This window comes from Nyctereutes procyonoides, unplaced genomic scaffold, assembly GCF_905146905.1.
Source record: "Nyctereutes procyonoides isolate TBG_1078 unplaced genomic scaffold, NYPRO_anot_genome, whole genome shotgun sequence".
Classification (NCBI taxonomy): domain Eukaryota; kingdom Metazoa; phylum Chordata; class Mammalia; order Carnivora; family Canidae; genus Nyctereutes; species Nyctereutes procyonoides.
The window spans coordinates 50,758,819-50,902,997 of NW_026575046.1; the positions used below are offsets into that span (position 1 = coordinate 50,758,819).

The 144,179-nt window shown below is 47.0% G+C and overlaps 1 protein-coding gene and 1 pseudogene across 3 annotated transcripts; one reads left to right on the plus strand and one right to left on the minus strand.

Moving 5' to 3' along the window:
* The first annotated feature begins 41,552 nt into the window (after positions 1–41,552).
* On the plus strand, positions 41,553–111,383 carry HRH2 (histamine receptor H2). Of its 3 annotated transcripts, none has more exons than XM_055325901.1 (3): positions 41,553–41,629; positions 63,056–64,638; positions 111,175–111,383. In XM_055325901.1, the coding sequence occupies exons 2-3, from the start codon at positions 63,563–63,565 to the stop codon at positions 111,305–111,307; spliced, it is 1,209 nt and encodes a 402-aa protein (XP_055181876.1). In that variant the 5' UTR covers positions 41,553–41,629; positions 63,056–63,562; the 3' UTR covers positions 111,308–111,383. The 3 variants fall into 3 exon arrangements, with proteins under 3 accessions (XP_055181876.1, XP_055181874.1, XP_055181875.1); XM_055325899.1 differs by lacking the exon at positions 111,175–111,383 and adding an exon at positions 92,188–95,051; XM_055325900.1 differs by lacking the exons at positions 41,553–41,629; positions 111,175–111,383 and adding exons at positions 59,548–59,622; positions 92,188–95,051.
* A 24,182-nt stretch (positions 111,384–135,565) lies between these two features.
* Positions 135,566–136,124, minus strand: LOC129509813 (40S ribosomal protein S11-like; annotated as a pseudogene).
* Positions 136,125–144,179: the final 8,055 nt, after the last annotated feature.

The window sequence follows — 144,179 nt, forward strand, 5'->3', positions numbered from 1 at the left end:
GGAACCGTGGCAGGGGTGAGACGAGGCAGGGGTCTGGGGAGCAGAGCAGAGGGGAATGGGCTCACAAGCAAGGCAAGGTCGTCTCCACATCCCCTTGGGCCCTCTTTCTGGCAGTGCATCTGCAGCCCTCTCTTCCAGCTGATTAGCACATCTCCCCGGCAGGAGATGCGGGCCTCCTGACTCCTCACTTGCAATTTTAATTATCTGCCAGAGTATGATTTCCACAGCCACCCCCACTAGGGGCAGATATGAGGCGAGCCAAATAGCTCCAAAATGTATGATGTCAGCAAAAAAAGGAATCACGGTCTCCTCGGCAACACCATGGGGCTGGGAGCTGTGGTGGTGAATCCAGGGATGCCTCTCTCCCCTGGGTAGACAGGCTGCAAGCAGTGGAGGGGGCTGTGGGCAGGGTCCTTAACAGAGTCCTGGGCTCTCTTGCCTCAACAATCAAATCAGTTACCCAAGAACCACCTTCAGCACCAGCTTGACCCCAAGCCCTGGATGCTGGAAACTGAGATGAGCCTTCTTGGCTGGGACCAAAGGGACAGACTCACACGCCCTCCCAAGGTGTGGAGTACATGCTGACAGCCTGCATTCTAACAGTCGTGCTTTTATCAAAAAAGAAAAAGAAAAATGTGTAACTAGCACATCCAATCTATGCTGTTCTGGAGAATTATTTTGTAGAGAGGAGCTCAGCTTAAGTCTTTTGAAAGTGAGTGGATCTCAAGAAAGTATTCACTAAACAGTGGGCATCCAGCAAGTCATATAATGCTCACTCGCTGTTTATGGATTAATGCATTAACAGCTTATGACAAAACTGTAAAGTAGGTGCCATTATCATAACCATTTTGCAGATGGAGAAACAGAGGTACAGAGTTACTGAGTAATTTTTCCATGGCCACACAATAGATGGTAGAGGGAGGATGTGAACCTGGCAGCCTGGATCTAGAGTCTATGCTCTCAACAGCTTCCTGATGATGTGGGCAGGACACCGGTCCACGAAACATGGATGTTGGGGAAGCACAGAGCAGGCCAGCCCTTCAGCCTTAGCCATTCTAAGACCATTCAAAGTACTGCTTTGGGAGGCAGGATGTACGAAGCTCTCTGGATCCTTCCAACCAGAGCCTCCCAACAGGACAGAGGAGGGAATTGGAACCCAGATCCGTCTTCTCAAAACAGGGAGGGTCTGTCTTGACACTGTGATAGACCATGATAGACTATGTTGTCTCTCTTGAGTCATCCTCCTTGACTGGTGGTAAGAAGGGAGGGGAGCAGAGAGCCTATCACCCTGGAGGATGGGTGAAATGAAGCAGGAGAGGTCAGCAGCTCGGAGATCAGTGAGGACATGTGTCCTGGGGGACATACCCTGGCCACAACGAGTCCTCAGTCTCACAGACTGATATAATTAGGGCTCCTCCAGACCAGTGGCTCCCAATCCTCTCACATGCCCCCTTTTTCATAATAAATATCTGAAAGTGAATCAGAAAAATGTATAACTGCCATATCCAATCTGTGCTATTACACAGACATATCTATTGGGGTTAAGCCAAATTTGTTTGTTTCTTAGAAGTGTTCTTTACTATCCTGATATTTTAGATAATATATGTACACACATACTATATATATATATATATGAAATACATATATGAAATCTCCTACCCAAAGTATAAATACAAAGTATAAATAATGCAATCAATAATGCACTCTGGCAAGACTATATTAGAAGACACAGTGAAATAATTCAGTAATCTGAATAATCCGGTAACCCCATCCGCTCCCACCTGAAGTTAGTCACTGGCTCCTATTTAAAATATATAAATTTGGGGGGCACCTGGGTGGCTCAGTGGTTGAGCGCCTGCCTTTGGCTCAGGATGCAATCCCGGGGTCCTGGGGTGGAGTCCCATATCAGGCTCCCCACAGGGAGTCTGCTTCTCTCTCTCTGCCTATGTCTCTGCCTCTCTGTGTCTCTCACGAATAAATAAAAATAAAATCTTTAAAAATATATATATAAATTTGGGTTAAAGAGGAGCCAGATGCCCAGATGACTTATAGAAGGAATAAAATGTGCAAGGAAATGAAGGAGCAGAGGCAGAGTGGACCTTCCATTAAAAACCAGTGTTAGGATTAGTAAAAACAGATCAGACATATTTTTATGTGATAAGAGGAAAGGAGATAAAATTAATTGAAGTTTGGTTAACATGCCCAGACAAAGAGAGAACATAAGGAAGTGTGACAGTCTTACAAAGAAGCTGGGCCTTCTTTAGAAGTATAGTGTCTCTGTGCTGTGGCATGAGACAAGGCAGAGAGATAGAGAATCCCAGAAAACATAACAAAGCACACCACCAATCTCAGAGACCTGGGAATCTGTGTCCTTGGAAAGGGGCATGGCACGGAAAAGAGAAAATAATAACGAATACCACAAGATGCCTTAGAAAAGTTGTGTTGTTGACTGAAAACCCTATCAGAGTAAAAATGAAAAATAACAGGCAAGCCCCAAGTAAATAATTTTAATGTGTAATTCCAGAACAGAGATCTCTTATAGTCTATGCAAAGATATAAAATTATATTGAAGAGCAATAATTTTGAATATTTTTGAAAAACATTAATGAAATTGAGTGAGATTTCTGCACTTCCTGTATCTGCACTAATTTAATGCAATTTGGTTCTAAGTCTAAGAAATGGGCAATAAGTAACTGTTCTTGCAGTAACTGCATAGGTGGCTGGAAGTCCTTTTCAACCAACTATGAGGTTGGAAGCACTATGGTAGAGGATGAGTTAGATGAGTTAGACCAAAAGAAATTGGTCAGTAATCTCAAAACAGAATTTTTCTTTCATTGAAACCTCTCTCTTCATCTCCCAAATTACTAGAATTTCACATAACATCTTGTAAAAACTTTTCTTTATTAAAATATTGATGTATTACTCATACTGAGTAGCCTGGTGAGACATTTTAAAGTCTGGAGGGATGCAGGCAATGCTTCCTTGTGTCTTGCTGTGCAAGACTGTGGTGCCCATGGCAGGCTTCAAGCATCTTGTCTCCTCCCCCAAATGCCACTAGCATTCACAATCCTTGTGATAACAAAAACACTATCTCCTATTTCCAGAGGGAGTGGTATCATCCAGGTAAGCATTTTGGATCAACATGGTAAAGGACAACTCAGGTTGGGCTGTCCCAACCTGTTGCTTTATTGAGTCCCTGCCACGTGCAAGGTTCTTGGAGAATCCTCACATCCTCACATCCTCACGGGAGACCTGAAAGCCATTCTATTATCCTCATTTTACATACAAAGAAATGAAAGTCCAAAGATGTGAAGCGACTTGCCCAAGGTCAATCAGCTGGTGACCATTGGCTCTGTAACTCCAGTGTCCTCATTTGTAAAATGTCTAGGAGGCAAGCACTCAATACATATTTATGAAATGAGTGAATAGGAAATGAACTGACTGGGAGAATTGTCTGGAAGGCTGTCTTCATTCTAGCACCCAATCTGGTATGTTTCTGGAATATATAAAATCAAAAATGAATTTCTAGAATCTGATGAATCATGGAAAAAGAATTCCCACTTCATATATGAATTATAGAAATTAAGCAAGGTCCGTGTTTTGGAAGTACAAGGCATATAATATTCCCATCCCTTCCCATATCCTTTACCCCACCCTCACTTTTCAAGGTCAAGATAAAAATTCACCTTAATAAAGGCAATCCTTCACTCGATTATAACACTTTACAGATTGCAAAAGCACTTCTATATGCATATTCTCACTTGATTTTCATGTATTGAAAGAGTGGGTTTGAGCACCAACTAGATACCCAGAGACACCAGCTTAGTGGGGAAGGCAGACCCCGTCCTCAGCGCCACTCAGATTCTCACATTTCCTCCTTCCTCTCTTCAGAGTTACTGCCTAATTAGCATTGGAAGCAAGTCTTCAGCAAAGCCCTGCCCTGCATAAAACGGCTTTTATGTTAAAGGTCACACTCAGAACCAGCTTGGCTGAGTTTATTTCCTTTCCAAGCTTACACTTGGCTTTTATAGGAGATTTTCCTCTTCCACTCTGAAAATACCCTGAAGGTACTGCATGTCTATCCCTAAAGGGTTTGACTCAGCAGATCCTTATCCAGTCTCCTTCCTTCATGAAGACAGGTGGGAGCTGGAGCTCTATCTTAAGGAGAAGGCAACCAGTGAGAACAGAGTGCAATAGCTGGAGATACCTCGACCATGATGAAAGCTGATCAAAGCTCTCCTTGGGGCACCTGGGTGGCTCAGTTGGTTGAGTGTCAGATTCTTGGTTTCAGCTCGGGTCATGATCTCAGGGTCGTGAAATCAAGCCCTGATTCAGGCTCTTTACTCAATGCAGAATCTGCTTGAGATTCTCTCTTCCTCTCCCTCTGCCCCTCCTGCTCATTCTCTCTCATGCTCTCTCTCTGTCTCTGTCTCTGTCTCTCTCAATCTCTCTAATAAATACATAAATCTTTTTAAAAAAATCTATCCCTATTTGGATCTGAGCACGGAGTCTTGACCCCACTCCTTCCCACCTGATCCTCCCACATCTGCAAGTGGGAAAGAATGGGAAGTTAGAAGTGATGAAGAATACCCCTGGGAGGATATTTACATGTGAGAGGATAAGCCAGGGACTGCCAGTCCTCATCACAATAAACTACTGTCACTAATCCCTGCTTGACTCAGTGGTGTTGGAGTGTGCAGGCAGGAGGGGGGCAGTGAGGTGATATCCACAGTCCAGCTCCTACAGAATGAGCAAGGATGGAGCTTGGTCTGTAGCAGCAAAGGAGATGCCTGCTTTCTTCCAGAGTTCCTGGCTTGGACTCTTCTTGAAGTGTGCCTTTGGGTCCCTGGCCAAGTCAAGGGTGTGCTCGTGTTGTCATTGTTCATGCCACCAAAAAAATCAGGGCAAGAAACAAGGTAATGCGTGGCTGAGTTGCAGGGAAGGGGCACAGGGTCCAGTCTGGGCACGCAATCTCCCCAGTCTGTGCTGCTCATCCAAATGCCTCAGACAGGGTCTAATACACACAAGAGGTGCTTCAAAAGTCCTTGTTATGGAAGAAAGGAGACGAAGAAGGCAGAAAGACAGGCCTTTGGGGGCTGGTCATCCTTTTCCCTTATGTTTGTAGAGGACTATGAAATGTGTGAATTTCACATGTGTCATCTAACTGCCTTCAAGAAGCTACCACAACTGAACTTTTAACTAGAGACTTTGTGTTTTAGATTAAGCAGGTTTAAAATCTTCTTTGCAGAAAGTGCAGTGGATAAACCTTAAAAAATGCTACAGTTTTCAGCCCTTTGAAGAATTAACTATTAGAAACTGATGGGGTTTAGCGTAGGCTGCCCTAAAATATGCCACTTTTGCATGATGATTATTTTGAATTAAAGTTTCTTAAGGAACAGCTGGTACCAGAAGGATACTCCGACTGCCTTTGTCTCCCTGAAAGGAGGAAATATGTGAAGTCTACCTTCTCTGCTAGAAGTTAGAAGGCATTTTTATCACCAGAGATAGGGAATTCGGGATTGAGAAGGCCGTATAAACAAATTGTTACTTCTTCATTCATCTGCTATCCCAAACCCAAACGCCTTTGCCAGTTCTTCACAAATAATTGTTTCTCTTTGTTTAAAAAATATAAAAGCTACCTGCTTTGGTCACTTCGGAGAGTACATATTTTTAAGAGCTACCATAGTATAAAATCACATTTGTTTTTCTCTGGCTGATCTGTCTTATGTCAGTTGTTAGACCAGCCAAAGAACCTAAAAGGGAAGAAAGGAAAAATTTTCCTCCCCTCTAAAGTCATTTACTCAAAAGGGAGAGAAGCTTCTAATGACTTAATGGATCCAAACTATGATATTCAGTGCCTTCTCCCATTTAAAAAAAAAAAAGAGACACGGTCTTGCGAAAGAAAGAAAGAAAGAAAGAAAGAAAGAAAGAAAGAAAGAAAGTAAAAGGAAAGAAAAAGAAAAGAAAAGAAAAGAAAAAGAAAGAAGGAAAGAAATAAAGTAGGGATCAACCCTCATACTGCTTCAGCCTCTAGTGAATCCAGCCAGTGAGGACCAGGAAATGCAGAGGACAGAAGAACTTGTAAACCACACTGGTAGAAACGTATTAAGACACATGAGCACATTTCTTCAACAACAAAATTGCTTTTTTTTTTTTTTAAAGATTTTATTTACTCATGAGAGACACAGAGAGAGAGGCAGAGACACAGGCAGAGGGAGAAGCAGGCCCCCTGTGGGGAGCCTGATGTGAGACTTGATCCCAGGACTCCAGGATCACGACCTGAGCCAAAGGCAGACGCTCAAACACTGAGCCATCCAGGCCTCCCCAAAATTGCTTTTCAAAATTGATAGAGAGAGGGACGCCTGGGTGGCTCAGCAGTTGAGCACCTGCCTTCGGCTCAGGGAGTGATCCTGGAGTCCCGGGATCGAGTCCCATGTCAGGCTCCCGGCATGGAGCCTGCTTCTCCCTCTGCCTGTGTCTCTGCCTCTCTCTCTCTCTCTCTCTCTCTCTCTCTCTCTCTCTCTCTCTGTGTGTGTGTGTGTGTGTGTGTGTGTCTCATGAGTAAATAAATTGATAGAGAGAGAGATGGAGGGAGAAACTTATAAGGGCTCTAGGAGAACACCAACCCATTGTTACAGTATAAGTCATGCCATATTGGGACCCCATTACAGCATGAATTTTCAAGGGGAAATCACCCCGAGGGGAACAAATATGGTTTCTAAAGTGGTGAAAAAGCTTAGTTGTTTCAATGGTTTGTGGCCCTCCAAAGGGCCCCAGTACATGAGGAAATATACAGCATATATATGTAGCATTAAAATTTCACCAAGCAGGGCAAGGAGGGGTATGATTGGGGGAAAAATGTTTTAAGCAAATCCTTAGAGGGCCATAATGGAAAAACTTTTGAAAACACTCAGACCACTCAAATTATAAAATATGAGGCAGCAAGGAGAAATGTTAACTATTTGCTGAGTATCTGATGAAGTGTTAAGTTTTTAGCTGTGATAATGGTATTGTGATTACATTTTTTAAAAGCCCTATCTTCCAGAGATAACTACTGACATATTTGCAGATAAAATAGAGTATAGGAGAGACAAATGTGGAGACCGAGAGCCAGCGATAAAGGGAAAGAGAGATTCATTGATGTTGCTCCAAGCCATAGACTTCCTTCTATTGTTTTTGTTTGGGGTCCATCTTTCCTCAGTCTGTGGTTGCCAACTAGTGGCCTGTGGATTCAACTCAGCCCACAGTTGTTTTGTTCAGTCCTCACAGTGTTTTAAAAGTAATTGAGCCAACATTTTCAATGAGAAATTACACTTAAAAGTCCCTTGTTCCATCTTCTCTTGCAAAATCAAGGCTCTCTGGACTTGGACAGGAGCCCCCACAAAGTGCGCTTGCTCTTCTGGTCACCACAGCCACCCCAGGTTATACTGGAAATGGCACACACTCACACTCTGTTCTGCTCCCCATCTTTTCCTTCCCTACCAGCACTTGGCATATGGAAATTATTATATCATTCACAGTGGCCAGCAATCCTTGCCCACCAACTGTGAGCCAGGCAGAGTTTGGCCACATTATCTTGCTGATGAACCTTTTTATCGAACCAGGAGGCAAGTCCTGTCATTATTTCTCTTGTATAGATGACAACACTGAGACTCAGAGAGGTGGGGTGACTTACCCCAGGCCACACAGCTATTGGGAATTTACATCTGCTTTTTCTGATTCCAAAGCCTGTGTTTCATCTGTCATACCAATTACTGCTGCCTCCTTCGAGGACCACAGTGCATAGGCTCACTCCCCCAGATGCTCAGACAGTCTTGATTTGAGAGGGGAATGCTAGAAGTCGCTTCAGTTACCCCAAGGCCCTGGCCTTAACCTGGCTGGTACCCTAGTAGGGGTGTACCTACCATATTTGACACCTAGAGGAGGTCATTTTATTAGCATCCTTGCCTCTGTATAAGGTGGGTAATTAACTATAATTACCTGAAATAAAATAATAACCTAAAGTGAAATGGATGGCTATATTTCATGTACAAATGAAAATCTGCAGTATTGAACAAAAAACCTTATACCCCACAGTTTGCAAATTATGCCACCATTTTATTTTTTTTTACAGATTTATTATTTGACAGAGAGAGAGAGAGAGAGAGAGAGAATACAAGCAGGGGGAGCAGCAGGCAAAGGGAGAGAGAGAAGCAGACTCCCCACTGAGCAAGAAGCCCAAAGCAAGACTCCATCCCAGGACCCCGGGATCATGATCTGAACTGAAGGCAGGTGCTCCACCGAATGAGCCATCCAGGTGCCCCTGTGCTACCAATTTAAATTTCAAACACAAATAAAAGCTCCAAGTAGTCATGTAGAATGACAGGATTGAAGAAATCTAAATTCATTTTCTTCATCTTTGTAATCACTGCACTTCCATTTATTTCAAATTGATTGTTCACACACAGGTGCATACAGCATCAAGAACCTTTCCCAAAACAAACTTGAATGGTTCCAAACTGTTAAAAAACTTCCTCTCAAGCAAGAGCTGACAGCTGAGTCTGAGTGTGTCACCATCGACTCTACACTGCAAAGGTCTCAGAATTCCCTTCCATGTAGCATAATATTTTTTAAAGAATAAGTTATAAAAATGTGCTAATTGGAAGCTGACATATATTAGTAAAACTCTCAACTATAATCAGAGCAATCCTTGAGAACTCATACCAACAAAAAGTTTTTTCAGGGAGGAAGATTCTATTTCTAAAATTGTTTAGAATTTCAGGGATATGCTGATAGTCAAAAAGCAAATTGACTTTTAGTTCTTGTTTTTGTGGCTAAATTCTCAGAAAATGCACCTCGATTGCTTTCCTAGCCACCCTGCATGCTCAGTCCCCCCAGAACATCCTTCACTGACCCTGGAAGGGCCCCTGATGAGGGCTGCCCCCTCGAGCAACAGAGTCAGGGAAAGCTCCATACTTGGAATCAGAAAAGAGTGCTGGAGCCCAAGCTCTGCACTTCATCTTTTTAAGCCTCAATGTCCTGCTCTGCCAGAAAAGCCCAAGCAACAAAACAGAGGTGCAGGGAGAAGAAAACGAGACTATACCATAAGTGAAAGTTCTTGATAAACCATGAAGCAGTGTTCAAAACCCAGTCAGCATTCTCAGTAGATGAGCATTGATGAAGATTCCAGCACAGTTTGTGGTGCAGAACACTGGTTATGGACTACTCTCTGCATCTATGAGCTGCTTTTCCAACACCAGCAACCAGTTCTGATAGTAACTCTCTGGACACCAAGTAATTCAACTCAGTCCTGACACGGACTGCCTGGGGTTAGCACAGACCCCACTGGGGGTCCCACAGACTGTCCCCCTTTAAGACTCCAGTCACATGTCCTAGGTTGCTGTCTCAACTTCTGACCAACCCACTATAAATCCAGGGGGGTTCCATAACCTCCTCCTCAGGCTTCATCATTTGCTAGAATGGTTTGCAGAATTCAGGAAAGTGTTTTACTTACTATTACCGTTTTATTATAAAGGCTAAAATTCAGGAACAGCCAGACTGAAGAAATGCCTATGGGGGCGGGGTTGGGGACTTCTGCACCCTCCATTGGTGTGCCATCTTCCCAGCACCTCGATACCAATCCAGAAGCTCTCTGAACCCCACCATTCAGGGGTTTTACGGCAGTTTCATTGCATAGGCATCATTGAGTGGATCACTGCCCTGATGCTCAAGCCTGAAGAAATCCAAGCAACAGGACAGATCTGCATCCCTATTTTAGATTTTGGAGACTTCAAGCTGAGAGAGGCAAGATGACTTGCCCACAGTCACACAGCCCCAGTCTAGAGCACCAGACTCAGACACTGAACCCCAGTCCACGTGGACCTCATGGTCTGTGATGTGTCCACAGTGTGTGGCTGCCCAATGAGTGGAGTAAGGCACCAGGGTCTGGGTATCTTCCACAGAAGCCACAGATTCATCTCTCACAGCAAGAAGCTCCCACAGGAGTGATGATTCTGCAGCCTCTGCCTACGACTTTTTCTATTCTGGGTGCAGGGCGTGCAATTAGCATAAATCTGAATAAATTTCTCATTTTTAACAGAAAATAGAAATACATGAAAAAACAGCTTAAAAAGCTCATGTTAACTAGTGAAATTGTGTATCATCATCCTTTAGATTCTACCTCCCATACTTCCTTCTGCCAAGAAGCCCATCCTCGTCTTTGGCATCTAATGAACTCTTCTTCATCCTCAAGGACCAGCTGAAAGTCCACGTCTTCGACAGAGCTTTCCCAGAGGCATCCAGGGCAGAACTGATGGCTTTTTCCCTCACACCTCCCCAGACCATGCATATCCTTTGCACCGTGTCACACTGTATTCTAGCAAACCCTGGAAGTGGGCCACTTGATGTTGTCCTGTCTCAAAGCATATGTCTCAGGGGATTTGTTTGACTGAGAGGCTCTAGAAAGTTCTCTCAGTGTTGCAGATGCCTTGACACTCTGCAATACCCAGCCTCAAGCTGAAGGACTCCATACCCCAGACTTGTTTGCATAATTTCCTTCTGACTCTGTTCTGCGGGTCTACCCAGCCTAGGACTGTTCTCCCCAGTGCTGTGAGGACACCATTCTGTCAACACTAGGTCAGTGGTTAGCCCAAGCTGCAAAGGATCTTCTAAACAGGCCAAAATTACCCTAAATAAGCCCCCAAATATAAGTCAGATGTTAGTCCCCTGAAGACCTAGGGGACTACTGAGTTAAGCCTACTTTTTGATATTTAAATAAAAATAGTTCCCACTCTAATCTAGATATCCACATTTCTCCTAGCCAGTCTTTGTTCTACTTCCTCTGAGTGCTCACCCTCCAGCTACCTTTGTTCCCCATGTGCCCCCCACACCCCTTCCCTGCCACGGCCACCTGCTGCCCCATCCCCATGCTGGACACCAGCCTGATTGTCCTGCACACAAGATTCTGTATGTAACAGACTTACACAGAAAGTTTGGAGCCCTGATGGGTGGTTATTGCACATCACACAGTGCAGACAACAGCCTCCACTTGAATATTATCCTAAAATCCAGTATAATCCTAAAATCCTACCGGGCAGAATTTCTCACTGGCCACATTCACTCTTGGATGCTAGCTTGTTGACCGCTTTTCCTGCTTTGTCCTTCTATGACCGCCTCCCCAGCCCTGCTCAGTTCCCTGTCTTACCATTCTAAATCTCCTCTCAATGAGAGACTTCAGGTTTCTGGTCCCTACTCTGCTTGAACCTCCTGGGCACAGCTAGGTGCACCCACACGCTGAGCAAAGGGCTCATCATCTTTGAGCTGCACCAAAAACATGCAAGGCACTGATACTACCATTTCCCTTCATGTGACCAAATTCTAGGTCAGGGATCCCTCCCTGGGAACAAAGGAAGTCCCAGGGATTGTGTGTTGTTTATCTTTCTATGCTGTCTCCTGCATAGGGCTGTAAGGAAGTCGAGGTCAGAAACTGACCCATCTCACAATCCTATTTCTGCCAGACTAGGGAACGAGTGAAGAAATGAATGGATGGATGACAACAGCGCACACAAACCAGGAGAAAGGCAGGACAAGGCAGAGCAAGGAGACATTTTGGAGTTGGGGTTAGCCATGTTTACTCATTACCACACATTCCTGGAGGGATCCAGAAAATCGTGTATCTATTTCTTTGGTATGGAGCAGATCATCTGAAGATGCATTAGTGCTCAGTAAATATTTGCTCTCTGCACTCTGTGCGCAGAATACACATCCCAAACCCATGGACGTAGACTTGGCTGTGTGACTTGACTTGCTTTGACCAATGGAAGCTGAGTGGAACTGACAGTGTGGCCATACAGACCAGAGGACTTAAGATGCATTGCCTATGTCTGTTCCTGCTTTCATGCTTTCAGCATAGGCCACGAGAAGAGCTCGTTCCAGGAACTACAAGAATTGAAAATACATGGAGCAGATCTGAACCCAAGCCCAGCAGAGCCACAGCTGACCTGCAGACCAGTGAATGAGAACTAACCATTTGTTGTTGCAAGCCACTGAGTTCTGGGGGGGAGGGGGGGTTGTTTGTTACCCAACATACCCTGACTACTAAGGTTACCTAGTACAATCTCTGCCCAGTGCATAAAGCCACTTTTCAGCATTCCTGCCAATTTAAAATCGAGCCTCAGCTTGTTTACTTCCTGTGATAGGGGCCTCACTATCTACCAAGATGGAAATAGTTAGACCCAACGAACCCCCTCCCAGAGTTTGACCATTGCTCCCAGCTCCCACTGTCCCTCTCTCCTGGCTCTCACAGAGTACAGCCACCCCAACACACCTGACAGAGAATGAAGTGATATGGTGTTGCGGCACCACTCACCTTCCCCTCTGACCCCTAGCTGTTCCTGTACAACATGCTCCCCTGCGTCTTCACCTCTCTACTTACTCTCCTTCCCTACTGTCCGTCAGTGCAAAGTCTGGAACTGACCATTGCAGTTGATCAATGGGAACAGCGGCCAGAGTTGTCTCTATTGGTATAGACAATATAGCTCCATGAGAAGCAGCTGGACAGACCTGAGGCTAAATCCCAGCCCTGCCACCACCTGCCATGTCATCTTGGACACACCACTTGGTTTCTCAGAACCCTAACGTACTCATCTGAACAGGAGGACAATCATTGTCAGTGTGAGGACGAAAAGCAACAATACGCAGTCTGCACTGAGCACAGTGCTCAGCACTCAGAAAGCACTTAGTTTCAGCTGAACAATTACAAGAGGGATTGTTTACTCTTGATGCCTATTGAACTAACTACACCTACATTTCCTGTATGTTTTCTTTCAGAAAGGGATTTAACATTTTTTTACATTGAAATACTCCTACAACTTCCAGTTAGAAGATAAATAGATCCTGGGGATATAATGGACAGCCTGGTGACTATAATTCACTACGCTATATCACATATCTGAAAGTTCCTAAGAGAGTAGATCTTAAAAGCTCTTATCACAAGAAAGAAATTCCATAACTCTGGCAGGATGATGTTAAACTAGACTTATTGTAGTAATCTTTTTATAATCTATGCAAATAACAAATCATTAGGTTTTACATTTAAAACTAATATAATGTTGCGGGTCAACTATGCCTCAATTAAAAAAAAAAAAAAACTAAAACAGAAAGAAAAAATGTATTCACGCAGCACCAGAAAGAAGAAAGAAAATTTGATCACCCACAAACAACGCTGTTAAAATATTAGCTAAGATCTGTTTGTGTAGACATTTAATTTTTAGCCAGGTAAATGCTACCCCTCACCTGCCTTGCCCTATCCCGAGGGAGGTCACTGAGTGCAGAGGAATGGAACAGCCGTGGGGGTCATACAGCCCAGTCTTCTGGTCCCACTTTGTCCCTTCTGGCATGTGGCCCTGGCTCGTTAACTTTCCCTTTTAGGTCCCAACTGCGTTTTTTGATAGGTGAGAGGGTTTTTTAACCAGCTTTATTGGAGATATGAGTCACATATGATATGATTCACCCTTCAGGTGTACAATTCCATGGCTTCTGGTATACCCGCAGAGCCGGAGTGACGCTGCCAAGCCTTCTCAGAAAGGCCCTTGCGGCATTCTTCCTCCTGGGCCTTCACCCTCCTTTCATGTGATGATGTGTGGGGATGTCACACGTTCGGTCCTTTAGCAGATATTACTGACAACCTCCTACACCCCAGGCACTGCCTTGGGCCCGTCAGTGCAGCAGTGATCTGCAGACAAGGCCCTGGCTTCCCGGGACTCACAGGCAATGAACACAGATGCAGGAGACTCCCAGAGTAAAAGTGACCCACAGGACAGTCCAGGGCACCTGGGGAAGACTGCTTGAAGGGGCAGCTAAGGTAGGCCTGAAGAAGAAAGTGAAAAGGATCCAGCCATTGAAGGAGCGACAGAAGACATCCCACGCAGAAATAACAGCCCAAGTGATGGGAATAAACCTGGCTTGTCAGGAAAACGGACAGGCCAGTGGGCTGCAGGGTGGTGAGCAAGGGGTGGGCAGATAGGATGCCTGGAGGGGAGGCGGCCAGGAGGCAGGCGTGGAGGCCTAGAAGCCAGGGAGATGGGCTCCAATTTTGTTCCAGTTGAGGAGGAGTGTGTTTGGAGGCAGTGACCAAAAGGAGGGAGCATCCTGGCTGTGAACGTGCTTTGTAAGCCATGTGAGAGGTAACACGCTTGCTCTTCCTGGGGCTGAGGGAAGACTGGATCTTCCAGGGGCTCGATTTCCTCTGTCCGGGCCCATCTTGATATTCTGGGCAAATGCACACACCTTAGAGCTAAGCAAGCAACAACTTGTTCTTTTCATTCCCTTTCCTATTTATCTTTCCAGGCTCTGAGAGGCTCTGTCCCCGGATTCTGACCTTTCCCAGGACCTCCCCATCTGAATCACTGGCAGGCAGGCAAGGGTGACAGTCGCCACTTGGCAGTGGAGCCAGGGACAGGCACCACCCTGGGCAGGCCCTGGCAGTATCAAGGCCTAGAAGAAAGGAAGCCATGGAAAAGCTCCAGAAAAGGGAAAATGAATGCTGGGTGGAGCCCTGGAGGTCACCTGGGGAAACCAAAGGCCAGAGAAAGTGGTTTATCTAAGGTCACCTGGCAAGTTGGAAACAGGACCAGGTTTTTGTGAAGATGTCTCATGATGACCAGTAACGTGCACGGTCCTGGGGCAGAACAACAGTGGCAGCTAATAACCACGAGGCTTTCACTGGGCCCCAGGCCCTGTCCAAAGGCATTTATTTACATGTTTAACTTTGCTTCTCACAACAACCCTATGAATTGTCAACACATCCAACAAGGACTGGATACCTCAGCCACTTTCTTTTTTTTTTTTTTTTTTTGAGATTTATTTATTCATGAGACACAGAGAGGCAGAGACACAGGCAGAGGGAGAGAGGGAGAAGCAGGCTCCCTTCAGGAAGCCCGATGTGGGACTCGATCCCGAGACCCCAGGAACACGCCCTGGGCTGAAGGCAGATGCTCAACTGCTGAGCCCGCAGGTGTTCCGAGAGCCACATCTTAACTACACTATTAAACCAGGGCTCAGAAAGGGGCATCACTCAGTCAGGGTCACCACAGTTCACTTGCACTCACACTAGAGTCACTGCCCTGATGCTTTCCTTCAGAGAAGGCATCAGGCACATCTTTATGCCACTGGCACCAAGCACAGGGAAGGCTTGGCACAGAAAACACTGGTTGAATTGAACCTAATTGTGGTAACACGTTTTGCCTTAATTTTGCAGATTCATTTGGTAAGTGTAAGGGGAACAGAGGAAATTTACAGGAAGGAAGCAGATCGAACATCCCAGCTGGTGGTGGTTGTAGCAGAATTCGGGCTCTCAGTGAAGTCACAGCACACTGCTTGGAAATCAATGAGATCTCCAGCAAGTCATTTAGTAGCACTCAGCCTTGGTTTCCTTATCTAGCAAATAGTCGGATTAACTCAACTAATGGTCATAAAGTAAGAGTTGGCAAGCTTTTTCCACAAAGGGCCAGATAATAATTATTTTCAGCTTCGTGGGCCATACTGTCTCTGTCACACCTTCTCACCTACTTTTGTAGTGCACAAGTAACCAGACAATATGTATTTACAAATACATGCAGCAGGTTGATCTGGCCCGTGGGCCATGGTTTGCTGACCCCTTTCTGACGTAAAGTACCTAGCCAGAGCTGGGCACACAGCACTGTGTATGATTTTCTTTCTTTTTTTTTTTTTAAAGATTTTATTTATTTATTCATGATAGAGAGAGAGGGAGAGGGAGGGAGGCAGAGAGAGAAGCAGAGACACAGGCAGAGGGAGAAGCAGGCTCCATGCAGGGAGCCCGAGGACGCGGGACTGGATCCTGGGTCTCCAGGATCAGGCCCTGGACTGAAGGTGGCGCTAAACCGTTGAGCCACCAGGGCTGCCCGGTGTATGACTTTCATGGGCTCCGAGAACTTTTGCCTTTGTAGGTCCTTTTCACCATGATGGAGTTTGGTGGCCCTAGAAATTTCTTCTTTTTAATGTGAAGAAAATTTTTCATTTTTCTAATCCTATGATTTTAAAGAGAAATTAAATTATTTTCATGAGACCCTGAAAGTACTGTGGGCTCTAGATACTGTGCCTATTGCCTGAGGAATGGATAGGTAAATGGGACTCCCCTCCCCATCTTCTTCCCTCTGGGTGGGCCTTCTTAGTGGGCTCAGACTGTCATAACAAAATACCAGAGACTGAATGACTTACATCACAACAGTTTGTATTTTCACAGTTATGGAAATTTCTACAAGGCAGCTTACAGATGGTTCCTATGAACTCAGGTCTTAGTGAGGCTGCCTGGGCTTTAGATCCTGGTAGACCATCCCTTGCATTTACTGGAGAAGTCGCTTCACTTTTCCTGCCCTTATGTTCCTCTTCTGTAAAATAGGCTAATTACAGTTTCTACCTCACTGGGCGGCCATGGGATATGCAGCAAGCATTCAGCAGAGGATCTGGCACATGTTCAATGTCAGTAATGGTGATGGTGCTGCTGATGGTGGTGATGGTGATGATGATTTTATAAGAAAAGTACAGAGAGAGATTGGATGGACCCAATACTTAGAATCCTTTATCTCGGCATAAGTCCTTTCATTGTCAATGCAAAGAAGACCCACCAAAAGGAGTGAATACTGGCATCTCTGGATGGAGACACTAACACACTGAATCTAGGCTCCTTGCACACAACCCTTCTACTCAAGCTCTCCCTCTAGTTAGACTAATAGTTGCAGCCACACTTATCTCCAATGTTCTAATATCAACTGGATGTCCTGGAGTTAGTGTCAATTTTCACAGGCTTAAAGCTCAGTCCTCTACAAGACTGCCCCCACCTGAAATGCCAAACACAAATCTCAGGAGCCACCCACATATCTGACCAGCTGACTATAAATATGCAGTTTCCCATGATTCCCTCAGGCTTGGTAATTCTCTAGAATAACTCTCAGAACTCATTGAAAGTGATAGACTTATGATTACAGGTTTAATATAAAGGATATCGATTAGCAGCAGCCAGTGAAGAGACACAGGACAAGCAAGGTCTGAAGAGGGAGAGAACATAGAGGCAGAGCTTCTATGCCTTCAATTTATGGAACCCAGACACATCACCTGGTCAGCACATCAATATGTTCACCAACCAGGAAGCTCCACCATGCCATAATGTCAGCGCTTTTATTGGGGCTTCATTATGTAAGCATGATTAAATAAATCACTGGTCACATAATTGAACTCAATCTCCAACACCTCCAACCCTCTACCCCTAGATGTCAGGCTGGCTTAAAGTTCCAATTTTCTAATCACAAAGGTGGTATTTCTGGTGACTAGCCCCCATCCTGAAGATATTTAGGGGCCCACCTAGAGTCACCTCTTAGCATGACAAAAACGCTCTCTTTTCACTAAAAAGGTTTTAGTGGCAATTCTAAAGGTTTTTGGAGTTCCCTTTGCCTAGACAAAAACCAGATATATTCTCTATTTTACCACACCTCCACTGGGAAGCCTCTCTCCTTTCTCCTCCCGAAAGCTTTGATTGAATTTGCCAGGCTCTGAATTTTTTGTTTTTGACCCAGGATATATCTTGTTCCTGGAAATGACCTCTCCAGGGGCTGGACTCGTCGTTCAGCTATATATGGATTCATTCTGTTCACCTGTAGGTACTCACAGGCCTTCCCTACGCTCCCCTTCCTAGGCTAAGGCTGAGGCTCCTCACTTGCTTATATCGTCTCTTGGATTTGCCCAGATTCCCCATCTCACCCAGACACTGCCCAAGACTCTTTGCTGTGCTTTCTTGGCTCATCCCAACTTCAGATCCTGAGCCTGACAAACCCAGAATCTGGCTCAGAGACCTAAAAAATAGAAGTCCAGTGGCTGATGGCACATTTCCAGTCCTACCATTTCCTAGTTGGATGGCTTTGAGCATGTCATTTCAAATCCAGAAGGTTATATTTTCTCATCTGGAAAACAGAAACACATCCTCTAGTAGTCAGGATTCAGCTAGGCTTTGCTACAGTAAGAAACACCTAACATAACACAGGTTCATTCTTGCTCACATCCTCATCCATAGCACTGCTCTGTCCTGTAACTATGTCATTTAGAACACATGGTCCCCATGGTCACTAGGGCCATGGGAATAGAAGAGGGAGGAGGTATACTGGCTGTCTGTTGCCTTGGCCCAGGAGTGGCCCATATCACCTCCACTCACAAGCTACTGGACACAGTCATCACATGGCTGCAAGGATTTCTAGGGGATGTCTCTGCTGTTTGGCAAGCCCCAATAGTCTCCTCTACAGGTTCTATGATTCACTGGGAAGTTGGGAAAATCTAGAAAGTTCATATATGTGAAAACTGCAGCCACAGAGCAGGTGATTGCTAATTAGTTTTCTGAGTTCACAAAGGGCCTCTGTTTTGCTTTGTGAGCTCTTTGGTCTTGATAAGAGAGGTGCGTCCCATTTGTGCTATTTCATAGTGGGGCCTCCTTGCCTACCAGTTGCCAGGGTTAGACAGGTCCTAGTGATCTGGCCTCTTATCTTTTACTGGACTGAGATAAGCGTCGCAGAGATGTAGTCTCTGGATCGCTCCCAGCTACCCCTACCCCCACCACCTCAGTTTGAGATCCTGACTTCCTAGGCCTCAAATCAAAACCACAGGCAGAAGTTATGTCCCTGACCTTTACCTTTACAGCCAAAGAGCAAAAACAATCTGACTTAGTGCTTGCACTTCGTGTTTTTCTCACAAAGTTTACTCTGTAGAGTTGTAACTGAGTTAGTGGAACAGGATGAAGTGCAAGACATGGCATCAAGATAACAGCAACAAGGGATCCCTGGGTGGCACAGCGGTTTGGCGCCTGCCTTTGGCCCAGGGCGCAATCCTGGAGACCTGGGATTGAATCCCACATCGGGCTCCCGGTGCATGGAGCCTGCTTCTCCCTCTGCCTATGTCTCTGCCCCTCTCTCTCTCTCTCAATGTGTGACTATCATAAATAAATAAAAATTTTTTAAAAACTAAAAAAAAAAAAAGATAACAGCAACAATAGTAATGGTACCAGGAATTTATTGAGCAACTACTGTATGCCAGGCTTTTTGCCAAGTATTTTATGAGGACTGTCTACTAAACTCTTTCAGCCTCCCTATGGAGATCCTATTATTATCCCTATTTGCAAGTGGAAAAATTAAAGCACAGAGTATTGGGAGACCTGTCACTGTGGGTACATAGCAAGGCCAAGATTCACACCCAGGTCTGTCAAACTCCATGTCCTAAAATGAAGAGCTGGAGCACCCAACTCCATGCCTGGGATTGAGCAGCATCCTTGCAGCTCACCACTGGTAAGCACATTTCCCAAAAACAAAGGATCTTGAACTCTTAGGGTGTATAGGCATTAAGCCAATTAATCTTTCAGCAAGCATTTGCTAAATGTCTGCTATGTCCAAGACTGGCCAGATCCTAGGGTTCAGAAGTGAATCAGACACGGAGTCCTCAACGAGCTCATGATCCAGGGTGTCATTAATTCCCAAAGCAGTAAGAAAGAGGCCATGGAAGAATGGAGGGGTGCACCTGGAAGCTGAAGAGAAAGAGCTGAGACTTTGTGGATGAATAAGAGAGAATCAGGAAGCCAGGAAAAGAAGGTGTTCTGCATGGAAAACAGTATGTGCCAAGACACAGAAGCACAAGAGAACCTTGTTGGGGACTTGGAGGGGCTTGGGATTTTTGGAATATAAAATCCAGGATGGGGACAGGGTGGGGACACCATCATTAGGAGATGGGGTTAGATAGGCCGCTGGAGCCAGACTGTTCATGCATTTATTCATTCATTCATGTGCAGCAGAAGACTACAGGTGCTGTGCGAGGCTCTGCAGTTACAACAGTGAACAAGCTGCAGGGCTTTAAGCGTGGAGAAAGGAGATGGGCAAGAAATGAATAAAGGAGTAAAGACGGAATTTCGGAGAGATATGGATAAGGAAAGGGGCCTTAAGTGCCAGGCCCAGGAATTTGGGGGAGAGGGGTGGAAAGCCCTGGAAAAGCTGTTGGCAGAGGAGAAATGAGGTTAGATCTCTATTTTAGAAGCTCACCCCTGTAGAAGGGGAGGCCAGTACTGAGGCCCAGGCAGGCACTCTCAGCACAGGGCAAGGCACACAGTGGGCGCTCAGAGAGTGCTAGGGATCTGGGTCTGAGTGTGGTGTGCCTCCCGATCGGGGCCTGCATGCCCCTCCACCCCTGCCCCGACGTCTCTCTGTCCCCAAGGACATCTGCAGCTGGACCAGACGCCTCCTAATCACCCAGCTGGCTCTATGCCTGGTGAGAACATCTTGATAGGCATTAGAACTCTAACCTTGACCCCAGAGGAGGAGATAGCTCAAGTCCCTGGTGCTTTGCTGCTGACTGGCCGGGGATCCTGCTGGGTTTCCCCAGGGCCTCATCCATCCTCTGATGGGTAGTGATCAGAGATCTGAGCGGGAGCCAAGAGCCTCGAGTGTGACTCCTCTGTCTGCTCCTGACTTGCTGTGTGCCCTAGGCAAGCTGGTCCCCAACTCTGTTGCCTCTGTTTTCTTCCTGGCAAAATGAGAACAATAATCCCGCCTTCCCACATCACAGGGCTATGATGGGGGGCAAGGGAGAACATCCGTTTGCTCCTCAGCCAGCACGTTCTGAGGGAGCACTCAGTAGGAAGCCCTCCACGGCAGATGGGAGGGGCAGGTGCAGCCTGATGCCCAGGCTCTGCTCTAATATTATCACATGGAATTGCTTCACTGAATTTTCATAGCAACCCAGGGAGGAGGGGTCACTCATCAACACCTCTCTACAGACCCGGCAAACAAGGCAGAAAGAAGCTGTGAAAGGCTGACAAGCAGAAGCAAATGGGGCTATGAACTCGGAATGAGGCCAGAGCCTTATCCCTCTGACCACGAGTCCACAGTGCCTCGCTGCCCACATGGGGCTCACGGCCTCAGTGAAGGGGACAGGGCTTGAAAAATACTGAAAAAGTAACACGGAGTTACAAACTGAACAGTTCTGTAGCATCAAGTTACGAGACAGGAGACAAAGACAAGATGGAGGACGGGAAGGGAGGCCTTGGTGGGGGGGTGCTGCCTTGGGGCAGCGAGAAGACAAAAAGGCCCTGGGCAGTGGGGGTCAGGCTTTGATGGCAGCAGGAGGGCTCCATGGGGCTCAGGGCCCCTCCCCAGGTGGGGGGAGGCTCAGCAGGGAGCTTCCTCCAGACGCACTGAGAAGCCACTGGAGCGCTGTAAAGCGTTTATGCTTTAGAAAGAATCACCTGGACTACAGGGACCATGATTGGACACAGGAAGACCATTCTTTTTTTTTTTTTTTTAAGATTTTATTTATTTATTCGAGAAAGAGAGAGAGAGGGAGAGAGAGAGAGGCAGAGACACAGGCAGAGAGAGAAGCAGGCTCCAGGCAGGGAGCCCAATGCAGGACTCCATCCCAGGACCCTGGGATCGTGACCTGAGTCAAAGGCAGATGCTCAACCCCTGAGCCACCTAGGCATCCAGGAAGACCATTCTAAAGAGGGTGGAGTGACCCTGGTGAGGGCAGGGAGGTGGCCTGGGGGGTAGGGTGCAGGCAGCTTTGGGAGGATACAGCAGGATGGAATTAACAGGGGTGGATGACTAAGAAAGGGTGACACCAGGAAGCATGAGACATGGAAAAGTTATAGGTCTCAGGTGTCTCAACAGGCTCGGTCTCTATGGAAACAAGGGCTGAGTAAGAATCATTATAGAACACCCCAGGGCAGAAGGCTCTGTCGGACTCTGACTTAGTCAGACCTGGAAACCCCGGCTCTGCACCTGACCGGCCATGTCACCTTCGGGAAATCTTTCTGACTCTCGTTTTCCCTCTCTCAAAATCAGAGATGTAAAAAATTTCCCCAGAAACCTTCAGTAGTCTCTAAGTCTCTCTGGCCAGAAATGGATCACATGACCAACCCTAGCCCAACCAGAGGCAAAAGAGTGGGGATGACATGATGTGGCTGTTTCCAGGTGTATCTGTATATTCTCAGCACTCTCTTCATCAAGGGACAAGTCCCTGTGAATTTTAGCCAACCTTAAGAACTTGTTGAAAAGTAGGACTCAGCAGAAGTGATACCATGAGACTTCTAAGGCTAGGCCATAAAAGGAGATTCAGCTTCTACCTGGTTCACTGCAGCATGTGTGCTGGAGCCCTGAGCAGCCATACCAGACCTACCACCCTGAGGCCATCATATCGTGGGGAGGCCCAACTAGCCCTATGCAGAGATGCTCAATGGAGAGGCCCTACGTGAAGACAGAGAGGTACCTGGCCAGCCCCAACTGTTCTAGCCCCTATGATATTCCAGGTCCAGCCACATTTGACTACAACTGCCAGAACCACCCAGTCAAGGCCTTCCTAAATCCCTGACCTGCAGAAACTATGTGAGATAATAAGATGATAGTTATTGTTTCTGAGTTTTGAGGTAATTTGTTACTAAGCAGTAGATTACCAGATCACACGATGAGCTTACACCAAGCATGCTTCCCCCTCTGGGGTTAGACCTGTGGCCAGCTATGTATACCTGGGGCTTCCATAACAAGGAGGAGGGGCAATGACTGTGGGACAGGCAATCCCCACTGTCCACCACGTTGCAAGAATTAGGGCATCTGATCACCAAACTCTGAGCAACCACTGTAATACTAAGAACTTCCTGATAAGCACATATAGCCTGAGAGGGTACTCAGATTGCTTGGTTGGTATAAGATGTACATAAAGTACTAGAAGTTAGAACTAGAAGCTAGAAATGTTAGTGCTTTTGACACAGGTTCCTGCATTACTAACATGCTCTGCCCCTGTGCCAGCTGATTAAATCATCCAGCCAATCCAAAGACCTTTCTGGTGCCAAGCTGTCTCTGGGTCCTGAGACATAGAAATGAAAACATAACCCTGTTATATAACCCTCTAGGGGGCTCTCAGAGTCATCCCTGCCCTTAAATAACTGCCAGATTAGACGGAAAATATGTGTTCATAAGATAATGCAACTCAGATGTGGAGGAAATTCAGGAAGAAGGCTCTACTGAGCTTGGGGAGGCAGGAGGTGGAAGAGGAGGGACTTTGTGGCAGTGGCAGCTTTGCAAAGTAGGGTAGCTCCCCTTCCCATCTATCTTTCTGGTCTCCCCTTCACTCACCGCTCTCCCATCATATGGCCTGCTTTTCATTCCTAAACAAATCAAGCTCATTCCTGCCCAGGGCCTTTGTACTTGCTGCTCTTTTATCTAGAATGCCCATTCCCCCCCCCCCCTTTTTTTTTTTTTGCGACTGGTTCTTTATCATTCAGACTTCAAACCAGATGTCGACTCTTTGGGCACTTATCATTTCTTGGCTACTCAGCAACAGACCAGCCTTCACATCAAAGAAGGTCAAAGAAAGGTGGATTTCTACTCTCTTTCTCTCTCCTGACCCCTGGGAACCGTGGAGCGAGCATGTGATCTAGCCTCCACCATTCCAGTGGGACAACAGAAATTATCCACAGTGGTGAGAACAATCAAGTCCTGGTCTGGATCCAACAGGGCAGGAGAGAGGGTGCCAGGAGGAAGCCAGGAGGCTTCCTAGGCTGACTGTGCTGTGGCTGGTCTGGCTCAGGTCTCATTGGGTCCCGCCCCCTTTCCAAGTCTTGTTGTCTAATACATATAGATCCAGCCAGCCACCCAGTGTCCTACTCGGTTCCTGATCAGCATGAGCTAGCCAGAGCTGGTTTCTGCAGTTTGCAATCCTCCCCTAGCCCCCTTCCCAAAGCAGCCAGCCCCTACCCCCTCTGCCTGACACATCATCGAATTACCATACGGGACACTGTGGTGAAAGTTACCTGTTTTGATGTCGTTACTTCTCTCCCAACTAGAATGCAAGGAAGGAATATTTGGGAAACAAAGAATCCCCCACCAAGTGAATATAAAAATGAGGGAGAGTAAGGAGTCCTTCCAGTGGGCTTCCTGTCCACCCTCAAGTATTTCCTTTCAGACCCATGGCCGGGGCTCTCACACAAGGCAGCAGGTCTACCTGTGGCCCCAATGGCAGATCAACAACCACTGTGTGTGTGTCCGACACTGCACCGGGGGTTTCACAAAACTCCTCCCATTTCATCTTCACAATTAACCTGTAAGGTCTACATCCCCTCTGTACAGTGAATAGCTTGCCCACTATCACATGGCTTCTAAAGAAACATCGGTTAGTTTGAGGACCTACACTGTTCCCTCAGTAGGGCTTGTCAGAAATAAGGGGGCTTCTAGAATTGCAGGCCCCAGAGTCACAAAGAAAGCCCATGCCTTGGCTCAAATATCTGCAATGACAGGGAACTCAGCCCATGCCGTTGCTGAAAGTTGCCACCTGGCAGGTTTGGGAAAGTGAGAAAGGAGGCAGATCCAGGAAAAAGAGCCCAACAGAAGGCTGGAAGACCTTGGGGTCACACCAGATTGGATCTGAGCTTTGAGAACATCCCCAGGGGTGAGACAAAAGGCTGCCAGGGAGACCAGGAAGCCTTGGAGGCGGGGGCCGAGGACAGGCTGCAGTCACAGATGCCGGGTCTGGGGCACCACTGGGAGATGATGGGGTGCTTGCTAGTCAAGGTCCAGGGTTTCTTCTGGCTCTCCTGGGCCCCCTAATACTACATTTTGCATGTGTCACAGAGGGAATGCCACTTTGTGGCTGACACCTGGCTATAGCTAGATAAGATCAGTGGGCAAGGTCACAGGTAAGCCTATTGCCTGTTAGGCAGGGGCCCTAATTCTGGGTTCTCCTGGTTCTGGTTCTGGCTTCTCTGGGACCTGGGTTCCAATCGTGACTCACCCCCACCTTTGAGCTTGATAGCTCCCCCTATGAATCAGAGACAGCTGCCATGGGGATTGCATGATCTACTGCCTGCGAATGTTAGAGCCCTGCAGGTGACACTCTTCTATATGGTCCTTCTGTTGACTCTTACTGCCTCAAAGAAAGGAGGTAAGTTCCTCAAGAGAGAGACAAAACCCTACCTTGGCGGCGAGTCCTGTAAGTCCTTCTAACCTAAGGTCACAAGGGGAGGTTTCACGCACAAAGCAATAACTCTGTCCATCCACTGGGCGCATGTGGGGATGGGAATTCCCCAGGCAATCCTTACTCTTCTTTTCTCATTGGCAAACTATTGCTGAATGTCTACTCTAGATGCTAAGAGCTGAGGACACGAAGATGAAAATATACGACCCCTGCCCTGTAGGTCAACCAAGAAGTACTCAAGAGAATAAATAATCACAGTCAGCCTGATAATTGCCGTCACCAATATGTGGGCCATATTCAGTGGGAGCACCGGAGAAGGAGTCCTGCCTAAAGCTGCCTGGGGACATAAGTTGAAAATTCGCAGTTCCTTTCTGCCAAGAGTTTAGGGTTTAGAACAGGAGTAAACGCATGAATAAATAATATCAATACAACCTGATTGTGGAATTCACAGATGTATGAGCAAAATTTAATGAGAGCCGTGGAGAAGGTGCAACTGAGTCTGCCCAGAGGAGTTAAGCCAATCTTCCCAGAACAGAACAAGAACTGAAACTGGGGAGGGACGCCTGGATGGCTCAGCGGCTGGGCGTCTGCCTTCAGCTCAGGTCGTGATCCCGGGGTCCTGGAATTGAGTCCCACATCGGGCTCCTGCGAAGAGATGCCAGTGTCTCTGCCTCTCTCTCTGTGTGTCTGTCATGAGTACATAAATAAATCTTAAAAAAAAAAAATTGAAACTGGGGAAACCGGCAAGGGCTAAGTCTTCTGAATGTCCAAAACCTCCCTCTCACCCTCCAGGGCGTCTTGCCCTTGGGAGCTCTCACTGCTAGTGCCTAGTCTTGCTCAGCTTCCTGGCTCTCCTCACACCGTCTTTCCCCACTTCTGCCCATGGGCACCGTTCAGGCCAGGTCCTCCCATCATTCCCCAAGGGATCCACTGACACAAAGCCTGCCTCAGGCTTCCAGGAAAGTGAGTCCAAGACAAAGATGCCTCTTAGTTCTGGGTCCATAGCGGCTTAAATTTTTTTTTGCTTTTTTGACTTTCTGTCTGCTTCTGGAAGCTACTAACTTAGGTACCTCACAACTCCAGATTTTATAAACACACACCCTCCCCCTAGGAGTGGGTCAGTATCCTGTAGGGTTAACTCATTACACATCTTTTAAAGAAGAGAAAACCAAGGCTCAAAACATTCAGAAGAAAAAGGGCAGAGGCAGAGTTAACTACAAGTTCAGGGTTCCACTGGCATAACACAGCTACTGATCCTTCCACCCCAGGTCAATCTGTGAGCTGGCCCTCAGTAAAAGGGTTAATGTAATCAATCACCTTTTTATTAGACAGGCTGTGCTAGGCACTATTCTATACACTGGCAGTTTGGCAATGAACAAGCCAGACAGACGTGGCACTTGAATTCCAGTGAACAATAAACAATAAATGGAAGGTCAGTAGCTGTGTTGTGCCAATGGGCAAATAAATAAGCAAACAGGAACATTTCAAAGAGTAGTATACACCAAGAAGAAAATATAGCAGGGTAATGGGAAAGAGAGAGTGATAGGAAGGGGGAGGGGCTGCTCATTTATAGTGGTCAGGGAGGGTCTACATGATGGGAAGTATCCAGCCATATGAAGAGCTCAGGGAAGAATATTTTAGGCCAGGAAAGCAACAAGTGCAAAGGCTCTGAGGTAGGAATGAGCTTAGCATATTCATGAAACAGCAAGACCTGTGTGACTGGAGCAGGGAGAAGAGGTCAAGTGCTATAAGATGGGACAGGAGTCCTGCTTCTAACCACCATGGGGAGAGAGAAGTGGTGTTAATCATCCGCCAGTCTGCTGCTTGTGTTACTGCACCAGGCGTCCCTGTTAATGGCGGCCTCGCACTGTCCTGTGAAAGCTTGTCTACTGTAGCAACTCATCCTGGCTGCTCTGACCCCTCCCGTGCATGGCACCAAATTTCAGCTCTCTTGGGGGCACAGACTACTACACAGTCAGCTCTTCCTTCTGAAGCACCACCCCAAGCCAAGATGGCTGGATCCAGAGCAGCTTTCAGCCACATGAGCTCTGCTCTTCCCAGAAACACAGATTTTCCTTCCCTTACAGATGAATTAATTCTTCTCTGGGTATTACTAGCACATCCAGGCCAGGGGCCTCCCACTGAGATTTCTTTCTTCTTTTTAAAGCAATCTCTACACCCAAGATGGAGCTCAAACTTACAACCCCGAAATCAAGAGTCCTATGCTCTACCCACTGAGCCAGCCAGATGCCCCATCCCACTGAGATTCCTTAATTTGAAATATCAGAGCACAGGGCTTGGGAGTTTCAACACCTTTTTTTTTTTTTTTCCAGAATACGCTGATGTATTTTACTTTCGAAAAGTGCTCAAGCCCAATGTTGCCAAATCTTCCTGTTATTTTTCAGTCAAAGCCATAAATTCTTATTTTTATGTGAAATTTACAGATCTTAAAATTACCACAAGGGCCAAAGCCTGTCAACTACAAAATAAAGTAAAACAAAACGCTATTAATAAATCATTAATTTCTATCATACAAACATATCACACTTCTATATTATGTATTTGTGTATACTTTCCTAACCTTTTTTTTTAAAAAGACTGATTTATTTATTTTAGGGAGAGAGCACAGAGGGAGGGACAGAGGGAGAGGGAGAGATTCCCAAGCAGACTCTGTGCTGAGTGCCAAGCCCAACACGAGGGTCCACACGAGGCTCAATCTCACAACCCTAAGATCGTGACCTGAGCCAGAACCAAGGGTTAGATGTTTAACCAACTGTCCCGCCAAGGCACGCCCCCTTTCCTAACCTTTGAAACCAGTTCCCTTTTTTTATTGTCAGTGAGAAATAAAAAGTTGCTCTGCTGCCTGCCAGACTGTGCTGTTCCCATTTGACCATAAATGATGTTCAATACTCACAGAATACAAACGGAGCTTCAGTGGCATGGGGCTCAGACTGGGCCATGCTGCACCTGTGTTTTGGATCAGACAGAGACAATGCCATTCAGAGGCCCCAAAAGTTACTAAATATCCCCTCCTTTGACTTGTGTGAATGACTGACAGTTTTTTTACTGCCTCGAAAATAAAAGGCATTAAGATATCCAACGACTGAATTGCCCTTGCCCCTTGACAATATTCAAACTGAACCCACTTCCTTAATGCCACTGAAGAATCATCCAGGTCAAACCCAAACTCTCTAAGAAACTCTCCCACCCGAACCCTACCCTTGTGCTTCCCCTGGGGTGCATTTCCCCTTGCTGCAGCAAGCCAAATAAGCCTATCTTTTGGCTACAGGTGTGCTTCTGGCGGTCTTTGGTTGATGACCTTTGAACACTGCATATCTTGAGCATCTTTCTATCCCAGTCACTAGAAGTATCAGCACGCTAATGGTTGCAGGATAGTGCATTGTTCAGAAGGCAAAATCTGTTATTTCCTTTTTTTCAATAGGAAACATCATATATTCCTTTATTGTAGTATCTCAGCACACTCTATAGCTAATTTGCTTTGTGGTGTTTGTGTTGTCCTGATAAGAGCTCAGTGAATGGTGAACAGAATCAGAAGGGGACTGGGAGGCTGTGGATTGCCAAAGGAAACTGAGCAAGGACAGTGCAAATTGCAGTTTGGAGCACTTCCTGTGGAAGTGCTGGAAAATCAATAAAGCTGGCTCTGGAAAGAAGTTGCACCCCTGCAAGGAGGGATGAACGAGGCAGGCCCTAGCTGGCTGCCTGTGAGCCCAGACCTCTCAGGATCTATGAATAGCCTTCACTTGAGGGCACCCAGCTGTGCTTGAGGTCCTGGGACCAGAAGTAGGGATAGACTAATAAGGACAGCAATGAGGTTGGGCCAAGGGGCCACCCCTAGCCCTGGGACTGCGCTTTTCCTCCACGCTACCGTCAGCAACTCTAAAATAGATCCAGGAGGCGTTCCTTTCTTTGAGCTCAGGGATGTGAGGAAATTGAGAAATGCCCAGGGTCCCCACCTTCCATTCTTGCCTAATTAGACATTGCAGAAATCCAGAAACGCTCCTGGACTCTGCTAGAAACAGAGCTCAGGAGGAATGTCACCGACAGCCTAGCAGATGCTTCTGTCCCCCACGTGCAGTTGAATCTGAGGACCTCCTGGGAGGAGGTGTCCTTTCTGCTGAGTTTGGAAGGGAAAAGCCCAGGCAAGGGGGCTCATGCTTCTACTATGGGCAAGCCAGGAGCCAGGATTTGAACATGAAAAAGAGGCTGTGAGCAATGGGAGAAGACCAGTAGGGGGGGCCTTGAGCCAGCTGCCACTCCCTCTGGCCTGCTGTTCCAGAAAACAGGGGGGTGGAAATACATGACCAATAGAGTAGAGTAGAAAAAGACCTTACTGGTCATGTATTTCCATCCCCTTGTTTTCTGGAACAGCAGGCCTGTGTTGTGTGCTCTGGGACAAGTTGCATGTCCTTTCTGATCCTCATTTTTTTTTGCTTGTAGGAAGAAGGGTGAAAATGGAGGCAGACAGAATAAGGAATAAGTGTGGATTAGTGTCAGGTAGACCCTGGGCCAGGCATCATGCTGGGCACTGGGGACACACAGATCAAAGACACCTTATTGGGCTTCAGGATGTCTATCACCCGGGGAGGGGACAAGTAAATAGCTCATTGTAATACTTGAGGGACAATCAGAAGCTCATCAGGCCAAAGCTCAAGGAATGAGTAGGAATTTCTCTGGGGAGAAAAGGGAACAGCATCCCTGGGGAAGAAGCCACATGAGCCATGGCAGGGAGGCATGCTTTGTTTGGTGGGTACCTAGAAGGCAAGGACTCCTGTAGCCCAGTGACCATGAGGCCCTGGAGGTGATGATGTACATGAGTGCAGTGCACAAGTGTCTAAGACCACAGGAAGTGTGGGGACTTCAGTGATGTAGAGAACTCATAACCTGTCAAGACACTCCTCAGTTCCTATCCAGTGCTGCTTTGTGAGAATTAACCCAGTGTATGATGTTTGAGAAGACAGAAGTCTGGATTTTTAGGTGAAATCTTCTAACTTGTAAACATCAACTTCAACCTGCCAGACAAATATAAAACAGGCTGGATGCGACTGTTTGTAACCTCTGGGTAAGGAGATCTCTCAGATCTCACAGCTCTTCTTTTCTGAGAAGGCACATGGCACAGTGATTGAGAGCATGTACTGTGTAGCCAGAAATCTCAAGTTCATATCCTGACACTGGCTCCTACTAGCTAATTCACACAGTTTATGAATATCACTGCCTGGAGTTTGCAGTACACAGCCTGAGCAGCTGTATATGGTTGTCTTGTATATAACTCTAAGCCAGGGTCTTCCCCTCTCCAAGCCCCAATTTCCTCACCTGTAAATCAGGGATGATTACCTATGTAACTATGAGAGTGAAATGAACTTATTATGTAGGTATGTATACTTACCTCAATGTTGTATTACATAGTAAATATTCAAATAGGATATCTTTCATCTAGTCTCTCTGGGACTCCAGCTGAATCTGCAGGCCCTCTGGGGAAAGGTATTCCTTTGTGCTGGAAAATTCTGCTGAGGAAATGTCCCTCTATTTGGAGCTGGGCTGGAGTAGAATCAGAGAGGAGAGGTTATGTTTTACCTGGCAAGACATCAGCCAGGATGGGAAAAAAAGGTTTTGAGAAATCTGGGCACCGGGTTCAGGTTTTGAGAAAATCCAGTAGACATTTATTAAGAGAAGAAGTTGGAAATATATTTGGAAGTTTATTGTTTTCTTTAGGCCTCTGGTTCACTAAGGAGAAAGAAGTATATACTTTAGAGAGCTTAGGTGGGGAGTAAATAAATTAGTACAAATGGCACCCTCACAAAAAGCCTGGAACAGGAGCTTGTCATCACTCTCTTGGAGATACTGTGGCCCTGCAGTGGCAGAGAATCCCTCTTTGTCCCTCCGGGCCCTCTCTTCACCCCCAAAGACCCACAATATTATAGAGCTCCTTTGCCTCAGGCCTCTCATTGTGTTCAGTCAAGGGGCAGTGCTGCCAGGAGTGCAAAGTAGTGGTGTTGGGTCTGTGTCCATGTGATTGCAGGGTTGGAACTTTTGATCCCACCCCCAACCCCTTACTCTCCCACAGAGGAGGGAGGCTGGAGGCAGAATCAATCCCCAGTGGCCAATGATCTATTCAATCATGCTCATGTAATGAAGACTTATATAAAAATCCAAAAGGACAGGGTTTGGGGAGCTTCCAAGTTTGTGAGCACAGAGACACCTGGAGTGAGTGGCACACTTGGAGAGGGCATATGGGCCCTCTGAAGCTCTGAGCCCTTCCCACATACCTTGCCTTATGCCTTATATCATACCTCTTCCATCTGGCTATTCCTGAATTACATCCTTTGATTTAAAAAAAGTAATCTAGTAAGTAAAATATTTCTCTGAGTGCTGTGAGCTCTGGCAAATTACTAAACCCAAGGAGGGTGTGGTAGGAACCTCTAGTCTATAGCTGGTCAGTCCAGGAGCAAGGGTGGCAATGGGGTCTTGTGATTGGTATCTGAAGTGGGTGAGGAGAGTCCTGTGGGACTGAGCCTTTCATTTGTCGGATTTGATGCTATCTTTAGAAGATAGTGTGTCAGAATTGAGTTGACTTGTAGGACACCCACCTTGATGGTATTGGAAAAAACGCATGGTTATAGTCATGAGGGTGTGTAGGGGTGGAGGAGTTAGGAAGGAGTGGGATTTCCATCCCAAATCCCCATGACATTTGACACATTGTTTCTGCCCTCCTTTCCCATCACCTGGTATATCTCATGAACATTCTCCCTCTCTCTCTCTCTCTCTCTCTCTCTCTCTCTACTCTCTCTTCCTCCCCAGAATCTCTCTCTCATATCCTCCTCATCCTGCCCAAGATCTCCTGTCTCCTGTCTCCAGTGGGGTCTTATGCAGAGCAATCTCACTCTCCTCCAGCATCTCCATTGACCAATAATATCAACTTCAAGAATCTGAAAAAAGATTAGGCTGAGGACAGAACACGCATATTCAGTGAACAGAAAGTTCCCTCAGCTGCCAAAGAGATGAGGTAGGGAAAGGGAGTAGAAATATTTTTTGCATATAGCAATAATAATACAAGCAGCATGGTAGGACATTGCTTAGAGTCATAAAATATTTATGTCAGTAATATTACTAAGTAATCATAATAGCAGACATTTAGTGCATATTTGCCATAGTACCAGGCAACACCCTAAAGGCTTTACCTATAATATCTTAATGTTTACAGTACACCCATGGAACAGACACTACTTCATCTCTTGTCAAAGACCAGGAAACTGAGACTCAGGGTGGTTGGATGATTTGTCAAGGTCACACACTTACGAAGTGGTTTAGCACCCATATCTGCTAGGCTTTAAAGCCAGTGCTCTGAACCACAAAAGCCAGCAAGAGGAAGTCCGACTCAAGATTCTAAGTGCTCAGTCACTCTAATAGAGAAAGACACCCTTCCAAAGAGCAAGAGTAAAGCACAATATCCAAGAATAAACTTCAAGCAAGAAGGCCAGGCCTATGGCAAGGACATGATGCAGCTTTGCATGGCACAACAAAGCGGGAGTACCGGGTGAAGGGTCTGTGGATCGCATTCCTGAGATTGGAAGGTTGATGCTCCTCACATGGACCCATTAATTTGTTCTAAAGCCAATAAAAATTCCGTTAGTGCCTGGGAGAAGATCTTGGCAAATTGATTAAAATTAATTTGGAAGAACAAATGCTCAAGAGTAGCCAAGAAAATGCTTTTAAAAAATGAAGTAAGGAGAGGAGCTCACATTACTCATTCATTCTTTTTGTGGATATTTATTGAGCACCTGTTATATACCAGGTGCTAAAGATCTAGACACCATCCTCGTCCTCAGGAAGTTTACAGTCTAATGGATATGAAATATACCATAGAAGTAGAACCATGTAAATGGTGTGGCTCTGGGCCAGAGGGAACAGTGAGGGCCCAGACAGAGGCTCTTGAAGTTGGGGGAGCTTAGGAGATAGTAATCATAAGGATGTTTACTGAATGCTTTGTATGTGCTGCATGATTACATCCCCTAGTAATCCTGTGAATCAGGAACCCTGATGATCCCTACTTTACACATAAAGAAGCATAAGCCCAGAGATATTAATCTGCTCAAGATCACAAGCCAATGGCTGGTGGGGCAGAGCCTGAACCCACGTCTGTCCAACTCCTAATGTCCTGCTCATAATGTGATATGATAGGACATCCAGACATCGCAGATCAGTAAGGAAAAGGTGGCATAGTCAAGCAATTGTGTTGAGATAGTTATTTGAGAGATTATTAACCTGATTTTTAAAACAAGTTTGAAATGGATTTAGATATTTAAATGCAAGACAAACCCATAAACGCAATAGACAAAACAAAGGGAAATGGATCACATATTTATTTATTTTAAATTTTATTTATTTATTCATGAGAGACACACACACACACAGAGAGGCAGAGACACAGGCAGAGGGAGAAGCAGGCTCCACGCAGGGAGCCTGACTTGGAACTTGATCCCAGGTCTCCAGGATCACGAGCTGGGCTGAAGGCGGCGCTAAACTGCCTAGCTACCCAGGCTGTCCTGGATCAGATATTTAAATGTGAGACAAAAACCTAAGAAGTCATAGAGACAATAAAGGGAGGGAAAGGTTTATAACCTTGAGTTGAGAAAGGCCTTTCTCAGCAGGACAGGAGGGCCAATAATACTACAAGAAAAGACGGATGGATCTAACCACATTGCAGTTTAAAACCCCCTTGTGGCACAAGGCAGAGGCACAAAGAACAAGATGAGGAAGCATATCCACAGCACGGACAAAGCTTGATATTTAAGGGACTCTTATAGGCTGTAAGGAAAAAAAAAAAAAACTCTCCTAGAAAAACAGGAAAAGGTCATGAACAGCAATCCCAGAAAAAGAATCAAAGAGTGCCAGGCAGGTTGCTGGCCCCCCACACTGGCCCCCACTCTGAAGGGCCTGCCATCCCTCCAGCCTCTGGAGTCATATGTGATCATTCGCTGGCCTGAGACCCATCAGATCCTTTCTCTTGAAGATCTGAATGAAAGAATGAGTGAGTTACAGAGCTTGTGGTCAGGTGGGGGAAAGATGAACAGAATGATCACCTTGGGGCAAGGCCAGAGTCACTGCCACAGAGCTAAAGCCTCAAATCAGACAATCTCGTGAGACAGATGGCAAAGCCACAAACTGCAAACAACTAACTGTCCACCAATAGGAAATGAGCTAAAAAAAAGTATAGTTCATCCATATAATGGAATATCATTTAGGAATTTAAAAGAGTCAGGTAAATCTTTATGTACAGAAAAAGATGTAGAAAATTACTGGGTCTTTATTTAATAAAAAACTGTATTTTAGGGGCACCTGGGTGGCTCAGTCGGTTAAGTATCTGCCTTTGGCTCATCCAGGATCTCAGGGTCCTGGGATTGAGTCCCACATCTGGCTCCCTCCTTCATGGGGAGCCTGCTTCTCCCTCTGCCTCTGCCTGATACTCCCCCTGTTTGTGTTCTCTCTGTCAAACAAATAAAAATCTTTTTTTTAAAAAAAACCTGTATTTTAAAATTTATGTTTATAGTGTGTGTGTGTGCATGCATGCACATGTATGTGCATGTCTGTGTGTATGAAATTCAAACTGCCTGGGTTTGAATCCTGGCTCTGACATTATTAGCCATATGTCTTTGAGTAAATCCTTTAACCTCAATTTCCGTACTTCTAAAGTGAGAAATAACCATATCATCTTCAAATGGTTGTTTTAATGAGGATTAAAGCACGCATTATCTTAGAACCATGTTAGGAACATACTAAGTGCTCAGAAACTAGGAGCTTTCATTGTCATCATCATCCACAGAGCCAGAAAACTAGAAGGATGTACATCATACAGTTACTTGCCAATATTCTGAGAGAAGGGATGGGGTGGAGGTGGCACTATGACATGTGACTTCCTTCACATCTACATTAATTCACATTCTTGTAACAGATATATTTTCTTTTGGAAACTAGAAGAAAGCAAGGAGGAAGCTTTTTTCTCTAAGTGGAGGAGCTACTCAGTAAAGAAGAAGAAGAAAGTGGAGTAGATGGGCAGAGAGAAGCAATATCCCCTTGTGGGTCCCCAGGGAGTGAGCAGTGAAGGAAGTGACCAGAGAGTGGGGATGTGTGGTGTCAATTTTTCATACAGCAAGGCGGTGATCTGTTTATGGAGTTGCTTTGTGTTCTTACAAAAAACACCGTCTTTCTTTCTTTCTTTCTTTCTTTCTTTCTTTCTTTCTTTCTTTCTTTCTTTCTTCCTTTCTACAAATAAATGCCTAAAAATTATTTTTATGCATAGATAAAAGTCTAGAATGAGATACATATCAAATTATTCATAGGATTATCTCTGGAGGAATAACATTTCAGGAAACTCACTTACCCCATATGGTTTGAAATTTTACTACAAGCTTTGTTACTTTTAGAATGAGTAAAAAACAAAAAAAATAAAAGTATTTTCATAGAGGAAAAAAAGACAAATAATACATGGTTCAAACATCAAGAACTTAATATTTTGCCTTTTGTGGTAGATGCTGCTTCATGGCCAACCCAGCACTCCCATTCCTAGCCCTCTTCTCCTTGCCTGCCTCCCACTATGGAGGTCAGAAGGGCAACATGGTCACTTTGCAAGCCTCCCTTATAGCTAAGGGTGGCCATGTGGTAGATTGGGGCAAATGAGACCAAAGTGGAAGCCTGCTGAGGGAGGCAAATATCAGCGGCTCCCTCTCAAACAAACACCTATCTTGTGAAGGTACACCAGGCTCGGAAGGCTCTGAAGAGTAATGTGGGACCCAGCCTGGGAACTTAAGGTTGACCTTCCACAGAAAATATTACCTACACGTGGCCCAGGAGCAGTTGGAGAATAAAGAGGAAAAATGTCCAAGCAGAGGAAAATTGTGTCACTGTACTGTCAAAGGACAACAAATTAGGGATGGTGTCATTATACTGCCTGTTCGTGTACTTCGTCCTCGAATCAGAATGTGTTCAGGTGTAAATCATAGAAACCCTGACTGAGGGGATCCCTGGGTGGCGCAGCGGTTTGGTGCCTGCCTTTGGCCCAGGGCACGATCCTGGAGACCTGGGATTGAATCCCACGTCGGGCTCCCGGTGTATGGAGCCTGCTTCTCCCTCTGCCTGTGTCTCTGTCTCTCTCTCTCTCTCTCTCTCTCTCTGTGACTATCATAAAAAAAAAAAAAAGAAAGAAAAAAGAAAAGAAACCCTGACTGAAGGGAGAGGGGGCTTATTCTCTCACAAGTGAACAAGTTGGTCCAGAAGCCTATAATATTAGGTTTTGAGTCCATTTCTTTGCAGTGCTCATCTTTTCCCCCTCATGGTCACAACATGGCCGCCTCCACTGCAGGATCAAAAGCAGGAAGTAACCAAACAAACAGGGGAAGGTGTACCTCCTGTCTCTCCTGTTATAGGAGGGAAAATTTTCACCATTCCCCACCCCCAAAAGACTTCCCCTTCTTCTCATTGGCCACATCGGGTCACATAGCAATCTCCATTTGTAAGGAAGGCTGGGACAGCACAGTGGAAATCACTGTTGTAGACAATAGCAGTGCCCTCTGCTCCCCCCCCCCCCTGGCAGACCAGAAATGAGCTTCCCAAGTCATCTTTGGTGGGGCCCCACACTCACCTTCTGACCTTCAGATCCAAACTCCTTGCGTCCTGGGACTCTGATTAATGACCTAGCCAGGTTCCCAGGAGTCAGCTGAGCATGATTCCAAAACCTAGCTTTTCCTTCCTTCTGGGCCATTGTGCTCTTACTGGAGTCGCAGCTCTGGGCTGCCTGTATCAGCCAACTCGTCCTCCAGCTGCTCTTAGGAAATCCTTCCTTTAGGAAATGGCTAATAGCTCCTATTCTATGTACCAGTCAAGTTTCTCCAGAAAAACAGAAGCAATAAGATGTGGATATAGAAAGATTTATTTTAAGGAGTTGGCTCATGCCATTATGGAGGTTGGTAAGTCCAAAATCCATAGGGTGGGTTGGCTGGCTGGAGACCCAAGCTAAATGCATCATTTCCAACACTGGGTTCCCACAGAACATTCTATTTTTTCCTAGTGGGGTGCGCCATGAGAGAAGACTGGTTAAAAGATGGGGCTTTGGAACTGGTCAAGTGAATTCTCCAGCTAGCTGTGAGACCTTTGAGAAAACTCTGACTTTCTGAGCTTCAGTTTTCTCATCTATAAAGGGGTGGTGGTGGGCAGGTGATAATAGTATCTACCTCTCAGGGCTGTGGTGAGAATTATTTGAGATGAGGTATGTAAAAAATCCAGCACAGTTACAGAAGATGGTGGATATTCAACAAATTGTGTTCCTTCCTAGCCTGGAAACCAGAACTGGGACATCTATAATCTTGGAGACAAAGCCACGCCCGGGCTCACTGGAGTGGCCCTGGTGGGGGCAGGAACCAACTGCATCAATCAGGGGACTCCTAGCCCTGAGACCTTTCTAAAGCTTCTCTCAAGACTCAGAGCACATGATTGCTAAGAAACTGTAAACTCCACACATCCCTATCACAGTCTCGGGTGCCCAACCCCAAACCCAGAGCCACCCCCGAGCCCAGGATTGAGACGAGAAATAACAATGACAAAACCCAGTAGGTTTTGCTGAAATTTTCCGCAGACCACTCCAGTAAATGTTATCAGTATGCCATGTCATTCGTTATCTTAATTGTTGCATTTTTTTTTTTCAATTCTTAGCTGTCAGACTCGGCAGAGATTACTCATCCAAAGAAGGCACTTTTTTTTTTCTATTTTGGTCAAATAGTGGTTTGGGTTTCCTCAGAAAAGCTTCTTCCATTTCCTTTGAAAGATGGTTTTTATTGACTATTCAGAGCAAGGAAAAAATTTAAGCTATCAGATCCCAAGGCCCTCTTGCAAGGTGGGAAGGCTCTTAGTTATAATGATGACATGGGTTTAGTAGTTTCCAAAGGGTTTTCAGATCTAATACAGAACTGGAAACTTTGACAGCCAGAAGGGGTTACAAATGTTATCCCAGTCTGTGGGATGACCAACCTTGAATGGACTCCAGCAATAAATCGAGTAATAACTTGCTTTGTAGTGTATAAGGGTATCACTTCCCTATTAAAATCCTTCCTTGGCTCCATTTCATTTAGGATGAATCCACTCACCTCACTGTGGGCTTGCACCAACACCATCTCCAAACATCTTCCCTCTCCCTCATGCACTCAGCCATGATGAACTTCTCCCTACCTTGGGGCATTTACTTACCGCTCCTCCTACACGAGATGCTGCTCCCCCATCATCATGTATGCCTGGCTCAGCTCAAATGTCATGCTCTAAGAAAATCCTTCTCCAACCATCTTGAACAAAGCACTGCCCCCAGTCAATCTCAATTATATTACCGTGCTTAGCAATTATCTTTAGCTGAAATTCTGTCTTGCTCATTGCCTTTTTCATCCTCGCATTTCAGATCCTTGCCTATCTCATTCATTGCTGTCTCCCAGAGTTAACCCAACCCCTGAAACATAGTAGGTCCAGTCCACATGTGTTGATTGAATGAATGAATTTCATATCTGTTTCTTTTTTCATCTGAGCCTCATCTAAACTCTTTGAGGCAGACGTTACTGTTATGCTGATTTAATGGTCAAGGAAATGGTCTCAGAGATAGGAATGGATTCTCTTCTGCTGATCTTGCCTGTGCCCACCAATGTGGCTGTGAAAGCTGGGAGAGCTGGCCATCTCTCTGTGTGTGGTCCTTCATCCCAGATGTCTTCATGGCCTGGTGGTCTCAGAGCATTCTTCCCAGACAGTGAGAGCTGAAGCACCAAGGCTTTATAGGCCCAGCCTCAAGAGCCACACAGCACCACTTCCTCTAGGTTCGGTCTGTTAAAGCCAGTCATGAGACAGGCCCCAGTTGATAAGAAGGGACACAGGTTCCACCTTTAGATGGGAATTTGCAGAGAAGCTTGGACCAAATTGTTGAAAATTTGTCACAGCTAAGAAGTGCTGACACCAGCTTGACTGGACCTCTGACTCAGGGAAGAGCACCGAGGGGCCAAGATTATCCTGCAACATCAAGTGACTCCACAGATCCAAATGGCCTACAACAAATTTCTCTCTCAATCACATTACATGTCTACTGGGAGCTGGGTGGGGGTTCTGAGACTTCACTCTGGCACCCAGTGTGATCTACTAGCCTGTCCCTGAACATTGCCTGAATAGAGCCAGTCAGTCTCATGACAGAAGACACTTGCTGTTCCAGACCCTCCTGCATAGAAATGACACAAACCATCTTCACCAATACATCAGTGGCTAAACAGGTCACAGTCATAGCATCCTTTCTCTGGGAGGGGCACTGAATATGAGTGTACAGTAATCTCACCCACATAGAGCCAATTTCCCTTTTCAGATCCTTAAAAAAAAAATCCTTTACAGAGTCCAAATCTGTCTCATTCTATTTCTACCATTGGTCCAAGTGCTGGTGTCTCATCTGCTTCCTCAGAGAGTCCTTCATAGAGACAGAGGTTGCTAGAGCCTTTTCTTCTCCAGGATACCCACTCCAGCCTTTCCAGCCACCCAGCCCCCAAACCTGCCACAGCTTCCATTGCTCACAAGATCAAGTCCAAACCCCCATCCCTGAGGTATCCCAAAAGCCTCCCTGCTGCCATATGATTTCTGCTGGCTGGCCTACCAGGCAGTGCTCCCCGAATGCCCGAGGTTAGCTGACGCTCTGCATCTGTCTCCCTGCTGTTTCCTCCAGCTCTGTGGCCCTCACTTCTTTTCCACTCCTATCACAAGACAATCTTTATTCCCCTGGCAGTGTCAATCAACTTTTCTTTTTTCTAAATATTTTCATTATAGTATTTATTTCATTCACTTATCCAACCGACATTTATCGGGCATTTATTAGTATGTGCCGGCTACTGTTACAGGCTCTGGGGAGACACAGGGAACCATACAAACAAGGTTCCCACTCCTCCACCGGCTACGTTCTGGTGAGATAAAGCAGACAATAAGCATTAAAACAAAATAATTCTAGATACTGATGAGTGTTTTCATCAGAATTAAAAGGGATGATGTGAAAAGCACTGTAGTGAGGGAGTGACTGCTTTAAGTAAGATGATCAGGCCTTGTGGCCTCTCTGACGTGTGAGGTGCCAGGAAGATGTGGGGGAAGAACAACCTCAGAAGAAGGAACTGCCAATGCAAATGGTCTGTGGTATGGCCCAGCACAGCCCATTCTGGGCATGAGTAGGAAGCGGCTATAGCTGAGGCACGTGGAGTGAGGCAGAATGTGGTGAGACATGAGACCAGAGAGGTAAGCCAGATCATGTTGGCTGTGATAGCAAGCTTGGATTTTGATTCTAACTACAGCAGGAAGTCATGGGAGGGTTTTGAGCAGGGAGTACAGAGGCTTGATCTGATTTACACTTTTTAAGAGATGACCTATGCAGCTTTGTAAATTGTAGGTGAGCAAACATGGAATCTAGCAAGAGCTTGGAGGCTCTTGCTGTCATTCCAAGATGACTTGGATGCTTGGCCTACCACACCGCCCTGCAGAAACTGTGACCTCAGAGCTCCAGAGGGCTGTGGCTTTAGTCTGCATCTCAGCCTGGGAGACACAGGGCCAGGCCCATAGTGACAGAATGGCCTAGGGTGATATGTCAATCATCATTAGCACACCTCGGACATGTATGCTCAGCTGAGCCAGCATCTTTTTGCTCTCTTTTGCCAAGCTTCTATGAAAACTTCCTTCTTCGTATCAGGCTCCCCAAGCAATTAGGGGCAGCCTGTGTGACCACCTGCTTCTCCTATCCAGGCCTAGCACAGCCCATGGCCATCCTGCGCACCCAGGTTACCTCTATCCAGGTCCGCATGCTTAGCACAGCAGCCTTGACATCTTGTCATTTAAGGGTTTTCCCATCTGAGCCTCTGTTCTCATACTCAAAAGCCCCTTTCCTAAGACCCTCTTCTCTACCTCTTCTCTTCCTCCATTCCTTCTTCCAACTAGAACAAACCCAGTCTGGGGTTTTCTGAAGTTCCATTGATCTCAGAATTATCCAGGCTTTTTCCCAGAAACGAGTGCTTTCTCTCCTGTAGCCTGATTCCAGGTGGCAGAGTGCTGGGCACCCACTGCTGAGTGGTGCCACCTGATTCCTGGGCCACAGCTGGGGGTGCCCTTCCACTGCTATCATCTCACAACTGCATCTGGGTCCCAGCCAGGGCTGAGGCGAGGGGGGAGTGGTTGCAAGTGAGGGGGGAAATGAAGGGAAGAGGGGTAGTGTGACAGAAAGAAAGACACGTCAGAGCCAGAGAGAGAGAGAAGGGAAGAAGGTCTGGGAGAAAGTAGGGGAGCGTGGGGGAGAGGGCCTGCGGGGAGGGAGCAAAGCAGTGTGCTGTGCACGGAGGCGGCAGGGGAGAGGGAGGGAAAGCGGGGAGCAGGGAGCCCGGGAGAGGCCGGGGAGGGTGGGCGGGAGCGGCTGCGAGCGAGGAGGAGCGAGTTGGGGGCGGAGACGAGGAAGTGGGCGCCGGGCGCGGGGCGCGGGGCGCGGGCGGGCGGGGCGCTCGCTCCATCCCTGCCCGGAGCGGAGCCGGCGCGGGCGCGGGCGCTGGACGCCGGGAGCCTGGAGCCGAAGCCGGAGCCGCCCCACGCGGCGCTCAAGGTAACGCGGCCGCGGAGCCTCCCCGCGGGGCCTCGGCTCGGGGGGGGGGGGGGGGAGGGGGGTCCCCGCCGCCGCCGCCGTGACCCTAACCCCGAGTGCGAGCTCGGCCCCGCCGCGGCTCGCGGACTGTGCTGACCTTGGACGATTCTCTCCGCCTGCGAGCCTCAGTTTCCTTCTCTGTGACCCGCGGGGGCCGTGCGCGCGCCAAGGGGGCGCTGCAAGGACGGAGGCAGCCCCGGGTCACAGCCGGGCTCGGGGCGCGGGGTCCGTGGGTTGTCCCCTCTGCCCGCGTGGGGGTGGATTTGGAAAGTCCGCTCGCGCCGGAGAGGTCCCTGCTTTGGCCCCGGCTCCAGGGCGATGGCATTTTCTCGGGGCGTTGTGTCTGCGGGAGCACGGAGCGACATTCTGCTTAAGGAAAGCCAGGAGAAGGCTGGGGGTGGGCAGGAAGGGGCTCTGAGCTCCTCAGGAGCCGAGGCATTTGGCCTTCGTCCTCCTGGGTTGCTGGCCTCTGCCCAGTAGCAAGGTCGGGGCAGGGCTTGCCTGGACCCATTTGGGTCTGGGATGAGCTGGGCACGTGGCCTTGGCTAGGAATCCCGGTTCACTGATTGAAACACTTGCAGTTGACCTTGACCATGTGAACCTCAGTTTCCAACTCTGCAAAGAGGGGTGGGTATGCTGACGGCCCCTTTGAGAAGGCTATGAGGATAAGAAGATGGGGCAGCAAAGTACCCGCCGGTTGTGGTGTCCCTCCAGGGCAGCCTTCATACCCTAAACTTCAATGGCCAGAGTCCTGGTTCTGGTTGCCTGCTGGGAACTCATTTTTACGTGGCAGGTCATTTCTGGTCTCCTTTGCCAGAGGTGGCCACTGGTCCAGTTGGGCATGAAGCAGGGTGCAGGGAAGGGGGGTGGGGGGCAGGAGCCCCTTCCACTCCAGACACACATCCTGATGGTTCTCTGAGACATGAAAGCTGTGAGATGACAGTCTGTCTGGGAAAACTCCTGGTGGAATCTCTCTGAGCCTCACTATCTTATTTGTAATGGGACCTTATAAATTCATACTTACTAATGAGCGCCCTGTTGCTGGAGGTTATAAAAGGCAATGAGATAGATTACATTTATTGACATTTTTGACTGTGAGATATAATGAGAATCGAATGGAACAAGAAAGTCACATTTCTCCTGCCCTTGCTCTGTGCAGACCTGGGACTTGGTGCCTTATGCATCCAGTGTTGGCTATAGTCTCCGCAAGGATCCTGGGAAGCTGGTCCCATTAAACACTGAAATAACAGGCCAGGAAACCCAAGTCTCATGAGGGTAAATGGTTTCCACATGGTCACACTGTTGAGACGTGCTTGTGTTGGGATTGATCTTAGATCTGCCTGATGCCAAGGTCTTCTGATGGTACCACACTGGATCCCAAATATAACTGTGGAAGGTGTCTAGCATGGGACCTGGCAGGGGCCCAGTCAGCACTGGTTTCACCATCCACATGTTATAGGAGGAGCTGCTGTATAAACAGGGGAGAAAGTGCGTCTGAGTCTGGCAGCGGGTTTGGGATACCTTTGCCTAGTGAAGATTTCTCTAGGTATCTGGAAGGAAGGAAGGTCACTATTTAGCACCACAGATAGAAAGCAGATCTCAGGCTGGCTCACCCAAGCCAGCCAACAGTTCTCTTCCTCCATCACTTTGTCTTAGTCAACTTTGTCTCCATTAACTTTGGCCTCAGCTACTTCTCCTGGCTTCACGGACACTTTTTGGTCTCCATCCACGGATGACTAACTAAACTGACCCTCCCAGCTGACGCGTCCAGGCAAAAACAAGTCCAGCTGGGGTCCATCTTCATCAATACTCAGAGAAGGGGAAACAGGATTAAGTCCCAATCCCAAGGATTTAGCTCAGCCTGGGGGAAGAAATCCCTGATGATGGGAAAAATGGATGCCTGGCTATGGGGAAATGGGTGTCTCAGCCAGCTAGAGAGGTTCCTTTGCCAAAAATGTTTTAAAAGAAGGGAAGACATCCAGATGAAGTGATGGGAATATGAACAAAGACTCTTTCAGATGCAAAGATTCTCATCAACAATCAGAGAGTGCCTAAATGTCCAGTTAGGGGATCAATTAAGTAAATTATGGGACAATCATGTGGCTACTAAAAATGGAGAGTTTTTTAATGAATGAGGACATGCTTATACATATGCATATATAGGGTATGGTCACAAATTTGTGGGCAAGCACTTAGAAAAAAGACTAGAAGGAAATAGACCAAAGAATGTTAGCAGTATTTGCCTGTGGATGGCAGGATTATGGGATATTTGTTCCCTAACTCTTTAGAATTTCTGAACTTTCCATTTTTATGGAATATGCTCATTAGTGGACACAGAACTTGTGTCTGGCTTCTCGTGACAATATAACCCATCCACCCCCACCTTTTGGCCAGCACCTAGGACAGGGCTCACACATGGACACTTACCAGTGACCGGACCACCTCTCTGCTGAATCCCAGAAAGCCCCTTGGAAAGAAGAAAGAATAGTAAATGATTATTACCAATAATATTTGACATTTGTTGTGGTTTCTTGCTTTGTGTTCGTATAACCCTATAGGGTAGGTACTATCAATATCCCCATTTTACAGAGAAGAAATCAAGAGTCAGATGACTCAGTCACTTGCCTAGCATCCCACAGCATTCAAACCCAGGCCATCTGGATCCTGAACCTACCTACACTCCTTTACCCAGAGTCAGGAGTGGTGAACAGATCAGTTAGCTTACATTTGAGCACTAATCACGGAAACCCTGGGGGAGGCAGTGCATCTCCACAGATGAGGAAATGGCTCAGTGGCGACCTCCAAAGGCCAGGTTTTGCACTAGATGTTGGAACCCAAAGGTAAGGTGCCATCTCTACACAGCTGTGAGGGAGAGTGGTGTGTAAACAATGTGCTCAGGGTTAGGATGGGGGTTTGTTTAAGAAACTGGGAATGAAAGGTGAAGACTGCCAAGAAGGAATAATATGGGAAATGATTCTGGAAGGATAAGCAAGGATTTACCAGCTGAGCAGAAGAGGTTAGAGCAGTGGTTCTCAATTGGGGTCAGTTTGGTCTCCTAGGGGATATTTTTGATTGTCACAACTTGGGTGGGGGGATGTGCTGACCTCTAGAGAGTAGAGGCAGAGGTGCTGCTAAACATCCCATGATGCACATCCCATGGTGCCTCCACAGCAAGGAATCATCCTGTGCAAAATGTCAACAGTGCAGAGTTAAGAAAGGCTGGATGAGAAGAGACGGGCATTCCCAAACAGGGATCAGCCTGTGCGAGGCGTCCACAGATAGTCCCTAAGTGCCTCCTGTGTGCTGGGCGCTTTGAGCCTGTGATTGCATTATTGGCTGCCTGGCCTCCTTGCTGCCACTCTGCCCCCACCAGCAACCAGAGTGGTCCTTCAGAACAAAATTCAAACTTTATAGAGACGTGATTCATATGCCATAAGGCTCACCCATTTAAAGTCTGCAAGTCAATGGTTTTCAGTATGTTGTGCAACCATCACCATGATCTAACTACAGAACGTTTTCATCACCCCTAAAGAAACTTTGTACCCATTAACTGTCATTCCCCCAATCAATCCCCGTTCCCTCTCAAGGCTAGGCAGCTGCTAATCTATTTTCTGTCTATAGATGTGCCTATTCTGGACATTTCATATCAATGGAATCATATAATATGTGATTATATGGAATAAGAGATGGCCTTTTGTGTCTGGCTTATTTCACTTAGCAAGCTTTCAAAGTTCATCTGTGTTGTATGTGACATGTATCAATACTTCATTCCTTTATGTGACCAAAATAATACTCCACTGGAGGATACACCACATTTTGTTTACCCATTCATCAGTTGATGGGCATTTGAGTTGTTAACACTTTTTTGGCTATCATGAATAATACTGCTATGAACATTTGTGTACCGATTTTGAAGACATATTTTCATTTCTTCCAGGGATATATCTAGAAGAGTTACTAAGCCATATAGTAATGCTATGTTTAACCTTTTGAGGAACTACCAGAGCGTCTTTCAAAGCAGCTGAACCTATTTTTTAAAAAAAGATTTATTTATTTTTTTATTTATATGAGAGAGAGAGAGACAGAGCACGCGTGCTTGAGTGGAGACGGGGAGGAGGGGCAGAGGGAGAGAAAGGACCTTAAGCAGACTGTGCTGAGCTTGGAGCCCGATGCTGGGCTCAATTTCATGACCCTGAGATCATGACCTGAGCCCAAATCAAGAGTCAGATGCTGAACCAACTGTACCACCCAGGCACCCCAGCACCTGAACCTTTTACTGCCCCACCAGAGTGTGATGAAGGTTCCAGCTTCTTTTCATCCTCACCAACCGTAATTACCCAACTTTTGGATTCTGTGGGTATGATGTGGTATCATTTTGGTCTTGATTTGCATTCCCCTGAGAGCTAATGAATTTGAACATCTTTTCAGGTGCTTGTTGGCCATTTGTATATATAGTTTGCAGAACTGTCTACTCAGATCAGAGTCAAAACTTGATTGTGTCATTCCCTTATGCGGACTAAAATGCCAACCCTACCGAGGTCTATAAGGCCCGACACGATTGTGATCAGGCCCTGCCTGTAGCTTTGACTGCATCTCTGCTCACTTACCATATACCAACCACACTGACCTCACAATGGCAATCTGGTCCCCACTAAAGTCATCTGCACGGCTCAGGCTGTTTTCCTCTGCAGGACCACCAGGTGCATAGCAGCTCTGGGGTCAGCCTTGGAAGGCCTGCCCTGTCCTGTCAATTTAAGGCCCTCCTCCCCAGGCCCTTGCTAGTGAATCTCAGGGTATTCTTTGATTGTTCTTTTTTTTTTTTTTTTTTAACTATCTGATCTGGAAATGCTGGGCTCCAAGGCATGACTCCGAGGCATGAAAGGATGACACCTTTCATCACTGTGTGACCCGGGCAAGCCACTGTCCCTCTCTGAGCCCCCAACTGCTCCATCCGAAAACCAGGCAGGGGCACACTGGCTGATCTCATAGAACTTGACTCTGTCCTTCTTGATGCCAGCTTCCGTGTGACAGCACTGCCAGGAGGGCGCGGGCCTGGCGCCGTGGCAGTGAGGGAAAGGTAGCTGGAGCCAAGCTGGTCATAGATTGGAGCAAGCAGAGGGCTGATTATCGCCAGCCCTGTGGACAGTCTCCAGGAACAAGTGGTGGCCTTGACCTGGTGCCCTACCTCCAGGAACAGCAGGGAGAATTGTCAACAGCTCCAGCAAGGACTGGATACCTCCAGTCACTTTCATTTTTTTTTAAGATTTTATTTATTTATTCATGAGAGACACAGAGAGAGGCAGAGACACAGGCAGAGGGAGAAGCAGGCCCCCCATGGGGAGCCCAATGTGGGACTTGATCCCGGGACCCCGGGGACCACAACCTGAGCCAAAGGCAGATGCTCAACCGCTGAGCCCCCCAGGCATTCCACCTCAACCACTTTCAGCTCTGGAATCGTCTGCCTTTGCTGCAAAAATAATCTAACCTCCAACCCTGGATTCACAGAGTTGGGAGTAGAGGTGAATGGGGAGGGCAACTGGTAGTCAAAGCGTATTCCAGGTGGAGAAAGAGATGTACAAAGACACAGAGCCACAAAACCTCCAGGTGTGCTCAGGGCACGCCAGACAGCTAGGTTTTGCCTGAGGCGTGAGGGGCAGTGGAAGGAGGTAACAGAGGAGTCCCCAGGGTTGGATCCCACAATGCCAAACTGAGGAGTTTGCACTTTGTCCTGTAGGCTGGGGAGCAACACCAGGGTTTTAGGCAGAGAATAGAGGTGATCAGGATGTGTTTTCTAAAACACCCTTTCCTCAGATAATGTGGAGGCAGGTGGGGCTGATGAGGGAGCTGAGACCTGGAGTGCAGTCAGGACAGCCCTTCTGTCATCCAGGTGAGCTGGGATAAAGGCTGGAACACCGCCACTGGAGACAAGGGAACAGGTTTAAAAGCTGTTTTGGGGCATGACAGCACATGAAGGGAACGTGGGTTGAAGGAGAAAGGGGAGTCTAAATAACGAACAGTGCAGGAACAGTGGATGCCAGCCTCCTGGGGGGCTGGCTACAACAGAAAAGGCACAGGGATGTATCGTTTGAGAAGGGCAGAGGCAGCAGCAGGAGATGATGATCCTGACCAAGGAATCACAATGTGCAAAGGCCCTGATGTGCGAGAATATGGAGAGTTAAAGGAAGGATGAGACTTCCTGGCTGGCTGGCGCACAGAGGGTGTGATGGCAGGAGGGGAAGGGAAACTGAAGCTGAAGAGGGCAGCGGGGAGGGGGGGGCAGGTGGTGGTGTGGGGGGAGTGTGCAGACATTGGCGCCAGAAGGCTGTTAGAGCCCAGAGTGGGAGTCCAGCTGCAAGGCCACTAACTGTCACTGCCTGGCGCAGAGTGTTCACTCCCCACGAGACAGCTGGTTGCTAGAGTTAGTCGGCCCTCTCCCGGACTCTTTCCCACACTCCTGGGGCAGAGACGGATGGATGTCAGCCCAATTTTCAAACAGAAGGAAGGCAAACTCCCCTGAGCAATTGGCCAATGAGTTTGATGCTGATCTGGGTCAAAATTCTCAAAGCAATCATGAAAGAGGGTGGGGGACTAGAAGAGGAAAATCCTCAGGGCCAACATGGCTCTCTGAGAATGTCAGCAACGTGCTGAGCTCATAGCTGGTGGAGGACTTTTGCAGGGAATCATAAGATGTTAGGGGGGAAAAAAGAGAAGAGATTGCATTGAAAAGGTTAGATATTTTATTTTATAGCCAGATTTCATTTAAAACCCAGCTTATTCAAAAGAAGCTGGCAATCTGGTGGTACTGGGCCCGTGGTGACCACAGTGACCACCCCTCTGACCAAGGCATGCCCACACCCTCACAGGCCCACAGCGGGTGAAAACAATCCATACACAGCCGGCCTGGCTCAGGAAGGCATGACCAGCCTCCTAACTTTCTCGTGTCCTATATTCCCAAAACTAGTCCTGGGAGCATCATTCTTCAGGTAGGCTCTGTAGGAAAGATAAGGCAGGATGGGGGTGGGCTCTGGGACCTTATTTGGCTTATTGGGAGCTCTGCAATCAGCCTCTCTCAATACCAGCACATGCTGACAGACTCAGCAACTTGAACAAATGTCCGCAGAGCCCATTTGGGAAAATGCTGCCATGGCTAAAGGTTTATTAGATAGTTATGTTTTCTTTTTCTTTTCACTTTCTGATTAGAGAAAACATTCATGGGGTCAGAAGTACAATATCAAAGGTGCACAGGGGAGCCTCACTCCACCCTGCCCCCATCTGCCCAAGTGAGGGGCTCACTTTTGTTTGTTGTGTATCCTTCCAAATTTTCTTTGTGCAAAAAAGTATATATATATATATATATATATATATATATGTAATATATATATATATAATATATATATATAAAGCATATGTGTATATATGTGTGTGTGTATATATATATATCTGTGTCTATGCATATCTGATATCCAAGAAGTACAGCATACATACTTCTGTGTCTTTGTGTTGTTTTTTCAGTCACTGTAGAATTAATTCTCAATGTAGAAATTTTGAATGAAGAAATTTAGAAGAAGGTATAGTAATAAGTCATTGTGCCACCATCCAAAGAAAACCACTATTACCATCCAGTCTGCCCTTCTAGACATTAATTCTAGTTGTTTTTCCCTCCTGTAGGTTAACAAGATAGGCGTTCTCAGTCATAATATACATCTTCTCTATACAATTTCAATCTTGCTATTTTATTACTTAAATATAAACATTTTCCCTTATTATTTCATAGTTTCCAAGACGTGATAGTGATGGCTATCAAGATCCCGTTATGACATAATTTGCTGAACCAATCTTCTAGTTTCATTTTTTTTAAAATTTATTTATGATAGTCACACACACAGAGAGAGAGAGAGAGAGAGAGAGAGAGGCAGAGACATAGGCAGAGGGAGAAGCAGGCTCCATGCACTGGGAGCCCGATGTGGGATTCAATCCCGGGTCTCCAGGATCGCGCCCTGGGCCAAAGGCAGGCGCCACCCAGGGATCCCCAATCTTCTAGTTTTAAGAAATTAGACCTAGAAGTCATTTCCAGCACTCAACTGTCGGGAATAATACAGTAAAACCTACAATTTGTTCTGTGTTTGTACTGGGCTGAGTGGACATTTCTGGGAAGCCTGGCATCTAGGGAAGAGGCCGAAGAGCCATGGGTTGGTCCTCCAGGGCAGGGTCTAGGAACTCCTCAGGGTATTGCCAGGGGATGTAGCTGACGGAGGGGACATGGTGAGGTCGTGGAAGGAGAGGGGACAAGGCAGGACAGAGCCTAGTTGGTGGGGGGGGCGGGGGGGCAGCTAGAGGAAGACAGGGTCTGGGTCAACCATCGTGCTGAGTGCTTGGGCATGATGTAGACAGTTCATACCCACTGAGCACCAACTACTGAGGTTTTACACACCTATGCCCGTTTCTTCCTTACGACAGTCAGATAATGTAGAAACTATCATCATTTCCATTCTCCCCGTAGAGGAATCTGAGGCAGAGAGACACCATGCCCTGCGGAGAGAAGCAGTGGGGTAGCTGGCCCTAGAAGTGCCTTGCTCTTAAGCCCGAGAGCCTCTCCCCACCCTTATGTGGTTGGGGTTGTTATCTCCATTTCACAGGAAGGGAAATTGGGGCTCCAAGCCAAGTCTCCTGGCCAGGATTGCCTCACTGGTAAGTAACAGAGCTGGAATTAGAATGCACTGTAGCTGCTGGGGACAGCTCCTTGTTTTTGTTTTTGTTTTTTTTTGTTTGTTTGTTTTTATTTTTGTTTTTTTAAGATGTTATTTAGTTATTCATGAGAGACACAGAGAGAAAGGCAGAGGCAGAGGGAGAAGCAAGCTCCATGGGGGGAGCCCGATGTGGGACCCGGGGATCACGACCTGAGCCAAAGGCATATGCTCAATCACTGAGCCACCCAGGCATCCCTGAAACAATTCCTTTTGCAATAAATTCAATCACATTAAAGAAAAATACGAAGTGAAAAACGAGGACTGGTATTTTGTGGTTTTGGCAAGAATCTTGGAAGTGTTGCATGAGCAAATGAGGTTTGAGAAACAGGGGGTGTGGGACGGGGTAAGCTGTCGGGAATGGGAAACCGAGGGGGCTCTTCCAGCCTCTGCCTGACTGTGGCCTTGGCCTAGGCGGTTCGCCTCTCTGTGCCACATTTGCGAAATGGGGTAATAGTGACTGCCTGGATTGCGCCAGAGTTCTCCTGCAGGACCCAAAATGAGGGCACAAGTGTGTGGAGGGGCAATGGAAAGTGGGAGAGGACAGAGAGGATTATGTAAGATAGCCAGTGTGTGTGAATGTTCCGGGCAAATGCTCACTGTTTGCTGCCGCCATCATTAAGGTGACCTGGCCGGCCGGCTGCAAGACTGTCACCTGTAGGAGCAAGCTGTACCTTGTCAGAAGGGCAAAACCTGGAGTGAGATTGGGGGGAAGAGGAATGGAGAGGGAGGGTGATCCCGTGTTGGCTGGGGCGGCTCCCGTGTCCAGCGCCTGGGACAATTGTGGCCAGAGGTGGGGGGAGGTGATACGGTGATGGAGATGATGGTGGCCAGGACGTGGATGGTAGCAGCTACAGGCAAGTGCCGTGGTGGCAGTGATGATGGCAAAGAGTCCAGTCTGAGGGCCCAAGGGCTGTTTGATGGTAAAGAAGCAAACACTCAGGAGAACAAGGGGCTCTGTCGAAATGCCTGGCAAAGGGTATTTTGTTCTATGGGGCTTCAGAGCTTTAAGGAAACTATAAAAATGTCTGTAAACTCATATAGGCACACACACACACACACACACACACACACACACACATACACTCTAGATCTAAAATACAAAAAGAAAATCACAAAATTGCAAGTAATAAATGTTTAATTGGCTATCTACGAATATGCCACTATGACAGCTGGTCAGTGGCAGCCTCATTATACTAAATAGCTAAGTACACATTTTCTTTTCTTTGGAATATGCATACATTAAAATGCATTTATTATGCGGTGGGGTAGCCTCCAAAACAAAGAGTGTGTTGGCTCTATAATGTCTTTAAATGGCTGTGACTAGTTGGCAAATAATTTCTGAGATAGTAAGTCCCCCATCATTGGAGGTATGCAAGGTGATTGTGCCTCACTACCTGTTTTAGGGATGCTGTACAAGGGGTTCTTGACTACAGGGTGACCACTAAATGTTGTTTCTATCCAGAGTACTCCTATTTTGTTATTCTGGGAGCTCATGATTCCATCTTTCCCAGCACCTCTCTACATACACATACATAAAGTTGTTGGAAGAAATCTTTGGGATATTATAAGCCCATCTCCTCATTTTTCTGCTGAGAACATTGAAGGTGGAGAACTTGTTGAAGGTAACATAGCCAGTCAGAGTCATACCAAGGACTCAGACTCAGGGTTTAAATTCCTAACCCTGTGCCCTCTCTACCCTACCTCTTCCTCGCCAGATGGCAGAGATTTGGGCCCCCCTACAAACATTGGCAATCCAGGGTCTCACCTCCTGCAGAAGAACCGAGGCAGAATTTTCATTTGGCCTGGTCCAATTCCTGCTCTGAAAGCCCTTCCCCAAACTTTCCTCACACTTGCCAAGCCACTGCTGGCCATGGACTTTGGCCAAGTCACAAAACAACTTAAACCTCAATTTCCTTATCTAGAAAATGGAAATGAATAATGGAATCCACATAATAGGGTTGTTGCAGAGATTAAATGGGATAAAGTATATGAAGTACTTAGAACATCGCATGGCACCTTGAAAGTGCCCAGTAAATGGGATATTATATTGTTATGACAATTGTTTTCAACATGTCAATCCAATAAGTATTAATTGAGCCCTCATTAAATGCCTGTCAGGGAACAAGACAGAGTGGATCCTGGCCCTTGTGGTACCCATGTTCCAGTGGGGAGAGAGAGATAGTGAACAAATATAGGGAAGCAAGAAAAATGCCAGGGGAAAAAAATGTGCTCTGTGGAAAGCCAAAGGGAGGGATATGATAGAGGTGATGAGAGCTGCTTTGGGGGGTCAAGGAGAGCCCGTCTGTGGAACTGATATTTGTGCCAAGAGTGGAATGTCCAGGTTAGTAGCACACCACAGGCAGACTCCCAAGGAGGAGCGAGTGACATGTCCACAGCACTGGAGCAAGGTCAGAGGGGCCAGGTGCCCGCTGAGGTCTTAGGCATCATGTAGGATCCCAGAGAGGTAGGTAGGGTGCAGATCCCATGGGGCCTTCTGAGCCAAGGAGAGGGTGTCATGGTACAGCATTGGCAAGAGAGAAGGGAGGCCAGGCGAGAGTGGTCTGAAAAAGCCCAGGCAAGGGATCCCCGGGTGGCTCAGCGGTTTAGTGCTGCCTTCGGCCCAGGGCGTGATCCTAGAGTCCCAGGATCGAGTCCCATATCAGGCTCCCTACATGGAGCCTGCTTCTCCCTCTGCCTGTGTCTCTGCCTCTCTCTCTCTCTCTCTCTCTCTCTCTCTCTCTGTGTGTGTGTGTCTCATGAATAAATAAATAAAATCTTAAAAAAAAAAAAAAGCCCAGGCAAGAGGTGTTACTGGCCAACACCGCACTGGTGGCAGAGGCCAAGGAAAGTAAGTAGCCACATCCTAGATACACACATTTCAGAGGCAGGTTCCCCGGGCTTGCTGGTAGGTTGGATGTCAGGGGTGATACCTAAGTACTTAGCTGAGCACCTAGGTGGATGAAAGGGAGGCAGAGAGTAGAAAAGAGAATCAGGGGTCTCCCCCAGCCCCACACTTCTCAATTTTATGTACATGTTGTGCCCACAATATCCAGAAGAGGCAAAGCCAAAAAGCGAGAAAGCAGATTGGTAGTTGGGAGGGACCAGGATAAGGGGATGGTGAGTGACTGCTTAAGGGCTGTGGAGTTTCTTTTGGGGGTAATGAACATGTTTTGGAACCACAACATTGTGAATATACCAAATGCTACTGAACTGTACACTTCGAAATGGTTAATTCGCTGTTATGTGAACTTCACCTTAATTGAAACGAAAAATGAAAGAGAAATAAAGACTTTCTCGGACAAACAATATCTAAGGGAGTTTATTGCCACCAAATGTGGCTTCAGGTTCCCACATCCAGCCATTGGCAGAGGCCAGGCAAACAGCATAGGGTCTCTCACTGATAAGAAATCACCTCACCAAGAACGGGTCGCACAGATAATCAGAGGATGAGCAGAGAGATGCATGTCTTGGACACTCAGAGACTATGAATCAGGCCTGGTTCCAAGCCCCCTGCCTGCCTCTTTACCAGCTGTGTGCCCTTGACAACTGACCTTAATCTCTCTGAACATGAGTTTCACCATCTGTCAAAGAGGAATAATAATAATCTTGGCCTCACAGGGATAGTAAACTATCTGTAGGTGCCCAACAAATGGAAGTGAACAGTATCCCGGCTTCTGGTCCAGTGTGTGGATCTCACTGTTCCCGTCAGTGTGATGCCAAGGTGGTAACATTCATCATAATAAATTGTCCACTTTGATCCCATGGCCTTACTCTAGGCTAAGGAGTGGGTGGGGCTCTCCCCGACCTGTGCCGAGCTGCCCCAAATTCTGGACAGGCTTCGGACCCATTCACCATTCAGCCTGTGCAGAGGGGCCCCAAGCGGGCTGCAGTGCTTGAAACAAGACATGCTTGAGGACAAAAGCAAACACAATTCCTGGCTTTGGGCCCCTTGAGGAAATGAAAGGTGAGACCAAAGCTCAGATGACCGCGATCCAGGGCCTTTCTCTCTAAAGAACGGCCTCCACCAGAGGTCTTTTCCTGCCTGCAGGGCTTTTACCAAATGTCCAGCCCCTGCCGGGAAGGGAGTAGAAGTCTACAACCACAAAGGTGAAAGACTAACGTTAGTGCTATTGCAAAGAAGGAAGTGTTTCATGCTGAAGATGCCCAGGTAATCACACTATCTCTTTAAAAAGCTCAAACAGTCATTTCTTTCTCCACAGGAAAAGATAAATACGTACAGGGATTCCAGAGTCCAGCAGATCTGGATTCAAATCCTGACATTTCCGCTTAACGGTGCTGAGACTTTGGGCAAGTTCCTGAACTTTTCTGAGCCTTGGTTCCTACTTTTGTAAAATGCAGAATAGATCTCTTGCCTCAAGATGCTGTGGTAAAGCATAAACAAGATGATGTATGTAGAGAGAGCCCCAGGCCTGTTATGAGATAAGAATTCTATACTTGCTAAGGAGGAAGAAGAACGTCCTCGTTGATGGTTGGTTGTGGGATCAGGAGAGCCGTGTTCCCAAATCTGCTACCAGTTTCCTGGGTAATCTTGGGCCTGCTGATTAAAGCCCCAGTGGCTTTCTATTGCCTTCAGAACTAAGTCCAAACTCTTTTTTTTTTAATTTTTTAATTTAAATTCAACTTAATTAACATATATCGCATTAGTAGTTTCAGGGGTAGAATTTAGTGATTCATCAGTTGCATACAATACCCAGTGCTCATTCCATCCAGTGCCCTCCTTCATGCCCATCATCCTGTTACCCCATGCCCCGGCCACCTCCTCTCCAGCAACCCTCACTTTGTTCTGTAGAGTTATGAGTCTCTTACGGTGTTTCTCCCTCTTTATTTTCATCTTATTTTATTTTTCCTTCCCTTCCCCTATGTTCTTAAATTCCACATATGAGTGAAGTCATATAGTGTTTGTCTTTCTCTGACATCTAAGTCTAACCTCCTGGGCACTCCATCCCCAGCTCCAACTTCCCCTGGAGAATCAGCCAGAGAGGTTGGCAGAGGCCAGATCATACAGGGTGTGGCAGGCATGGTGTTCCTTATGCTAACAACAAAAAAGCATTGGAGGGGCATGGCATGACCAGTGTGACTCCCAAACCTGTGCAGTGAGTGTGAGGAGAGTATGGTGCCTGAGGGCAATGAGCTTGGAGTGGAGGATTTCTTAGCCGGGGCCCCTGGACTTAGCAGACTGAGTACCAGCCCTGGCCTGGAGCCCTGACTATCCACATGGCTGGTCCTGCTCCTCGGCATGATGTGATCACCCCGCTGCCATCCCCATGTGTTGTTCTCTCTGCCAGGCACACTCTGCCCCTTCCCTTCTCCACCTGTCAAACTATGTGGCTGTTAGATTCTGAATCGGTGATATATCCCCAAAGTAAAAAGGTTCAAAAAGTCCCAAAGGGGCATATAGTAAAAGAAGTCTCATGGGGCGCCTGAGTGGCACAGTTGGTTGAAGGTGTGACTCTTGGTTAGGCTCAGGTCCTGATCTCAGGGTCTTGAGATCAAGCACCATGTCGGGCTCTGCACTCAGGGCAGAGTGTGCTTGAGATTCTCTCTCCCTCTCCCTCTGCTCCTCCCACTTGTGCTCTCCCTTCCCACCCTCTCAAACAAATAAATGAATCTTAAAAGCAAAACAAAAAAGAAGTCTTTCTCCCACCTGTGGCTCAACCCCCAAGTCCCCAGAGGGAACCACCCACCTTACCCTTCTGCCAAGTACCCTTCCTCAGTCAGTCACGTGTGGATGTGTGTGTGATGTGACAGGAGGCAGGAAAGGGCCCACTGCCCTGCTGTCCTGCTGTCTGTTCCAGGAGGTGGGGGTGTGGACACACATTCCCCCCATTCCTATCCTCCTCGGCACATGTTTGGAGACCATCCCACATCAGCCCAGACAACCTACTCAGTCTTTTTGATAGCTTCATTGCTTTGTGTCCTCTGCACTTCTACACTATTTCCAGCTTTTGCTAACACAGTTAGTGCTGTGGGGAGTCACAGCACAAAATCCTAGCAACACAACTGCTAGGTCAGGAATCTGAGTTTCCTTAACATTAATAGGGTTTTCCAGGCTCAGTAAAGTGCAGGCGCACACAGAGCTGTCACCTGCCACTAGCCACAGAGTCCAACCTCATTCCTCTGAGTTCCCACAGCCCCTCATCATTCCCACTACGGCCCCTGTTACCGGTTGCTTGGCTGTGTCTGAACTGTGGGGGCTGGGACCTGCCACGTCCACTTTGTTTCTCTCCTCTGCCCCCCCACCCCACCGAAGCTTGCATCAGGCTCCTGGACGATGGTAAGAAGGAGCCCCAGAGCTCCTAGCGCCTAACAGGCAGTCAGCATTTCTTAAGTGGAGCTGCACCTTGCCCGGCATCTGTAAGTGGGAAGAAAGGACTCTCTGGAAAGACCAAGGTCATTTCAGTTCCAACGGACCGTCTGAGCCTTGGTCACATTTGCTCAGCACCCTACGTGAGTATGGCCACTCTGGAGCTTGCAAAGGCTTGTCTTCCCTCTTAAGAAATGAAAGTTGCCCCTTGGATATAACACCTGCTTCTCTGGCCCCTTTGGGACTCCTGACAGGGGTGTAATTCCTGAGAGTCTGTTGCTGGGGCCACTTTCTAATGCCTGCAACACCAGATACCAGTAATTGGACATTTGAAATGGCCAATTATAGGGGGAGGTTCTAAGAAATTAGGGCTCATAAAGACAAGAAACTGCCTTTTCAGGAACAAGTGACTTCTGTCTCATGGCCTATGGTGATTACTGGGGGTGGTCAGCAGGGCTCAGCCTGGGCCCACCTCCACTGCCACACCCCACCTCCTGGAACAGACAGCAGGACAGCAGGGCAGTGGGCCCCTTCCTGCCTCCTGTCACATCGCATCGCCCTTTGCTCACACCCCTCCCTCTACCCTTGAAGCTTCTCATGGCTCTGGGGTTAAATCCACCATCTCCCACCTGGAAGTTTTGTGCTTCAGATAGATAGATAGATAGATAGATAGATAGATAGATAGATATTCAGATATATATATATATATATATATATATATATATATATCAATACGACTATTAAATGAGCAATTCTACAGTGAGTTGCTTAATTTTTGTCTCCCCCACTCTACCAGAAGCTTCTAGATGTGTCTGTCACCTCATTGCTGTATTCCAAGAGCCCAGTACAGTGTCTGCACCTGGAAGACAATCAATATATGGAGTGTTCATATGTGCTATTTCCTGGCTGTAGAGCTTTACACAATAATACAGATGACATTTGGTGAGAATCTACCATGTGCCAAGGCAGCGAGTGTTTTACAGACACTTACTCTGCATTTTCACATCCACCGAGTGAGGGAGGGCATATTACTTTAAAAATTTTATAACTGAGGAAACTAAGGTTCAGAGAGGTTGTAGTACAGTGCCCAAGGTCACAAAGCTTCAAATGACAGCCCTGGAATCAGAACCCAAATCTGTCCAGAATCCTTGCTTCTCAGCCCCTGGGGCTCCCTTCACTTCTCTGTGTGCCAATTTTTGCAGAATAAGGACCAAATCACCTATTTCACAGGATTGCCTCCTGGTCCACCCAGACGGTACCTAGCATACAGGGGTTATCTGATGAATACCGTTTTCTTCTCCAGTGTACATTATTGCTTGGAAAATCAGATCTATCTGTCAGGCCGGATGCGAAACCCAATCAGACAAGCCTTAACTGATCCCCCCAAATTGTTGGCTGTTTGCACAATGCCAGCTCCCCGAGGGGCTGTGCCTGGAGCTGTGGTACTTAAACCTTAAAAGGGAAACTTCACTTCACTTCCAGTAAAAAAGGGAAAAGAAAGTGCTGGACTCTGATAAAATTTGAAAGGGAAAAGACCTGAGCCCCTAGCCTAGCGGCTTTTCTGGATGGCCTCATCCCTCTTTTTAGCGAACAGAACCTATCACCAGTGGCATTTCTTCTGGGATTTTGTCTGTGAGGAACACTGAGAGGGAGGTTGAGGCACAAGGCAGACCTGGGTTTGCCTCTGGGCTACATCTGTGCTGGTGGGGCGACCCTCGAGCCTCAAGCCTCTGTGTTCTTTTACTTTGTGCTACATGGGAGGAACGAGGTGGGAAATGATGTTCTGGACCCCAGCCAACACAATTCAGTTCCTGGGGAGACACATTCTGATAATGAATCAGCAAGGACCCCCTGCCCCGAGGAGGAGAGTTTTCCTGGGGCACTGAGATTCCCGAATTCTACCCACTGCTCCCCAGAAAGCCCAACCCTGTGCCGGAGGTGGCATGGAGCAAGTACCTCTGGAAGCCTTCTGGGCTGTGTGAGCAGAGGAGGCCAAGTCTTACGGGAGAACGAGGGCTCACCAGGCAATAGAAGGGGGGACGGGCACTCCAGGCAGGGGGAGGGGAACCACTTATGCAAAGGCAAGGAGTCAGAATGGACCTGGCACTTTCAAAACCAGAGGAATTCAGTGTCACCAGAGCTGTGTTTCTCAAAGTGCTGTCCTAGGACACAAAAATGTGCAGGGCAGGCAGGAACTGAGACGAAAGACAGAACCCGGTCACAACCTGGTCACGAAGAGCCTGGAATGTCAGGTCAAGGATCTAAACTTAGAGACCAACCAAAGCTAGTAATGGAAAGTGGTCAGACACCTCCCCCTGCCCAACACGGCAGTTTTGAAACATATCCCAGAGTGCAGTGAGTGCACTTCTCACGCTGGGCTGGGGCAGCTCTTGAGGGCTAATTGGGTAGTGTGGCCTCACAATGAGGCCTCTGCCCTTTGTTATGGCTGCTTTTGCTAGGTGATAACCACAGGGAAAGGTCAGAAGCCTCCCCCGGAGGCAGTGAGGAGTACTGCAACCCTGAGCAAATTCTCCAGAAGGTGCCTTTTGAAAGGCTATTATAAGACAAAGATGAGAAGGGGAAGCAGCTGTGACATCTGTGCTCAGCCTCTGAGATGGGTAGAGGGAGTGACTGGAGGCTGTCTTTTTTTTTTTTAATTTTTTTTTATTTATTTATGATAGTCACACAGAGAGAGAGAGAGATAGAGAGAGAGAGAGGCAGAGACACAGGCAGAGGGAGAAGCAGGCTCCATGCACCAGGAGCCCGACGTGGGATTCGATCCCGGGTCTGACTGGAGGCTGTCTTAATGAATTTCACGTGATTTTCACACGCAACACACAGAATGAGATGTGAACACTTATCTAATCTCCATGGACAGTTGGGTAAGATTTCGTGTATATTGTATTGTGGTTTTTTTTTTTTTTCAACTTTTTGCTTGTGAAAATTTTCACCATAAAATGCCAGGGCAAATAGGCCCATTTGCACATATCTGTTCAGATACTACCCAGACCCATTGAATCCCAAGGTGAGTACCCATATATTTCCAAGGTGGGGAAATCACACACACACACACACACACACACACACACACACACACACACACTGACACACTCACTTGCACTCCACGTACCCTGTACTTCTCCTGTTATATAGATAACAGAAAATATTGGATGAGTAGATGGATGGATGGGTGGGTGGACGGGGGTTGAAGAGAGAAGGACAAGATCAAGGCCCTGTGGGGAGGGCAAACACAGAGCCATATTAACACTACAAGGCAGCAGGTGCCAACAGTATAACTTGGTACAAAGTACAGGGGAGAATGCTTCTGCCTCCAGGCATTCAGGAAGGCTCCAGGGAAATGGAGATGTTTAAGCAGGGCCTTGAGAGAAGAGTAGTCAAGTGAATACAGGGAAGAACAAGGCTCCAGGTGAGGGAGACAACAAAGGCAGGAGTGAGAAGGTGTGATACATTTGGAGAAAGGCTGGATTGCCTGAATGGCAGTTAGGAGACAAGTACAGGGGTGTTTGGTGGGATCTAGCTGGAAGGATGGGTTGAAGTCTGATCTAAGCACAGACACTAAGGCAGGCTGAAGGAGTGTGAGCTGAGTTTGAATCCAGGCGCTCTGGCTACTTACTCGGCCTGTGACATCATCTGGCCTCTCTGAGCCTCACTCTGTCGGCATTAAGTGGAGTAATGATTTCCTTCACACTTGAGTTATTGTGAGGATGAAATGACATTTCATTTAATATGTGATCTCACCATGCCCAGGGCAATCCTACAGTAACGTTGTGCCATGATCTTAAGCCATCCCCTGCTGCTGGACACTGTGGGGGTTTCCTGCTTTTTGCTGCTTGCAAACCTGCTGGCACAGACATCCTTCATACATTTAGCCAATAAGAGGCTGTATTGCCATGATGTAGGTTCTCAAAAGAATGAGTGAGGTCTAAGTGACCCAGAGGGGTGTTGTCCTTGTACAATAAAGGAATTAGGGGAACAAAGTTATGTGCAGAGCTTGTGTGCCCGTGTACACATAGAATCACAGAGAAAGAATGGAAGGCCCCCATCACACCAAACCATCAGCAGCAGTCACCGGGCATGAGGGCCTGGATGTGTGATAGCCCAAATCATTGGCCTTCTCTGTATACCTCAGGATACTGGTTTACTGCAATAAGCATGTCATTGCTTTGGAAGTTTGAAAAGGAAAGTTCAAGAAAGTGTTTTTTCTCTTATCTGTGATGAGAAACAGTGACAATGATCTTATGGTGTCATGGCCTCTAGGGCAGTCACTCTGCCCACAAGATGAAGGATGGATTAAGCTCCATTTTGGAAGTTTCTGCCTTCACAAAAGGTCACCGGAAACCCTGGGACCTGGGCTGTACAATAGAAATACAACAGAAGTGATTCTTCTTTGAAACTCCGTGAAAAAAGGAACCGCTGCTGCTCTGTTCATCATTGTACCCCCAGCACCTAGAACAGCATTTGACACCTTGTGAGTTCTGAAAGAAATACTTGCTGGAAAGAACAGAGGGAAGGGAGAGAAGGAAAGAAGAAGGGAGGGGAGGATGAATTTCGAATTATGTGACAGGATGCTTCGTTCAGATTTGAAAACCTCAAACGTTAACTAAAACATCAGTCCCAGGCCAAAATATCTACACCTGGCTGTTAAGAAACTCAGAAAAAAATGTTATCAGAAATAGGGATGCTCAAAAAAGATAGCCTTGCTGCTGTCTCCTCCACAGTTAATTAGATGTTCCAGTGAGAGCCATGCTGCTTGCGTTATTTATGTAATGAAAAGATCTTCTAAAAATAATACCCAGAGGCCCAGCTCACAAGGCCTGGTGGCTGAACCAGCTGGAGCTGCAGCAGGTGACCAGGAGCCGTGATCCCTGCACCAACACAGTGGTTACGATTAAATGATCCTTCTCATATTCAGGTTGCAAAACCGCTCCAGGCCAGAGCCTAGGAGAGGCTTCATTTGTGTCACATGGCAATTAGCTTGCTTCTGAAAGGGGTTCCTCTGTCATTCTGGTTTCTGCACACTCCCAGATCCCAGTAGACGGCCTGCTAGCTGCTCTCTGGAAAACCAGGATCAGCTTGTGTGAAAGGGAATCTCCAGGGCCTTCACTTGTTTTTCATTAATTGGAATCATAGCATATCACCAGTAGGAGGGGATCTTTGGGATTTAACCAAGAAGTATTATGTGTGCAGCCTTTCTGTTGAAGTGGGGTTTGTGCTGGGAGAGGTGGAAGGAAGGTAGGAAGAATGGGAGGCAGGGAGGGTAGGAGGAGGGAGCTGGAAGCCACCAAAATACTTGTGATAAGAGCATAAATAGGATAAATTCTGGCCAGCCACCCTGTGGGCTGCTATGCAGCCACTGGGGAGACTGAGTGAGTTCTGTGCTGGCTGATGGATCACATGTGTTGCTGCTAAATAAGAAAAGTAAGACTGAGAGAGATGTTTGGAGCAGATGTGGGCAGGGGGTGCCGTTGGCAAACTATGACAACAGACTAAATCTGGCCCTCTGCCTGGTTTTGTGCAGCCCGTGAGCTAAGAATGGCTTTTGCATTTTTAAATGGTTTGGAAATAGTTTTAAAGAGTTGGAAAAAATCAAAAGAAGAATACTTTGTGACACGTGAAAACTCTGTGAAATTCAAATTTTGGTGTCCATAGTAAAGTCTCACAGGAGCACAGACATGCTCGTTCATTTGCACATTGTCCGTGTAGGTGCTTTCATGCTACACTGACAGAGTTTGGGTAATTCCAGCAGAGACCTTGGGGGAATGCAAAGCAGAAAATATTTACTACCTGGCTCTCTTCTGAGAAAGTTTGTCAGCTCCTGCTCTACAGTACGATGATATTTTGTAAAACCAACAGTGTCGGACACTGTTCTCGGTGCCTTATCAGGGCAAATTCATTACATTTCCTTGTTTATTCACTCATTTGACTATCCATCAGTTGCTTAATGCCTACCTGTGGGGTCAGGTGCCGGGAAGCAGCAGTGAACAAGTAGATGCAGCCCCTCTTCTTGTGTTTAGAGTCTGTGTCCAGATCTTTCTTTTTCCAGTATAAATCATCCTACTCCTCCAACCATATCTCACAGGGTGACACAGTGGTCCAGCCCCTTGCATCCTGCCTCCCTTCCTCCTCCCACTGTGCATCCTGATTGTTCAGTCCCTCCTAAGGACAGGTTTCCAGATTGGCCCTATGCCTCCTGGTGTCTCATAGGGAGGTTAAAGTCTAGAAGGATTCATCTTGAATTGGGCATGCTCTTGGTCTGATTTCAAAGTATTCAACACTTGACGCTTGCATTTTCAGCTCCTGTTCACCAGTGGTCCTAAGAGGCAGAGGCAGAGGCAGCAGTCCTTGACCCCGGTCACATGGGTAGGAGCATCCACCAGCTATGGAGAAGGGTGCGGCCACATCTCCACATGATCCCTCCCGCATAAAACCAAAGCCACCTCCAGACACATGCTCCAGTGCCTCAGTCTATATGCAAAACCTGGAGAGAAGAGACCTACTCCAGTCCCTGGAGGAAGCTGGCTCTGCAGGGGGTGATTTGAGGACTGGAATTTGAACCAGGAACTTTCTCCTTTTGCTCTTCTTCATTCATACTCATGCCCAATATACCTCCTAGGAGACTGCTTTATTTATTTCTAGAAAAACAGTCGTCGGGCAGTTATTGTAACCTCCCCACGTCTGGACATTTTCTTTTGGCTCCATTGGGAGCCTAGAGCCCAGTGGTTGACATCATTGACACACTGGGGAGCTGGATGAGAAGTGGCCAGGGGCTGTGGGCAGAGGCCGGAGCCGTAGGGTCCCAGGATGATATCTAACGGCACAGGCTCTTCCTTTTGTCTGGACTCTCCTCCATGCAGGATCACTGTCAGCGTGGTCCTCACTGTCCTCATCCTCATCACCATCGCCGGCAATGTGGTGGTCTGCCTGGCTGTGGGCCTGAACCGCCGGCTCCGCAGTCTGACTAACTGCTTCATTGTGTCGTTGGCTATCACCGATCTGCTCCTTGGCCTCCTGGTGCTGCCCTTCTCGGCCTTCTACCAGCTATCCTGCAGGTGGAGCTTCGGCAAAGTCTTCTGCAATATCTATACCAGCTTGGATGTGATGCTGTGCACGGCCTCCATCCTCAACCTCTTCATGATCAGCCTTGACCGGTACTGCGCTGTCACTGACCCCCTGCGCTACCCTGTGCTTATCACCCCAGTACGGGTCGCCGTCTCTCTTGTCTTAATTTGGGTCATCTCCATCACCCTGTCCTTCCTGTCTATTCATCTGGGGTGGAACAGCAGGAATGAGACCAGCAGTTTCAATCACACCATTCCCAAGTGCAAAGTCCAGGTCAACTTGGTGTATGGCTTGGTGGATGGGCTGGTCACCTTCTACCTGCCACTGCTGGTCATGTGCATCACCTATTACCGCATCTTCAAGATTGCCCGGGACCAGGCCAAGAGGATCCATCACATGGGCTCCTGGAAGGCAGCTACCATTGGGGAGCACAAAGCCACAGTGACACTGGCTGCGGTGATGGGAGCCTTCATCATCTGCTGGTTCCCCTACTTTACTGTGTTTGTTTACCGTGGGCTGAAAGGGGATGATGCCATCAATGAGGCTTTTGAAGCCGTCGTTCTGTGGCTGGGCTATGCCAACTCGGCCCTGAACCCTATCCTGTATGCCACACTGAACAGAGATTTCCGCACGGCATACCAGCAGCTCTTCCGCTGCAGGCCGGCCAGCCACAATGCCCAGGAAACTTCTCTGAGGTTGAGCAGCTCTCAGCTGGCCAGGAATCAAAGTCGAGAACCCATGCGGCAGGAAGAGAAGCCCCTGAAGCTCCAGGTGTGGAGTGGGACAGAGGTCACAGCCCCTCAAGGAGCCACAGACAGGTAATTGCCCTGACCATTTGTGTACCAGACAAGCGCCTGGGGAGGGGGGGTGTCCCACTAGTGGCCACCATTAAGGGGACGGCTGTTCCCCAGGAGCTAGTTGAACATTCTGTGCTGGGAAGTCTTCATGAGCACTTTGCAAACCTCATGTTGATCCATCCTCCCAACGGCCTCCTGAGGTAGAACTTTCTACTTCCATTTTTAAAGGATCACGTTAAATCTCAGAGAACTTGACCAGGGCCACACAGCTGGGATCTGGCCAGAGGTCCTTGACACCACAACTTGTAGGTCCTTTTGTCTGGCTACGTTGTCCTTACAATCAGGAGTCCTAAGTTTGAAGTTTGAGTCCCAACTCTGCCACTTGGTTAGTCATCTGAAGTGTTCACCCAAGCTCTGCAGGATAGCCTTCAAATGGCGATGCACTGATGCTGCCACCTGGGGGTAACCGCAAACCCAGCTCAGTCCATGTTCACTGAGCACCCATGATGCACCAACTCTTGTGCTAGGGGTGCTCAAGTCAGATGAGAAAGAGGGCTGGCCAAGTTGGGAAGGCTGAGCCTTGAAGGTCAGGTTAGGGGCTTAGAACCTGCACCGTTGGTTTTAAGGGAAGATGGAAGGATTAGAAGCAAGGGTGAGGGGAAACCTAGGCAGCTCTGCTTTGGAAAGAGATCTCTAGTTCCCTGAAAGATGTGGGCCAGAGGATGAATGAGATGGGGCCATCAGTGAAGGGGACGTGCTACGTGCTACTAGCCCATGAGAGAGGTGAAGAGAAGAGAACAAAATCTAGGAGGCTACTAAACAACATAGGCTTGGAGAGCACCGAATATTTGGCATACAGGAGATGCAAGAGAGAGGATACCCCAGGATTCTACCCCCAAGAGGTATCCAGGCTGAAAAGATAAACAGGATTGAAATGAGTTGTAGATAAATGCACTGGTGGCAAAGCCAATGCAGGGTATTACAGGAAGCCCCGCCAAAGATCTGAGTGCTGAGTGGCCCTGGGAAAGCTCCCCCACTGTGTGGAGAGGACGTTTATAGGTCTGTGGGTGCTCTAGCCATGAGGAGAGGTAAATGAGAGGGCGCTGGTACAATGCCTGGCATGTGAAGTACTCCACAAATGGTGCTTTCCTTACTCTTCCCACAGACCATGTCTTTACCTCCCAGAATGCTGGTCTGTGGGACTGACCCACCCACCCATCCATCCATCTGTCCAGCCGTCTGTCTGTCCACCCGTGTATTCATTTGCAGACATTTATCCACTTCCCACCACATGCTGGGCACTGTGCTGAGCGCCAGGGGTGCAGAAATGACATTTGAGGCATTTGTTCTGATGCACAGGCATGGAAAGTCAACTGCACAGCCCCGTTCTCAGCTCTGTCCTCACTCACTCTGTAGTTTGAGCAGGTACCTGCGCCTCTTGGGCTTCTGTTTGCTCCTCTCATAGGGTGTGGGGTCTGTCCTCATGCAGCCTGCCTGGCTCACCTCCCGGAGTTGCCTGATGCGCTTGTGAGCCAAGAGATGTGAACAGACTCTACAACCGCAATGGGATACTTGCCTCCTCTCAATAATTGAGCATCAGTCTTGAAAACAGCTTGGATGGATGCCGCAGACCCACACCCTCTGGGTTCTGGTCCCTGTGGAGCGTGGTGGGAGTCAAACTGGCCCTGAGCCTTATGTCCCCTCTGGTCCTTGCAGCAGCCAGGTGTGGACTGTCCTGCCATAGACTTGGGTCCCGGGCCCTCCATACCTCTATTGCCAGCCTTCTGGAACAAGCCTCATTGCTCCTGCATTCAGCCTCCCAACCTTGAGACTCTCTCTCTCAAATCCATCCTCCAAACCACTCACCAATGTCTCTCCAAAGTGTAGATCTGGAGCCTTCCACATCTGGCCCTGATGGGTAAGGACCCCTCTGACCACATCCTTCCCTCATTCAGGAAGCAGCCTTGGGCTCAAAGCTAAGTTAGATCACGAAGCAAAGACCAAAGCCCAGGAAGCAGACCCTGTAGAAGGCCGTTGACATTATTCCATCTAGTCATGCATGCTACTTTCCACTGCTCTTACCTGTGTGACCCCCTGGTGAACAGGCTGCCTTCAGCCCCGATCTTTAGAGAACTGATTTCAATAAGCACTTAGCAGCAACAGCTGACACTTATCGAGCACCACTAGGTGCCACTTGTACACGTTTGCCATTCCTTCTACATATAATCATTCTGTGGGCAAGCTGTCCCCACCCCCGTGCTGCGTGCTCAGGATGCAAAGGGAAATGAAGCAAGCCCCCACCCCAAGCATCAGTCTTGCCACCTGTGATCACTCATGGTCTAGTTGAAGAAGTAGATGGGCAGCAGTTCGGTGTGGCACACACCATTGATTGAAACCCAGTGTGCTGGGTGCCCAGAGGAGTGGTGCGTGGCCCAGGGAGCCCATCCTAGGGAGCAAACCTCCAAGCTGAGCCTTAAATGCAGACATTAAAGACCTTATATTCATTCAGGATGGTACTGGACCCTTTGGACTTGTGGCCTCATGTCACTTTCCCCGCAACCCTGTGAAGTCGGTGCTTATTTCATCTCCATTTCACAGATGGGAACACAAGGCTCAGGAAAGTTAAGTAAATTGCTCAAGTGACACAGGCTAGTGAGTCCACCAAAACTGCAAGAGAAATAGCAACTACAGGAGCAGCAGCCCCCATTATCGGCTGTCCTCTGGGTCCTGGGTACACTGCAGAGTATTATTGCCCACCTTTTCTTCCGATCTTCACAGCCACCCTGGGAGGGGGGCTGTGAGGCCAAGGCCAGCTGAGAGGCTGTGCCTGCCTGGGCTGCACATAGCAGCCACAGAGCCAGGGTCTTCAGAGCACACATTCTGTGTGGCCGTGGCTACACTCCATCCTCCAGGCTCCAGAGACAGTGGGCAGAGGGGTTTGGCAGAGGAGGACGGCGAACCAGTTGGAGGGCTTCACACCATGGTGGGGGCCTGGGCGTGTAGGAAACCATGAACCGCCAGACGTTGATTTTTACACTGAGACCGCCAGGGCATCCAGGGCCTCATGTAGCCCTCCATAGGGTTGGCTCCCAGCTTCCCTGATGACCGATAGTATGTCCTTTCTGTTCTCCGTATGGGGACAAAAATCAGCATTGACCTGACCAAAGGCCCTTATCACTGAAAAGTAGGTGGAGGTGTCACCCTGAGTGTGCAGTTCTGCGGGGACTAACCGGGCCTGCCCTTGGGGCAGGGTGGGGCCCAGTCAGCCCCAGGAGGCCAGCTAAGGGGAGACTCCAGGAGAGAGTGGCCCAGCCAGGCTGGCTGGTCCTCCCCTCTGTCTGCCCTTTCCTGCCTCCAAGGGTTGCCCTCACCCCGCCCCTTGCCACCCCTCCCTTGGGTGCTCTCCGGCCCCGCTCAGTGACTTCCACTGCTCCTTCTGGGTATCGGTGGTCATTCGTGGGCTGCTGTAACAGATGACCACACACTTGCTGGCCAAAAACGACGCAGATTAATTCTCTTATAATTTGGGAGGTCAGGAATCTGAGGTCGAGGTATTGGCAGGGCTGGTTGCTCCTGGATGCTGCGGAGGAGAATCCGTTTCCATGCCTTTTCCATTTCCCAGGGACTGCCTGCTCCCCTTGGCTCATGACCCCTCTCATACCTTGTTTCTCTCAATTCCTTTGTCACAACTTCTCCATCTGTAGCCAAATTTCCTGCCTCTCTCTAATAAGGGCTCTTGTGACTATATTGAGGAGCCACCAGGATAATCCAGGATAGTCTCCCCATCCCACATTCCTTAATTTACTCATATCTGCTAAGTCCTCTTTTGCCACATAAGGTAATGTGCTCAGGTTCCAGCAATGAGGATGTGGACATCTCTGGGGACCGTGTTCAGCTACCACAAGTCCCGGCTCCTCACCTTCACATTAGAAGCCCTATTCTCCTCCTGATCTGTTTCACACCAACATCTCCCGGCCCACGCCCACCTTCCACCCATTCCTGTCACTGCCAAAACAAACCACTCAGAGCCCAGGACCCCCAAGCACTCAGCTAGGATTTGCTATAAATGCCAGCCCTGCTTGGGGCATAGCAGTGAGCGAATCAGAGGCCCTCCTCCCCGAGGGGTGTTATTCTAGGGCAGTGGTTCTCAAAGCGTGGGCCCCCAGCCAGCCTCAGGCTTCCAGAAGCAAAGTAGCCAGCATCGGGCCACATAGCTTCCAATGTGGCAAAGTGAGGACTCCAGCCCGAGCCTATCTGACCCCAAAGCTGGGGGTCCTTCTACAGTCAAATACTGCCTGGACTTGAATTTAGCCCAGACTCAGTACTAGTCCCATGGATACCAGATGAGGGAACCTAAGATCACTGGGAAGCCCGTGGCCTGAGGCCCAGCTCAAACTCAGGAAGGGCCGGGATACTCCCAGTACTTTGGACCCCTGCCTGGGGCTCTGGGGTCCTTTTCCCACACACTCGCTTGCTCTGGGTAATCTCTCAAGGCAGGGAGATAATATTCCTAAACACCTGGAATATCAGCAATCTCTGCTGGGCGTGGCACTTGTTCATTCCTGCAGAGCGCCTGGAGGCAGGAGCCAGACATCAGGAAGACCCTGGGGGAAGAAGTGCAAAGGGAGGCAAGGTGCCCCCACCCCTCCAGCCACCTTTCCCCTCTGAGGTCTCATGTCAGCTGTCCACCTGACCTCTCCTATCTGCAGCCAGAGAGCGGGTTTCCAAATGGAAATGTGTCTCTCCTCCCGATGCTCTTGGGATCAAATACAAAGTTCTTATCCTGACCTCCCAGGCCTTGTACTCAGTGCACCCTTGCCTCAGCCCAGACTTATTCCTCATGATGCATTCTGTGTGTTTCAGGTCTGCACCCCCAGGTGGTTAGCTCCCCAGGCAGACCCGATCTGTGTTGTTCACTGCTGTATCTCCAGTAGGGTAGGCACAGTAATATTGTCGAATGAATGAGTGAGTGAATAGCAAGTTTTAGTTCCCCAAGAGCTCTAAGAAGTCAGTAATCCTGCCTCCACTTCAGAGATCAGAAAACCAAGACTCAGTGAGGTAAGTTCCAGGAACTAGCAGGAGCTCAGAAGTTTCTGGTTCCCTTTTCTAATTTGGACGTCACAATGGTCCTCCCTAAAAGAGTGGTGTCAGGACGGGCCTCACCGCAAAATCCAACCGCAGGCTCTGAATCAATTTTGGAGGGAGAAGAGGCCCCGAACAGTAACCCAGCCCCTCCCCCTGGTGTGGCACACAGGAGCCCAGAGAGGTGAGGTGACTTGGGTCAAGGACACAGAAAGTGAGCTTCCGAGTGGGGTGAGAGTCCACAAGCTGATGCCACCCACGATGTCTCATCCACGGCATGTCATGGTTTGGCCAGAGGTTGGGGGCACAGGGGCATGTAGGGCTGACTTCATCTACTGCAGGAGTGGAAAAGCTCTATGAGCCTGCAAAGACTTCCTAGGAAGGAGTGTTGCTCAGACAGGAAGTTTCCCATAGCTTAGTCTACTCCGAGCCCAAATCTGTTTACCTCTAATCACCTGGGTTCTAAAGTAGTCTAACCTGTTAGCACACTGATTCCAGTATCTCTTAACAGCCTTTATGGTGCTCTTTGCAGAGGTGCCCAGAGTAGCTCACCCTCAACGAAGGGCCCTGGCTGCCCCTGCACAATGGAATCCCAATGACCTCTTTGCCACCCTCTGTGCCTGGCCGTCAGGCCACAAGGCTGTCGGGGTATTCTGCTTCTGGTGTGAAACTAGGGAGCCCCGGGATGAGTCCTGCCCCACCACTGCGTATGGGTTGGTGTGGGTTTATTTCTGGACTTTCTATTCTGGATCCATGGATCTAGGTGTCTATTTTTATGCCAATGCCATCTTATTTTGATTACTGTAGCTTAGTAGTATAGTTTGAAATCAGGGAGTGTCACACCTCCAGCCTTGTTTTTCTTTCTCAAGATCGCTTTGGCTACAGAAAGTCTTTTGTGGTTCCATAAAAATCTTAGGATTATTTGGTCTAGTTCTGTGAAAAAGGCCATTGGAATTCTGATATGGATTGCATTGAATCTGTACCCTGCTTTGGGTAATATGAGAATTTTAACAATATTAATTCTTCAAATCCATGAGCATGGAATATCTTTCCATTTGTTTGTGTCTTCTTCAATTTCTTTTGTCAATATTTTATGGTTTTCAGTATATAGGCCTTTCACCATCTTGCTTAAATTTATTCCTAGGTGGTTTATTCTTTTTGATGCAGTTGTTAAAGAGATTGTTTTCTTTTTTCTTTTTTTTTTTAGGATTTTATTTATTTATTTAATATTTATTTATTTGAGAGAGAGAATCTGTGTGTGCAAGTGAGGGGAGGCAGAGAGCGAGGCAGAGACTCCACGCTGAGCATGGAGCCCAATGCAGGGCTCAATTTCACAACCCATGATATGACCTGAGCTGAAACCAAGAGCCAGATGCTTAACTGACTGGAGTTTTTAAGGTTTTCTGTATGTTGTATCATGTCATCTACAAGAAGCAACAGTTTTATTCTTCCTTTCCAATTTGGATGCCTTTCATTTCTTTTTCTTGCCTAACTGCTGTGGCTACAACTTCCAATATGATGTTAGATAAAAATGGCAAGAGTAGGCATCCTTGTCTTGTTCCTGATCGTAAAGGAAGAGCTTTCAGATTTTCACTGTTAAGTATAATGTAAGCTGTGGGTTTGTCTCATATATGGCCCTTAAAATGTCCCTTGTATACCCACTTTTTTAATCATAAATGGATATTGAATTTTGTCACGTGCTTTTTCTACATCTATTGAGATGATCCTATGATTTTTATGCTCTTTGTTGTTGTTGTTAAAGTAGTGTATGCTCATTGCTTGATTTGCAGATGTTGACTCATGCTTGCATCCCTGGAATAAATCCCACTTGATCATGGTGCATGATCCTTTTAATATATTGTTGGATTGGATTTGCTAATATTTTGTTGAGGATTTTTGCATCTATGTTTGTCAGGGATATTGGCCTGTCATTTTCTTTTTTGATGCAGTGTTCTTATCTGGTTTTGGATCAGAGTAGTGTTAGCCTTAACATGGGTTTGCAAATATTCCCACCTCTTCAGTTTTTTGGAAGAGTTTGAGAAGGATAAGCATTAACTCTTTGAATATTTGGTAAAATTCACCAGTAAAGCTGTGTGATTTTGAACTTTTGTTGGGAGGCTTTTTGCAGGGGTGGGGATGGGGTTCTTGATTACTGATTCAATCTCTTTAATAATTGGTAAAGTAATTGGTCTATTCAAATTTTGTTTATTTGTGATTTAGTTTTGGAAGATTGTATGTTCCTAAGAATTTATCCATTTCTTCCCGTTTGTCCATTATGTTTGTATATAATTGTTCTTGGCAATCTCATAATCTTTTGTATTTCTGTGCTCTCAATTGTACCTTCTCTTCCTCTGTTTTTTATTTCACTTATTTGAGGCTTCTTCCTTTTTCTCTTGATGAGTCTAGCTAAAGGTTTGTCTGTTTTGTTTATCTTTTCAAAGAACCAACTCTTATTTTCATTGATCTTTTCCTTTTTTTTTTTTTTTAGTTTCTGTTTCATTTATTTCTCTTCTGATCCTTATTATTTCCTTCCTTCTACTAACTTTGGGCTTCATTTGTTCTTCTTTTTCTAGTTTCTTTAGGTATAAAGTTATATTATTTATTTGGGATTTTTCTTCTTTCTTGAGGTAGGCCTGTATCCCCATGAATTTCCCTCTTAGAACTGCTTTTGCTGCATATCCTACATTTTTTTTAAAGATTTTATTTATTTATTCATGAGGGACAGAGAGAGGCAGAGACGTAGGCAGATGGAGGAGAAGCAGGCATCATGCAAGGAACCCGATGCGGGACCCGATTCCAGAACTGCGGGATCATGCCCTAAGCTGAAAGCAGACATTCAACCACTGAGCCACTCAGGCGTCCTCCCTAGATTTTGGATTGTTGTGTTTCCATTTTCACTTGTCTCAAGGTATTTTTTTTATTTCCCCTTTGATTTCTTCATTGACCAAATGGCTGTTTCGTAATATGTTTAATCTCCACATATTTGTGATTTTTCCAGTTTTCTTCTTGGTAATTGATTTTTAGTTTCATACCATTGTGGTCAGAAAAGATGCTTGATATAGTTTAAGTCTTTTTCTTTTTCCTTCAAATTTTTTTTAAAATTCTAGCTAGTTAACATATAGTGTAATATTTGTTTCGGGAGTAGAATTTAGTGATTCATCACTTACATGCAACACTCAATGCTCATCACAAGTGCCCTCCTTAATACCCATCACCCACTTAGCCCATCCCCCACCCACCTCCCTTCCTTCAACGCTGTTTTTTCTCTATTGTTAAGAGTTATTTCAATCTTCTTAAATTTATTGAGACTTGTTTTGTGGTTTCACATGTAATCTAACCTGGAGAATGTTCCATATGTACTTAAGAGGATATGTATTCTCCTGTTTGAGAGTAAACTATTCCTTATATATCTTTTAAGTCCATCTGTTCTAATGTGCCATTTAAAGCCAATGTTTCCTTACTGATTTGTTGTCTAGATGATCTAGCCATTCATGAAAGTGGTGTATTATCCCCTACTATTATTGTATTGCTGTCAATTTCGCCCTGTTGGTGTGTTAGTATTTGCTTTATATATTTAGGTGCCCTTATGTTGACACATAAATATTTATAAATGTTATCATCTTGTTGGGTTGACCCCTTTATCATGATGTAGTACTCTTCTTTGTCTTTTATTACAGTTTTTGCTTAAAGTCTATTTTGTCTGGGGTGCCTGGGTGGCTCAATCACTTAAGCATCTGACTCTTCGTTTTGGCTCAGATCACGATCTCAGGGTTTTGAGATTGAGCCCCATATCAGGCTCCATGCTGGGTTTGGAGCCTGCTTAAGATTTTCTCTCTCTCCCTCTGCCCATTCACCCTTCCCCCACTCATGTATGCATGCACTCTCTCTCTAAAATAAAAATAAAATAAAGTCTCTTTTGTCTGATATAAATATAATGAAACCAGCTTTTCTTTCCATTCCCATGGAATATCTTTGTTCACTCCTTCACTTTTAGTTTATGTGTGTCCTTATATCTGAAGTGAGTCTCTTCCAGGCAGCATATATAATTGTCTTATTCTTATCCTTTCAGACACTCTATTTTTTATAGGAAAATTTAGTCCATTTATAAATTATTAATTATTAATAAATATGTCCTTACTGCCATTTTATCAGTTATTTTCTGGATGTTTTATGGTTCCTCTATGTTTTTTTCTTCTTGCTCTCTTCCTTTGTGGTTTGATGCTTTTCTTTAGTGTTATGTTCGATTTCTTTCTCATTATGTTTTCTGTATCTACTATAGGTTTTTGCTTTGTGGTTACCATGAGGTTCATGTAGAACCATGTATATATATGTCTCATTTAAGTTGATAACAACTTAAATTTGAATGCATTCTAGAAACTCTATATTCCTCCCATGTTTTATGATTTTCATGTTATATTTACATTCTTCAATTTTGTGTAGCCCTAACTAATCATTGATAGTTTTAGTTAATTTTACTGCTTTTATCGTTTAACCTTTATGTTAGCTTTGTAAGTGGTTAATCTACTACCGCTACAGGTGAGATCTTTACTTTCATATGTTTTCTTGTTATTAGTTAGTGCCTTTTCTTTTCAGCTTAAAGAAACCCCTTTAACATTTCATGTAAGGCCAGTTTAGTGGTGATAAATTCCTTCAGTTTCTGCTTGTCTGGGAAACTCTTTATCTCTCCTTCAATTCCAAATGAGAACTTTGCTGAGTAGAGTATTCTTGATCAGGTTTTTTGTTTTTTGTTTTTCCTTTCAGCACTTTCAATATGTATCATACCATTCTCTTCTGGCCGACAAAGCTTCTGCTGAAAAATCAGCTTATGGGTCTTCTAGGGGTTCTCTTATATGCAAGAAGTTGTTTTTTGTTTGTTTGTTTGTTTGTTTGTTTTTCTCTTACTGCTTCTAAGCTTCTCTCTTTAACTTTTGACATTTTAATTATAATGTATCTTAGTGTGACTCTCTTTGGTTTCATCTTATTTAGAACTCTCTGGACTTGCTGGACTGGGTGTTTGTTTTTGTCCTCAGGTTAGAGAAGTTTTCAGCCATTATTCCTTCAAATGAGTTTTCTGCCCCTTTTTCCTCCTGGGGCCCCTATAAAGCAAATGTTATTCTGCTTGATGTTCTTCCCTAAGTTCCTTAAGCTATCTTCACTTTTTAAAATTCTTTTCTCTTTTTGCTGCTCTGGGTGAGTTCCACTGCTCTGTCTTCCAGGTCATTGATCCATTCGTCTGCCTCATCTGGTCTGCTGTTGTACCCCTTTACTGTATTTTTTCAGTTCTATTATTGTATTCTTCAGCTCTGTGACTTCTGTTTGGTACTTTCTTACATTTTCTATTTCTTTGTTGAAGTTCTCACTGTGTTTATCTGTCCTCCTCCTAAGTTCAGTGAGAACCTTCATGACCATTACTTTGAACTCTTTAATAGGTAGATTACTATTTCTGTCTGTTTCATTAAGATTGTTTTCTGAGGTTTTGCCTTGTTCTTTTATTTGGAACATATTCCACTGTTTCCTCATGTTGCTTGCCTCTCTGTGTTTGTTTCTATGTATTAGTCAAAACAACTACCTCCCCCAGTCTTGAAAGAGTGTCTTTGTATAGGAGATGAACCTTGTCATTCAACCTTGCCCTAGCTCCTGATTGTCCCTCAAACCTTTGTGATTGTCTGAGGAGTCTGGTTTATTCTTGATAAGCCTCTGTTGTTGAGGATGTGCCAAGGCCTGCCAGTGTTCCAAAGGGAGTAATCACCGACAGTGCCTACTTTCAGTCTGATAGGAAGCCAGATCCTCAGGTAACAACTTTATAAGTATGCAAATATCTATAATCCTATGTGACTGCAATTGTAAACCTTTCTGGCCTCCAGACCAGAAAATCTGGAGGTGTCCTGTGGGCAACTGTTATAAAAATCATGGCTTCAGACAAATGTATGAGCTCTTTTCTAAGATACCAGTGAGCTGTGTAAAGGCCAAGGGAAGGCTCAAAGATGCCATTTCCCTGCTTACATTCCCTCAGGGTACCTCTCTAGCCTTCAGATTTCTGGCATACTTGAAACTTATCCCTCAGGTCGAACTCCAACACAAGTAAATGGGTCTTTTTCAGAGGCAGATTAGAGCTGTGTCTCCATGTGCTGCCTGTGCAGTGGCCTGGGTATGGTAGCCTGCCCATACTGTCTTTCTGATTGCTATGGTCCCAGGGGACCCATAAACACAAGTACCTCTGGATAGAAGGGCCAGGTGATCAAGGGGTGTCCCCTTTGTGGACTATGCTTGCCCAAGAGCTTCAGCGAGGCTGTAGGAGAGCGTTGAGGCTGAGGTATGCCTATGCCCATAGTGATCCTGAAAGTGCTGGGGGGTCAAGGCACACCCAAGGCTTTAGCATAGTAGTATCTGTGTATACCTACTTGTGCTAACAAGGTAGAGGGAAAGTGCAAAAATGGTGCTCACCAGCCCCTCCATCCCCAAACAAAGTCCCAAATGACCTCCACCCCTCTGGCAAATGCTTTAAGATTAGCAAATGCATCTCCTCCACATACAATCCAGTCATCTCTCAAACTGCTGCCTTTTGCTGGTCTCAGGATGGTGTGAGTCAGTGCACGAGCCCTTCAAAAGGAATATATCAGATCTCCACAGACCCCCAAGTTTCCTGGACACAAGCACCATTAACTTCCAAAGCCAGATGTGTTGGAGGCCTCATTTCTTCAGTGTGGATACCAAGGGTTGGGGTGCCCAGTGTGGGGCACAAACCCCTCTCTCCTCAGAGAGAGATTCCAGACCCACAAGATCTCTCCTTATTGTGAATTATCCCACCAGGTTTGAGGTTTTTGGTGACACTGTGTCTCCACCTCTCCTACCCGTCTTGATATGGCCCTTTTATCCCTGGTGTGGAGGGATATGTTCCACTACTTTTCCATTATTTTTCAGGAGGAACTGTTCCATGTGCAGTTGTAGTTTTGGTGTATCCACAGGAAGAGGTGATTCCAGGGTCTTCCTATGTGGCAGCAAAAGGAGTGTGGATAGTGAAGGAGGGGAGCCTTGGACTACCATCTTCGATCTTTCTTCCTTCCATGTAATGGTTTTATTGAGAAATACTTCAAATACCATGCAATTCAGCCATTTCAATCATCAATTCACTGGATTTTAGTATATTCACAGAGTTGTGCTGCCATCACCACAACCAATTTTAGAACATTTTCATCACCCCCCAAAAAAGCCCTGTAGCCTTTTACGATCACCTCCCAATCCCTGATTCCTGCCTGGCCCCCCACCAAGCAACCACTAATCTATTTTCTATCTCTACAGGTTTGCCTATTCTGGACGTTTCATATAATATGTGGTCTTTTGTGTCCTACTTTTTCAGTTAGCGTAATGTTGTACAGTTTCTTTATTTCTGTTTTTCTTCCTTCCTTTCTTTCTTCCATTCTATCATGTGTTTTCTTTTCCTGTCTGTGTTTTTTAATTCTTCCCCTCCTCCATCCATGGTCTGATTTCTCCTTCACCAAGCGCTTAAGCTTTATGGAAGCTTTTGGCCTTTTGTAGACTCTGGGTAGGGAGCTCCAGGCATGAGACTATGTCCTAGGCCCCCAGGTGCCCGTGTCCCTGCCTCCTGCCCAGGGTGTGCTCAGACCACTGTTCTCAGGCCTGCAGGGCTCACACTTCTGCACACTGCCAGACAGAGCAGACAGGCTATAGCAATGAGTTAATCCTTTTCATCTTCTATCTCTTCTGAGAGTTTGGGGAATGAGATTCCTTCCCACTCCCAGAGAGGAAGGCAGGGGAAGGAGAGCAGAGAGAGAGAGGAGGTGGGAAGCCTTTTACAGCCTTAAAAGTCAAGGAGAATAAATAGTGGTCTCCTAGGAGTTACTTGAAAGGTAGAGAACTCCTCATTTAACTCCCTGGTGATTGTGCCTTTGAAGCTGGCTAGAGGCCCTAGCTTATGCCCAGACTATCCATTCTCCCTTGCTCTGGCTTCATGCAGACTCCTGACCCTCCTGGCTCCCCTCCTTCACTATCCACTCCTTCTGCTGTCAATCTGATAGGACATACTTTGGGGCTGCCTTCTCAGAGGCGTTTTGGGCCTCTGCTAGTAGCTTTGTACCCACAAAAAAAGGGGGGGTAAAAACTCCAGGTGAACAAATTAGAGAAGGATCCTCCTCCAGGGAAACCAGCCTTAGGACACATGGCTTGTCAAGCAGAAGGAGACCTGGGTTTCAGCCCTGATGCCCTTGTGCAGAGACAAGAGAGGCCCTACAGATTTTCCAGAACACCTGGGAAATTGCATGGCATCAGGCAGGACTCAGCAAATCTCAGCTGCAAAGATCCAGATAGTAAATATTTTGGGCTTTGCAACCCATGTGTTCTTTGTTGCAACTATTCAACTCTGCCCTTGCAGCACAAAAGCAGCCATAGACAAAATGTAAATGAATGCGGATGGCTATGTTCTAATAAAACTTTATTATTATGGATGCTGAAATGTGAATTCCATATCACTTTCATCAGTCATGAAATGCTATTCTTCTATTTATTCCCCCACCACTACCAATAAAAATAGATGGTAGGCTGGATTTGGCCTGCAGGCTATAGTTTGCCAGCCCTTGATGTAGGGGAAAGAAATGGGCAACAATTTCAGCCACAGCACTTGCTGGCTCTGTGACTTGCCTTGCCTTCTCTGGGCCTCAGCTTGCTCATCTGCAAAATGGGGATAGAAATGTCTCCTTGTGATAGCAATAAGGCTCAGCATCAATCTATGCTAAGTTCTCAGCACAGAGTAGATGCTTAGGAAGTGGTAGTCTCTTTCTTTCTTTCTTTCTTTCTTTCTTTCTTTCTTTCTTTCCTTCTTTCTTTCTTTCTTTTCTTTGCCAGTTGGGATGAACTCTGCTGCCACCCTCCTTCTCCTTACCTCCTTTCTCCTTACCTCCTTCCCTCCCTCCCTCCTATCTCTCTCCTTTCTTTCTTTCTTTCTCTCTCTCTCTCTCTCTCGCTCTCTCACTCTCCCTCTCTCCCTTCTATAAAGAAGCAGCTGGAAAGTTCAAGATAGGCTTATGGACCTCATGTTGCAGCTGTGGTACCAAATTGTTCAAGTAGAGCCCTGACCCATGAGCCTCATATCTATCCTCTGAAAATGAGGAGCTTGGATCAGTCTCAAGGGACAATTTCAACCCAAATTATATATAAATGCTTAACAAGGGAGAGATTTCATGCTAAACCCCCAATGTGTTTGTGTCAAGAATCTTCTGGCAAGGGCAGCAAAGAACATGTTTTTCATACTAATGAATCGTTCTGAGTGTGGAGGCAAATTCAGTAAAATGTGTCCTAGTCACAACCCAAGCTCTGAGTGCAAGTGGGGGTGGAAAGCAGATGTGTAACAGGGCCTGGTAGATGAGGGACCTGGATTCCTCACCACTTCTGCCACTGACCAGCTGTGTGGCCATGAGAAGATCACATCCCTCTCCAAGTTCCAGTTTCCTTATCTGTCAAAGAGAGCGAAGACTTCTGGAGGCTGCCACTGCTCTTGAAGAAATAGCAATGAGTAACAGGGCTATCTGCTTTGGGGTGTTCATTAAATCCATAGAGGCCATTTGTGGCAGTGTCAGGGGACAAGAAAAGGTACACCTGAGGCCCGCTGTGCATTGCAGAGTGTATATAGCCCCTGAGGCTCCCCTGGGGTTTGTGAGCCACTTACTCTCTGCCCAGAGGTGGGAAGGAGGGTGAAGCAGAGTTCATCCCAACCGACAAAAAGTGCCGGGTAGCTCTACAGAGCACTGGTGGATCTGCTTCTTCATATTGATCATGCAGAAAATTGCAGCATGCAGGCAGGGCTGCAGGCTTTGGGCAGCACAGGCCCATGGATGAGACTCCAGCCTTCTCAGCCCAGGACTGAGTGATGTGCCATCTTCACCCAGGGATGGACATTAGGGATGGGTGGCAAGGCAATCTCAGGGCCCAGAGAACTTCTTTCCACACTGACTTTGGAAGCACAATATTTACAAATGCTTAATTAGTGTTGAAGGGGAACATTAAAATTGAAAGTCAAAGAGAAACCCCATTCCCATAGCCATCTGATGTAATCCCTGAAATCATGGCTCTGTTCTCCCTTCATATTTTTCATGAACAGATGTGGCCTTAATATGGCAAAAGAGATTCCACCCTTGGAGTTCTTCAGGCCACGTGTCTGTTTTAAAGACTGCTGAGTCTTAACTGATTCATTCATTCACCCATTCTTTATCTTGGTCCACTCTCCCCTGCAGGGTGTTGGGTGGGAGGGAGGAGGTGGCACTAGAAGAACAGGGAGGAGCACAGATACATGTGATGAGTGCTCAGACCCCATTGCTGTGGGAGCCGAGCTGGGAATGCAGAGAAAGCCTCCTGGAAGAGGTGATGTCTCTGCTGACTCCTGAAGGACAATAAGACATTTCTAAGCTGAGGAGTTGAGGTGCCATTCTGGACAAAGGAATGGCATAGGGAGAGGGGTACCCTCACTGGCAATGAGATGCCATTTAGTGTTGTGGTCTGTTGAGCGAGCTCTGAAGGCTGACCTCCCCATTTTGCTGGCTGGTTGATCTTAAGCAAGTCATTCCCTGCCTAAAACGCTGTCCCCATCTGAAAAATGGGGCTGGTCCTTACAGGTGGGAGAAAGGAGCAAGGCTGTTGACGCATGTGCTGGAACAGCAGCTTACGGCACAGCCCTGAGCCCGTGCAGGGAGTAAGATTCTCTGTTTCATTCTGCTCAGGGCACCCATGGACCCTCATTTCATGGATGGTGGAGAAGCGTGTACTTTCCAGGTCAAGGAGCTCGGTCACTTCTAGCTGTATACACAGTGACTTTGGAAGTTGAACCAACTCAATACAAGCTTCTCTCCACTCCCCACCCATCTCCTTCCCTCCAGGGTAAGCTAAGTTCCCAAAGGCTGTCTGACCCACACGGCATCCTCTGGACCACAGTAGACCTGTCAGGCCAGTTTCTCCATCCGTGGTGTTTGTGCCATACTAAGGCCCAAGGGACACAACCGACCTGCTCCTGGGCTCTCCCTGGCACAGCCAAGGACCAACCACATTTTCTCAGGGGCTTTGGCCTCTGCTGCAGGCCCCCAGCCCCTTTGGACTCCCCCAGCAGGCAGGCCTCAAAGCCCAGCCACATGCTGGGGCTCACTGTAGATCCAGGAGATTTGGGGGACCTCCTGTATTCCTGTGAGAGCAGAGGAATTGGAGTACAGGGTTAGGCTGAAGCCTCCTCTCTGCCATGTCTGCAGGGTGCCCCTGCCATATCCTGGCTTCCAGCTAGTAATAGGGCACAAGCCCCTGTGCTTTCAGACTCCTACACTTATCCTCCAGTGACCCCCACCTCACCTCCAGTCCAGGTTCTGACCCCAAAGAAAGGTGGCAGGGGGGCCTGCTCTACCACCTAATGCTAGGCCTCCTGCCCCAACCCCCAGGTGGCTCTTCCTCCTCTCTGGGTGGTGGAGGAGCTGCTCTCATGGGCCCTTGAACACCAAATACCCTGAGATTCTCTTACTCCTGTTTCTGTTGGGGGTCGGAGAAATCCTCCCTGTCCTCACCTGCAGTTGCCGCTTGAATGTTGGAGAGTGCTCCACCATTGGCAGTGCCAATGGGGACAAGCAGGAGTGAGAAGCCACAGCCACCCATTGACATCTCAAAATAGTATCCCATCTGCCCCACTTGAGACACATCACACACCTGGCACATTGGCCTGCATTCAGCAGCTCACGACCTGGTGACAGCAACTAGTCATCACCACTGCTCTGGGAGTGGTTGAGCCTGGCAGAGTCAGACTGCCTGGAAACTGCTGACCACGGGCACATTACTTAACCTCTCCATGCCTCAGTTTCCTTGTCTGTAAAATGGGCGTGTTGCACGTACCCACTTCAAAAGGTTGTGAGGATTGAAGGAGAGAATAAATATTAAGACCTGAGAACAGTGCCTAGCACATGGCAGGGGTAAAGCAGGGGGTCCCCCAGTGAACATCAGCCCATGACGTTTGCTGGTGGGGAAGGGAGAGCATGAGGATCCTCATGACTAACTAAATGTTTCCCTATTGCACTTTGCTGTGGTCTCCACTTTTTTTTTTTTCCTATTATAAGCAGCTCTGTGATGAACATCTCCATGCAGAGAAAATTTTGTTTCTTTCAGATGATTTCCCTAGAAACTGAATTTCTGGAAACAGAATTACTGGTAGAAGGGGAAGATATTTTAAACCTTTTGTCACCCTTTTCCCAGTTCTTTTCTAGACAGGCTGCCAGGCTTTCCTGCCACCAGCCACACTGGAAATCACTTCCTCGAAGCCAAGTATGAGGAGCATCCTGGAAGGGTTATAAGGGGCGTTGCTGGCTAGGACAGATGCAAGGAGAAGGGGCCACCAGTGTTTTAGGATGGGCAAAGGGGAGATGGAAGAGACAGTCTTTGAAACGGCTAAAAAGGAGCCATCAGAGAAGGGAGACCCTGTCACCATTCAGGTCCTGAGCCATTCAGAGCAAATAAGAGACCAGCATAGTGATACAGGGAGCCAAGCCCAGGATGCAGCACCCGACAGCACCTGACCTTGGGCGTGTGGCAGACCTGTCTGAGCCTCAGTTTCCCCACCTGTAAAATGGGCATGACACTTCACCTGCATCACAGAAGTGGGATAGAACAAGCGATCAGAAATGACTTTGAGAATTGAGTCAGGTGCCGTGGATTCTTTTTCCACAAGTATCCACTGGTGTAACTGGGCAGGGACTTTGGGATTTTCTTCAGTTTCACTCACCATTTTGTAGTTTCAAGGAGAGGGTTGGGCAAGCCAGCCAGTCTCATGGGGATTACTAGAGGGTTGGAGCAGCAGGGCAGGAAGAGTACCAGGTTGGGACGGGGGCGAACCGAGTGTGATCCAAATTGCACACAAAAGACACCTGGCCTCCAAGAGCCACTGTGGATACTGGAAGGGATCAGGATGGGCCGGGCATCTCCAGCTTTGCAGTTGGGCCAAACTGGGCTCTCTCAAGGCTCTACTGCTTATTTGCTGTGAGCCACTGGGCAAGTGACCCAAGTTCTTTGGGCCCAGACTTGGTCTGTTAGAGTTAAGAAGACAACCCTATCATCTGTTGTCATACAGCTGCCGTGAGAGTTCAGTGTTGAGTGCCCAGCGTGTGAGCACTTTCATCACTTTTTTATTTGGGAATCCTTGTGCAGCCACAGGAAATGGATGGCATGGAGGCAAGGGAGGGGTAGAGTGGGAGTAGAGCTCCCCACGGCTTCACTTCTTCAAGCAACAAGCCCGGTGTGCTGTGATGTACCCAGCTCTGCTTACTGGCTGTGTGACCTCAGGCAGGTTTCTAGCCTCTCTTGTGCTTCAGTTTTCACCTCCGTCAAATGGGAAGAATAACAGCACATACCCCATGGGGGTTCGCATGTGGATTAACTGAGCTCATACTCACAAAACGCTTTGGATCAGAGTGTAGGAGGCACTCTGTGGATGGTGGCTATCCTTGGGTTGCTCTCAGGGCTTAGAGCACAGGTTCTGGACCAAGTAGACATGGCAAGAAGCCCATTCCTCTCTCCACTAGCTGTGAGACTTTGATCAGGTCACTTGATCCCATGAAGGGCTATTCCCTTCATTGTAATGAGGTGGACAGTGCCCACCTGGCAGGCCAAGCACACAGGAAATCCTCCACAGGACTGGAGACTGGGAGCCTTCAAGAGAACCCCCAGGAAAACTGCTCGGACTCATGTCCAGCAGCCTCGGCCATCCCAGCAGTGGGCACATGTGATAAAGGGTCACACTTCCTCTTCACCAGCCACCCCATGCCTGGCACCTGCTCAGGTACAATCTCACTGAGCCACGGGGGTATAAAATCACCGAAAAGAGCTAATCCAGGCCTCCAGCTGAGAGTGTTCCTCGGTGGATTCCTGGCACGCCCCAGGTCCATAGTCTCCAGCATTGCTCCAATGCCTGCCAGGTCATTTGCAGCCTCGTACTCCAGGCCCATCATGTTCTGGCTGTGGAACCCTTTCCAGCCCCTTTTTCTCCAGATGAGCTAGACATCGCTGCTCTCGGAGGACAATCCACAGCTCAGGCTGCCTCTCTACCTGAAGAGACGTCCCCACTCCCAACATCCCCGTTCAATTTCCGCTCATTGCCCCAGGCCCAACTCAAATGCCACCTGCTCCATGGAGCTTCCCCTGATCCCCAGAGCCAGAAATGGTTCTGTGCTGCACAGCCTTGCCCAGGCACACCCATGCACACTCAGGCCCTGGCACACTCTCACATACCCACACATGTATGTGTGTTCGCATTCACACCCACTCACACCTGTGAGTCACCTGAGATCAGTGACCCTGCCCTGATCATCTCCACATCTCTCATTTTAGCTCAGTCCAGTTCTATCAAATCCATCTGGTCTGGCCTTCAGGAAGGAGCATGTCACAGTGGCAAGGGTGTGCACATGGGAGCCAACAGCTGTTGTGTCATATTTGAGTTTTGTTATTGAGTGACCTAGGGGCATCACTTAACCATCCAGAGCCTTGGTTTCCTGGTCTGTGAAATGGGACACCCATGCTTGCCTTATAGCACCACTGAGAGGGTTAACTAGAAAAAGGATGCCAAACAGCGCACCCAGGACCTAGCACTTGAGCACTCAGTAAATGCTAGTTCTTGTCAATCATTTACTCAATCACCAGCACAATTCACAATGCCTGCTCTGTGTCAGGTCCCTTGGGACAGCTAGAGTCATAGCCAAACACTCCTTCACTGAGCTCCCAGTGTGGTCCCAAGCTATGACCCACCAGCATTCAGGGATGCCTGTCCGAGGAGGTCCCTAATCAACATCCCTTTGATGAGCCTAAAGCCTTCAGAGCCTCACCACCTATTTCTCATGCCAGGAGGGAAAAATGAAAAGGGGACGATGGTTTTATGACTGTTACCTCTTGACCTCAACTAAATCCCAGGGAGTTCTGGGGTGCCTTTCTTGGATAAATGTCACCTTCTCTGGAATGAAAGTGAACACAGTGTGTGCGCAGAACTCCTGCAGGAAGCCTCTGCTCCGTTCGCTTGCCATTAAAGGACAATAGACCTCGCCTCCATCTCTTCAAAGCAGATGCTGGTGTAGGCAAACCCTCTATGTTTGCTTCCAGAAAATTCTGAGAAGGGCATGAAATAATGATTTCTTTCACGAACAGAGGCCTGAAGTTTGGTCATTCCGGCATATCAGGCAATATCGATTTGTGGTAGAAAACAAAGGTATAGGAAGATGACATTCTGATTGGCTTCTGGGTAGCTTGGTGTCCTGAAACATTCACCTCATGGCTTGTTTCAAAACAACCAGAAATTAGGACTGGCCTGGAGAAGAGGGTCACCCTTGACTTTGACAAAACCACAAAGCAGGGGAAGAGCCCTGGTGGGTGATGGCCACCCCCCAGGGTGCGAGAGAGCCTCTTCTCCTTTCTCATCTCCCCTACTTCCTTTTGCTCACAAAGGAGTTTCAGTGACCCAGTTCCCAGGATGTAGGCAGAACTGACACTTGGCTGTGGTGGTCCTGCCATGTGGTTGGGCACAGGATAGTAAGGACCTGGGTTCAGAGATATGCCCAGACCCTCCTCACACAGCCCCTCAACCTCCAGTTCTTGGTGACCCTGAGGAACAAAGCTGCCAATGGCGATGCCCATTGCAGGAACTGAGGGAGGGGGATAGGGAGCCTCTCCCAGTCCTTTCACTGGGATTGTTCCCATTTCACAGATCAGGAGAGGGACTTGAGAAAGAGATGGAGTTGTCTGAGACACAACAGCAGAGGAATGAGGAAGGCTCAAAACCCACTTAGGACTCCTGGTCCCAAATCTCATACTTTTTCCATCTCACCAGCATGTGGCTGGTCTCAGAGGTGCTGGCTGAAATGGTCTGCATCCCTCACTGCCCCTCCTGGAATTCCTGTCCTTAGGCTTTTCCAGCCTAGCCGCAGGGAGTAGATAAGGAAGTAAAGCCAGCATGAGTCACCACACACAGCAGAAGGGCTGCCAGAGCGTCAGGAGAAGTGCTTCTGTTTCTGACGATCTGTGAATTGGGGAAGTCAGAACATGGGAGGATCACTATTGAAACTAAGATTTATTGGGCTTTTCATTTTCACTTACATGACTGAACACCTACTATAAACTTGGACGGCAGGGTTGAAGAAGAAAGATCCAGTGCCTGTCTGGTCTGGGAGATAGACAAGTAAACTGATAGTTAACCCAAGGAGGTCAGTGGAGGGGCTACAGGAGCTAGGAGGGAATCTGCAATCCTGGAAAGGCTTAGAGGCATCTTCCCACAGAAGGTGATGCCTATCTGAGCAGAACCTTGAAACAGAAGTAGAAGTTGAGCAGCAAAGAACATAAAGACATTTCCAGCAATGGGATGTGTACAAAGGCACACATGAAAGTGACAACAGGGTGCTGTGCGCATGTGGTGGTTCTGTGTGGTGGTTTGTACTATACATAGTAGACAGTAACAGTGAAGAGCACCAACACTCATTACCTGTAGTCCTTAGAGCAGTCCTCTGAGGTTGCTGTTAGAAACTTATTTCATGGATGAGAAAACTGAGGATCAGAGAGGGCCTGAGCAAGGCTTCCTATAGAGAGAATAGCACTGAAACTGGATCCAAACCCTGGGTAGCTGAATGTATTTTAACACCCTCAATGTGAAAAGATGGGATTCAAATTCAGATTCTAGAATATCATTAATCAGGAGACTGTTGTTTTCTAGTAGCAGAAACCCAGTTAAAAGAGACTGCGGGGCGCCTGGGGGGCTCAGTGAGTTGAGCATCATCTGACTCTTGATTTTGGCTCAGGTTGTGATCTCAGGGTTGTGAGATCAAGCCCCACATCGGGCTCTGTGCTGGGTGTAGAGCCTGCTTAAGATTCTCTCTCTCCCTCTTGTCTCCCCCCACTCATGTGCACACACACTCTCTCTCAAAATAATTAATTAATTAGTTAGTTAGTTAATTAATTAATTAATTAAAAGAGGCTGGGATTGATGGAGGCGGAGAACTGGCTCATAAAACTAAAGAAAACAAAGGTAGCTTCAAACATAGCTGGATCCAAATGTGCAAATGTCATCAGAAATTTGTCTTTCTCCAGCTTTCAACTCAGTTTTACACTATGTCAACTTCATTCTCAGAGTCTCCCTGTGGTGCCACCTGCAGCTCCGAGCTTACATCTTACCATCTTAGCAACTCCAGTGGAAAATGTGTCCCTTTCCTACTGTTCCACCAAAAAAAGTTTCAGGTTTTCATTGGCCAAGTGGGTCATGTATCTACCTCTGTACTCACACCTGGAGCCACGGCAAAGAGTAAGAGGTCAACCCCACCTAGCTCGCATGGGCAAAGAGTGAGGAAGGCTGGATCCCAAAGAAACAAGGTGCTATTACCAAGAGAAGGGGAATAGATGACGGGAAGGTGAAAATGACAAGTGGTTACCATAAGCACTCACTGTGTTGGCAGACACCATATCATTTGCTCTTGAGAACCCCATTAACATCCCCTAGTTTCAATATTTAGGGTTCAAGGCAAGATGGGCCATGAGGCTATGAGGGGCTCAAGGAATATTAACTACCGGTATCTCTAGACTCTGTAATGTAATAGAGTCAACACAGTATTGGAATTTAGCTTAGTTTCTCATTCCAACTTACGTTTGGCATGGATGGCAAACTAAGTGAATGAAGAGAGCTCCATGCCACTAGACTTTATTATGTTAAATATGCATGTTAAAATTATTTTATAAGAGGCTAAAAATTCTACAAGGTAAGAGAGAGAATGAAGGGGAAAAAGGCAATTTAAAGCAAAGCAATAAAAGACAGGAAAATTTAGAGAAAGTGAGCAAATACAAAACACAAAATCACATTGAAGAAATTAGTCAACATATATTAGTAATCACAATATATGTAAATTGAATAAACTATCCAATTAAGAAAAACAAAGGTTGCCAGATTTGATTTTTTAAATATCCAAATGTTTTTACAAGAAATAGACTTAAGGAAACAAAAAAATTGAAAGTATAAGGAAAGAAAAATACAATATGCTAGACAAATATTAACCAATGGAAATCTGGGTAGCTATATTAATATCAGACAAGGTGAATTTTAAGCAAGATATTTTACTAAGATAAACATGGTCACCATACTTTGAAAAATATTCTATTTACTGCAATGATAATAATTCTAAACATGTAAGTACCCACTAAACTAGCTTCAAAAATATGTAAAGTAAAATTGACAGAACTACAAAGAGATATTAATCACAAACATCATAAGTAAACAATATTAAGAGTTTAGAGAAGATAGTATTTTAGATGTTACAGAAAGATAAAAAAGAATGCTGTAATCAATTATATGCCCCAAACAAGGGAAAACTCAGATAAAGGGAAATATTTCTTTTTTTTTTTTATGATAGTCACACAGAGAGAGAGAGAGAGAGAGAAGAGAGAGAGGCAGAGACATAGGCAGAGGGAGAAGCAGGCTCCATACACTGGGAGCCCGACGTGGGATTCGATCCCGGGTCTCCAGGATCGCGCCCTGGGCCAAAGGCAGGCGCCAAACCGCTGCACCACCCAGGGATCCCAAGGGAAATATTTCTAACAAAATAGAACTTGACAAAACTGACTTGCAATGAAATAGAAACCTGGAATGGTCCTATAAGCTTTAAAAATAAATCAAATGAATGAAACACCAGTAGTACTTGGTTTTGCAAAAGAGTTCTACCAAATACTCCAGGAATAGATTATTCCAATTCTGCACAAACTCTATCAAGGGGAGAAAAAAAGGGAACTTCTCCTATTCATTTGATGAAGCCATTATAGTGTAAAATGCAAAAAACAAGTATGAGAAAGGAAATGATTTTAAAAATGGAAAACAACTCAGATGTCCATCAACAGATGAATGGATAAATAAATTGGAGTATTTTCACATAATGGAATACTTTATAGCAGCAAAAATAAACTACAATTACATGCATCAGCACAATTTAATCTCAAAAATATAGTGTTAAGCAACAACAAAAGGTAGCTTTAGAAAAAAACATAAATCATAATTTCATTTGTATAAAGGGAAAATACTAAATTTTAAATACTTTCATTTTGAAGTTTTAATCTTTCTTTGGATTTTGGGGTTTTTTTTTTTACAAGTGGTGAATTTTTTTTAAATTCCAGAATAAATTATAGTTACTACATAAATTTATGCTTTATTATCCAAGTGATAATAATTGAGATGTATGCTGAGAGATTATGTATGGCAAAAACCACTAGCTGCATTAAATAATCAAAATTTTAGTATCTGAAACGGTGTGTTAACTGATAAATAAGCCAACATTTTTCTTTTTTAAGATTTATTTATTTATTTATTTATTTGAGACAGAGCACAAGCAGGGGGAGGGGCAGAGGGAGAAGGAGAGAGACCCTGAGATCATGACTTGAGCGGAAACCAAGAGTTGGATACTTAACCAACTATGCCACCCAGGCACCCCTAGATGAAAGTCTTTTTTTTTTTTTTAAGATCTTATTTATTTATTCATGAGAGGCACACACACACAGAGAGAGGCAGAGACACAGGCAGAGGGAGAAGCAAGCTCCACGCAGGGAGCCTGATGTGGGACTCGATCCCGGGACTCCAGGATCATGCCCTGAGCCGAAGGCAGACGCTCAACTGCTGAGCCACCCAGGCATTTCTAGACGAAAGTCTTTTGGTTGCAAGGGACAGTAATTCAGTTGGTAGCCATTGACTGCCTGCCTTACTGCATGTGCTTCCAGCTTCTCTGCCTTATAGGAAAGATGCAGTAGTCCTGGGAAGGACTCTCTCCCAGTTTGAATTATGAACTCACCTCTCACGCTAGTCACCATTGCCATGTGGAGAGGTGAATCCACACACATTCCCTAGAGGATGGGGCCAAGTGACTGCAGCCCCACCCGACAGGTGAGGCAGAGAAATCACATGTATATGCTCAAGTTTCATTTCAAGATGATTGTCATCCATGAACAGCCTTGTGGGGACTAAATCTGGATTGTCCACACTTGGAAAATGACACCTACTGCTGAATTCGTCATTATTTTGTAAAAAGAATAAAGCTATAATTTGCAGCCACCACTTCCCCCAACACCGCAGACCTCCACCAAAAAAATAATAAAGTGCAAGCAGGACGCCACACTTTGATGATTTGGGATTCCGAAGTTATTTGTTGAAACGAGTCAGGTACTAGTAAATTCTGTCCCTTAACCTGAGAGGTGGTTATACTGGTACCCACTTTAGTATTCTTTAATATTCTCTAAACTGTGCATAATTTTTTTTACATAGTCTCTTTGGATGTATGATGTATTTCATTTAAAAATACTTAATGACAGAATCAACACATAACAAAAAGATATGTCTGAGTAGAAGAATTATTTGAGATATTTATTTTCTTTGATTTGTTAATCTCTCCTGAATTTTTTACAAGGAACATGTAACCTTTCCCTAATAATATTATTTTAAGTGATCTGTAAGCTCTTTAGAAGGGAGCTGGTTATTTCCTAGCCAAAGCCAGCTTCTTTGATAATTTCAGTGGAAGTCGCTTGATCAGAGCCCGTCTGGAATGTTAATCCAAGGGTAGATACCTGCCTGCTTAGTCAAATATGCGCAGTGCTAGCACGGAGGACTGGGGCCTCTGAAGTGCCAGGGGTACGACCTTGAGATCCAGGTGAGGGCACATGTTCTGGGGAAGGAAGGCTGGCCAAACCTCAGGGAGAGCTTGGGCCATTCGAGATCTACACCAGTAGCTTAGCTGGAGCATACCTACACATTGAGGGGAACTTGGGGTGTCCGGGGCAGCTGTCATCTGCATCTTACAAAGTCAGGTGTCCAAATGCACAACCCCATTAAACAGATGCTAAAGGGAAGCTTGAGCCTCTTCCCCCTCTCCATGTGGAAGGGAGGAGGAGCAGGGAGTTTGATTCCTCTGGCAGCCAGATTACCTTAACAGATGATGGCAGAAGCTGAGGCCAGGTGTGATCTTCATGGGATGATCTCCACCCCAAGGAATTGCAGTGGGTCTCAGGACCAAAGCAACAGGTGGCTCCCAGCACAAAACTGGCGAGGAAAGCTACCACTCCAGCCTAGGCAGAGAAGCCAGAAAGTAGAGAGCACTCATGGCTTTGGACAGAGCTGAAGCCAGATTTTGTCCTACCCTAGAGTTACAGAGACACCAGAGTCTCTAGGGACACTGTGCAGTACTCAACTTCTCCTGTGTTGGGGCTCAGGGTGAGGTGGGATGGGTCGAGGACTTGGAATGGCACTCCCCAGACCATGGCCCCTGGCACTCCCTTCCCCGTCCAGTCCATCCCATTATCTTCTCCCACCTGCATTATGTGCACTTAAAACTCTACACTAACTCACTGTTTTCACAGAAATGTATTTATGAGGAGACTTCATACTGTCACCAAAAATGGAAATGCAGTAATCACTTGTGGAATACAAAAAGAACTTGTGAGCAGAGATACAATGACACAAAACAATGTCATCAAAGTTTGAGCAGATCCAATTCCTTGATTGAAGCTCTGAGCCTGCCTCCTGTTCTCTGCTCTAATAAAGGGAGATCTGCAGGTGCTGGGTGCTGAAAACACAGCAGCGCCACCTTGAGCCTTCCCCTCTGGCTTGAAATAAAAGTGATAGAGGAATTCTTAGTCACCAAAAGTAGCTAAAGAGAAAAGCAGGTCTGCCACCAGCACCTTAGCAGGCCACAGGACAAGGAACTCTGTATGCCCAGGAGTGAGTGAGGAAAACCCTCTTTTTCCTAAAAAAATATGCCAGATACTTTGTTAAAAACTTTCCTACCAAGGTTTAAGCTAACTCAGTCTTCAGTGCTCTGTTCTTTGATGAGATCAACCCAACAGCCATTAACTGAGGAACTACTATATGGCAGCCCTAAATGCCAGGGCAAGAGCCTCGCCTTTGGGGAGCACTCATTCTACTGGGGACAGATGTGCTCACAACCGACTTGAATCCAAGGCTGAACAAATCTGTGTGTCTTCTCTCAGCCTTCCTTCCATCCATGCAAGGCATACTGTTGATGTTTAGGAATCATTTCATTAAGGAGTGAGAAACAGTAAACATTAATTGGGCAGCAGGCATAATATTATTGTGAGTGGGCAATGTGTGGGGTACTTTTGTACATACTTGGTAACACTTAAATCTCCCAAGCATTGGGAAGGTGGTTATTTTTTCCTCCATTTGGCGTTCAGAGGAGTTAAGGGGCACCCAGCATGTTGGAAGCAGGCCTGAGATCTGAAAGCAGGTCTCCTGAATGCTCTTCTCTGTGGGTTGAGGGAAGAAGTCCCTGCTGCCTTGGTGGCGAAGGAGGGGCCCACACCCCATCCCACCCACCCACCCCACCCCCACTCCTGCCTGCCCAAGGCTGGCTTAGAAGAAGTAAAGGCCAGAGGGTGGGCCCTGGGCCCACTGGCCTTGCTCCGTGGTCATCTCAGCCCTGACCTGTGCTTGTGTCTCCTCAGGAAGCCAACGCTATCCTGCACTGTGTGCTCCAGCAACCTTCTAAGCTGCTGCAAGAGCCTTTGGGGACTTAGGTTCCTCCAGAGACACATGAGAGGCCCCTCAGAGGAGCAGCCAGGCGAGCCACTGTCTGAGGAGCCACCGAGGACACCACCCCAGGAAGCGGTGAGGACTCTCCCCTCCGAGGCTGTCTAGACCCCGCCCAGGACACAGAAGATACTGCTTCTGGTCACCAAGATTTGACTCCTGGAGCCATTAAGGACCCAGAAGCCCCCAAAGCCACCGAAGATGCACCCTAGCCTGAGTCTAGGGACTCCCAGAGCACACAGTGGAGTGCTGGGGTCCTTGGGTCTAGTGTGGAACAGCCTGTTCTGTGCTCAGTATTCCCAGCAGATGTTCAGAACTCTCCTGGGCCTGGGTCCACTGAATCCCAGGGGTTCAAAGCTCACATTGGTGCTGGCCCTGAGTCATGAGCAGAGATGGCTGGATGCGGGGGAGGTATGTGCACAGGTGTGTGCATGGATTTGTACACATGGGAATGCACAGGCCCTCAGAGCACAGCAGAGGGTGTGGCCATAAAGAGTGAGCCTCTCACTTCTTCATGGATTCTGTAGGATGAAGGAAAGGAAAGGCAAGGGAAGGGAAAGAAAGGAAGGAAATTAGCCTTTAATGAGCACCTGCAGTGTGCAGGTACTTCACCTGCACGAGCTCATGTAATCCTTATAACGTGGTAAGAAGCACCAACCTACTTTATGGAGGTAGAAACTGAGGTTCGAAAGAAGACGGGACCTGCCCCCAGGGCATTCAGCTAGCAGGTGTGCCTGGCTCGTTTGAGGCACTCAAAAGATCGTTGTTGAGTAAATGAATGAACAGGAGCAAGGGCAGAAAGTCTGGCCTCAAGCCCACACTCAGGGGAGAGGTCAAGGTGTGTGCTTGACTCAGCCTACCCTTCTCTAGCTCAGACCTGGAGCCTGAGGGATCCCTTCACGCTGCAGTACTGCCCCTCTCTGGTGCTTTTCATCAACAAGAAGCGGTGCGGAGCAGAGCAAACAGGTGGGGCAGGTGCGAGGACAGTGGGTAGGATGCCAGAGTCAGGGAGAGATGGCATGGTGGGAGCAGTTGACCCCACAGCATCCTCTGCTGGGTGCGTGACCTTGGCTGCATTAGAAGTGATGGTTCTGAGCAGCTCTTGGCTCCTCCATCCAAGGGGGTAGATCCCCCTTTGCTATTTACAGGGTTATTGAAGAGACCCAAGGAGGTCGGGGTGCTGACAGCCCCGGAGAAACACGAGGGTGTGCATGGATCCTCCCTGCTACCCACCGCCCCTCCCTGAGCCCACTCCACCCTCAGTTCCAACAGCCCCAGGTGGCACCCCCCTCTGTGCACACCCAGGCCTTCCCCGCCCTCCTGTGGCTCACGGTCCCCTCCCAGGCTGTCAGATGTGCCTGTCCCATGAGCCTTCTCTTCTCACTGCGATTTCTTTCCCTCTGTGGCCTCATCTGCACCCTCATAACGGAAGTCGCCAGGACACTTACTGTGAGGAAATGACTCACAGATATGTGCCTGGAGCCTAGGCTTCCTTTGGGAGCTTTCTGCTCATGGCTGTGCACCTGACATCTCCACCTGGGTGTTTCGAAGGTACCGACTTTTAGTTTAGCATGTTCACAACCACACTCTTGACCTGCTCCCTGCACTTGCCCCTCTGCCAGGTTCCTTGTCTCAGACAGAAGCCTGCCTTCTGGGCCCGAAGGTCAGCCTTAGCTCCTCCTGGTCAGCTTTCTCGAGTCCTAGCTCCACATGTACCCATCTGCTTGATTCTCTCCACCTGCCCTGTCCTCACTCGGTCCCACACTGCCATCCCTGGAGACTGAGACAGCTTCCTGACAGCTTTCCACGTCTCCCACCGGCCTCCCTCAACCCTCCGCTCCCAACAGCCACAGCGGGCTATGCGGAAGGCTGCCCTGGTCATGTGGTCACGTGGCACACGCAGGCTGTCATCTTTCTCATGGCCCAGTGGTCCTGTGTGCTCAGCCCCGACATGGAGCCTCCTGCCTCCTCCTGCCAGGCTCCGCTCTGTCTCTTCATCCCAACCCTCCCGGCCTCTCCTTTCTGTTTGTTTATTCTCCTGCTGCTAGCTGCTACCGGGCCATGCACCAAACTATTTCCATGACGTGGAATACTCTTCTTACCCGTCTGGCCATGAGGCCTCAGCTGAAATATCACTGTTTGAGGAAGTCTTCCTTGACCCACCCCATGAGGTCAGGCCTCCCCCAACACACACCACAACTGTCCTCAGAAGCCATCACGTGTTTGTAATTTACAGCCATCTATCTGGTTTCCTCACCCCTGTCCGTCTCCCCCACTCAGGAGGTCATGGGCCCTGCCTGTTTCTATTAACTCTTGTATGTCTAGCCTCTAGAAGAGCTAGTAAGGGCTTTAAGCAGTTTATCTGCCAATATACCGGAAGGCATGATTTGCCCCAGTAGCCCTCAGAGGTGCTCAATCTCAGAGGGCTCAATTCCTTCTAGAAGCCCCAGAATCCCCTCCTCAGACGTTTTCCCGGGAGTCTGAGGCAGGTGGGTCTCTAACTCATGGCCAAGTAGTTGGAGGCATAAGACCAGTCTGGCTGGTCACAGTGTCAGTTGGTCAGGGTTCTGACCCAGTGTGCCCACCCACTGCCTGCCATGGCAGGGGCCTCCTTGGGTCTGTGTCTCTCTCAGCTATCCCCACCCTTCTGGAGGCTCCCCGGAGCCTCTGCTGGCTGCAGAAGTGGGGCCCATGCTGTCTAGAGGAGGAGCATCTGCGATGGGCCTCCAAATCCATGTTCTGTGTTACCATCATGTTCCAATAAAGCTATCGAAACAGATGCTGCCTTGCAGTTTTATTTTTTAACTTCCTGGTGAGGAATACTCCCCAAACTTCATCACACGGCGTGTCTTGATTTAGAAAAGGACTTATGGTAAAATGCTGGGGTAAAGAAATTTGGAAGCTCCCTTAGGAAGTCAAGGAGTTCTCCGGGAACTAGAGAAACACCACACTGGCAATGAAGGACAGGCTGGTCACAAGGGTCAGGCCTTTGCCTCGCTCACCAGATGAACCAGGTACATGGTGGGTGCTCAGGAAGGGTTGGGGAAGACACTGTTTCCTCAGTGGTCAGCTTCAGAGATGCCTTTGTTCAGGAAGAGGAAAAAACATCTTTAACATGGAAACTGTGTCAGTTGAGGCAGTCTGCAGTGGACTAGGCGGTTGAGGAGCAAATAAGATTGACCACCAGATCAAGAAAAGGTTCATGGATTTGGGGCCAGGAATAAATGCCAAAGACACCAATGGAAAGGTTTGGAAGATGAAGAGAGGATGCTGACCAGATTTGCCATGACAGCAGTGATCAGTGTTCCCCTGGGAGGGAAGGGAGGAGGCTGGAAAAGGCTGTAGAGTCCTGAACTTTGGGCCTTCCAGCAAATGCAAAATGGCATACCTTGATAAATGCCCACCAGAAGCAGAGAAGAGATTATGAGTCATCTCAGTCAAGGCTTATGGGAACTGCTTGGCTCAAAATGGCTTTTAATATGGTTAAATATGATTTTTCAGGGGAGAGAAGACAAAGCTGTGTCAAGGGAGACTTGGGAAAGATGAGTAGCAGATTGAGTCAATAGATGGTATTAAGCAGTTCTATGTGGGTGGAAGCAAAGGACAGGGAAATGTCCCCTGAACTATAGCAGTGGATGTGATGAATAGGGGGGTACTATATAGGCAGCCAGGGCTGGAAGCCTGGGAATCACAATTTCCAGAATCCTCTTCCAACAGGTTTAGATCCCGCCAATAGGAAGCCAGAAAGAAGTAAAAGCATTATTGCCAACTAGGCAGAGCAGGGAGGGAAAGAGAGGGGACAGGGGAGGAGACCAGAGAGCCTAGAAGGTCTTACCTCAGGGAGTGAGAGCAGGCCCCTGAAGCAGCTGCCTTGGGGACATGAGTCTTGGGATGGCTTGGAAGGGTCTTCATCAGGAGGGATTAAAATGATGAGGTCTGTGTTATGGAAAGATCATTCAGACTCCAGTTGAGGGAGCAGCCCCACTGCTGGGGAGGGGGACTGTAGATCTACTACAGGCTCTCCTGCAGACTGTGGATCCATGCTGGGAACCCAAAGGGACAGCCCCGCCCCACTCTCCAGAGAGACTGGCTTGTACCTAAAATTACCAGGGAATCATGGAAAGAATGGGACACGGGGGCCAATGCTGGGTTGGCTAAAGCCTGATGGAAGGTGCAGGGAGCGGAGCATGGGAGGATGTGGCCCAGGCAGTCATGACCCTCTGAAGGAATGCATTCCTGGGGCAGGCTGGGGATGTGCTGAAACTCAAGTTAGAAGCGTGGTGGGTGGGAGGGAATGCTCAGTAGTCCAGATTGAGGAGATCCCTTTGGAACCCCGTCTCAGCTAATTAGCCACCAGTTCACCTTTGCTGACCTGACTCCATGTAGAGCTTTGAGGGTGAATTTGTCATCTTCTTTGTCCATTTGAGTGGGTTCTTGAGAGACCACTCAAGCAAGAAATAATAGCCAAGGACACACATGTCCCAGAATTCCAAGCATTCCAGCGAGAATTCAGGAGCCATCAATGGTCACTAACAGGCTGGAGGGTGACTGGGAAAAGCTCCCCCTCACCCAGCCAGCAGCTCTGAGGCGTTCATAACTTGTTATTTTTGAAGATCATTGCAGATGTCCCTGCCATGCCCTTGACTTCCCTACTTGAGGTCACACAACACAATATGCTTCTCATGCCCTGAGATGCTCTGTATAAGCCAGAGCACTGGTCCGGCTGGACTACAGCCTTCATTTGCTGGAGTGTTGCCAGGGCTCTATGTGTCCAGTAGTCCTGGCAGGATGCCCGAGGAAATGGGGCTCCAGAGGGACCTGCAGGCTGGGCTGTGTAGGTCTCAGCTGGCCCTATCTTTTGTTTTCAACTGAGATTAATGAGCCCCTTCCTGCGCCCAGACATTGTCAGACCCTCCACAGACACCAACTCATTTCCTCCACATCCCCATCAGCTGGGGCCTGAAGAGAGACACAATTGCCCAGAGTTAAAAACCCAAGTATGTGACATGGGTGAGGTTCTAATCCAGACCCACTTGTCTTCAAATTTGCAACATTACAGAGAAAGCCAGAGTCCCTTTGACCACCCCTCCCCGTCCTTTCCCCTAGCAATTCCCCTGAGGCAACCACTGCTGTACAGTTGGCTGTGTGGTGTTTGGTTCAGTTTTGTTTGCTTTTCAACATAAACATTATACTCTACTTTGTGAACTGAATCCAGTAATGTGTCTTCGAGATTCAAGATGTTAGCCCATAAAGGGCTCCTTCATTATTGTTAACCACCAGAGGCTGTTCCATAGAGTCCATGGCTAGGAAGCCATGAACATTTGAGTCATTTCTAATTTTTAGCTGATTAAACAAGTATCTTGATCGTCTGACAATATTTCCTTGTGCACATATGCAAGTGGGTTTTGGTGGCGGTGGTGGTGGTGGTGGTGGTGTGTGTGTATGCTCGTTTAGCACACCTATAGGTGTAATTCTGGAAATGGAGTATACATGTTACCTAATCACCCTTCAGAGAGGCACAGATCATCTGTACTCCCCCCAGTACCCTGGCGGGTGGAAGGCCTGGCTCTCTACAACCCCACCCTCCCACCTGTGTCTTTTCTATCATGCACCGTGCCTTCTTTCATTACCTAGAAGTTAGAATATTCCCCTTAGAGATGCCCTACCTCCAGTTAGTGCAGGACAGGACATTTAACTAATTCCCTGAACTGTCCTCGGGCTCACCCCAGGCTTTCCATGAGCTCTACTAAGTCCTGCCTTCTTCCTGTGGGTCTCCATGGAGGAAGCCAGCTTTCCCAAGTCACACAGTTGGTGAGAGATTGTATTAATTAGCTCATGATGGCCACAGTAGTGCTGCATAATAAGCATGCCAGAAAATGACAGTAAACATTTATTTAGCTCATGAATCTGTAAACTAGCTAACCTAGGATGGGCTCTGCTTTGTTTTACATGCCTCCCATTCTCTCTTGAGACCAGTAAGCCTACCTAGGCACGTTCGTGTCATGGTCATGTCAGGGATACACCAGACAGCAAGCCCAGCAGCACAAGTGCATTTCAAGTTCCCGAGCATCTTGCCTACGAACATATTAGGCAATGCAAGTCCCATGGCCAAGTCATGGATAAAGGGAGTAAATTTACTCCTCCCATGGAATTGCAGTAGAGGTGGGGGTGAAAGTTACTGGATGACCATCTTATCCAACACAAAGGCAGAGACTGAATAGGAACTGAAATCTGCCCAATTCCAGAGGTCTACAGAGCCAAAACCCATCTAATGGAGGAGACGTGGGTCTCTCTAGCACCTGGCAATTCCTGGGACCTCTCTAAGCTTTCCCACTCCCCAGTAGTACAGTTGCTTCCAGTCTCTTATCTACCTTCTGTTTGTTCTCTACCCTGGCCTATTCATTCTCTAGCACCTGGCAGCAATATGTCAAAGACTCAAATCTGGGCCCTGGCCCTGGCACTGCCTTCCAAGAATGCCATGCCCCAATGAGGAAGAGAGAGGGAAGCCTCTCATAACCTTGAGCTCAACCTAGGATGTGAGATCAAGTCAGAGTTGCCCTGGGCACCCAACATCTCACGGAGATTTAGGGATAGAGTTCATTCTGAGTTTACTCCAGACTCTTCTCCCATAGAAACAGTGTGCATCTGATCTGGGGGACTGAGCCAGACAGGACAATTGGAGTGACAGACACAGTTCTCTCTGACCCTCACTTTCTCATCCATGAAATGGTGGTACTGGAGACATTTTTCTTTATGCTATTCATAACCTAACTGATTTTTCTTTATGCTATTCATAACCTAACTGAAAACTTGCCCCTTTTTTGATAAATAGGTCCCTTTTGTTCTGTTGAGCACCTAGTTGAATCTGAAAATGCATTTATCTGTGTAACGGTGGGGAAAAAATTTGGAGTTCCTGAGGTACCATGTGGGGTGGGCAGATGATGAGGAGAAGCGATGGGAAAAGAGGAAAAAATCAAGAGCTGCTAAGATGGGGACAGGGTGATGTTTTCCTAGTACACTTTTCCAAATGATGCTTTGGGGATCAAAGGGGAATGCCTAGTGTTCATTTTATAGCCATACACATTGATTCTCCATCTCTCCTCCTACACACACACAAAATCTCCAGGAAAGTTCACTATACTTGTACATATTTTGTGTAAATGGCTCTTGGGGGGAATTTAGGAAGGGGGTGGAGTTTCACATCTAGGTCTACAAAGAACATAACAAAAAGGGTCCCAGAGGAGACATGTGCTCAAATGCAGAGGAAAATCTGAGAATCTGAGTCCTTTGGGGGGGGGCACCAGAATCTCCAGGAGGGTTTTAGACTTCCTGAAGGTTGTGAGTTGGGGGGAGATCAAACCAACTTTGCCCGGATCTCAAGAGATTAGGAGGCCCCACACGTCATTTTGGTTACACAAGGGTAATAAAATCTACCCTGCAGGTTGAGGTTTAAGATTAAAGATTAAGGATTAAGAGACATGATCAATAAAGACATTTGATGAAACCATGGAGACAACAATTATTTAAGGTGAATTTTCCTCATGGTTACATCCTCAGAAAATGGTTGTCTCACAAAAGCTACATGCAGCATGATAGTGTTTTCTGACGTGAAGATCATGTCTCACACAGCATAAAATGGGAAACACTGACTGGATCTAAGCAGGTGTTTCAAATAGTTTGAAACATTTTCCACTCATATTACAAAGAGAGGAGGGGGAGGGGTATCTTCTCAGTTCATGGAGCTTACAGCCCCCCTTAAACTTGTCACTAAAGGTAGACCCAGCCCAAGCTGAGTTGTGGTTTGAGCCATCTAGATAGGGGAGGGAGCCCTGAAACATCATGAAGATAACCACCAATATGTTCACTCAGCTTTCTAGAACCATTCTTGTCTTATAGCTGGCAAAATGTGCACTGACCCCTATGTTTCCAGCACAGTAAATGACTCCCTATTGTGGAATTTTTAAAAATAACTTGCTGTGCTGATCTGTCTCTGGATATTTTTTTTTGTATTAAGATAGCATTCACATACCATAAAATTCATCCTTTAAAGTATGCAATTCAGTACTTTTTAGTATATCCACCAAGTTGTGCAAGCATCACCAGTCTGATTCCAGAACATTTCCATCATCCTGGAAAGAAACCTCATACCCACTGGCAGTTACTCCCCGACCCCCGACAACCACCAATCTCCTTTATATCTCTACGGATTTGCCTATTCTGGACATTTTGCTGTATACACCTGTCATCAGAGCAAGCTTGGCATTCACAGTGACATCTGCTGAAATTCCAAAACCCAGCCATTCCTGTTGCTTACCAATTAAAAAAAAAAGTATTATCTAAAATTAAAACTCTTGGGATCCCTGGGTGGCGCAGCGGTTTGGCGCCTGCCTTTGGCCCAGGGCGTGATCCTGGAGACCCGGGATCGAATCCCACGTCGGGCTCCCGGTGCACGGAGCCTGCTTCTCCCTCTGCCTGTGTCTCTGTCTCTCTCCTCTCTCTCTCTCTCTCTCTCTCTCGTGTGACTATCATAAATAAATAAAAATTTAAAAAAAAATAAAAATAAAAAAATAAAATAAAATTAAATTAAAACTCTTTACTATGCCTCCCACTTGTTATTTGATTTGGATCCATCCTCCCAAAGGTAGCCTAAGGAAGGAATAACAACCACCAAAAAACAGGAAATGTTTTGCTGAGTATTTTCAGAACTGACTCGCTGGGACCATAGACATGAATGAGTGACTTTCTTTCTGGATCTAGTTTCTGTTATAGAAAAATCAGTTGTCCATGGCTCTACTAAGTGTTGACCAGAGACTGAGAGATGTTAGACCTGGAGAGGTGCCAAACTATGTACCTGCCCAGGTACCTACCCATCTACAATCAGCCCTGACCCCGGTGAGAACTTGTCCAGAAAAAACCATTTTGTTCTTAAGAAAATTTAATTCAAGATTTGGAAATAAAGGTGATGGCATGTCCTCTGAGGGTCATACGGGAGTGTGACCAGCAGGCCCAACCAGTATTACATGATTCTCTAGGGGAAAGTCCTTTTATTGACTATTTATTGTTGATCAGGAACCAGACTCTGCAGTTACATGCTAATTCATACAAGACTGATAAATTGCAAATGATTTTCTTGTGGTCCAGTAGAAATGCATTTGAAAAAAAAAAGAAAAAAATGCATTTGACTTCTGTTCAGTAGAAAAAATAATGCTAAAAGTTACAGTTTACTGCCCCGTAGGACACTGGCCAGTTTTAATGTCTCAGCAGCCTATTTCAAGATTCTTCCTTTCCAGATGTATAGCTGCCTCTCAGATACCACCTGGAGCCAGCTCTACCATCTTGCTTGTTCCCCCAAGAATGGGTTAAATTAAACCCTGTCACGTGTTGACTATACATTTGTATGAGTTATGTTTTTAATCTTTAGAAAATTATGCTTCAGCAAAATCTGGTTTTTCTAACCATGGCAGTGGGCAGGGGTGCCCTCTGCTGGCAGGGTTACTCTATCCATTAAGCACTATAAGTTTTTCGGAGACTCCAGAGATATTTAGGAAGTGCGGGGGGGGGGGGGGGGGGGGGGAGGGGGGAATCAGAGCTCCCCAAATACAAGAAAATGTAAAGTTTGAAAAAAAAAATTAAACGCTCAGTTAAGTAACTACAAAATACAAAATTTTAGATGTCTACAAAGTATAACTTGTTAACCATAGCTCAGCTCAACTCATGATTATATAAAAATTACTTTTGATATGGTATATTCTCAGTGGTCACAGTTTCTGATATTGGGAATCCCTCAGGACAAAGATACTCTGTGTATCGCTTTCACCAAGTGTAAAATGGAAATAAAAATAGTTATGGACCTGGGGACATTCTCTTGGAGGGGCAGCCTCTCCCACCAGCCAAATGATCTTTTTAACTATCCTAAATTTTGACTTGGATAATCTAGAAGTATTGATTTTGATCCATCGTGGACAACAAGTGAGGTTATAAAATAGCATTACCATCCGTTTCAAGCACAACAAACTCTGGACCGGACCTAAATCACTCTTAACAGCTGTGGGCGAGGTGGGGGTGGTGGTGATTAAACTGCCCTCATCTCTCTGAAACTGTGGTCAGGCCCACCACATCATTGTTGACAAGCCCCATTCTTTTTTGACCAAAGATAAGAGAAAGTAAAGAGGTAATCTGTGGATCTCAAGGTTTCGAGATCTTTTTATTTTTTCCAAGATTTTATTTATTTATTCCTGAGAGACACAGGGAGAGAGGTAGAGACATAAGCAAAGGGAGAAGCACGCTCCCTGCAAGGAGCCAGATGTGGGATTCGATCCCAGGACCCCGGGATCACGACCTGAGCCAAAGGCAGATGCTCAACCACGGAGGTTTTGAGACCTTTGCTGAGAAGGACCTTCACTCCTTTCTTGATCTCGGAACCCTCAGATCTGAATTTTGGCTCCAGTTCAAGTTCTAAGGAAGCTTTAGGGCCTGTTGCCATTCCTGTGTACCTTGGTTTTCCCATCTGTGAAGTGGGAGTAGCCATTAGTATAAGGATCAAATCAGGATTGAATGAGATCATGTATTCAAAGCGCCCAGCACCTACTCTATATCTAGTGAATATTCGCTTTAAAAGCCCCATAATTTTAAAGTAAATAACTGGTTTACATGTCACCAGATGAAGGTAGTTAAGGTTCCAAGTTTTAAAAAATCAGAGTTTGAAGCTTGAGGAAGGCCTTCCTGTACAGATATGCTAATCTGAGAGGATTTACTCCATATCTTATCAACGTATGCAAATGTTTTCAGACCCCACCTTAAATGACTCTATTAGTGTTGAATTCAACTGCAGTTCACCAGCTGGCATAATATTACCGCTTGCAGAATATGTTTAAATATAAACATTGATTTGCAGTCTTATTTTTTTATTTTTACATTCTGAAATCAACTTTTTTTTTTTTTTTTTTGCAATATGCAGACAAAAACGTGGTGGTGGGGGGGCGGTCAGGAAGGTGACAACCCAGTGAGAAGGGGGAGGAAGTCCCAGGCTGGAGGTTATAAACTGCAACAATTGCCAACAACTGTTCATTCGTGGGGTTGTTAAAATATTTGCCCCAAATGGAAATAGAATGTGACTCACAAAAAAAAAAAAAATATTGGAAGGGATTGAAAATCCTTTATTTGGCAAGATCAGATCCATTCTTCTTCCTCAAACCAGTGGTCTCCAAAAGCAAGCGGCCCGTTATTAGTAGGAAACGTCCGCGCTTCGCCTGGGTGCAGGGCTGAGCGCCGCTGCTGCCTTTCGCCCTGGGACTCCCGAGTCCCTGCTCTCGTTGCCATGGAGGCAGCTGTCAATCACGGCCGCCCACGCCAGCGCCCTCCCACCTGCACAGGGTTTCCTCTATTGCGAAGTCCTCCTGCCCAATATAGGATGCAAACATCTGCATTTCATCCATCGCCCTTCGGGTACATGACGTATGACTTAGAATTTCCTGATCAAAGGCAACAAGCACCTGAGATTGAAAAATAAACTCCTAGCAGAAGGCTGTGGGCTCAGGCAGCAGGGCATCAGGCTCTTGGGCAGGACGGGCTTCAGAGGGCAGCCGGTTCTCCCAGGGATCTATGAGCTTCCTAATAACTCCTATGCTAATACGTCCCTCCTGCTTAATACCCAACTCCTGGCATGTAACATGTACTCAGTCCATTCTAATTGAATGAAGGCCTGTAAAACAAAAAAACTTCTCCTATGTGTAGGTTTTCAAGAACCGGCTTGCTTGGGGAGAAGGACTGGGTCTATTTTGAGCTTCGCTACTAACCGGGAAGGCAGCAGCTGTGTCCTTCAAATCTCTGGTTGCCAGAGCCTGGCAAGTGTTTGGCACAGAATAGGCCCCAGTGAACACTGAACTGGTATTATTTTTTTTTAATTTTTTTTTTTATTTATGATAGTCACACACAGAGAGAGAGGCAGAGACATAGGCAGAGGGAGAAGCAGGCTCCATGCACCCGGAGCCCGACGTGGGATTCGATCCCGGGTCTCCAGGATCGCGCCCTGGGCCAAAGGCAGGCGCTAAACCGCTGCGCCACCCACGGTTCCCTGAACTGGTATTATTTAATTCCCCCAACGCTTCCTGTCTCTCCAGGTTCATGTTTGTTCTGGCCTATCCCTGGGGGTGCCTCACTTCTGTCTGGGAAGGTCGGAACAAGGGACCCTCCCAGGGTGGCCCTCAGACTCGGGCAAGGAGGGCCCCTGCTGTGATCCCTGAGCCTCAGACAGTCCTGCCCTGGACCTCCAGCAGCACCTCACAGAAGTAGGAGTCTGTGGGGCCAAGAGGATGTGCCCACTAGCAGCTCAACTGTCTCTTCTAAACCACATTTGAGACTCTTGATTTCCTCGGCCAGATTAGCACTAAAGCCCAATTCTATGGCCTGCACAGGCCCTTTCCCTAGATCCAACCTCTTAAGGCAGACCATGCCAATGGTGTGAGCCAGTGGGGGGGCTGGCGTATGGAGTTTTAAGCCTCAGGCATGTACAAGATCTGGGGCATATGGGATGGAGCTAGGGTGTGAAGAGAAGGGGGGTGGCCTCATGCCACGGTCCAGCACCCTCCCTCCTACCATGTGCTGGTGCAGAACTCTAAGGAGTTCAAAGATTCTAGATTTGAACCTGACCTCTCAGGTAGTCTTTAAAGTATTCTTTGTCAAGGTCAAGGGACAGAACATAGTTCACTTAACAGTTTGTCCATGTACTAGTTAACTGTTGCTCTGTAACAACTTAGACCAGAAAGTGGCAGCTTAAAACAACACACGTTTACTATCTCGCAGTTTCTAGGGTCAGGAATCTGGGATCTGTTTAGTTGGCTTTTCTGTGTCAGGGTTTCTCAAGAGGTTGTGATCCAGGTGTGTCAGCCCAGGGGTCTATGGTCTCATTTGAAGGCTCACATAGGGAAGGATCGGCTGCCAAGCTCACTCACTGGTTGTTGGCAGCATTTGGTTCCTTCCTGCACGGGCCTCCCCGACACAGCAGCTGACTTCCTCGAAGCGTGCAAGCCAGGGGCAGTAAAGAAAGTTTGCTGACAAACTAGAAGTCGCAATCTTTTGTAACCTACTGTGGAAGTGATAGAAGCAAGTCACTAGGTCAGCCCACACACAAGGGCAGAGCCCCAAGCACCCACTTGCTGTACCCTGCATGTCCCACCCCAGGGGGTGAGCAGAACCCAAATGCTTCACTTTGAGCCAAGCCCCCACCCTGTGTGTAACTGCTCCCACCCAGGACCCCAGAGCTCCCCAGAGCTCTACCCAGCACCCTAGACAGACAAGCAAAGCTCAATTCAGAGGGAGTTTCTGTGAAGGACAGAAATTACCACCTTCTGTTGCAATTACCAGCTGAGCTAATTACAAAAGTAATTGCAATTGAAGGGTCTAATTATCAGGCTGGGCCAGACAAGCACCTCCTCCCCGCCTTTGGGGGCCTCCTGCTGCCTTCTAGGGGCTGCAGACATGGTGGGAATCTTGTTCCGGAGTGAACAGGAGGTCTGGCCTGTGTCCCAGAGCCCAGATTGCCAGAGATAGGTCCCCATGGGTCCCCAGCCCCAACAGTGCCCTCTCCCCTTGTGCCTTTACCCCAGTCCTGGACTCTTAAGCCACTTGACCTACTCCTGAGCTACACAGCAAGAGCCAAGAAATATGAACTGAGGACTCCTCACACTGGCATCTGGGTCCTAGCCCTTTCTCTTGTCCCTCCCTCCCCCATGTATCTACATCAGGCACACAGCAGCACTAGGACTGTCTCCCCTGTTTGGCCTGACGTCCATCCTCAGCCTGGCTCCTCAAAGAACACACTCATGCCTGTGTGCAACCCCAGCCTCTGGATTCCCACCTACAGAACCCATTCTTGGCACCTCCCACCAGCAGCAGCCTGCAGAGCACATCTAGCCCAGGAGACCACTGGGCCTGGCATGGTGAGCCCAGACCATAGCACAGTGCAGGGGCTCAGAAATCTCTGGAGGAAATGAAGGGCAACAAAGAGACACCACAGACACATGCCATCTCCTACCTTACAGCAGCTCCAGCTGCCTGCTGCCCTCTATCTCCTAGTTGGCACCCTCCAACTCCTTCTCCACACCCCCCAAATAGCTATCCTTGGACCTAACCATGCACATACCATCAGCATGGTCCACCCTCTGGAGGCTGGAGCCAGGCCAGTCCTGCACAGATCCTGGAGTCAGGTCGCAGCTTCCCAAGGTGTGTTCTGGAAGAGGGGTTTGGTGGTGGACTCCGGGGGGCACAGCCTCCTGGCCCATGGGCTCTGCACCTGTTGGGAACCACATGGTTAGAGGCCCAGGGCAGAGTCTGCCAAAACACGGGAACCATAGCTGGGGGGCCCTCTGCCTGGGTCTGGGGGTTGCTCTGGGAGAGCTCTCTGTTCTGTCAAAAACTTCCTAACTCAGGGGTAGCCCAGCCACTCTCCTGCTCAGAACCTTTTAATAGGACCCCATTGCTCTCAGGACAGAGTTGAATTTCTTAGCTGAGCCAACCTGCTACTCCCTGCCTCTCCCCTGCAGCCTCAAGGCCCTCCCCAGGGCTCTGGCCACACCACCCCCACAGTCTAGTGTACCCCTGCTTTGGCTTCTCCTTTGCCCAGGGGTCAGAACCCCATAAGCTGGAGCCCCTAAAGCTCATGTAATCTGGGCTGGGTCTCCTGAAAGAAAAGGATCCAAAACGATGACTGCAACATGAAGTCAGAGCCCTGAAAGTGAGGGCCCTTGGAGCTTCGGGCCGTTGTCTTCACAGTGGACATACTGCTCCCTCTGTACCCGTCTTACCCCAGCTCCTCTCCATACTCACCCGACCTGTTACCCAGAAACCTTTCCCTCACTCCTCTCACCACTCCCCATTCCTACCCAAGTTAGAATTGCCAGGATGCCCCGGGCCTGGCTTCACAGTGCCCTCATTTTCCCCACATCGTGGGCATCTATCTGTGGGCCTGACCCTCCCATGAGGGCAAGGGCAGTGCCAGGTCATCAGCTTTTGGGCAGGGGTGTGCAGTTGTCTCTGGAGACAGGTTGAAAGCATTAATGAATAAACACTTTTCACACAAACAAGCAAATACACGAACATCTGTTCCCTCATCTGGAAGGCTTAAGCATTCAGCTGTCCAAACGCAGAGGCTATTCCACCAGGAAGGTTTCCCAAACCCACCCATAGCCACCATCAGCCTGAACCTCCCAGCCCAACCCTCCTACAGCCAGGAGGCCAGGCTCAGGGAGTCCACCAGGGGGCGGTGCGGGAACGTGGATGCTCTCCCAGCACGGCCTGCAAGCAACTGCCCTTCCAGAAGCCTTCTCCCTGCAGAAAGCATCTCCGCCCAGCCCCACCATCCTGCAGGTCCCAGAGCTCCAGCTGGCCATCCACACTGCTCCCAGGAGAAAACCAGGGCTGAGGGGTCAGGCATATCCAGGATCGAACCCCAGCTCCACCATTTCCACCTTGCTGTGTGAATTTTGGCAGGTGCCTTCCCATCTCTGAGCTAATCTTCTAACCTGCAGGGTTGTTGTGACGCCCATGGGAGTCTCTGAAAATGGTAAACCGCCAAACTCAGGTCAGTTATTGGCTAATTTATCATAAACAATCGTCTCAGTCCCCTGATTCCCAAATGATGCCACATTAACTTGATTTCAGCTTTGGGGAAAAACACTGAAAATGCCAACCCTATAATAAGGTTATAAAAAGCTCTGATTTTGTCTTTATTAAAGACATTATGAGCAGTTTATTGATTTTTTTAAGGGAAATGAGAGGAAGCAGGAGCAAACCCTTCTGGGTGCCAATTGAATTAGCAGTTGGGAGTTTATTACATGGGAGACACGGCACAGCAGAGCGCGGACTCTGTCTCTCCACCACCTGCTGCCACAGACCATGAGCTCTTCCAGGCTGTGAAGGAGATAGGTACCTCTCTGGAACCCCAGTGCCCAGCACAGGAGCTAGCACACCGTTGGTTTTCAATAAATGTGCACTACATTGTTCTAAAGAAGGCTTTAGAAAATCTTTCCTACTATCTACTTGGGGTTCTGTCTGCATCAAGACTCCTTGGCTGCAAGCCCTAAACCCTGATGGGAGGGAACTGAATCTACTGGAAAGATGTCAGGTAGCTCCCGAAATGAAGGGAAAGCCAGAGGATTGAGCTCAGCAAATGCCAGAGCAGCTTGGGATGAGAGGGCTTTGCCTCTTCTCTCTGCCACATTGCCACCACTGTGATGACCTCTGGTGGTCTCTCCCTATAATTGAAAACCCCTGGAGTAAGGCCAGGCCCCGGCCTGGTCTGGAGAACACAGCCACCTTGTTAGACAGCCCCAGGACAACCCCAGCAACAGTGCAGGAGGTACAGGTTCCCCAGTGAAGGGGGTGGGGAGGCTGAGTGGCCAAAGACCAGCAAATGTCAGTGGCCCAATCCAATACAGCAAGTCCAGGCTGGGACTCCAGCCCCCGGAACCCCACCTCGGTACCCAGGGCCCAACCTGGCAGCACAGGGCATGGAAAGGTGGTGATGATGGGGGGAGCAGGTGAGAGTCCCCCTTCAGAGTGCAGGGGAGCCAGCCAAGGAGGCAAGGCCAGTGGTGAGCGGGGCACAGTGAGTGAGTGATAGATGGGGGCCTTCAGTACGGACAGAAATCCTGGGTGCTCATTGCAGCTCATCTGGCTTCTCTGGGGCTCAGGTGTATCATCAGGAAAGATTTTTCTGGGCAAGCTTACCCGCCCTTCACGGTCTTTCTGTCCAGCAGAATCCCAGTACTTGGGGTCACTGAGGCTTACAGAAATGCAAAGACTCCACTGTCATCGACCCCCTCCCCCCACACACACAAGGGCACCCGCGATCACCAGGCCCCAGGGATAAAGACGCCCTTCCACATCTCAGTCATTAAACAGCAAATTTCTAGAGAGGGGAAGGGAAGCTGGCCTTGGATTCGCTCCCTTGCTCATTAGCTGTGTGACCCTTGGCAACTCATTAATCCTGAAGCCTCTGGATCTGTCTTCTGAAAAATCTGAGTAACACCTTCCTCATAGGTTTGGCGCATCATGTGAGATCCCAGATGTGAGAGAACTTTGTAAATCATAAAACTAAGCAAATACAAGAGATTATTTCCAAGTTGTTAACTCTGCCCTTGCCTTTGGTCACCCAGGAGCCAATTCTAGTTTTCAGTGGCAAAAACCCGGAGCCTTTTATTTGGGGGAACAGAGCCCTTTCTGTGTCTCTCTGAATATCACAGACTGGTTCATTGGGAATCCTATAGCCGGACCTGTGTCCGGCCTTCTGCCGCAGATGCAAGCCACAGATTGCTGAGTGAGCCAGCCTGAGATTGGGGGCTCAGCATGGCCCATTCCTGCCACCAGAGACTCAGCCCAAGTGGATGTTTATACCCAAAGGTGATAGTTACCAATGCCATGTGTGTCATCAGGTCATGTCAGCTGCTACAAAAATCACCTCAGAGGCCAAGGAACACTCAAACTCAGTAGAAGTTTATTTCTTGCTCAAGCAATAGTCCAGAGTCGAAAACCCAGCCAACCCAGAGTGGCCCTGTGTTTCTGAGCTCTGTTGCTTCTCACTGCAGCCCGCAGACTGGACAGTTCTTTCTTGAGCTCGTGTCTTTCTCGTAATATCTTGCTGTGGGCAGCAAAAAGGAACAAATGCATGCTAGCTTTCAGGCTCTTTCCCTCTTCCTCTGAAACAACTGCTTCCGTGGCCCATTCTAGACAACGATTCATTCATGCATTCTCACCTGCATAACAGGAACGCTCAGCTTTGCTGCCTGGGACTGCTATGTCCTCCCCACCCACGGCTCGACCCCAGGCCACCACCTCAATTTCTGTACCAACTGTATTGATTTGAGTCATACAAGCTGTAGAAATGTGCCCCAGATGTAGCACATCTGAATTGGCTTCTTCTTCCCAAGATGGTCCTGAGCCTGTGTTCCCAGTCAGTGGGACGTCTTCCCCTTCATCAAGGGTGGGGAGGGGCCTCCACCACTTGTCTCCTTGTCCCCCATCTAGCAAAAGGAGCAAATGTGGAAGGACACACCCGCTCCTTAAAAGCTTCAGCCCCAAGAGGAAGCCCATGGCTTCTGACTGCATTTTATGGGCCAGAACTCAGTACTTGGCCTGCGGCCACATCTAACTGTAAGAGAGGTGACAACCAAGAAGAAGAGACAACGGATTTAAGGGGGGACAGCCAGGAGTCAGGTCCAATTCCATCTTTGGTGGGGGGCAGTCTCCCAGACCCACCCCGCATGCCTAGTGCACACCTATTGTCATAGTTCATTCAACAAATATTTACTTAGCACCTACTGTGTGCAGGCCCTGTAAGGGGAACCAGTGGCAGGAATCAGACACCGCCTACGTCCTCAGTAAGCTCACGGCCTAATGGAAGACCAGAGAAGCAGGCAGTTACACCCCAGCGTGATTCAAGCTGATGGAGAGTGTACAAGGAAGGGGGCGCTAATGAGGTGTTGAAGTACAAGGAACACTTCTCCGGGTGGGAGAGACCGAGGCCTGTCAGTGTGCGTTGACCCTGTGGAGGAGGAAGGCTCCGAGTAAGTCCCAGGCGGTGGCCCATCTGTGAGCCTTGGCGCAAGCTGCTGGGCGGGGCAGGGCTGGTTGAGAGGAACAGACCTGACCCCCAATCCTCCTTCAGCAGCGACCCCTGGGAGATGACTCTCTGGGTGAGGGAGGGAGGCCAGTGCAGAGCAGGATGTCCAGAAGGTGAGATATCGAGAACTAAGAGGTGTATTAGTTTCCTCTGGCCACTGTAACAAATTGCCACCAACTTCATGGCTTATAACAACCCACATGTATTAGTGACCATTCTGGGGGTCAGAAGTCCAAAATGGGTCTCAGGAAAGCTCTGGATGAGAATATTTTCTTTCCTTTTCCAGCTTCTCAAGGCCACCTGCATCCCATGGCTCATGGCCCCCAGCCAGAAATGGCACCCCTCCAATCTCACGTCTGCACTCACATCCCCCCCTCCTGCCTCTCCTGCTTCCCCCTCATGCACAAGGATGCTCGTGATTACATGGAGCCCTCCTGGATAATCCAGGATTGTCTCCTCGGCTCAAGGCTCTTGACTTCATCACATCTGCGAAGTCCCTTTTGCCATGTCAGCTCACATATTCACAGCTCCAGGGGTCAGGATGTGGACATCTGGCAGTCACCAAGAGGATGCTCAGACAAGAAAAGGAGCCTCTGTGCAGTAGGTCAAAGCATAGTGACAAGGAAGCCAAGAGAGCTCAGAAGTCAGAGGAAAGGTGGCAGCAGGCCACAGCAGGAAGCTCATCGGTGGCAGGATCAGGCCTGAGCCACAGACATGTTTCACCTTACCTACCCATTCTCCCCCTTCTGGTAACTGCACCCCAGTCTTCCTCATGGAAATACTTCTGCACATTCTTAACCCAGGATTGGGCTGCGACTCAGTCAAAGCCAACCAGAGCTTTCCATGCCTGATTCAAGACTGGGCATGGCCCAAGCCAAGGCAATAAGACTGTTCTTGAAACTTATTACGGAGCTATCAGAGGAGTGCTGTCAGTGACCATCGCCGGGGAGCCCCTCACAATACATGGAGAGAGCAGATTTGAGTAATGGAAAGAGATGATGACATTGTTTGAAAAGCTGGATCTAGCTATGCCTGCAGCCAACTCTGGACTTTTCAATTACATGAACCCCTCCAAAAGTCCATTTGGGTTGAATTCCATTGCTAGCAATTGCAACCAAATAGACATTGATGAACCCAGCTTTTGGCTCTAGTCTCAAGTTTAGGGACTGCCTGCAATGTCTCTCCCCCTTTTCCCAATCTTCCCCATCTTTTAAAACTGTTTCACAGCACCTCTGCAAGGAAGTCATCCTTGATTCTGCACACTCCCAGCTTACCTGCCCTTACCTAGAAGGTTCCCCGTAGGATCCCAGCCTGTCTCTGTGGCCACCTCACCCAGGTGCCCATTGACTTTCCTTGTCCATAGCCCATCGACTTTCCTTGTCCTTTCAATCTTAGGGATGAGCCACCCGTCTGCCCTCTGGTCACTTACATCTACTGGAACATGACCTTCTGCCAATCTGAAAGAACCAGATGCCAAGCTGCAGGAGAGTCAACAGCTGCCATCCTTGAAAGCAGGGAAGGGAAAGCATTATTGGTCTCTCGCCAAGGGTTGCTGCACCCTGTCCTTGTCAGGGCCCCAAAAGCCAGCTCAGAGCTTCTCACCCCAAGGTCTTCTCTCCAAGGCCAAAGTCATCCCTCACAGAGGAACAGTCAGATCATCAGTCATTTCCCCAGATATAGAGAATCAGGAAGGGTCCTTGGGGATCCCAGCACCCTAATCCTTCCATATCTCTGCTTGAGTGTACTTGAATACCTCCAGAGACAGGAAGCTCACCACTTCTCTGGCAAAAGATTCTCTTGCTAAACAATAGGTCCAAGTCTTCCCTCTAAACTTACTTTCCTCCAGCCTTTTGGGAAAGCTGGCAGAGCACCTCTCCACTTGGCCTTGACCCCCCCACTTCCCAGCGCTGGCCCCAGACCCAACACTCACTGGCTGTGCAGTCAGTCCCCCGCCACTGATGCCCCACCCATATGACCACAGGCCCCTCCCTTCTACTCCAAGTACCTCTGGCTGTATCCTGAGGGGTCTCTGACATGGGGTCCTGCACCACCTCATGCTGCAGCCTTCTCAGCCCTTCCTCGACCGGAACACACACTATAAATGTCACAGCACGGTCAGGGCTGCACCTGCAGAGAATGCGTGTGGCCGCTACTGCTCTTCCCACAGAAGGAAGATGCTGCCGCTAAAAGGAAGACGTGATGAACACATGGGGCAGGGCGGGAGCACAACTATGTCTCTGGATCAGAACATCAGACTTCAAGAGGGCACGTGCTTCTCAGGGAGGCTAGGCAAGGCCTTGGTTCTGTCCCAAACCACCCGTCTTCCAGAAGCTGTCCCCAGACCTCTTGTGTAGAGCCTGGCTCTCCTCCCCAGCCAAGCACAGCCCGGCAAGCTGTGTGGTACGCAGTCTGGCCAAGCGTGGGATTTAACAAGAGCACAGATGCCCCCGCTGGCAGAGCAGGCAGGGCAGACGGGGGGCAGTGTGATCGGGGGTGCCCACCCCGTCATTCCATGAATGTTTATTATTATCGCAGGCACCACTGAGTCCTTGTTGTGCAACTCTGGGCAAATCAGTTCTCATCTCTCAGTCTATTTCTTGTCTGTGAAATGTGCATGATTCTAGTCTCTGCCTTAAAAGATGATTGGAAGAAATGAACGAAATGATTAAGTCCTCAAATAGTATTAGTTACTGTTGCTGCACTGTTTCTAGCCTAACAAGAGCACGGCTAGCAGGTATTCCCATTCCACAGAGGGGAAAGTCGAGGCTTGGGGATTCTCTGACCCTGCTCCAGGCCTGGCCGGGAGAGCTGCGGGTAAGGCCGGGAGCTCTTTACACTGTGCCATTGTGTCCAAACTGAGGAGCTCCAGTGTCACTCCCAGCAGCACGCCAGGGCTCAGGGGCTCTGAGGCACATCAGGCCTGGTCCCCTGCCCAGCGCAGGAGTACAGACACACAGATAGTAGCACTACCAGGGAGGAAGAGCTGTGGTGGGGACCTGGGGAGCTGGGGGAAACCAAGGAGGGTCCTAACCCAGACTGGGGAGCCCTGGGGAGACACATGAGAGGTGACTTCTTAGCCGGGCCCTGAGGGATGAGGGCTATGTTATGGAAGCAGCCCTCCATTTCCTCAGGGAAGCTGCTGAAACGGTGGTAAGGACACAGGTTTGAAGGCTGGCTCTGCCCCTCACCTGTGTAAGGAGGAAGTTTGCCTCCTTGAGCCTCAATTTCCTTATCTGAATAGCAGGGGGCTGAGTGACAGCAAGGTCACGTTGGTAAAGATGCCTGGCACCTGGTGGGAATTCATGGTTCACAAAGTCCTCTCTCCTCTCAGTCTCCAAACCCTTACTAAGCGCCTCCTGCCTGCCCAACCCTGAATGCGAGATTACCATTATCCCATTCTGCAGACAGGTGCTTGGGCTCCGGGGGCTGAGGGACTTGCCTCAAGTGGCACAGGTCCACCGCCAACTCTGCGTTCACTGAGCGCTTACTAAGGGCTCAACACCTCAGCGAGTCCTCCAAACATCTCTGGGAGGATAGCGTTGTTTGTTTCCATTTCACAGATGAAGGAATGAAGATCCTGCACAAGATCATCAAGGGGGGCCCTTGACAAGGAGCCATGACGAAAGCCACCTCCACCTTCTTTGGCACTACACGAGAGTTCCTCTGCAACCACGCCCCATATGGGGCCCTGGACCTATCTAGAAGTTGACATAAGCAACCTGGTTCCAATAAGGGTTTTTTTAAGTTGACTATGTGATACCCAGGTCCTGTTTTTCAGAGGAAATACATTTATTAGAGGGGGTTGAGTTAGATGCTAATGGAACAGTGGAGGACATGGGTTGTTTCTTCACCTGTAAGATAGAAATGATAATAATCCTCACTGATATTCCCTGCCTCGAATAGCAGAAACCACCCTGGTTTCCCTGTGGGACCCACCCCCTGCCGCTCTCAGCCCAGAGATTTTGGAGGGGACCAAGCCTGGACCCCCAACTCCAGGCATGGAGCCCAGCAGGGCTGGCCAGTCCCCCAGCTGCAGCATTTGGGCCCAAGTCCCAAGACCCTTGATGTGTCTAATGAGAAGGGAAAGCTCTTTCAATGATGCTTTTGAGAGGAGACAACAGAAGCAAAGGCTGCCCCCGAGGAAGGGTGACGCAGGAGAGCAGAGCCAAGATCCAGACTCTGCATCCTGACCCACCGTCTGATTGACTGCGTGGCAGCCTTACTCTGGCCAAAGCAACTCCCTAGAATATTTAATTATAGGAACCAGTAAATATCTCCTTTTTCTTAACTCCCTTTTTGAATCAGGTTTCTGATCCTTGCAACTGCAGAAACTTGACAAGTAAAATAACCCCAAGTGGAGCTAAAATATCACATTTGCCATGAAAAAATATAAGAAAGCATTAACGTCTTAATGGTAGTAATTAAACAAACAGAAAAACAATCAAATTAAATAAGAGAGTTTTCTTTATCTTGAAGGCAGTACTTAAGGAAAGAATTATTTAGGGAAGAGTAAGGGGGGGGGAAGGTGGAGCCTTCTGAAAAACTAAAGAAGGCAGCTGGGCACTCAGAGGAGAGAACCCATCTCTGAGTTCTCTGAGCACTAACTATATGCTAGGTGCTTCTCCAGCTGTGATCCTTTCCATCTGCAAAAACTCAGCCTAGTGGCTGGCTTTATACCCACTTTTGCAAATGAAGAAATTGATGTTCAAAGGAAAGAGACACTTGAGCAAGAACACATAAAATTTACATCGAGCTCCATTCGCCCCAAGTCCAAGGCTATTTGCTCATCAAATAATTCGTTCGGCAATCATGTTTTAAGTACGTGTGGAATTCCAGGTGCTTAATCCCTTGGGTAGCTCTACCATCACAGTCTCTGTTGGTCACCATATTAGGGAAGGTATCCAGAAGTGGAAATCCATCGTGCAAATCAGAGCCACCACACCAGTGAGGACGAGGCACCAGAGGCTGCCTCCATCCCCACCCACTCTGGGTCAGCGAGCACAAGGTGACAATTCAGGACCATCCTGACTCTAGAGTCTATACATGCCCCAGAGGACAAGCCCGTCTTCTGGCCCTAAGACCAGAACACCCTCTGTCGAATATAAGGGAAGGGAGAAGAAATGTGTGGGAGATATCAGAAAGGGACACAGAACATAAAGACTTCTAACTCTGGGAAATGAACTAGGGGTGGTGGAAGGGGAGGAGGGCCGGGGGTGGGGGTGAATGGGTGACGGGCACTGAGGGGTACACTTGACGGGATGAGCACTGGGTGTTATTCTGTATGTTGGTAAATTGAACACCAATAAAAATTAATTTATAAAAAAAAGAACACCCTCTGTCTCCAGGACCAGCACAACTCCTATGGCTTGGAACTTCCATACCCTCTGCTCTTGAGAAAAGCACTGATAGTTTGGCCTAGAAACCCGTCAATTCTTCCGTATACAAACAAGAAATCCTCACGGATAATTATATCACCTCCGCCCACTGGTTCAAATGAAAAGTACCTGCTTTGTTCATCTTTTTATAAATCCCATCCATAAACTCTGCATCGGATGGGAGACTCCAGGAACTCAGAGCCACACAAGGTCAAGCTGGACCTAGTTTAGCCAGGACAGAGCATGGAACTGCTATCATATGAGCACCTGCTGCATGCACCCAGTGTCAGGCTGTAAGCCTACAGGCTACTGCTTTGCTGAAGGTCCCCAGGCCCCCAGCAGGGAAGTAGTGCTGGTCTCCATAGCACAGAAGGGAAAATGGTAGCCCAGAGAGGGGGAAACACAGAGTGACCCAGGGCAGAGCAAGACTGAACCCAAGACCCCTCTGATCCCAGAGGTTATCCTGTTCTCATCCCGCCATCCTTGCCAGCACAGTGAGAAACAGTAACTGGGCAGGAGCAGAACTGAATTTCAAAACAGACAGCTCTTTATTGCTGCAAAAAGAAGCTAAAAGCCCCTGTCCCTGGGAGCTGCAGGGTAGGGCTGCAGGGACTCCAAGGAACAAAGCCACTCACATTCTGCCCTGACATCTTCAGAATCTATCACGGCGCTCTGGGAACGTGTCTCCTTAGGTCCATAAATAATTGAGAACCCATGTGTCCTGTGGCATTTCTGCTGAAATCATCACTCACCCACACTCTCTGTGCTTCCTGCAGAGGCCAAAGAAATTCTTGCTGATTTTTTTCAAGTGCAGCCTTTTATTGAAACTGGTTTTTGAATTTAGCTTCCACAGAGCCTCTACCCAGTGCCAGGCCCTATCTCGGGCACTGGAGATGCAGAGATGACCTGGACAGGGCCCTGCCCTCAAAGAGCTCAGATCCTGCTGAGAAGGGAGAGACTCCACAAACCACTGGAATTACCACATAAAGCACTGGCCAGAATGAGGAGGAGTGGAGAGCAGGGAAGGGTGGGAAGATGGTGAGTAAGCGCAGACCAGAGCGGCAGGTCTGTGCCTTGCAGGGGGGAACAGGAGAAGTCAAGGCTGGGTCCAGTGGGAGGCCACCCTGGGGAGAAGAATGTTCTTAGAAGGGGGTGGGGCTAAGTGGGGGCCACCCTAATGGCAGAAGGCTCTGCCAGAGCCATGGGATTCCTCTGTCACCCTCAGGTCTTCAGTCAAGCTAGAAAATTCACAAAAACACAAGTGTGATGAGATTTTGTTGTTGTTGAGATGGAGAGGGTGTCAACTTGTGCACACCAGTGCCAACCTGAGGTGACATACACAGACGTGGAAGCTGAGTGACACATGGAGGAAAGCCAGGGACACATGGAAATCAGAGAAGGTATGGATTGGCACAGGCTCTGAAACTGGATGTTTAGCCAAGTTCATTAACATTTTCCATAAGCAGGTAACCTCGAGAGACACAGGCAACATAACATTGAGTGATGGGAGGGGCCCACAGAGAAAGGAGTGGCTTATTCTAGGGTGGAGTATGAGGTCTCCAAGAGGGATGACACTGGAGGTAGAGCTAGGATGAGTCGGAGTTTGCCAGGCAGAGAAGAGGGAAGCATTTCAGGCAGAGGAACCAGAGGGTGGGGACGTCTGTTGTCTAGGCTTCCCCGCCTCTGTTCAGCACTTCATTTGGTAACCGCCCTCTGATTTTCCCCAAGGAAATCCCCACTCTGGGTCCCTGTGGTTTAACTGGAGCTAATGCCACTCTCCAAGATGCAGGAATGGGTTTGTGATGCAGGCCTGCCAATCAGTACACTCCAACTCCAACAGTCATTGGTTGAATGATGGACACATGATCCCAATCAGCCAATGAGAGTCAGCCCTGGGGCCTTTGCTGGAATATCTAGAAAAAGACTTCTTTTCTCCTGAAGCTACTACTACTGATGACCACAAAGGGAGTGCCTGCCTGAGAATGGAGTAAATACAGAGGAAAACATACTCTAAACAGCACGATTTAAGCACATCTGCATGCCTGAAGCTCCCTCCACCACTAAATATTCGATTACATGAGCCAACAGTTTTCCTTTTCTTCTTTAAATATGTTCAAGATGGCTTAACACACTGGTGACCTCCCAGATTTTGACAGTGGGTGCAAAGGCCTGTAGATGGAGGATATCCAGTGAGTCCAGATGCTTTCCATGAGCAGAATGTGGCGGGAAATGCAGGTGCATAGACAGCAGTGGCCACGTCACAAAGAGCCATGACATGAAGCCAAGCTGGGCTGCAAGAGCCAGGAAAGGACTGTAAGCAAGGAGATGATAGAGGCTGATATATGTTTGTGGGATCACTCTGTTTATTCGAAAGTGTTTTAAAACCTAGAAAGAATTCACCAAGTAGAATCTGAGCCAGACGTTTTACTTCTCCAGTTTTTTCAGCACAAAGGTGCTATTCAAGCTCCTAAGATCCCCAAGAAGACTCTTCCAGGAAGAGGAGCTGGCTGAGTTTTTGGGTGGAGACTGGCATGCTGGCTTGTACACTCAAAATGCCAACTGGTCCTAGTCTCTGTGCTGTCATTCTCTCTGATCCAGTTGAGGGAGAAGGAAGACTAGTTGTGTATTTGCTGCTCCCCAAAATCGACCTCAGGATTCACAAAAGTCTTTTGTCCTTGCCTCTGCCTGGGCTGATGGAATAAGGAACCATTAAAGCTTACAGACAGGAGGACCATGTAGTGAGTTCTTTAACACTAGAGGTGGGCAAACAGCTGGAATGATTAACACACTGTAGTAGAGCTGGTGATAGATTGGCCCCAGTTCCATCACCTCTCCCTGTATCCAAGCCCTTTGTCACCTAACGTTAGAGTCCTTCTCATTAACAGAATAGAGTATGTATCCCCTTTTCTTGACTTTGGGCTCAGCCGCGTGACTTGCGATGGCCAACAGAAGGTGAGAAGAAGTGAGAGTCAACCTGTTTCATGCATAGGCCTTAAGAACCTAGGTGATTCCACTTAGCTTCTGCCATCACCATGAGGAGAACATGGCTCCAGTGAGACCACTGTGGAGAATAATTCTCCACGTCTCTACACAGCTTTTATGAGAAGACACCAGGCCTGGCTACTTAATTTGTAGGCCCCAATGCAAAATGAAAATGCAAGATCCTTTATTTAAAAATTATTAATACTTTCAAGATGGTTGTAACAGAGCATTCAACCAAGTGGGGATCCCTTCTTTGTACAGGACCATGTGCAATTTTGCAGGTCTGGCAGAGGCAGTGACAGCTTTTGTTTTAGGCCAGGGGGAGCAAACTCTAGTTCTCAGTCAAATCTGATCCACCACTTGATTTTGTATGGCCCTAGAGCTAAGAATGTTTTTTACATTTTTAAATGGTTGAGAAGAGGGATCCCTGGGTGGCACAGCGGTTTGGCGCCTGCCTTTGGCCCAGGGCGCGATCCTGGAGACCCGGGATCGAATCCCACATCGGGCTCCCAGTGCATGGAGCCTGCTTCTCCCTCTGCCTGTGTCTCTGCCCCTCTCTCTCTCTGTGACTATCATAAATAAATAAATAAATAAATAAATAAATAAAAAATAAATGGTTGAGAAGAGGGCTCCTGAGTGGTGCAGTTGGTTAAGCATCCAACTATTAGTTTTGGCTCCTATGGTGATCTTGGGGTCATGAGACTGAGCCCCACACCTGGCTCTGTGCTCAGTACAGAGTCTGCTTAAGAGTCTCTTCTCTCCCTCTTCCCCATGCTTGCATGCGCTCTCTCTCTCTCTCTCTCTCTCTCTCTCCCTATCTCAAATAATTCTTTGAACATTTTTCAAATGATTGAAAAAATCAAAGAACACTATTTCATGATGTGTGAAATTATATGAAATTAAAATTTCAGTATTCCTAAAGTTTTATGACACAGCCCTGCTTATTCACTTACATCTTGCCTGAGCTGGTGTCACAGCACAACAGTCACATTGAGTCATTGCACCAGACCCTGTGCAGTCCACAAAGCTTGAAACATTCACTTCCTGACTTTTTACAGAAAAAAAGTTTGCCAACCGTGTTCCTGACTAGACTGAAGGGCCACCTAGTCAGTCCTCAACCAGCTCAGCCAAGGAAACCACAGGTGTCTGGGGTTAATGCTGTATGCCCCCCCGAGATTGCACTGTTATGTGCGGTGCGGCAGTCACAAAGCATTTGGGCTTCCATCTAAGTTAAGGTTTCTCTCAAAATGGAACGTGGGGTGCCTTCAGGTGTACGTGGAGGAGGCTTCTATGGCACTGAATTGCATCAAAAGAAAAGCATAGCTGCCTTCCCTCTTCTCTGTGAGTCCTTATTTCAATCGAGGAGGGAGCTTCAGCTTGGTGCTGGCAAGTCTTTAATGCTTTCCGCACTCCCAGGTCATTCTTTATAAGTTTGAATTCAGGAATTCCATCGGTAACAGCATCCCTCTAGAAACAATAAGAGGGCTGTTTGCATTGCATTTCTTTTGATGACTTATCTTCTCTTTCTGTCAAGCAAGACTAGATTCTCATTTATGTCAGTGTTCTTGTCCTTTTTAAATGTGATTGTTGATGCCAAAATCATGAGTTTATTTTAATGAAAAGCATAAAGGTGATATTAGTTAAATAAAAAAGTTCTGAGGAAATCAGCAGGTGGGTATAAGTAAATCTGAGGGGGAAATCACAAACATGCTGGACAAATGGCTGAAGTTCGGGAAGCACTGACACAGCTGACTTCTGGTGGCAGAGCTGCATGTTAAGTGTGTTAAACCGAGGAAGACCGTCCCTAGTTCAGTTCTCTCTCTGCTGCTCACCGGCAAATGAACAAATTGAGCAAATTATTTCACCTCTCTGAGCCCCAATCCCCTTGCTGCAAAATAGAGATGACACTTGCATACCAGCGTGCTTCCCCTTTGTCCCCTACTAAGAGAGCCCCAATTTTATTCAGGTATCTATGACTCCCTTAGGTAGCCACGAGCTTTGTGGAAACTGATCCCAGTGCCTGCGATGGCCTAATTGCCCTTCTCCCTTACCAGCGAGTTGTCTAGGAGTAGATGATAAACCAGGGCTGGCCACTGAGACATGAGAGACATTTTAGGACATTTTGCAGCTTCTGAGAGAGAGTTGCTAGAAATAACGTGCCCTTGTATTTGCCTGGGTATGATTGAGTCTGGAACCGGTGTAGCCAGTTGCCTCTGATGAAGCCAATGTTAATATAAGAGAAAAGATAGATGGACAGATCCCAGGCTTGAGGATGTTGTGAAGCTGCTGAATCAACCACCCTTGAAGCTAACTCTACCTCTGTAAGTGAAATATGTGGCATTATAAATGTCATTATTGTTTAAGCCAGTTAAAGATGTGGTTTCTGTCACGTGCAATCAAAAGAATCCCAACTAATACAGACATTGGTATTTTATATTAAATAGCTGTATTAATACATCTGCAAAATGTTCTAACTTGGTTTGTGATCATACATACAATCCTTTGCACATAAGCATCTGCAACAGAGACTCCCATTTGCCCGCCAGTGTTCCTTCTCCCATTCTTCCTTGCAAACAAAACTCACACTTTTTTCAGGGTAGCAATGTGCCCAGTTAAAAGACTACATTTCAGGCAGCCCCGGTGGCGCAGCGGTTTAGCGCCGCCTGCAGCCGGAGGTGTGATCCTGGGGACCCGGGATCAATTCCCACATCAGTCTCCCTGTGTGGAGCCTGCTTCTCCCTCTGCCTGTGTCTCTGCCTCTCTCTCTCTCTCTCTCTCTCTCTCTGTGTGTGTCTCATGAATAAATAAATAAAATCTTTAAAAAATAAAAAAAATAAAAGACTACATTTCCCATCCTGCCCTTGCAGGCCAGTTTATACACCTGACACATGACTGAGTTCTCGCCAATGATGTCCAAATGGAAGCAAATTGTAAACATTCCAGGAAGACTACTTAACGGGGCTTGACTCAGCCTAAGTACACTCTTTTCACCCTTTCCTCTCTCCCCCCCCCCCCCCCCGCCAGTGGAGTTGTTGAATCTGGATGTGATTCCTGTAACCATTGTAGCCAGTTGCCTCTGATGAAACCAATGCTAATATAAGATATTGGAGCTCCAGGAGTCTTCTTGGGCCATGTGGTAACCTTGAGGATGGAAGCTTTGTCAGCAGAGCATAAAGATGGAAGGAGCCTGGGTCCTTAATGAACTCCTGGAGCATCCACACCAGGGCTACACTACTTTTATGCAATAAAGTAAACCATGTGTGTTTAAGCCTCTGTTACTTTGGGAGTTCCATTACATATAGCAACATCTAACCCTAACTGATAGTGTATCTAATTGGAATTTCTTTGTTCTTTATCAAGAAGCTGATGTCTGCAAATATATAAAGGTGTGCCTAGAATAACTTTCAGATACACAAAAGACCAAGATCTTATATGATCTTTATTGACATTTAGATTCTTAAAAGAAACTTAGAGTTGGTGGGAGAATAAAAAACAGATTATCTATGTGATATGCTTAACCCAGAATCCAGTTCATGCAAAGCATCCAAATAACAATGACTTCTAGATTATTACAATCAATTAGACCAATCCTGTGATTTGATATGTTCAGAAATGGAGGTCCAGAGAGGGGAAGCACCTTGGCCAAAGTCATGTAGCCCCTTAGCAGTGCAGGCAAAGCTACAACTCTCATTTCTTCACTTTTGCCTGTGGTCTTTCCCATCTCCCAATCCCTTTTGCAAGGCAATGAAGAAGTAGCCAGGAAGCCCTGGCTGACCACACCCTCTCCGGGAGGCCCTCTGGCAGCCATCCTTTGTCTTGGTCCATCTGAGCTGCTGTCACCAAATCCAACAGACTGGGGGGCTTAGCAACAACATAAATTTATTTCTCACAGTTCTGGAGCCTGGCAGTCCGAGTTGAGGGCACCAGCATGGTCCAAGGAGAGCCCTCTTCTGGACCACAGTGTTCTTGTTGTGTCCTCACATGGCAGAAGATGATGAGGGAGCTCTCTGAGGTCTCTTTTGTAAGCGCAGTAATCCCAATCATGACAGAAGGCCCTTACAACCAAATCAATTACCAAAGGCCCCACCTTCCAATACAATCATCTCAATTCACCACCGATGAGTTTAGGGTGGACACATACCTTCAAACAACAGCATCCTTCTCTTGGGCAGCCAGCTCCGTCAAACAATCTCTGGGTTCTCTTCCAAATCTAGGGTCCTCCAACTTGTTCAGGACCAGAATGAAGGGAAAGGACTAGGAGTCCTGTCCTCTTCCATCCGTGTGTCCCCTTGTCTCTGTTCCTATGATGCCTGGAAGTATAATAACGTGTAATAGAAATGAGGACAAAAGTGGGTTAAGGAAATAGTCTGAGCCTCTGAATTGTACCCAAATCTGGAACATGCATAGAGAGGGTTTATAGCCTTCTTCCTTCCTTCTCAGGGGTCTTTGCAGTCCTTTCAGCTTTCCTGTATCCTATAGGGAAGATGCGAACCATAAGACATCAGGGTGGCTAACACAGCCATAGAAGAGGTTCTAGAGGTGTCTGACCTCACTGGAAGACCAAAAGGGAAGATCAGAAGTCTCCAGAAGCCATTTTGATGCTGCCTCCCTGCCAGAGAAGTATCCGTTATTGGAAGAAGCTTATCAACATTTCTTAGTGCTGTTATTAAGACAGCCAACTTGCCCTAAGCTGATGAATTTTGAAAGAAGCATAAAATAATTTTTTAAAAAAAACCTTGAAGCTGAAAGAGTAATGAATGTTTAAAAGCTTGGCTCATTTGAAGCTTCTCTCTGAAGCAGATTACCCCATTCACTGATTACAGCTTCCAAAAAAAAAAAAAAATTAACAGATTTCAAGAACCATGTCAGATATTAAAATATCTCTGACCACTTAATTCTTAGAAGACCCCATGATGCAGAAATTGGTGTCACGCCCCCTACCTAGCCAAAAACAGGGAAGCTGGTCTATGAGACTGTGGCAGCTCACACTCTGGTCTCCACACTGGGCCCAGCCACACTCTGGTTCTCCACCACGGGTCCACCCTGGAACTCAGCCAGGACAGATGGCCCACTTAGCCTACCCAAAGACAATCTCTCATGCTTGCCTGCCAGCTCTCAAACCTTCCAGCCTGGCCAACAAGGTCAGAAAGCTTTTTGGGGACAGGGGGAGGGGATGCTGCTTGGGCCACCTCCTCCATTCTGGTTCTCCTGGACTCAGAGGAGCAGGCCACTAAGCAAGAAAACGGAGGGAAAGCTGCTCCTGGTGGCCCTGAGGGCAGAACTGGAGACTCCAGAGAGGAAGCCCACATGGAGAGAGGCAAGTTTTAAACTCTACCACCAACCAGCTTCTAGCAGAGCTTTCGACTCAACAGGAATGAGTTTCCTGTCACTAGAGGTATGTAAACTGAAGCCAAGCTGCCACCTTCCAGGAATGTGATATAAGAAGTCCCTGCCTTGGGTGGTTCTGGAACTCAATGGCACTGAAATAATCCTCATTACAGGAGATCTTATCACAACAGACATCATATTAGCATGTACCAAGGCCTGCTCCTGGTGCTCACCCAACCCCAACAGTTCTGCAGGTGGGGATCCTTAGCTCCATTTTCCAGATGCTCAGAGAAGGTGAGTGACTTCTCCAGGGTCACACAGCTTGACGCATACCCAGCTGCTCCCACACCTGTGCTTTTGCCACTCTGAATCTTGCCTGAAGTCAATCCCGTTTGTGAAAAACAATCTTCCCATAAGGGATGAGGATCTCCTCTGCATTATACCAAAAAACACTACTTACTGAAAGTTTGCTATGTGCCAGGCACTCTTTTATGCACTTTTTTTTTGTAGATATTACCTAATTTAATCCACGAAAGCAACTTTCCCTGTTGCTATTTGAAGAAACTGACCTGCAAAGGTGAAGTCGCTTGCCCAAGGCTACAGCCCGTCAGCGGCAGAGCAAGCCTTCTTGTTTCTCTGAGGTGCTCACTGTCTGCAGAAAGCAAACCCAGACGCAAGGGTGGGCTAAGAGGACAATGAGAAAGGAGGGAAGAACAGCATTCACAAAGCTGATGGGAAGCTGGGGAGGACCCTTCCAGCAAAGGGGCCTGATGGCAGAAGAGGTTGGCTATCCCAGACCGGGGTGGTCTGTATGGACACCCGTATGGCCTTGGTCAAGTCACTGCCTCTCTTCCAGCTTGGGATAGACCATAGCTTAAAGCAGAGTTCCCAGTCCAGCAGGAACGAGAGAACAGTTGGGGAAACTGAGGGAAGCAGACAGAGTTGGTTAAAGCTATGATTCCATAAGCCCAGACCCTGCAGGGCTACTCACCAGTTTCCCAACAGGGAGTGCTAATTTACTCTTCCTGCTCTGGGGGGAATTGAGACTAGAGATCCCACCACTCATAAACCATTAGGTCCCAACTATTCAGAGAATGAGCACGGGTGGCCCTTAGCAGCTGTCATCCCAGCCTTTTGCACTCTCAGATCCCATTCGCACCCTGTGCTTTCTTCCAACCAGGACCTGCAAGGGCCCTGTCCCCAGCCAGCTTCCGGGGAGCTGCTCCTAGAGGTCTCACTCAACAAACATTTACTGGGCACCAGGAATATCCCATTCCAGAGCTAGGCACTTTCAGGCCCATACCCCTGCTACTTGGGGTGGGGCTAATGACCCACCATGGGCCAGGAGAGAGGAGGAAACTCAGCCATGGTCATACAGCTAAGGAGTAGAGTCCATATTCAAGCCTATGGCCTTGCTGCCACACCAGGCAGCCTTGGCCCACTGTGCCTGAGAGAAACCCACAAACTCAGGCCCTGCTGCCTGAGCCATGTGTGTGCCTGTCTGAAGGTCCTGGATTTCCCACCGTCCTGGCACCTGTCACAGTTTAGCAGGTTACCATGGTATCACTCCCCAGCACCCGGGCAGCAGGGACCACCATCTGTTTACACGGCTGTCAGAGGAATTGATGTCATGCGAAATTGTCAGCTCAGCAGGATGGGAGGAGGAAGAGTGGGCGGCTCGGAAAGCTTCCAAGCCATCAACACTCATCTTGATCAAAGCCTGAGCAAGTTGCTGCTCCCCTGGGAGGAAGAGAGAAGGGGGATTGAGAAGAAAATACATCCTGCGAGGAAGAAGCAGGTGGCGGTAGTAATAGTAATAGTATTATTATTTCCATTTTTATCATCATTTACAAGTCACCAGCTCATTTCAGCTTCTCACAGCCTGTAAGGTCAGCATCACCATTAGCTCCATTTTACAGATGTTCCAAACTACAAAACTGAGGCTCAGAAACATGGAGAGCCTGCTCAAGGTCATAGGGAAACAGAATGGCAAGACCTGTAGGAAACGGCTCCTGGTCTTCAGACTAGGAGGCAGGGAGCTGCTTTTGGCGAGGATGGGAGGCAGGTGTGCCCCAGGCGGCCCTGCCCAGAGGCACAAGCACAGGGCAGTTTGCTCGCTGACCACACCCGCAGAAAGTGGGAGGGAAAGGACGTGAAGAGCATTGGGCTGAGAGCCCAGAGCTGCGGGTTCTAAATTACAGCTCTAACAGACACAAACACTGCTGCAGGAAGGGGCAAGCAGCTGGTGTTTGCCGAGGCCAGGGCACAACTAAGGGACACTTAAATATTCCCGGAACCATAACTGGAGGGTGGAAATCTATTCCTTGCCTGTTCAGCATCCATTTTCTTTTTCAAAAATAGTCTACACATCCTCCCCTGGGGAGTCCAAACCCCTCTAGCCTCACTCCACTGAGGATTGGAGTCACCCGATGACCAGTCATCCACTTACTGGTCACTCCCAGATGACCTGGATCCAATCCACCCAGTATATCTCAGCTCCTGGCCATAGCAATTGGCTCAGGCATAGGCACATGACCCAAAAGGAGCCAATGAGTCAGGAAAGAGAATCTCAGGGTGCCTGCGTGGCTCAGCTGGTTAAGTGTCTGCCTTCGGCTCAGGTCATGGTCCCAGGGTCCTGTTTCTCCCTCTCACTCTGCCACTCTCTCACTCTCTCTTGCGCTTTCTCTCAAATAAATATTTTTTTTAAAAAAGGAAAAAGAATCTCTCCAACTGGGCTCATAAAAGGAGACAATATAGGCCAGAACTTGGCCACCGTCTTGCACCATGAGGACAGAGCCTGCCTGAGAAGGGAGCCGGCACAGGGAAAGCAAGGCCAGGAAGGGGAGAACAGCAGAGTTCCCCTGGATCCAGCCAGTCCTGAAGAATAATCTATTGGTCTCCCATTAACCAATAAATTTCCCTTTTTGCTGAAGTCATTGAATTTTCTGTCAGTGCCACTTGAAGTGCATGCACATAGTCCTGGTCAGTTCACCCCAATTCATTTCTCCAAGAGAACCCTATGGGGTTGGGAAGAATCACTGAAGAAGCTGCCTGGGTTAAAAGTGAGACACCCACCCACACATACACCCAGAGCAAACTGAGTAACAACAGATGGTTGCTGAACTGCCCTCAAAGGAGAGTGGGCAGGTTAACTGCAGGGTTTGGTTCTGCAAGTTGGGACCAGAACAGAATTTCAAGAAGAGGCCAGGCTGAGGCTGCCACGAGGGTCTCTTCTTTCCATTCTTCCCCTTGCAGTACCCAGCCTCACTTCTAAAAAAATGTTCACCAAGTATTTAGAAAACATTGACTCGAAAGGACCCAGAGTATGAGCCTGCATAAGTGACCCACTTATGGGTCACTTTCTCATCTCTGAAGTGGGGATCTCATTTACATTTGCCATGAGGAAAGGGAAGCAGTGAGGGGCAAGACTTGATTGACATGCACCGTGGAAGGGCCAGGATGAGCTGGGGGTCTCAACCCACGTTGCAGGGCCACAGCTTCCCACTCTCAAATAAGCAAAGGTTTCCAGTTGGGAAGATTTTCTCCATTCAAAAATCTGTCCCTCCTTACTTCTTAAAGACACAAACTGAAATATTTATGGAGGAAGTGATACGATGCCTGGGATTTGCTTCAAGATAATATGGAAGGAAAGAGTAGGTGGAGGTATGGATTAAACAGAATTGGCTGGGAGTTGTTGGAACGGGGATGATCGACACATGAGGGCTTATTATGCTATTTTTCTAGCACTATTCTGCACAAGGTTGAAATTCCCATAATAAAATTTAAACAGGAAAACAAGTCCCCGGGCTTGCCATCAGTGTGAGCTGCTCTGACATGCTTCATGGGCTACACCCAGCACCTGTGACAGTCTCAGCCCCAGGGGACTGAAAACAAGTGTTCCGGGGTCATTGACACAGATGATTATTTGAGCTTTGCACTTGTGCTTTTTCTCTTCCTGCACCTCAAACAAGGTGGCAACCTCCTGCTCCCTGACTTGCAGGAAGACTGAGGCAGGGTTAGGAAGGCAAAGATGCTTAAGTCTTCAGTGAAGGAAGGGCTGGGAGAACTGGGAGCAGTCTGGAAATAGCCAGGTCTGCTGGAGCCGGGGCTGAGACTACTTCTGTGGTGACCAGGAGGCACGGCCAATGTCCAGGGATGGGAGGGGACCTCCCAGAGACTTCGGCAACGCCTAAGAATGGGCAGCCTTTGCCTGAAATACAGAGAGGAGGCTCTGGTCTGTCAGGTCTGGATTTCAATTGAAATCAGTTTAAAGAAAATGAAGAAATATATACTGGTGGCCCCATGACGGGGATGGCAAGGTAACACAGGAGGCTCTGGAGCCCAAAGAGCCACACCCTGGTCCTGGCATTGCTGCTCACAAGCTGTGAGACCCCGGACAAATCATTTCATCTCCTCAGACTCAGCTTCTCCCTTCGTAAGGTGCGGATGACAGAACCTACGTGATGGGCTCACTGGACAGCGAGACGGGAGGATGTCCCTCACAGCACATGGCACTTCCACTTCCTACCCTCGTCTCTATCCTGCCCACCCGCCACCAGCCTGCATTTAGGAAAACGCGGTTGAAATAGAACTGTGATTGATATGCAGTCAGCAGAGGCTAATTAAGAATTTAGTTTTGCTCCTGATTAAATGACAGTTTCAAGTCAGGTTTCTCATTTTCTTGGTTGGCTACCCAAAGTCCCCTGGAGTCTTCTGCACATAGTGAGGAGGCCAGCGTTAAGTCTACAAACAAGAGTGGGTCATCTCTAGAGCAGATGACCCAGTTCAGGATCATCTGGCCTGCCAGGCCCTGCCATGCAGAGAGGATGAGATTCCCACTGGCAATTCTCAATTTCCTCCAAACTCGCTCCTCTCCTGGTCTACTCCAACCCAAGAAATGGAACCCCCCCCCCCCGGACTATCCTTAATTGTCTCCATTCCTTACATCTCGCATCCCATCCATCACTGAAGCTGCTGGCTCCATCCCACCCCCATCACCTGCCCACTTCCCTCCACTTCCACACGATTTCCCAATTCAGAGCACCATCTTCTCTTCCCTGGAGCCTCCTCATTGGTCTCCCTGCTTTCCCTGCCCCCCATTCCTCCTCTCTCCACATGCGTATTTCCAAATATAAACCAGAATATTTAAAATATTAATCAAAATCCTCCAATGGCTCTGAACTGGGTTTATTTTTTTTTTTTTTGAACTGGGTTTAGAATAGAAATCCACTCCTCATTCGGCTTAGCAGCATCGTCTGGCCCCGCTGGCCCCCATCACATCCCACCAATCCAGTCCCAGCTCTGCTCACTGGGCTCCAGCCCCTCTGGCCTCATTCTGGGTCCTGAACACACATGCTAAGGTTTTCCTACTTCTAAAGGCTTTGTACCTTCCCACAGCTGCCCCCTTGTCATTCTTCAGGTGTTGATTCAAATGTCACCTCTTCAGAGAAGCTCTCCCTGACTTCTCCATCTGAAGTAGTCCTCTCCCCACCCCCTATAATTCTTTGTTATATAAATGACCCAAAGATACCCCTGTATATCGGCCCCTAGGTCAATTTCTTTGTGGCAGGCTAAGACCTGTAAGCCCAAAAGCCTATCAGAGTCAAACTCAAATTTTACAGTAGTCTAAACAGGCAGACTTTTAGTCACTTAGGGCCTGCCTGCTTTGCACACCCCAGAAAACTACATGCAACATTTGCTGGCCATTGGTGACACACAAAGCCTGTGGTTAAAAGACCCCAAGCTACTACTGCTTTTCAGAGTTCTGACCCAAAGCCTCCCTTCTGTGCTGCTGAGTGACACCACCTAGACATATAAGCATCATCTCTGGCCCCCCACTTCTGGATGGCATCTGGACAGATGCCATAAGCCTTTGGACAGACTCCTGCTGCAAGTCCCCCCCCACACACACACATTATACAACCCTGGCACCACTCAATAAAATTTATTTATGTGTTACTACCTCTCATGACTATATTTTTTCCTTTGATGAGCCCCAAATCCTTTGATCCCCCTATACTCTTACCCACTATTTGTTTTATTTTCTTCGTAATACTTATCATCCTTTAAAATTACCTAATTTGCTTGCTTTTTCCCTCTCCTCCTCATTAGAATGTAAAATCCATATAATCAGTCAGTAAATCCATGGAAAGAATATTCGCCCTCACTAGTAATCAAAAAAGTCACAGCATTAAACAAAGAAAGATTATTTTTTCGCAAAGTTAGTAAAAATTTTAAAATTTGACAATGGTACATATTCAAAGGTACAGGGGGAGACACACTCATACCCTCCTAATGGGAATATAAATTAGCATTTTGGAGGGTAATTCAAAACTTAACAGATACATAGTCTATGACAGAGAAATTTCACTGTTCAGTATCTACCCTAGAAATTCATCTCCAGGTCTACACAAGGAGGAATGTTAAATAAATCAAGAAAAGAGGATTTGCATCTCCAGGAAGATGGAGTATAAGCACTTTTCCCATTTTCCCTCAGTGTCATATATATATATATATATATATATATATATATATATATATATATATAATGAAAATATTCTGAAAAGTGGAGAGAAGAAGGCAGACTGGTAAGAGACCTCAGAACCCAAGGGATAAGAGAGTGATGAGTTCCCAGGTTTTCTTTTAGCCTCACATATCCCAGATTTTTGAAGCTAAAGAATCCACCAACCAAAAAAAAAAAAAGGTCCAACAAAAGCTTGCTTTTTCTAGCCAAAGGATCAGGAAACAGGCAACATAGGAAGACAGAAAACTTGTAGATAATAACTAGTTGATTCCATAAAGACTATAGTCCTACATCACCCACACCAGCAAAGGCCACATGGGGAGCCCAGAGCTCCATCCTCACCAGTTTAGAAGAAGGTGTCCAACCCTCCACCCCATCAACCTCACTTGATGTCAAAGAAGGCCACACAGGGAGCAGATATGAGCCCCCTATCTGCCCATGGTTCAGCTGAGGTGTCAGTGGAGACCACACTGGGATCCAAAAATCCTATACCCACCTAGCAATAATGGGGAGCTCCTCCCACCTTGGGTATCAAAGGAAGCTGGATGGGGATTCTGAACTTCTACTCCTATCTGACAATAACAAGGCAATACCCACTTCCCTTGCCAGAGAATCTTCAGAAGAAGTCAGCTAAAATAGAAGGCTTAAATAAGACACAGAGTCTCAAAACATGATACCCAAAATTTCTAGGTTTCAATCAAATTATTTGTCATTACCAAAAACCAGGAAGATCTAAAATTGAAAGAGAAAAGGCATCAACAGATGCCAACACTAACACAGCATAGATGTTAAAATCATATGGCAAGGATTTTAAAGAAGCTATCCTAAAAATGCTTCAACAAGCAATCATGAACATGCTTGAAGAAAATGAAAAAAAAAATAGAAAGTTGAGCAAATGAAGAGAAAGCCTTAGCAAAGAGATTAAAAGTACAAAAAAAAAAAAACAATCAAGTTGAAATTTTAGAACTAAAATTCAATAACTGAAATTTTAAAATTCAGTGAATGGGTCAACAGAATTTAAAATACAGTGGGAAGAGTCAGAGAGTTTGAAAACAGAATATAAATTACCCAACCTGAACAACAAAGAGAAAATAGGTTGAAAATTAATTAATGGAATCTCAGGGACATATGCACAAAGATTGAATGCACAAAGATTGAATATTTATATCATCAGAGTCCCAGAAGATGAAGAAAAAAGAGAGCAATGCTGAAAAAGCACTAGAAAGAATAATGGCTACAAACTTTGCAAACCTAGCAGGACACATAAACTGACAGTTTCAAAAAGCTGACCAAATCCCAAATAAGACACAGGAATGAAATCAGGGATATGACTTTACTTATAGAGGAAAAGCAGTTTAAGGACAGGATAGTTCTCATCAGAAACCATGAATCCCGGAAAGAAGTAGCATAGCACAACACTGCTGAAAGAAAAAAACCATAGATATCAAAAATATTCTTCAGGAATGAAAGGGAAGTCAAGACATTCTCAGATAAAGAAAAACTAAGGGAAACTGCCTTAAGCAAAACTACTCTAAAAGAATGGCTAAAGGTAGTTCCCTAAACAGATAGGGAAAGGATAAATCTTGAAATATCAGGAAGGAAGAACAGAGTAAGCAAAAATGTGCATAAATACAATCTATTTTCCTTCTGTCAAGTTCTCTAAGTTAAACAAGAGTGGTGGTAGTAATACCAGACAAAGTAACTTTGGAACAGAGAAAATTACCAGAGACAGAGAAGGATATTCTATAATGGTAAAAGAGTAGTCCACCAAGAAGACAGCAATTTTAAATGCATATGCACCAAATAACACAATTGCAAGGCACATAAAGCAAACCTAAATAGAACTAAAGGGAGAAAAAAATAAATCTGCAATTATATTTGGAAACTTTACCATACCATATCAATATGTGATAGAACAACTAGACAGAAAAACAGCAAGGACATTGAAGAATATCACCAAGAACAAACAAGATCGAATGAACATTTATAGAACACTCTACTCAATGACAGCAGAATTCACATCCAAGTGCTCACAAAATATCTACAAGTGTAGCCCATATCCTGGGCCATTAAAAAAAAAGGAAAACCAACAGATTTTAAACCTTTGAAATCATACAGAGTATGCTTTCCAAACATAATGGAATAAACATAAAAATCAATAACAGATAACAGAAAAATCTCTAACCATTTGGAAATTAAGGAAGCACACTTCTAAATAATCCGTCAGTCAAAGAGACAGTCTAAGGGTTATCAAAAAATGCACTGAACTGAGTGAAGTTGGAAACAGAACATAACAAATTTGGGAGCACAACCAAGTGCCAAGAGAAATTTATAGCACTAAATGCATATGTTAGGAAAGAAGGAAAGTCTTAAATCAATCATCAAAGCCCCTACCTCAAGAACCTAGAGAAACGAGAGTAAAATAAACCCAAAGCAAGAAAGTAAAAGGAAATAATAAGCATCAGAACAGAAATCAATGAAAGTGAAAACAGTGAAACAATAAACAAAAATTAGTGAAACAAAGAATAGGTTCCTTGAAAAGATCAACAAAATAGACAAAACTTTGGCAAGATTAACAAAGGAAAAATCAAAGAAGACACAAACTACTACTATCAGGAAGGAAACCAGAGATATCCCAGACCCTGCAGATATCAAAAGAATAATAAGAGAATACTATGATAATTCTACAATATACATTTGACAACTTAGATAAAATGGATCAACTCCTTAAAAAACTCAAACTCCTCCCAACTCACCAAATATGAAATAAGTAATTTGAATAGCCCTAAAACTATCCTAAAGACATTTAATTCATAATTTTGAAAATTCCAAAAAATAAATCTCCAGGCCCAGATGGCTTCACTGGAGAAATCTACCAAATGTTTAAAGAATAAACACCAATCCTACACAATGTCTTCCAGATAGTAGAAAAGGAGGAAAGACTTTACAATTTATTTTACAAAGTCAGTATTCTCATGATACCAAAACCAGACAGTACAAAACAAAAACAAAAAAGTACAGACCAGTATCTCTTATGAATATAAACACAAAAAAATTTAACAAAATTTAGCATATAGAATCTGCAATATAGGGAAGCCTGGGTGGCTCAGTATTTGAGCACCTGCCTTTGGCTCAGGGTGTGATCCCAGAGTCCTGGGATTAAGTCCTGCATTGGGCTCCCAGCAGGAAGCCTGCTTCTCCCTCTGCCTGTGTCTCTGCCTCTCTGTATGTGTCTCTCTGTGTCTCTCATGAATAAGTAAATAAAATCTTTAAAAAAAAAGAATCTGCAATATATGCAAGGAATTAAATGCCATGACCACACTAGTCTAACATTTGAAAAATCAGTCGATGAAACCCATCATATGAATAGACTAAAGAAGAAAAATCAAGTGATTTATCAATCAGTGCCAAAGAAGAAGAAGAAGAAGAAGAAGAAGAAGAAGAAGAAGAAGAAGAAGAAGAAGAAGAAGAAGGAGGAGGAGGAGGAGGAGGAGAGAGAGAGGAGGAGAAGAAAGAAGAAGAGGAAGAAGAAGAAGAAGAAGAAGAAGAAGAAGAAGAAGAAGAGAAGAAGAAGAAGAAGAAGACATTTGACAAAATTCAACAGCCATTCATGGTCAGAACTCTCAGAAAGATAGAAATGAGGAATATCCTCAACTTGATAAAAGTATCAACACACAATCTACAGCTAACAGTATAATTAATAGTAAAAGGCCATTGAATGTTTTTCTGCTAAGATCAGGAAAATAGCAAGGATATCGGATTTCATCACTCTTATTCAACATAGGGCTGGAAGTTCTAGCCAGTGCAATAAAGAAAAACAAATAAATAAAGGAAATAAAAGGCAGACAGACCAGAAAGGAATAAATAACACTGTCAGCATTTGTAGATGATATGATTGCATATGTAAAAAGTCCAAATAACCTACAAAAACAAAACAAAAACCCTAGATCTAATACATGAATTCAGCAAGATCGTAGGACACAAGATAAACATAAACATGCAAAATTTAATTGTATTTCTGTATACTAGCAATGCACACATGGTTGATGAAATTGAAAATACAATAGTATTTAAAAGCACCTAAAAAAGAGAAATACGTAGGTATAAATTTAATAAAACATATATGGGATTTAAATCCTGAAAACTACAAAACACTGATGATAGAAATCAAAACAGTCTAAATAAATGGAGACATGCTCTCTTCATGGATTAGAAGACTCAGCATAGTAAAGAGGTCAGTTTGTCCCCAAATTAATGTATAAATTTAACACAATTACTACCAAAATCCAAGCAATGCTTTTTGTATGACAGATTATTCTAAATTTTATATGGAAGGGCAAAAGAACTAGAATAGATAATGGAATTTTATAAAAAGAAGAAGGAGGAGGAGGAGGGAAGGGGAAGAGGAAGAAGGAAAGGAAGAGAAAGGAGGGGGAGGAGGAGAGGAATTAGTCTATCTGATTTCAAGAATTATTATTATTTTTTTGACTGGGAAAATAGTTTTATTTTCTTCATGGGTGTAGACAGAAGTCTTGTCTCAGAACTCCTGGAACTGCTTCTTCGTGCCAGCAGCTTTTGTGACTTTGAGCACGTTGAAACGCACAGTCTTGCTCAAGTCAAGGGCCCGCACTCACCCACTGTGACAATGTCGCCGATCTGGACATCCCTGATGCAAGGATACAAGTGCACCAACATATTCTTGTGGCGTTTCTCAAAGCGGTTGTACTTTCAGATGTAGTGGAGGTAGTCTCGGCGGATGACAATAGTCTTCTGCATCCTCATTTTGGTCACCACACCAGACAAAATCCGCCCTCGGATGGAGACATTGCCAGTAGAGGGGCATTTCTTGTCAATATAGGTGCCCTCAATGGCCTCCTTGGGCATCTTGAAGCCCAGACCGGGCTTTTGTTTTTGTAGTACCACGGGAGCTTCTCCTTGCCAGTTTCTCCAAGCAGGACCCTCTTCTTATTTTGAAAGATGGTTGGCCACTTTTGGTAGGCACGCTCGGTCTGAATGTCTGCCATCTTCCCGGTCACCTGGAAAAAGGCTGATTTCAAGAATTATTATAGAGCTACAGTAATCAAGACTGTATGGGATTGATGGAGGGATAGACATAGATCTGTGGAGCAGAATAGAAGACCCAGAAATAGACCCAAACAAATCCACCCAACTGATTTTTGAGAAACAACAAAAACAATTTAATGGATTTCATTCAACACATGGTGCTAAAGTAATTGAACATCCATAGGCAAAGAAAGAGAGAGAGGAAGGTGAAAGGGAGGGAGAGAGGAAGATAGATCATGGACTTAAATATAAAATGTAAAACTGTAACAGTTTGGAAAAAAACAAAGAAGAAAATCTCCAGGGTCTAGAGCTAGCCAAGCATTTTTAGACTTAATGCCAAAGTCCAATCCATAAAAGGGAAATTGGATAAACTGGACCTCATTGAAATGTAAAAACTTTTTCTCCATGAAAGACCCTGTTAATAGGATGAAAAGACAAGTACAGACTAGGAGTAAATATTACAAACCACATATCCAACAAAGGACTGGTATCTCATATAATATATATATATATATATATATATATATATATGTGTGTGTGTGTATATATATACACTAGTATATGATATACGTACATTCATGTGTGTGTATGTGTGTGTGTGTTCTCAGAATATCTCAAATTCATTATGCTGCATGAAAAAAGCCAAACTCGAAAGGTTGCATACTCTATGGTTCCACTTATATGACTTTCTGAAAAAGGCAAAGGCAAAATTATATAGCTAGAAAATGGATCAGTGGTTGCTGGGAATGGGGTTAACTAAAAAAAGGGAATTTGGGGGGATGATGAAACTGTTTTATATATTGATTGTGGTAGTGATGGTTACATGATTGTATGCATTTGTCAAAGTTCATCAACTGTACATCTAAAAAGAGAATTCTTATAATATGTGAATTTAACCTCAGTAAACCTAACCAGAAAAACCTCTCAGAACTTACCAGTAAAATAATAACCTGTACATGAATGTTTATAGCAGCTTTGTTCATAAGACTCACAACTTGAAAACAACCCAGATACCCTTCCATAGACAATTGGTTAAACAGACTGGGGTCCACGCATTCCTTCCAAACCATCAGCAATAAGAAGGAACCACCTATGGATACCCTGATGAATCTCCAGAAAATTTTGCAGGGTGCAAAAAGTCAGTCCCAAAAGACTTCATGGTGTATGCTCCCATTTGTAACATATCTTTGGAATGAGAAATGTTATAAACAGGAAATAGTTTCTTGATTGCCAAGGGCTAAGGTAGGGTGGGGGTAGCAGGGACGAGAGTATAGCCATCCAAAGATGTGAAGGACCTGCTGCTGATGGAATGTCCTGTATCTTAACTGTATCAATGTCAACATCCTGGTTTTGATACCGTGCCATGATTTTGCAAGATGTTACCATTGGGGGAACTGGGTAAAGGATGCATGATATCTCTCTGTATTGTTTCTTACAAGTGCATGCTAATCTATAATTATCTGAAAATAGTTTAATTTAAAGAATAATATAGTTGTTCACAGCATTGCTCATATTCAGGGGAAAACTTGGAAACAGCCTACATATTCTTGAGTAGGGGAATGGCTGATTATGTCAGCTCCATAAAATGGAGTAGTGTGCAGAACCAAAAGAAAAAAAGGGGGAAAAAAACACCTCGGGCTTGTAGGGCAATGTTGGAGTACGCTTTATACAATGTGGTACCTAATTAATGTTAAAATGCACACACACTGGGATGCCTGGGTGGCTCAGTGGTTGAGTGTCTGCCTTTGGCTCAGGGTGTGATCTTGGGTCTGGGGATGGAGTCCCATGTCGGGCTCCCCCCAAGGAGCCTGCTTCTCCCTCTGCCAGTGTCTCTGCCTCTCTCTCTCTCTCTCTCTGTGTCTCTCATGAATAAATAAATACAATCATTTAAAGAAATGAAATAAAATGCACACACATAGTGTGGTTCCTGGGTAAGGGCCCACATCCCGCATCCACATGGTAGTGATATGGCCTCCAAGTGGTCTTTGAGGCTTACGAAGTCTTGCCTGTCTTGTATATAAAGTACAGATATACACAGAGTGCATAAACAAATAAAAATTATATCTGTAGAATTAAAATACTTCAGAGGGGGTGGGTTTAGGAAAAAATTATCTGGAAAATACTTTAGGAAGGCAATATTGGTGGGGAAAAAGGGTTAAAAACTGTTAGTCTCTACCAAAATTTCTCAATTTCTGCACTGTTAACATTTTGGCCTAGATAACTCTGCTGGGGGGTAGGGGAGGGGGCTGTCCTGTGCAGGGTAGGATGGTCAGCAGCATCCCTGGCCTCTACCCACTGGATGCCAGTAGCGCCAACTCCTGGTTGGTTGTGACCATCAAAGATATCTCCAGTCATTGCCAAACATCCCCAGAAGGCAAACTCACTCCCAGCCGTGAACCGCGAGACAAAGGACTAGAAGTAATTCACCAAACTGTGGCCATGGGATGGGCTGTACAGTGGGAGTGATGGATTCATAGTGCTTTCATTTTTGACAAGGAGAATATATTCAGGGCTTACTTGTGTCATTAAAAATTAATTTTTCAAAAATTGCTCTAGCTGGGAAATTCAGTCCTGGAATGGGGAGGAGCCCTGGCTGGCCCCCGGGGACTAGGATCTAATCCCAGCCCTTTCCCTATCTCCTGTCTGCCCTGAGACCACCAGCAAGTCCCCTCCCCGCTCAGTGGGCCTCTGTTTTTCTCCTTCCTCTTGTACCCATATGCCCACACTGACACTCCGCCATCGCCTCCATTCTCCACACTTCACTCCCAAACCTTGGTGCTCAAGCAACTCTGTCAGGAACACTGTCTGCTTCTCCTCTGCCTGGGACACCAGTGTCTCATCCTCCAGGAAGCCCTCACCACCTCCCACCAGCATTTAAAGGGCCCTCTGCTGTAATTCCACAGAACGGTCCCTCCATGCAGAATGCGTACACCATACTCGCCTGTCTACAGGACAGGGTGCATAGTCCACACTGAGCACCGCTCCTCACCACCCCCCCTTCCCCTGCTCTCAGCTGCACTCCTTAGCCCTCTGCATCTGGTTGGCTCAGCACAGGTCAGGCACCAGCAAAGGGTGGAGCAGGGAGGAAAGAGAGCTGAGTGTCCAGTCCTGGCTTCTGCCCTGCTGGGTTCCCCTTAGGCAGTGCCTCACTTCCTCTTCCTAAGGCCACAGCTTCTGTGGGCAGCCTCTTTCCTCAACTCACAGCTCTGGCAGTGCTCCCGTAACTGCTTGTCCTTTGTCCCCACAGGTAGTAAGAGCTTCCCTGCTGCTATGCCACCTCTTGTCAGCACCTTGACCTAGTCCCCACCTTGTAAATGCTGCATTAGCTAAGCCCTCCTCAGCTGTCCTTCCTGAGTGGTTCCAGACAGTGTCCCGATCTGATACACAGATCTGTCCCCGCCACTCAAATATGAGGTCCTTGGGCACTAAAGCTGTGTGTTTTTATTTTGTTTGGTTTTGTTTTTCATCTCAGAACCTCCAGTGGTCAGCGCTGGTGGGACCTAGAGCACAGGTAGGGCTGAGTGAAAGCTCACAGAGTAAGTGGATGAATGAATAAAGAACAGATAGATGGAAGGACAGATGGTAGGTGGACAGATGGATGAACAAGTGGATGGTAGATGATGGGTAGACGTACAGACTCTGATTTGCAAAGATTAATAACAGCTGAAATTGCTTGAGTGCTGTCTGCTTGTCCAAGCCCTTCAGTTGCATATTCACCCAACTTCCATAACCAATCCAGGAGGCAGGAACATCATTATGAGGCAAGAGAGGCTCAGAAGGGTTAGGGGACAGGCCAGGATTGAAGCCCAAGGCTACCAACCTCTAGAGCCTTCCATCCTGATAACATAGAGGTGTAGGGGATGACTCCAGGACTCCAAGGTCCACACTGCCAGTAGGGATGCTCTCCTATCCCACACCCCCTCCCACCCCCAGGTCCTTGGTGGTCCTTGCTCTTTTCCCAGTGGGCCTAGCTTCTGCACACTTCCCTCCAAGGCCACCCACCACCCCATCCACCCTGAGTGTCTCTGAGGATGCCTGCTTTACATGTGTGGGGCCAGGGAGGCACCAGCCTCCTCCCTCAAACCCTCGTTCATCTCCTGAGCCCACAGGAGCTTTGCAGGTCTGTGGATTTCTGCTCAACAGAAAAATCTCCTGGGGAGAAGAGTGGGCTCCTGAACAACAGCTTCAGTACCTGCATTCTGTGGATTTCCCCCACATGGAAAAGAGTGTGGGTTTTAGAGACAGGAGGTGTGGTTCACAATCCCAGTTCTGGGATGTTCCCTGGTCGTGTCCCCTCTGAGCCTCAGGAGATGGACTGCTAGTGCTTTGGTGCTGGGGTCTGGAGAGGAGCAGCTGTGATGTCCTGTAGTCAGTCCTCAGGGTATTCCCTCCACCTGCCTGTCTCACCTTCTCACATTTTCCCCAGCACTGGCTTTGGTCATCTCTGTGAGGACTGTCACATGGCTTTTCTCCTCCTCTGGCAGATTAGGAAATTAGAGCACAGGGTACTTAAGAGGCCTTCCAGAGGTTACACAGCAGGACAGAAGCAGGGCTGGGCTCCAACCCTGGGAAATCTCTGCATCTTCCCAGCCCCTGCCTCCCGTGTCCCCTGTCCTCTGTCCCCCATCCCCCGTCCCTCACCACACTGCCCCAGACTCTGGCTTTGTTGTGGAAGCTGTAGGCGTTATTTCGTTATTTCGTTCCTTCCCTTCCGTTATTTATGCACAGCAGTTTGGAACAGGGCCCTTGATGATTAAAACGCCTCGGGACAGAAAAGCTGAGCTGAAACATTCATGAAAATACAGAAAGGAAAACAGCAACAGCATCTACAGGGGCATCCAGGCGGGAGCTCGGGAGTGCCGCTGAGGACGACAACTCATCCCAGTGCCCAGGCGATTCCTGCTTCCTTCTGGGCCCTCCTTCTGGATTCCAGGTACCCCAGGACCAGCCCATTCACCATCATTATCAATAGTTAGCATCATCCCTAGAGTTTTGGGGTCAAGCATGCCTGGTTTACATCCTGGCTCTGCGAGTTCTGGTTGGGTGACCTTGGACAGGTAACTAGCCTCTCTGGGCTGCAGGATGCTGGGCTCTGGTTCCCAGGGCAGCTGGGGAGTATACGGAATGATGTATATGAAGCTACCATGGAAAATCTGGCACCTTAGAGTCCTACTAAGCAATCGATTTCTGTTCTTCCTTTACATTCTGAAAAGCCCTTCTACACACATTATCCAGTAGGGTGACATCCAGACTCAGAAATGGAGTTTTGGCAGCACAGCCCAGCTCCAACTGTGACTACCTGCTACTGAGGAGAAAGTTATAGAACATCTTAAAGTCTCATTTCCACATCTTTCAGAGGAGGGCTAATCATAGCCCCTACCGTTAGGTGTGTGTGAGTTTAAATGGAATAAAACATTCACTGTATTATCCCTGACATAGGACAAGTGCTCCCTAGCTGTCATTATTAATATTTGCCTGCTTGGTAGTCTGGGTATGTATCACTGCCTCGTTTGAGATGATGGAAGTGAGGCTCAAGGAGGTAAAAGGACTTGACCAAAGTCACACAGCCAGGCAATGGCAAGGCTGGGACCTCAGAGCTGGGCTCCTGACTCCATAAATTAGGGCTCTTTCCTTTCCAAAAGTCCTAAGGTGATTCATTCAACAGGACTCTATGGTCTTGGTAGCTCTGCCCAAACAGAAGGAACTGGAGGACATCTCGTGCAAAAGCTTCAGGCTGCTCTGGTTTCAAACCCTTTTCCTAGCTGTGTGACCTTGGCTGGAATTTAGCCTCTCTGGGCTTCAATTTCTCATATGGAACTTGGCAGTACAATTACTGCCTTACAGCTTGGGGTCATCGTGAGCAGGAAATGAGGATGGGTGTGAAAGTGCCCAGCACCGAGCCAAACACACAGCAAGTGTTCAGAAATGCCACCATTCCTTCCCTGCCCCATCAGTGCATTTGTCACTGCCTCCTGTGGGGATCCTGGCACTGGCTTCGCTCCCAGCCAGAGAGACCTCAGTGACTGACGGCCCCTGACATTCTGGCTGACGGAGCAGCTTCGTCTCCATCAGCCTGCCCCAGCCTCCCAGGCACCTGACACCAGAGCTAATAACGCCACAAGGGGGTGAGACAGGCCCAGCCCACTGGCGCCAGCTCCTGCCTTTGTCTCTTACTCACCCCCATCCTTCTTCCAACTCTGACTCTTGCTCTCTCCTTCCCCTCATCACTCCTGACACTTTCAAGGAAGCAGCCTCAAGGCCTCTGACCCTGATCCAAAAAGTACTAACATCAAAGAAGTACAAGATGATTTAATTCTACAGACTCTTAATGTATTCTTACTCTGATCCAGGGGCACGGAGGATACAAAGTTGAATAAGATGAGGTCCTGCCCTGGGGTATCTCCAGAGGAAAATGAGGCAACAACACAAATGTACAAAATAATAGGATGTCTCATAATAAATAAGAATTACAACAGCTGCGACTTATTGGTTAGGCATTTTATATGTGCTCCTGTGGAAGGTCTTAGCTCAGATTCAGAGAGGTCCTGAGTATTGTCCAAGGCCACACAGTCAAAATAGGATATTCAAACCCAAGGCTGTCTGGTCTCAAAACTTGGGCTCCTTCCACTTCATCAAGTTTACCTCTGTTGGGAGAGTCCAAAACTTGAAGAAAAAGAAGGAGGAGGAGGAGGAGGAGGAACCACGCAATGTGAAAAGTGAAATAAAAGAACACACACAAATGCCAGAGTGAATGACTTCGCCTGGGGGAGGGCCAGGAAAAATTGCAGAGAGAATCCTCCTGAGCTAAATATGGAAGGATGGTGATTATGTATATATATATACTTCTGCTTCCCTGTCTCTGCATATCTGTGTCTGTAGGGATAACCTGGTCTCCCCACTCCAAGGCTCCCTGAACAAAACTGTTGCCCTACTCTGCACCTTGTATGGTGATTATAATTGAATAAAGGACATACTGTTGGGGCTGACTGGTTAATTTAAAAAGGGAACAAGTGAGTGGCTCAGTTGGTTAAGCGTCTGCCTTCAGCTCCGGTCATGATCCAGGGTCCTGGGATCAAGTTCCACTTCAAGTTCCCAGCTCAGTGGGACGTCTGCTTCTCCCTCTCCCTCTGCCCTTCACCCTCTTCCCCCACTTGTGCTCATGCTCTCTCTCAAATAAATAAATAAAATCTTTTTTTTTTTAAGAGTCAGTTAAAGTAAGAAGTTATTTCAATAATAAAATATATACAGCCTGTCTTGGCCCATCCAGGCTGCTATAACAAAATACCACAGACTGGGTAGCTTACAAAGAACAAAAATTTATTTCTTCCAGTTCTGGAAGCTGGAAAGTCCAAGATCAGGGTGGCAGCAATGTCACGTCCTGGTGAGGGCCTACTTCCTGATTCATAGCCAGCACCTTCTTGCTGTGTCCTCCTGTGGTGGAAGGGGCAAAGGAGCTCTCTGGGGTCCCCTTGTTAAGAATATAAATCCCCTTCATGAGGGCACCACCCTCATGATTTAACTTCCCCCCAAAGGCAGCATCTTCTAATACCAGCACATTGGCTTTTAGGATTTCAACATATGAATTTGGTGGGGACACAGATACTCAGAACATAGCACTGCCTAAACATCACATTCTAACATAGAGCATATAAGTGTGCGTGTATCTGAACACTATTTAGGTGAAGACTCCACGGGCTTTAAAAATGGATCTGTGGATGGAATTCTGCTTTCTCTTTTTTTCCATAAACCATAGCCATAAGACATCTAACCTTGACACTTCAGGCATCCTCAAAGCAGAACAAGAAAAAGCAGCCTCAGTGCAGAATCCTTCTGGATTTTTATGCTTATTTTCTTAATACTTTACAAATCTTTCATCCACACATAATTGGACAGAATTTTTTTTACCACTGACCTTTATGGAGTGTCTTCAAAGCATTTGACTCAGTTCTCAGAGAAATAGAACTTTCTTCTCTTATATGTCACGTGTCTTGAACTCATTATTGTAATCACGTTATTTAG

What these genes read in the sequence shown, in the direction of transcription:
- HRH2 (XM_055325899.1), top strand. Translation starts at nt 63,563, where the DNA reads ATGATATCTAACGGCACAGGCTCTTCCTTTTGTCTGGACTCTCCTCCA. An exon ending in CCTCAAGGAGCCACAGACAG is followed by an intron (nt 64,639 to 92,187) that starts GTAATTGCCCTG and finishes GTGTCTCCTCAG; the next exon opens with GAAGCCAACGCTATCCTGCA.